This window comes from Erythrolamprus reginae, chromosome 4 (genome assembly GCF_031021105.1).
Source record: "Erythrolamprus reginae isolate rEryReg1 chromosome 4, rEryReg1.hap1, whole genome shotgun sequence".
Taxonomy (NCBI): domain Eukaryota; kingdom Metazoa; phylum Chordata; class Lepidosauria; order Squamata; family Dipsadidae; genus Erythrolamprus; species Erythrolamprus reginae.
The window spans coordinates 65,225,430-65,369,608 of record NC_091953.1 but is presented as its reverse complement, the minus strand read 5'-3'; the positions used below and the strand labels follow the sequence as shown (position 1 = coordinate 65,369,608).

General features: G+C 40.4%; 3 protein-coding genes across 5 annotated transcripts; 2 read left to right on the top strand and 1 right to left on the bottom strand.

Annotated features, from left to right (window-relative positions):
* Window positions 1-41,075: 41,075 nt before the first annotated feature.
* CRYAA (crystallin alpha A) lies at window positions 41,076-53,803 on the bottom strand. The gene is made up of 3 exons (XM_070750500.1): window positions 53,603-53,803; window positions 51,988-52,110; window positions 41,076-42,193 (listed from the first exon to the last, which is right to left on the bottom strand). The coding sequence occupies exons 1-3, from the start codon at window positions 53,789-53,791 to the stop codon at window positions 41,984-41,986; spliced, it is 522 nt and encodes a 173-aa protein (XP_070606601.1). The 5' UTR covers window positions 53,792-53,803; the 3' UTR covers window positions 41,076-41,983.
* A 13,189-nt stretch (window positions 53,804-66,992) lies between these two features.
* On the top strand, window positions 66,993-89,940 carry U2AF1 (U2 small nuclear RNA auxiliary factor 1). 3 transcript variants are annotated; one of them, XM_070750499.1, is made up of 9 exons: window positions 66,997-67,175; window positions 74,160-74,247; window positions 78,302-78,368; window positions 79,051-79,117; window positions 81,581-81,630; window positions 82,262-82,360; window positions 85,428-85,561; window positions 85,695-85,787; window positions 89,477-89,940. In XM_070750499.1, exons 5-9 carry the CDS (start codon window positions 81,601-81,603, stop codon window positions 89,646-89,648), a joined length of 528 nt encoding a protein of 175 aa, XP_070606600.1. In that variant the 5' UTR covers window positions 66,997-67,175; window positions 74,160-74,247; window positions 78,302-78,368; window positions 79,051-79,117; window positions 81,581-81,600; the 3' UTR covers window positions 89,649-89,940. The 3 variants fall into 3 exon arrangements, with proteins under 3 accessions (XP_070606599.1, XP_070606600.1, XP_070606598.1); XM_070750498.1 differs by lacking the exon at window positions 79,051-79,117 and having other exon boundaries at window positions 66,993-67,175; XM_070750497.1 differs by lacking the exon at window positions 78,302-78,368 and having other exon boundaries at window positions 66,998-67,175.
* A 3,287-nt stretch (window positions 89,941-93,227) lies between these two features.
* LOC139166658 (cystathionine beta-synthase-like protein) lies at window positions 93,228-142,774 on the top strand. The gene is made up of 16 exons (XM_070750496.1): window positions 93,228-93,388; window positions 111,134-111,344; window positions 111,511-111,617; window positions 113,154-113,288; window positions 114,114-114,193; window positions 114,480-114,614; window positions 115,764-115,833; window positions 122,662-122,753; window positions 126,536-126,661; window positions 127,886-127,970; window positions 131,322-131,427; window positions 134,391-134,468; window positions 135,465-135,599; window positions 136,808-136,916; window positions 138,494-138,578; window positions 140,985-142,774. The coding sequence occupies exons 2-16, from the start codon at window positions 111,139-111,141 to the stop codon at window positions 141,092-141,094; spliced, it is 1,659 nt and encodes a 552-aa protein (XP_070606597.1). The 5' UTR covers window positions 93,228-93,388; window positions 111,134-111,138; the 3' UTR covers window positions 141,095-142,774.
* Window positions 142,775-144,179: the final 1,405 nt, after the last annotated feature.

Here is a 144,179-nt window from a genome sequence, read left to right as displayed (position 1 = left end):
CTTGGAAAACATTCTTCACAGAGAGAAACAATGAAAGAGTTTGAGAACATTAAGAGCACCTGGTTAGGGCTGGAAAGAAACATCTGGAGCAAGTAAAGCAATGAAAAAAACCAACCTTATGAAGACAAGGTTTGGAAAACATTCTTCTTCTCAGAAAGTAATAATGAAGGAGCTTGCAAGCTGGAAAAAGCTGGGAACATTGTTAGCAACTGGTTAAGGTTGGAAAGAAACATCTTCTGAGTAAGTTAGAGTAATGGGGAAAAACTGCAAAGACTTAGGGCTCGGAAAACATTATTCATAGAGAAAAACAATAAAAGGGCCTACAAGGTAAGAGATGGGAAGATCTTTTAGCAGCTAGTTAGGGCTGGGGGAAAAAGCTACATTCAGAGTATAAGATGCACCCTAATTATCAGCCTCTTTTAGGGAGGAAAAATGTGCCTCTTATACACCAAAAATGGTAAGCATTCAAGACTTTTATGCCTGTCCATGGGTATGTTTCCTGCATCCCCTAGTTGTTGTTTGAGGGTTTTTCCCTCCTACCTCATTGTTTGATTTGTTTGCTTGGGATTTATGGTTATGGTTTGTTTTCTTAGGATTTATGACTCTGTGTTCTAGAGATTCTAAAGGTTGGTCACCCTCCCCCTTCATTTTTAGTTTAAAGCCCTTCTGATGAGTTCGGCCAGTACATTTTTCTCTGTTTTCATGGAGTGCAGCCCATCCCTTGCCAAGAGTCCTTTGTGAGGTAATGCAGTCCATGGTCCAGGTGAAGATGAAGCCCTAGTCATCATATCAGTCTATGCCCATAAGTTGTATTTTTGATGAATGTTGAGAAAAAATTGGGCAATTTTGAGAATTCCTGCCCATCCTTCCCAAGAACGGACATTGCTACCCTAAACCAGGTTGCCAATGCAAACACCTTCCCAGAATTACAATGGTATACCTATGCTGATTCAGGTTTATTTCAGTCTTTGTTCACCAATGCTTTAGGCATTGTTTTTGACATTTCATCTTTCAAAGTAACTTTGAAACCAAGATGCAGTGATAGGGATTCATACACAAAAGGCTTATCTGTAGTAATTTAGTGGTGACCTTAGTTGTCTCTTGTTAAGAGAGGCTAGCTAGGCTGACAGATCAATTCTCCCCCATGGCCTTCAAAACTCCTTGAGATCCATCAGAACCCTAGGCTGTGATATACAAAAATCTTGGAGAAAGGTTAATCTTAATTGAACTATTAATGATCTAACTAGGGCAATGGCCAGAATAATCTCCTGTATATTCAGATCTCTAGGCAATTACTCTAGAAAGTGAATGAGAGAGACCAAGGGCTGGCAGGCTAACAGACAAATATGGGGATTCCAAAGGCAAATGTCTGTCTGTCTGTCTGTCTGTCTGTCTGTCTGTCTGTCTGTCTGTCTGTCTGTCTGTCTGTCTTGGTTCTGAAGGGACATAGAATTACTGGGACATAATAATAACTTTCTATTTCACTTCTATAAGAATTGCTTTGCTCCTGTAAGAATTAGAACTGCCTCTGCCATTTGCTTCTACCAGTGATCTAACTCCTGTTATCTTATTTTTGTGTATAACTCAGTGCCTGGTGTGAGCTATGTCATGGCCTGTCAAGGTAACATCGGGAAAATACCTGTGTTGCTAAGCACTTATCCCCCCCCCATGTCCCTTGCTACACAGCCAATGCAGGGCTACAAGGAAGGCATGGGCCAGGGGCCAGAATTGGGTACTAAGCTGATGTCTCTGAAGGTATAAAAGGATGCCATACTTTCCCCAAGATCTGGCCTTTTGCTTTATGCTCTTTGTCTGTATGTTGTGGAATGGTCTACCCAGTTCTTCTCTGTACAAATAAAAGCTAATATTTCTTCCAAGCCTTTTCTTGGGTCTCTTTCTTTGGCATTGTGGTGACTCAAGTACATCTTGGGACCTTACAGTTCCTGTCATTGCACAGAGGTTGCATTTATTTGTTCAGTTAATATGACCTCCCAATCTACTCTGTGCTCCACATTTGCTACTGTGGATATTTGGGGAACCATTAAACACACAGGATATTAGAATCCTGTCTTATGACGAGGCCTAGAGAAAAAAATTCATACTCTCATCTTTTTGTTCCTGTTCTTTTTTGTTCACAGCGTCTTATTTTGAATGACCCGTCCAAGATTGGTTGGAGTGTTTTGTCTGAAGAGTGGTTTTATTTTGCTTTGTTCAAAATGAAGTGAAGAAAGGAAGAACGGCAAGGAAATGGTGTTGATAGGAAGGGTGGGGAGATTGAAGCTCAAACATTGCGAAGTCAGAAGTTCATTAAAAACGGAAGGTTATAGCTCTTATTGTCCCTACGTCAGTCCTCCCCTTAACAAGCTCTCCCCATGACGCCAGGAGCAGCCTGTTAAATGTCAGTTACTTACAGGCTGAATAGAAAAAGAAGAAAAGTGGCTATTTGCTTGTCTGTTATGAAAGCATCGATCCAGCCTGAAAAGAGTGCAGGCTAAGAAGCCAGTGGAGGTCCAGGTGAGCTCTTCTTAAATAAAAGTCACAAAAAATCGATTTTGTTACTTTTTTTTTCTTTTTAAAATCACTACTGATTTCTTTTCCACTTTTTAAGACCACTGTCCTTTCCTACATTTCAATTGGAAATAAAGAAATCAGAGCACATACTTTTAAAAAAAGATTTATTTAAATTCTTTTTCTACCATTAAAAATATAAATGCTAGGTTAGAGATGATGCATTTTATAAAGGCATTCACACCTAACTGGATTTCCCATAATTATTTAAACACACAAATCCATGTCCAATTAATTATCAGTCTTGTTCTTGTCTCCTGTGCCAGTCAACAGACTTTCTTGAAATATTTTTCTTTTCCAGGATGTAACTCTTGTCTCCTACTGGACTCCCTGGAGCTCCCAAAGGGAGGAGGTGGCATTCTTCTCCAGGCCTTTCCCAAGCAGCTAAAAACTCTAAAAGCTCGTTGCAGCATCTCCTCCCTACCCCTCGCCCTGTAAGCATCTGAGCACATCTAGGTTACATTTTAGAAATAAAACAGTGTACAACAAAGAGGCCACTGCTTTGGTTTCTATTCTGTCCTGCTGCCCCCCCAACATCCAAATAATAAATGTATTGCAAAAGCCTTTGATGAATGTTTAAGTTATCATGGTACCCTTAGAGGTCACATTGGTGATCCAAGGAGTGTGTGTGTGTGGGGGGGGGGGGGGTGACCTCTTTTCACTAAACAGATCAAACCAGCGAGTCTTCTCTATTATTCTCTATTAACTGTTTTTAGGGAGTTATATTACATTTTATGTGTATTTGGTTGTAAGCTACCCAGAATCCTCTGGGAGTTGGGTGGCATATAAGTCTGAATGAATGAATGAATGAATGAATGAATGAATGAATGAATGAATGAATGAATGAATGAATATTCCTATAAACACTCTTGTCACCAGCATATCCATAGTTTAAAATATAGAGAGCTTGTTTTCACTGACTGTAGAAATTATAAGAGTGTGAGAAAATTTTATTAATCAAATATGTATAGCTGCCCATTTGACAAATGTTTCCCACATCACTGCCTGAGGAAGTAGCATTCATAAGGGTATCCATGATGTATTCCTAAATATTTATGATGTGGCAAAGTATTGTATGTGCAGTAAATACACACCTGTACATTATTTAAATATTAAGTCAGACACCCTTTGTAAATTGATATGAAATTTTGTAACAGAATCCCAGATCATACATCATACATGTATAAACATTTTTTGAAAAATGTTTTATTCCCATACAAACATTGTCACATATTTATCCTCTCATTTCTCATTTCATTCTTTTACAAAATCTTTACACATATATTATATATTTATCTTATTGCTTGGTTGATACAAGGTTGCTTTTTTTAAACCATCCTCCCTTCCTATCTCATATAGCCCTCCCTTCTCTTTCTTCTTCCCTTCCCTTCTTCTTTCTATTTCTAAACCTACTTCCTCTCCCTCTCTCCTACTCCTCTTCCCTACTTCCCCTCTTGCCTTCTCTCCTAACTGTCTTCTCCCCTCTTCTCTTCTTTCTTCCACCTCTTTCTTTCTTCTTCATTCTCACTCCTCTCCTCTCTTCCCTTCCTCCTTCCTTTGCTGTACTTTCTCCATTTTTCTGGGATGGTATTGCAGCAATCTTGAATTCTTTTACAGTCTTGCATTTTTTCATATTTTATTCCATAGATATTCCTTTAATCTACTTTTTATCTTTATGTGTTTATCTCTTAGTACACTTCAAATCTAAGATTTGAATTTGACATGTATAAACATTTGTGATTGAAACAGACAGTTCCAACAAACAACTTTTGTGCTTTCATCTCATTTTTTTTGCTAATGTTAAAATTGTCAATTTTTTCAGAAATTATAATTGGAAAACAAGAATCAGAAGGAAACCAGTGGAAAGACATTTGTTGCTCTATTGTCAAAAAAGACATCTACTTTCTATCTATAATTAAACAAGCTATACAGTATTAGTATGACTAATATAAACTTATATACAGTTTCTCAAAGTTAAGCTGTTTCAGTATTCTATGACATAAATGATTTAAAAGGAGACTTCAAAGCTTTTCTATCTGAAGGCTCCTTAGTCTTTAGTCCAACAAAATTGTGGCTGTTTCAATTGTGTGATAGGCAAGATTATAATATTTCTTAGTTGCTATTTGTAATTACCCATAGAAGAGAATCTATTTAGCTCAGGGCTGAATAGCTCAGGTCCTTGGTGCTGTCTGAGCTTGGTAGTTTGCTTGCAGTCGTTTTGTTATCTAACTAGGAAACATCTTCAGGGCTATAAAGAAGTAGAGGTTGCTGTCTATTTATATAACAGTAGCTTGTCCTGCAAGTGTTGGTTGGGTTGTTGCTTTCTTCTTGGTAGCTTCTTGACTAGACTATTGTTTACTACTTGTTTGTTTGAATTGGTGAAATTGACATGGTGAAATTTCTTTAATTTAATAACATATAGACAGATTTCACCATAGCTTCAATTGGAAAACATGACAATCTTAGACCAGGCCAAGTCCAAAAATGCCAGGAAATCAGTCATCAGTAGACACATAGACATTAACAACATCTATAGACTATGCAAAAGAGATAATCAACCAGCCCAAAATAATAAAAGACTCCAGTATATCTCCACCAGTAATCAGCCCTCAAATCAGCATAGATTAACTTCAAGGTTAACTTCAGACCAACAATAAAGTAAGCAATACTCCAATCAGAAAATGGCCAAAGAGTAGTGATGGGCGAACCGAACCCACACAATTCAGGTACCGAATTTTGCAGTGTTCGGTATGCCGAACACGAACCCAAAATTTTTTCAAACTTCGGGCAAAGTTCGGGGTCGTGTTCGGTGTTCAGAGCTTTGATGTCACCGGCAGGTTGCTAAGAACGCCAAGGTGATCACTCCCTGGATTCCATGGAATCCAGGAAGTGATCACCTTGGCGTCCTTAGCAACCTGCTGGTGACGTCAAAGCTCCACCCCCGGAATCTCTTCATGGGAGGGATTCCCCATTCGGGTTCGAGTTCGGGTTCGGTTTGGGTTCGGCCGAATTTTGCGTAAAGTTCGTCTGAACTTGCCGAACCCGAACACCATTGGGTTCGCCCATCACTACCAAAGAGCCATCAGTAAATAGTCCAACCAAAGAATCTTTAAGACTGCCCCCACCCACCCATCCTGACAGACAAGACACCACAATATAAACTGACAGCAAACAGTACTCCTTACTAGCACTGATGTTGCTATCTACTTAGGATAATGAAATGTTTGCAAGAAAACAAGTAAGTTCAGAGAGCACCAATGACCCCTCATGTTAGTTTTAATTACATTTATTTTATCAGGTCAGTTGAATGATTTAATTGATTTGGATTGCTCATCCTGCTATGTTTCTAAACCTTTGTGCTCCTGACCAGATCCATGTGTTTTGGAAAACAGAAAGCAAAGTGGGCATCAATTATGTAGCTATTGTGAGAGTCTTCTTATCTAAGAAATATTTTTATTTTGGGTATCTATGTAAACAACATTTTTCATACAACATAATAATGCATATTCATGGCTAATTCCTGGACTCTTTTAGTGAACAAGTTAGATTATGCTACATTCGTGGGTCATTTCAATCCTTGACCATTCACTCCTCCACTAGAAACAGAATATCCTACGAAAATAGACTAACAATCCTGGGCCTAGAAAGCCTAGAACTACGGTGCCTAAAACACGATTTGAGTATTGCCCACAAGATCATATGCTGCATCTACCGTGACCAAAAAGGTGTGTCCCATGAAGGGGCCAGCTAAGTCAATGTGCAAGCATGTCCATGGGCCAGATGGAGGTTCCCAAGCCAAAGGTTCAGCCCGGGGAGGAAATGACTGTCCTTCTTGACATTCTGAGCAACCAGCGACCCGCTGCTCCACATCCCTGTCTATACCAGGCCACCAGACGTAATCCCTGGCCAAACCTTTCATTCTCACAATGCCAGGGTGCCCTTTGTGCAGCAGTGTCAATACCTGATTCTGCAGTCTAGCCAGGATGACCACTCTTCCACCCCTCAGGAGAGTTCCTCTCTCAACCGAAAACTCACTATGGCAACGAAAAAAAGGAATATAAACGTCCGCTGGAGCAGAGGCCGGCCACCCTCTCAAAACCCATTGTCTCACCTGGGCCAACACTCGATCTTTACCCGTCTCCCTGGCTACCTCTGGAGCGGCCAAAGCCAAGGGCCCTGCAGACAAAGCTAAAACTGAGCAAGCCGGAGCGGGGTCTGCCAAAATTTCTGCGAGGGGGCATCTGCTGAGAGCGTCAGCGTGAGCAATGTGACGGCCGGGTTTGTAAGTTAAGGTGTAAGTATAATTGGCCAAAAACACAATCCAACGTGTCATGCGCGGGGACAATACCGTGGGGCTCTGGCGGTTACCTGTTAATAACCCCAATAATGGCTGATGGTCTGTGACCAATTCGAAGTGCCTACCGTATAAATACTCATGGAAACGGCGGACCCTGGCAATTAGGGCTAAAGCCTCCTTGTCGATATGCCCGTAATTCCTTTCCACCGAGGCCAGGGTCCGGGGAAAAAATGCTAAAGGGGCTTCAGAGCCATTGGGCAAACGATGGCTTAGGACTGCCCCCACTCCGTACCTGGAAGCATCGCAGGTGAGAACTAATGGCAAACTTGGGGAATATTGCGCTAGGACACTGTTCGAGGTAAGTATTCCTTTGACCGCTCTGAAGGAGGCTTCTTCCCGCTCCCCCCAGCGCCAAGCAGACCGCATGTCCAGCAGCCGATGCAACGGTTCCGCCACCGAAGTCTTATGCGGGATAAAGACCGCATAAAAATTTAAAAGCCCCAGAAAGGCTTGCAGCTCCTCCTTCGACTGGGGTCTGGGAGCATCCCAGATAGCCTTAGTTTTCTCTGGGGTGGGATGGATACCCTTCCCATCCACCCTAAACCCCAGGAAATAAACTCCGAAACCCCAAACACACATTTTTTTGATTTAAGTTTCAGCCCCGCCTCTTGAAACTTGTTCAGTACCTTTTTTACTCTTTGTAGCAATTCGTCCTCGGAACTCCCTGAGACCAGGACATCATCAAAGTAGGGCACCGTGCCCTCCAACCCATATAATAAACGCTCCATCAATCCTTGAAATATTCCAGGGGCAATAGAGACCCCAAACTGCAATCTATGACACCTAAAACCCCCCCGATGTGTGATGATTGACTGGGCCTCTGCAGTCATAGGGTCGACGGGGAGTTGCTGGTATGCTTGGGACAGGTCGAGCTTGGCAAAGACCCTACCATTGCAGAGAGTGTGGAGTAACTGCTGCACCACTGGGAGCGGGTATGAGTGGTGAGCCAGAGCCTTATTAACAGTGCATTTGTAGTCTCCACACAACCTCAAGCCCCCATCCCCTTTGAAAGCGATGACCAATGGGGTCTCCCAAACTGCCTGGTCAACAGGCTCCAACACCCCCTGGGCAATCAGCCGGTCCAATTCAGCATCAACCTTGGGTCTGAGGGGAATGGGCACTCTGCGGGCTTTCAGCCGTGCTGCGGGCACTTTGGGGTCGAGGCTAAAAGAGATCGGGGACCCAGTGTAACAACCCAGCTTGTTATCAAATACTGAGGGAAATTCCTTAGCTAATTCACTGAATACAGACTCCCCCTTAACGGCATTGACCCCCGAGACGGACAAACCCAGAGACTTGAACCAGTCTAACCCCAAAAGGTTGGAAAATGGTCCGTCTACCACAATAAGAGGCAATCTGCCCACGAACGATTTGAACCTAACAGGGAATCTGCCCTCCCCCAGAACTGGAATAGAGGGCCCCTGGTAGTCCCGTAAAGTCACATTGCAAGGCTGCAGGCGACTCTTGCTCAAACAAGGGATGCACTTCTTCAACGTGGCCCAGGAAACCAAAGAATGTGCGGAGCCGGTGTCCACTTGCATGGAGCATGTCACGTCCCCGAGGCAAACCGTCACGGAGATCTTTCCCGCCGAGTCCGACGTCTCTTTAACATAAGTAGCTGCCGGGCGTGGACAGCTGTAAACCGCGTTGCAATCCTCTCTCTTATTTGAAGAAAATCTCCTCTGCCAGCGGGGATTGAACCCTTGGGAGTCCCTCTGCTCTCGTGAAGCGGCCGGAGGGGACCTGCGGGAACGGCAGACCCTCGCAATGTGGCCTCTGGCACCACAACGCCGGCAAGCCGCTTCTTTAAAAGGGCAATTAGACCAATAATGGCTTCCTCCACACCCTCTGCAAGGGGATAGAGGGGGACGGGGGCGAGTAGCAGGAGGCTCACGACCCCGGGAAGCCCCCATCCGGCAAACTTCCTCCTCCTCAGCCTCGCTGCCATCCTCTTTCTCCGCAACGGCTTTAGGTTTCTCTGGCACGGCAGGCCCCTTGGCCGTAGTGTTAACGGAGCTGTCCATGGCTGCCAGCGACTGGGTGGACAGCTCAAAAGCACGAGCCTCAGCTAACGCCGTTTGAAAAGTTAAATCCCGGGTGGCAAGAAGACGCCGCTTAAGGCGGCCATCCCGGATTCCGAACACTAGCCTGTCCAGTAAATAATCGTTTAGGTCAGAGAACTCGCAATATAAGGCTGCCCGGCGGAGAGCGGCCACAAAGTCATTAATCGATTCTCCCTCCGCCTGGTTCCTTTGATAGAAAACGTATCTTCGGGCACAGCGGGAAGGGGCCGGGGCATAATAGTCCTGGAGAGTTGACAGGAAAGTCTGCCAAGGCACATCATGTATTGAGACTGGAGCAAACAAGGCCCTGGCCGTCTCAAACATCTCGGGACCGCAGAAACCGAGAAAATAAGACCGTTTGCGGTCCCCCGAAATCTCGGTATACCCATTGGAAATCAAAAAACAATCGAAACGGGCGACATATGAGTCCCACATCTCCCCTTGTGGGTTAAAAGGGGGAAAAGTCAGCTGCACAGATATTCTCACTTACTGCAGATATGGACTAAGAAATCCGGAAGGTCAGGTTTGAACCCTCGTCGCCAGTATAATAACTGAGGCCTTTATTCAAACATGGTAGTTTAATCAAGGAACGTGCCAACCGGGCAGGTACAGGCTTAAGAGTCAAAGTTAATACACAGGCTTTTTATATCTCACTCTGCCTGAGGCAGTCACCAATCAATACAGAGGAACTTTCCCGCTTACATTGTAACTGGGGCTTGCGCGCCCTATCAGCACCTTGGATAGGGATCGGCGGCGCGGCTCTAAGCGGCCGGCTGTTACTATGCGGATACAGCAATTGTGTCAACCCCTAACCCCCAACACTTCTCCCTTAGACTCTCCACGATTGACCTCTCCAGGTTCCTAAGAGGCCAGTAAGGGGCGTACATAAGTACACTGATGTGCCTTTCGTCCCCTGTCCAATTGTCTTTTTTTTCTTCCTCCTATCTTATATATTATCTTCCTTTCATATATCCTCTCCTCTAAGTCCACTCTCACCCTCATTTATATTATCACATGTCTATTTTTCTTCCTATGTATTTGTGCATTGGACAAATGAATAAATAAATAAAATAAATAAATAAATAAACATGAAGCCTGCTGTCACAAAAGAGAGATGTGTAGGTTTAGTTTTTAATAGGAAAGTGAACACAAGAACAAGGGGACACAATCTGAAGTTAGTTGGGGGAAAGATCAAAAGCAACATGATAAAATATTATTTTACTGAAAGAGTAGTAGATGCTTGGAACAAACTTCCAGCAGACGTGGTAGATAAATCCACAGTAACTGAATTTAAACATGCCTGGGATAAACACATATCCATCCTAAGATAAAATACAGAAAATAGTATAAGGGCAGACTAGATGGACCATGAGGTCTTTTTCTGCCGTCAGACTTCTATGTTTCTATGTTTCTAGTTCCTTGCACAATGACTAAAGAGACTTTACTCCTTTCCTTTTCTCCTTCCTTTTTTTCCCTTTCCTTCTTTATTATAGTGAAAAAGGAGATCGTTCTCTTATTTTTGTGATCTCACAGTAAGAAGAGGAACAAATGAAAATTGTTCAGTCTGTCTTCTTCTCTCTGCCATTCCTCATCACTACCTAGTGTAATCTAAAATGTTGATGTGATAAATGAACTGCTATTCCACTTGTGAGAAGGAAAAAGCTTCTTCCAATTTTCACTCCATGCAGTCATTATTGCAGATCGAAGGAGTCTTTGCAAAGTGACAGCACCATGGGATAAACCTTCAGCAAGAGATACACAGCTTTGAATGGCGTAGCCATAATTTACATTAATGAGAACCACATGGCTGAACCCTGGGCAAGGGAAAAATAGTTCTGCCCCCCCAGGCCTCTCAGGTAAAGGAAATTAGAAGCATTCGAGAATGAACAAAAGATTCAATTTCTCTTCCGGGGTGAAACTGACAGGAGACCTATCACTATGGAAGGTTTGTCATTCGTTGCTAGCTAGGCACTGTGACAGGCAGCAGGGGAGAGGCATTGAAGCTTGGGGAGGAGGCTGGAAGCCCTTTGTGCATTGGTGATTGTACACTCTAAATGAAATCCTCTAAGTCTAAGGTGTCAGAAAGAACAGATCTCAGCAGTTTGTGAACAAGTCAAAAGAGAGCAGGAAAAACATGGCAATTATTTAAGGTTACTTAAAAGTCTAGGCTAGAGATGCAGCTGTCCTTTCTCCAGCTGTTCTTAGAACCATTAACATTTGCCTCTTCTCTCTGTTTGCTTGGGGATTCAATTCCCTTGAGAAAACACAGGTTGCACCAGAACATCCTGTATATTCCTTAGAGGCAAAGATCTCAGGGCATGAACTAGCCAGATAAGTGCCATTGCTTGTGCAGCAGAAGAAAGGTATTTAGGTACCCTCAAGAGAGGAAAAAGAACAAGAATTTGTTAAAGCTATTTTTAAAAATTCTGAAGCTTTCCCATCTCCCCCCCCCTTTTTTTTACCCCACTTGAAACACTTTTTACAGTTCTCTGGCTAGTCTCTCTTTTCATGTCTGTTGCTGAAAGGTGGCACAAAGTATCTAGGGCATTTTGGAGGATCTAAAATGATGGCCAAGAGCTTTCAATTAACAAACATAGCAATTCAACTACAGTAATTAATCCATTAAACAAAGAGAAATGATTATTTAAAAAGCCAAACCATTGCTTTGGCTAATGGTGAACACCAAAATATGGGTCAGGCTATCTGAGGAAGTGTCTCACTCTAGTGGGATTGACCCATCCCACCCATGCTGGCAAAGAGAGCATGATGGAGATCCTATCACACAAGGGATTCTGGCTGGCAGGCTCCAGGAAAAGACCCTTGTCTGCTGTGGCTCCTGCCCTTTAGAACAGTGTTTCCCAACCTTGGCAACTTGAAGATATCTGGACTTCAACTCCCAGAATTCCCCAGCCAGCATTCGCTGGCTGGGGAATTCTGGGAGTTGAAGTCCAAATATCTCCAAGTTGCCAAGGTTGGGAAACACTGCTTTAGAACACCATACCTCCTGAGATGATCTCTGCACTGACTCTCCTTGTCTTTCTGTCAGGGCCCAAAGACCTGGCTCTGCCAACTCATCTGGTGCCCAAGAAGGGGGTTGTTCACTCTGGAAGAGATATGGATTAAGAGAACACTCTACCTCCCCCAGTGATCTTTATGGTCGTTTCTCCCCAGCTCTCATCTTTTAATGACAAATTATTATTATGTACTACAGATAAACCAGATGTCCATATGGCAGCTATTGTATTCTTCGCAAGACCCAAGAATAGGCAGTTGTTCACTTTTGGTGTTTTTTAAAGGTATTGTTGCATGACATAAAGTGTCCCAAATAAAACTGCCTTTTGCAATTGATTGATGGTGAATTTGTCAATGCCGATGGTACTCAAGTGGTGCTTCAAGCATTTTGGGATTGCAAGTGGGAATCCAGGTTGCTTATGACTATTGGTACTACCTTTGTTTTCTTTTGCCACAGTTGTTTTCTCTCTTTTTGCAGATCTTGTATTTTGCTATCTTCTCTAGCTCTTTTTCATCTCTATTATTATTATTATTATTATTATTATTATTATTATTATTATTAAATTTCTTTTATCGTTGATGGGTTTTAATGTTTGCAAGCTGCCCAGAGTTGCCTCTGGATGAGGTGGGTGGCACATAAATTTTATAAATAAGTAAAAATAATCAGAAAATACTGCCTTCATACAAGGATGTTCATTGACATGTTCCTCACTTCCAATTTCTCTAACCACAATAATGTGGAGAATTTTGGAAGGACATTTGGAGATGGCACCAGTCCTCTGCTACTTCCCCCACTCAGTTATTTCATTTTTTCCTTCAGAACTCTTCCATATTTTTTTTACTAATTAGGATCAGTGACAAGTGTTTTTGAAATGTTTTTGAAAGCTTCTTTCAGTTTTCCACAAACTCAGGGATTTTATTTGCCACATTGGTTTCCTCTTCATCTGGGATGATAGCCTTATGATTCCTGTTCATATTTACTGTCATAGTATAGCTACTATAAAACTATATACAGTGGCACCTCGGTACTCGACCACAATTCGTTCCAGAAGTGTGGTCGAGAACCGATTTGGTCGAGTACCGAATTTATTTATCCCATAGGAAATAATGGAAATGGATTTAATTGGTTCCCAGCCCCTGTTAACTCGCTGGGAACCAATTAAATCTATTTTCTTTATTTCCAATGGGATAAATAAATTCGCTACTCCAAGCTGCAGGAAAGGTGGGGGCTGCTGCAATCCTGGCAGCTTTGGGGGGCTCCTTTTCTCATTGCTTTGTTTTATTACCTGTAAGGAGCTTCAAAAACTTTTTTCCTGTGGCTGCAACAGCGGCGATTTCCCTTCCAGTAGCAAGAGCGCCGGGAACGTCACGTGATGAAGGGAAGCCGGCGGAGCCATCTCAGCAATTGCTGCCGCTCCAGCAGCTTCTCTTCATTACGTGACTTCCCGGGGCTCTTGCTACTGGAAGGGAAATCACCGCTGTTGCAGCCACAGGAAAAAAGTTTTTGAAGCTCCTTACAGGTAATAAAACGAAGCAATGAGGAAAAGAGCCCCCCAAAGCTGCCAGGATTGCAGCAGCCCCCACCTTTCCTGCAGCTTGGAGCTCTTAGAGAGCTCCTCAGCGCCCTGAAGCTGCCGGGATGGCAGCTTCTGGGGGCTCCTTTCCTCATTGCTTCGTTTTATTACCTGTAAGGAGCTTCAAAAACTTTTTTCCTGTGGCTGCAACAGCGGCGATTTCCCTTCCAGTAGCAAGAGCCCCGGGAAGTCACGTAATGAAGGGAAGTGCTGGAGTGGAAGCAAATGCTGAGATGGCTCCGCTGGCTTCCCTTCATCACGTGACGTTCCCGGCGCTCTTGCTACTGGAAGGGAAATCGCCGCTGTTGCAGCCACAGGAAAAAAGGTTTTGAAGCTCCTTACAGGTAATAAAATGAAGCAATGAGGAAAGGAGCCCCCCAAAGCTGCCGGGATTGCAGCAGCCCCCACCTTTCCTGCAGCTTGGAGCTCTTAGAGCTCCTCAGCGCTCTGAAGCTACCGGGATTACATTTCAGATAATGAACAAAATTTTCTCTGGCTGTTCGGTATCCGAATTTTTGTTCCGATACTGAAGCAAATTTTTGCAGAAAATTTTGTTCGATATCCAAAATGTACGAGAAGGGAAGCGTTCGAAAACCGAGATACCACTGTACTACATGCTATCTTTTCGTAAACTTTTGTTTTTACTGTAACATTGATTTACTCAACTATAATGTATTTCTACAATTGTTTGTTGCCTTCAGCGATAGAAAGATCTAAGCCGGTAATGGCAAACCTATGGGACGAGTGCCATATTGGAGGGCACGTGAGATTTTGCCATGTTTCAGCTCCAGCCCACAGGCGCATGCTGGCCAACTGAAGCTTCCCTGAAGCCCCGGCGGCAAAAGAATCACCCAATGGATAAACCGGAAGTTTGGAAAAACTCCAGAGGGTTTAGAGAAGCTTCCTAAAGCTGTTTTTTGCACTCCAGAGTTTCAGGAGGCTTCCCTGAACCCTCTGGAGTGCAAAAAACAGCACAATGGCAAACTGGAAGTACATTTCCCTAAACTTCCGGTTTGCCTGTTTGGGGGTGCGCACGTGTGGGGGAGAGAAGGCACACATGCTAATACACCCACACACACCCTTTTTTGGCATGCAAACCAAAAAAGGTTCGCCATCACTGATCTAAGCTTTCTTCAAATTGTTTAAAGGCAGAGTAGCTATATTTTGTTAAAAACTGAGACAGAGCACTTCAAAAATCTTGCAGGGAAAAAAGTTCTGGCGGTCTGGGCACATTTAAATCTCCATGGCCAGATATCTTTCATCACAAGGTACTGAATGAACTAGCTGATTACTGGCTGAACTTTGAGAACATTGAGAAATCTTGACGTGCCTGATGATTGGAGAAGAGCTAAATGTCCTCACTATTTTCCAAAGGAAGAGAAGAAACTAGGTTGCCACATTTACGCCTAAGATTTTAGAACAAAACGTATATGTAACTTGAAAAAAAAATCAGCATTTATTTGTTAAAAAATATTTCTAGATTAATCTTTATTTCTTAATAGATTATAAGAATGCTTTGTACTTGATACTCTATTGATTTCAGCAAACTTTTGACAGATTCTGATGAGGAGAGTGGGGTGGACAAAAACGAGAAGAAAAGACTCATGGAGCTCAAGGAAGGAGAAAGGTGTGGGGGAGATGAGCAGAGTTGGGGGGATAAAAACAGGAGGCAGGGACTCATGGAGCTTCGTTGGAACTCCCTCCCCCCACTCTGTTTGCCTCAGCTTTGTCTGGCAACCACTTTTTTTAAAAAGCCTTAATATTTTGGATTCTCCTAATGGGCTTGCACGCATTATTGGCTTTTCCATTGATTCCTATGGGAAACATTGTTTCATCTTACGAACTTTTCACCTTACGAACCTTGTCCTGGAACCAATTAAGTTCGTAAGACGAGGTATTACTATACCAGTAATTGTCACTGTCAAACTATTCACTAAGACTGCATTACTAATCTTCTCATCATTCTTATCACCCATCTCCTTCCACTTATGATGGTTATTTTGTGGGTGTGGCTTGATGGTCATGTGACTGGGTAGCAGTGACCAGGTGGGAGTGGCTTGAACGATCATCAACGTTCAAGTGAACTGTTATTATCGCACAATGCCTTTTCATCTCAGCTGTGGGCAGAGTGAGGGGTTCGCGAGGGGAAAAAGACCGCAGGCCAGACTGCTTCGGCACAGCACAGCTCTCCTGGCCTTGGGAGGTGGCAGTGTGAAACTGGAGGGGAGCTGGGCAGGAGAGAGGGAACCTCATCCGAGGCCAGGAAGGAGGAAAGAGGAAAAGAGCGAGGAGCGCACAGCAGCAGGGGAAAAAAGGAGAGTCGAGCTGAGACCGGTAATCCAGGAAGTTACTGCTGCCCGTCAGCTAGAGCTGTGCATGCAGCTTCATTTCCACTGGTGGAACTGTGTTCCACCCCATCCTGCCTGCTGCCCACCCCTGGTTGTAGCTCATGAATCTTGACAAATGTGTATTTTCTTTTATGTCCACTGAGAGCATATGCACCAAAAACAAATTCCTTGTGTGTCCAATCATGCTTGGCCAATAAAGAATTCTATTCTATTCTTCTTCATAGTTTATAAAGAATTTCAATCATAGTTTCCAACTTAATAAGAACATCATTATTGCTCATATATAGTAACTATACTTCTTGAAGTCTTTTTTATCTTGCTGTGAAGAAATGGAGGCCTGTGGTGCAGTTAAGAAGGGGTGGTTTTATATTTTTCTAAGTAGATTGTGCTGAATGCATCTATATTTAGGTCATTAAAAATGTTGTGGCCTCTCTCAAGACTATCTTACTGCAAAGACCCCATGAGGTCCAGTCATACTAAATAACTCATTGCATCCATGACTCATGACACCTGTGGGATTGGAGAAATGATTCAAATATTAAGCACTGTTTCAACTCTGTTCTAATTTGAATCCATAGTAAATGGAAAAAGAATACTATTTTAAAAATAATATTTTTGAGTCTCATTTTAGAGTACCTTTTAACTTCATTAAAAGATTCTAGATGTATGTCTAACTCCAGGTCCAGGAATGGGACACGAATCATAAAATGGCTGGAATAATGGACTTTTGCTACATACATGGAAGGCAGCGTTCAGGACTGATCTGTCCACCTGATATTTTTATTATTGTCTATCTTCTACATGTTTTATCTGAATGAGGTGGATATATTAAAGTAAATACCATAATAAAATCTCGTTTGGGCTTGATAAATAAGGAGATTGACTAATCTTATAAATTTTAAAAATGTTCTATTGTTCATTTTTTTCTGCTATAACTGTTTGACAAATAATACACTACTATATAATATTAATACACTACTAAGCAGTCTAAAAAATTAAATGAATGCACATAAGGTCAGTTCACCAGGACTACTTGGGTCTAGGACTGTTCATCTCTAAACAGTAAGCCGATTTATTTTCTCTCCTCTCCTTGAGTGTCTGTGTGTCTATGAAAAAGAAAAGGAAGGCAGGGTTCAGAGATAAAAGGCCATTTTATCAGAAAACAGTTGGTTCCTCTTCTAAACTGGAGACCAGGCTATAGGGGAATGGGGGCGGGAACAAAATAACATAAAATAAAGGAAGATGGATGTTGTTTAGGGGAACAGAATTCTACACAAAACCTTCTGCACCTTATTCTTCTCAAAAATGTGTCTTTCAGTGGGGACAATTGAGATCACTGGGATATCACTTCCGGGTGGGGTGGGTGATGGGTGATGGAAGAGAGGAGATGCATTCCCTGAGTGGTTTACACCAACAGCATATTGCTCCCACTCCGACAATCCTCGTTTTATGTAGAATCCTCAGCTCAGTAGCAGAACCCAGACTTTATATGCAGATCTGATGTTTGGCATCTCCATATAGTTCTAAATAGTCCTACAGCTGTAAAAATAATGCTGAGCCAAAAGACAGCTTTTTCTGATCCTACATTTGAACCAAGATTGCTAGTAGAGAAAAAGGTTGTGTGCAGCATGGCTTAAGATAACCAAGATAATCCACAGCTCACATTAGAGAAACATCTTTCAGTTGTTGCGAGGTGGGTGTTTGCCCAGGTTCGCCTGGTGCACCAGTTAAGGCCCTATCTGGACCGGGACTCACTGCTCACAGTCACTCATGCCCTCATCACCTCGAGGTTCGACTACTGTAATGCTCTCTACATGGGGCTACCTTTGAAAAGTGTTCAGAAACTTCAGATCGTGCAGAATGCAGCTGCGAGAGCAATCATGGGTTTCCCCGGGTATGCCCATGTTACACCAACACTCCGCAGTCTGAATTGGTTGCCGATCAATTTCCGGTCACAATTCAAAGTGTTGGTTATGTCCTATAAAGCCCTTCATGGCATGGGACCAGAATATCTCCGGGACCGCCTTCTGCCGCACAAATCCCAGCAACGTTAGGTACCACAGAGTTGGCCTTCTCCGGGTCCCGTCGACTAAACAATGTCATTTGGCGGGACCCAGGAGAAAAGCCTTCTCTGTGGCAGCCCCGACCCTCTGGAATCAGCTCCCCCCAGATATCAGAGTTATCCCCACCCTCCTTGCCTTTCGCAAGCTCCTTAAAACCCACCTCTGTTGTCAGGCATGGGGGAACTGAAAATTTTCCCTTCCCCCTAGGCTTATAGAATTTATACACGGTATGCTTGTATGTATGATTGATTTTTTAAATTGGTTTTTTTAAATTATTTTTAATATTAGATTTGTTTACATTGTCTTTTTTATTGTTGTTAGCCGCCCCGAGTCTTCGGAGAGGGGCGGCATACAAATCTAATAAATAAATAAATAAAGATAACCAAAGCCTTTCCCCACTACTGAACTGAAATCCTATCTTAACATAATTGTGTTTGTAGAAAGCTATTGACTATTATGTGTCATCAAGACAGCACTGACTTTTCGGGATCATTAGATAGACCAGTGATAGGCAAAGTTGGCTCTTCTATGACATGTGGGCTTCAACTCCCAGAATTCCTGAGCTAGCATGATTGGCTCAGGAATTCTGGGAGGTGAAGTCCACAAGTCATAAAGGAGCCAACTTTGCCTACCCTTGAGATAGACCTTTTCAGGAGGATACCAATATGGAATTTGATTATCTCTACTCACCTTTATTGTTTTTGTTCCCAGTCTTTACTGATCCCTTCGCTTCCCTCCAAGGTGAGTGACAAAATATAATAAAGTTTTAACACCTTGAAACTGCTTTTGTATCAAATTGGAAAAAGGCATACAGTAAATACTATCTTAACGCTGGTACAGTTTACAGACCACTTAAGCTTATCCTGATCTGGGAATGAGTTGAAAGCAGTATCATGTGGACGTAGCAGAAAAAGAAAGTTATGACGAAAGTTTTACTGTGGTTGTCTGCAAATAGGCAAAGGACTTACAATTATTTTATACTTTATAATATGGCATCTAAACAGTTGGCTTTTCAATAGATCTGTAGACATCATTGATAACTGTGGATTCATATGGAGCTCCTATTCATATCAAGAAGCATATCCCTAGATTATGGTCTTTGTTTTCTGTCTTATTTCCTAACTTTTTAAACTTATAAATAGATCTATAAAATCTATTGATGTTCATTATATGAAGATACAAAAAGAAAATAAAAAGACGTTATTTAATATTATGCATTCAGACTACAATGAGTGCACCTGTGTTTTGACAAGAAAACTCAGTTTGTCTGACATGAAAATTGCACAAAAGAAGCAATGGATCAAAACAAGCAGAATTAGATGCAGCATATTTAACTGAAGCTGTAATATAATAGGCAATGGTCAACTTTTCAGTGCCTTTCATGCTAGTCATTTTTTTTGCATATCACAACCCTTTAAAAATACTATATGTCATGCTATTTTCCTGCACAGATAGTGTTTGATAAAAGTGGAGATGGCATAATTTATCCCAGGTGCACCTATGAATAGGATTAAATGAACATTAATAAACATTACACTTAAAGCTCATTAAGTGCCAAACCCACTGCAACAACATCACCAAAAAACCTTCAAGACTTGTTAACTTAATCCTGCATAGCTTCTGCTCCGGTAATCTCACACTACTAACCAGAGCATACAAAACTTTCACCAGACCAATTCTTGAATACAGCTCATCTGTCTGGAACCCACAACGCATTTCGGATATAAACACTCTAGAAAAAGTAGAGATACTTCACCAGAAGAGTCCTTCACTCCTCCACTTGCAACAGAATACCCTACACAACTAGACTCTCAATCCTAGGTTTAGAAAACTTAGAACTACGTTGCCTTAAACACAATCTAAGCATAGCCCATAAAATCATCTGCTACATTGTCCTTCCTGTCAACGACTATTTCAGCTTCAACCACAACAACACACGAGCATACAACAGATACAAACCAAATGTAAACCGCTCTAAACTCGACAGCAGGAAATAAGACTTTAGTAACCAAGTAGTTGATGCATGGAACTCACTACCAGATTCTGTAGTATTATCACCTAACCCCCAAAACTTTATTCTTAGACTGTCCACTGTTGACCTCTCCCAATTCCTAAGAGATCAGAAGGTGTGTGCATAAGTGCACCAGTGTGCCTTCCATCCCCTGTCTTACTAGAATCATGTATATAAACATTGTTATATCTTTGTATACTACTAATATGTACTTGACAAAACAAATGAACAAACAAATAAATAAAGGCGACCTAACCCTGAGTCGTTGAGAAGGGCTGCATAGAAATCTAATTAAATAAATAAAATAAATAATTCTCGAATAAGTGTTCTCATAACAACAGTCTTTAAAGAACTCTAAAAATTATTGAAAATGAGAAATATGATTTGTGAACTATAGTCTTCTACTGCAGCTTTACATTGGAAATGTGGCTTAAATCTTGCTTATTTTATAGGAGACAAGGACAATGGTTCATGCAGTGAGTTTAGTCTGGCTCAGCAGAAACAAAAAGGGTCTAAACTGCTGGGTGCAGGTGATTAGTAATTTAGACCTATATTTCTCAATCTTGGCCGCATTAAGGCATGTGTACTTCAACTCCCAGAATTCCCCAGACAGTTCTCTAGGGCAGGGGTCCCCAACCACCGGGCCACGGACCAGTACCGGGCCGCGGGGCATGTTGCACCGGTCCGTGGAGTCAGCAGCTGCCGGCCCTCATACCGCCACCCCCTCCCTCCAGCGCTTCGCCTCCCGCCGGGCAAGAGGCCTCGGGAGGCAGGTTCTGCCGGCCACAGGACGATGGACGGGACAGAGGGGCGGGAAGGACCGAGAGGCTCAAGCCTCTTTTGGCTTCTGCCGTGGGGCGCTTTTGCGTTTTTGGCTGGGGGGAGGCAGGAGGGCCAGCCTGACCCCCTGTCTCCAGCGCTTAGCCCCCGCTGGGCAAGAGGGCTTGGGAGGCAGGTTCTGCCGGCCACAGGGCGATGGCGGGAAAGAGGGGCGGGGAGGACCAGCACCCCCATGCTTAATCCCGCCCCCAACCACACCCCTTTCCGCCCCCACTGGGCCATAGAAAAATTGTCTTGCTGAAACTGGTCCCTGGTGGAAAAAACGTTGGGGACCACTGCTCTAGGGCATTGAAGTCCATGCAATTTAAAATTGCCAAGGTTGAGAAACACTGATTTGGTCCACAAAGGTAGAGAATTCCAAAGTGGTGAAAGTTTATCTGTAATGTAATTGTGACTATTTCACTCTAATACGACGAGTAACAGGTTCTCCTCAAATATATTTTTGGCTCTTCCTTTTCTCTCCCACCCATTTGATTAGACCATTAAAGCAGTGGCAAAGTCAGGTTTTCGTAAGTTCTTGTTCTGAAAAGGCAGCTGTAATTGTCTGCTTTTCAAATCTGTGTGCATTAAATTATAGATGTGAAAGTACTCTTTTGACATCTGTCAGTGTTATTAGCTTCTTATTAATATTTACCTACCCTGTTTCTCCAGATCATTCAGTTTCATACGCACATTAAAGTTTATTCGCAGGAAAGGAAATTGAAATTGTGCTTATGTCGCATTAGCAATGTACTTGAGTAAAATGAACCAAAACCAGAGGTAAAAATCTAATCTAATATATTTCCACTATTTAATTTGCACGATAAAATAGATATTTAAACTTTTCAGGTACAAAATCAACTGAAAAGATACAAAAAATAAAGTATACAAACTGGTCTCTAAATTCAGATAAAATATTTTTATGTGTAATGCCTAGAGGGTCTTATCATTTTTTAAATCTTCTTTTTATTTTTAATTATCTATTCTCATCTACTTTTCTACCTTGGGTAGAATTGAGAAACCCCTTTCTATAACTCATTTCATTCTATTTTGGAACAAAGCACCGTTTTAAAAAAAGAAATGGATATTTATCTGCATGATGATTATGGTATGGTGGCCTTGGTTGGAATAACTCCCTAGATGTGCATTCTGCCTTTCTTTCCCAGTTAGTATTCAAAGTAGCATGTTCTACCCGGAACTATTATAAATTTCCAAGCAGGGTTCTTGGGAACAGTACCTACTTGCTCTCACCTTCATCCTCGTAGATGTTCAGGAAGAACCTGAAGTAGTCCAGCCCTAGCTGAATTTTCCCCTGAAAAGTGAAGCTGTCCACTCCCAGTTTCTCCAGCAGTTCGAGCACCAGGTACTGGTTCGCAGAGGCCACCCATACTTTCCCCAGAGGGATGCTGCAGGGGGAGTTGGCAGGCTCCTCCTCAAGCGGGCCCCGTACTGCTCTGGCATTGGAGGTGGCTAAGGATCTTCTGTGGTGCCTAATTTCCTCTGTCCTTTTTGTAATAACTCTCAAAGCAAGGTTGAATCAAGCAAGGTTTATTTCGCTAACAGAACAAGGAAGTCAATTCAGTCAAGAAGCAATGGAGTATTGAGAGCTCTACACAATGACAGTTCTCCTATTTATACAATCTAGCCCAGCAACAGGCAGTTTTACAAAGATACATTTTAAGTGCCAAAAGAAGGCAACCAATCAACATGCAATAAACAAATCTGAACTTTTGACTTTTACCCTGTCTGGGTAGGTCACCCAGGCAAATATCTAACACTTTTCTCCCTCTTCTCTTTAGAAGCAGGCATGGCATGCTGGGGTATGCGCTGCTGATCCTAGGGTCCCAGGGGCCATGCCATGGGCTCTGTACTGGCCTTGGCCCAGGGCATCATCACAAGGCCTGGGTGCAGCTGGCTTCTCCTAGCCACTCCTTGTCATGCCTGGCTGGGCGGCAAGACAAGACATGACTAGGAGGGGCAAAGAGAGGCCAGCTGTGCCTAGGCCTTCTGACAACGCCCTGAACCAGTGATGGGCTCCTACGGGAATGGTCAGGAATGCGGTTCCGGTAGCAAAATTTGGAGCTCCACCCCAGAGCACCCAATTTGCACTGAAAGATGCTGAAACAAAATGCATAAGCCACACCCACAGTGTGGTAGTAACCTGAACCAAAGTCAGCATGGAGCCCAAAGCATGATACCTGGGACCCTAGGACCAGCAGTGCTTGCCCTGGCACATCACACCTGCTTGTAAAGGGAAGACGATCCTTGTTAGATATTTGCCGAAATAAACCTTGCTTGATTCAACCTTGCTTTGAGAGTTATTACATTGGCGACGAGGAAACCGACCCTCCGTGTGCTATCATGGCTACTCCATTGGTAGTCCAGCCACCTGAATTCTTTGACCCAGAAAGAATGACCTGGACAGCCTACATGGCGAAGTTTGAAATGTTTTTGGAAGCGGCCGGCATGAAAGATGCCGACAGCGGCCGCAAGCATGCCCTTTTCCTCAATTACTGTGGCATACAGATTTTTGAGCTGGCAGAAACCCTCACTGACCCTGAACCGGCGAACTCAGTTTCCTGGGACACTCTCTCATCCAAGCTAGCCACTCACTTCAAGCCTACGAAGCCTTCACAATGCTTCTGCATAGCACCAAGCTGACTTACCAGAGAGCTTCAATGTGGGGCCAACTGGAGGAGGTATCAGCCAACTCCACCCACAGAATCCCTCTGGGGGAGGTGTGGGCGGTCTGGTGCTTGAACTGCTTGAGCTCCAACTGCTGGAGAACCTGTGAGTGGGCAGCTTTTATGAACTGCGGTTCATCTTTCAGGAGAAAATTCAGCTGGGACTGGACTACTCCGAGCTGTTTCTGAATGCTTACAAGGATGAAGGAGAGAGCAAGCAGGTCCTGTTCACAAGAATCCTGCTTGGAGGTTTATAGGACTTATACTGTGTTTCCCTGAAAATAAGACCCTGTCTTTTTTTTTGAACCCTGAAATAAGCGCTTAGCCTTCCTGCCATTCACTCAAAAGCCCAATCGGGCTTATTATCAGAGGATGTCTTACTTTGGGAGAAACAGGGTAATAGGCGGTGAGGCATGCTATTCAGCTAGTTCGCCGAACTGCACAAAAAGTTAGCTACCAATTCCAGTACAAATCAGCTGAATCCCACCACTGTAGACCATCTGTAAATCTGTTCAATCAGCAGATAATCTCTATACACATGGAAAAATATGCTTATGGAGACTTACATGGCTGCTTTATGGATGATAAATATTTTCAACTCTCCAGATATTTTACATATTTTACACGTTTATGAAAACAAAAGTGTAAAGAAGCCTCAAATCTATTATTGTAAGATTCTCTTTATAACATTGAGCAAAATATTCATCAGATGTAGTCGATTTTATTTCTTCCTGCTGGGCTCAGATAATAATGTATAATAGTAAAAAAGTGTTCTTCCAATAAACTGTTATCATTAAGTTATCATTTAATGATAACAGTTTAATTTAAATTTACCCTTTTTGAGACCATCTCTCATAAAACTACTCATCATAGGATTAAAATGATCTGGTCATGCCATTATTTAAATAAAAATAACTAGAAACGATCATTTTAGTGTAACAGGACTTCACACAGTGATGGGCTTCCAAAATTTTTACTACCACACTGTGGGCGTGGCTTATGCATTTTGTTTCAACATCTTTCAATGCAAATTGGGTGCTCTGGGGTGAAGCTCTAAATTTTGCTACCGGAACTGCGTTCCTGACCGTTCTCGTAGGAGCCCATCACTGAGTTCACATTACTTTACAGTATCACCCCTTTCTGCAGTAGAGTGCTTTCAAATACTACACCTATTATTCTCAAGAAATTTATGAAGCAAAATGATTTCTATGTGATTATCCTGGGCTATTTAATGTTACCACAAAACTTTTTAAAAATCTGATGAAAAACTCATTATACTAGAGCCAAAGTGGTAGACTTTACTAAGCACCTTCTGATGTACTGTATGTCTAGCACAGCGTTTCCCAACTGATGTGCTGCGGCACACTACTGTGCCGTGAGACACGGTCAGGTGTGTCGCGAAGCTCCTAGGGAAGCTCCAGCCCCAAAGAAGGAAGGTGGGAAAAAGGAGAGCTTCATTCTTCGCGCCTCCTTTTTCCTGCCTTCCTTCTTTGGGGCCCAGCAGGAGAGCACCGAAAACAGCGGCATCGGGCAGTAGCCGGGGGACAGCTGCGAGTGGGAGCTCCAGGTCGGAGGCACCGGCAGCGCCCCGCCCAGCTGGAGCTTCCCTGACGTCAGCGGCAAGCGTCCTTTGGGGCCCGGCGGGAGGGCACTGGTGGTGGGAGCGGGAGGGTGCCGGCTGCAGTGGCCCCAGGCAGTCACGGGGAGATGGCGGCGGTGAGAGGGAACTCCAGGGTGGAGGCACTGACGGTGGCGGTTGGACGTGCTGCTGGAGACCTACATGCTGGCACTGCGGGGATGGCACTGGCTCACTGGCTGGGCCGGAGGTGCCAGCCCCACGCCCATGCCCAGCGCAGCACCAGCATATACGGCATCCAGCAGCACGTCCAGCTGCCGCCGTCAGGACTCCCGCTCGCAGTCAGCCGCTCTGCCGCCACCCTTGGCTACTGCCTGATGCCGCTGTTGTCGGCGTGGTAGAAAGAGAGAGAGAGAGAAAGAAAGAAAGATAGCAAGAGAGACAGAGAGAGAAAGAAAGAGAGATAGCAAGAGAGACAGAGAAAGAGAGACAGAGAAAGAGAGGCAGAGAGAGAGAGAGAGAGAGACAGAGAAAGAGAGAGAAAGAGAGACATAGCAAGAGAGACAGAGAGAGAGAGAGACAGAGAGACAGAGAGAGAGAGAGAGAAAGAGATAGCAAGAGAGACAGAGAAAGAGAGAGAGAAAAAGAGAGAGAATGAAAGAGAGATAGCCAGAGAGAACAAGGGAAAGAGAAAGACATAGAGGGAGGGAAGGAGGGAGAGAGAAAGAGAGGAAAAAGAGAGGAAAAAGAAAGAAAGAGGGATGGAGAGAAAGAGGGGAAGGAAGGGAGAGAAAGAGGGAGGGAGAAATAGAGCAAAATGGAGGAAGAGATACTGTATTTTTTGTTGTCCAAACTTTTCTTTAGCCCTCCCCCTGGGCGCCCCCCCCATTCAGTGTTCCCCAGGATTTTGAAAATATGAATAATGTACCGCGGCTCAAAAAAGGTTGGGAAACACTGGTCTAGCAGACCAAAAGACATGTTAGAACAAGCTAAGGTATGCATTGTTTGGGTATTGTTTTCTAGGCCTCCAGATCCTGGTGAACTCAGTTCAAATATGTTATGGAATCTAGCTCATGAGTCTATATGGTTCTCATTCTTAAGACCCCCCCCCCCCTTCCTGGACTGGGAGCTTCTATATAATTTGCATTTGCTAGGACAAAGCCAAGGTGTCACATACTGCACAAACATGCATACCAGAATTTCCCTTGGTAAATTGACATTTCTGCCTTTCACTTTGAGGCCACAATTTTTTTTTTCTTAGAGGCACAAAATTTGATAATTAAGATCTGACTAACTTTTACACGTGGGAATAAGAAACAAGTCTGGAACCAAAATAAAGAGCTTTAATTTTAAGTAAAGTAAAGAAAATATTAGAAAATAAAGTAAAGAAAATATTGCTGCTAACAGGAAATAAGAGACATTGACATGCTGGGAGAAAATCCTTTTGCTTTGAGAAGAGATCCTAAACAAAGTGTCCACCCTAACTAATCGTTTAGATCAGTGATTTTCAACCTTTTTTGAACAGCAGCACATTTTTTACATTTACAAAATCCTGAGGCACACCACCAACCAAGATGACACAAAATGACACTCTAACACATTGTGATGCATTGTATATCACCCTCTGCGGGGGCCTCTTATAAAAAGAAAAAGGTCAAATATCTATATACACCATAAGGAGAGACATAACCAGCTGAGGCTGAGGTTTCATCTAGTGGTGGCAACATTTACCTCCAGTCCTGACCAGGATTAGAAATCGGGACCATGGGGAGGAGTAGCAGGTTCAACTACTCGCCGCGGCCACACAATGACAAGTCTGCGGCAGCCTGAGTGGGGACCTTGCTGGGTGTGAATGAGAGGCGGCCTGCTATTGGTTCATCGCTAGTAGTCGGGATGAATCCTAGAAGGTGATTGGTCAGTGAGTGTTTCCTGTGCTGCCATTCTTCCTGTTGCTGATAGCTGGAGGGATTATGAGGGGAATGTTTATGTTCAGATGGAGGCGGCTGGCGGTGGGCCGGATAAGTGCACTGTATCTGGCATGCAAGCCGTAGTTTGGGGACCCATGTTTAACTTCCCCACGGCACACGTGTCCATGTGTCACGGCACAATAGTGTGCCACGGCACACTGGTTGAAAAATACTGGTTTAGATCAGTGATGGCAAACCTATAGCACAGGTGCCACAGATGGCATGCAGAACCATATCTGCTGGCACATGAACCATGGCCTAGCTCAGCTCCAATATGCATGTGTATGCCATCCAGCTGATTTTTGGCTCACATAGTGGCTATGGGAAGGTGTTTTTGGCTTCCAGAGACCCTCCAGAGGAATGGGGGAAGGCATTTTTACCCTCTCCGGCTCCAGGGAAGCCTTTGGGTCCTGGGAAGGGAGAAACACGAGCCTACTGGGCCCAGCAGAAGTTAGGGAGCCTGCTGTTTCCAGCCACCAGAGTGCCTCCGGGGGGGCAGGGGAAGCTGTTTTTGCCTTCCCCAGGCATTCAATTATGGGTGTGGGCAGTTGCACATGTGTAGTAGTGCACACGTACGGTCTTTCAGCACCCGAGGGGGGAAAAGGTCCACTATCACTAGTGTAGATATTGCAAAATATTGCAAGGTTTCACTTTAGGTCATTTTAGCATTCTACCTTCAGCCTTACTGCAAGGAAAACACTGTATTGATCCGTTCATTTGCCCCATCATGAAAAAGCAGTTAAAACAAGGGGTATAAGCTGTTCTCCTGAGAATTTTCCATTGAAATGTGTTGCTTATAATAATTCCAATTTTAAGCACGTTCCTAGCAGATCATAAATATGATGCTACTTTAAAACTTGCCAAATTCTATTTTATATAGAAATTTTATATATTAGGAAACAAATAGTAAAATTGTTTTAATCTCATCCGACTATGCATGTATTCTGGGTTATTTTTATGGTGAAGGATCGTAACATAATGTAACATATTTTAAGAAAATAGCTATTTTGGATAGTTTTGATAGTGAAACGCAGGTCATGATTGCCTTAATTTATCATGACTACTAAATAAAATGTACTTTATTGTCCACTGTTTGATGAACTGATGAAACCGAAAATATAAATTGACATTTTATTAAAATACCCCTCCCCATTTCTTTTTACTACCTTGCTTCAGAAATTATTTATATTATGTCATATCTCTGTCAAGCTATTTTTCACCTTTATGCCATTTGCATGATAATTTCCCCAAAAGCTAGAAAGGCATTTTGCAAGTTTTCCCATCTGATTTGGCATCAGTGCCATTTAATACAAATGCAGCCCTAGCAAGGCAACTCAAATAATCAGGCATAAAAACAGTTGATAGTTTTTCAGTTGGAAGCTGAGTAGTAATTTTACTTGGAGATGATAACGAGGGACAAGCTGAGTATACGGAAATGACAACTTTGAGAATCAGCATGGCACTGAAATGAATCATAAAACATTTCTTTTTATGTATCAGTTACTAATATATAATGCTAAGTTACTCACAACCTTGATCTCAATCTACCAATTAAATTTCATTCATTGCAATGAAATATAGAATACTAAGTTTATAATTACTGCCTGTAATCTGTCAAAAATGGGGGGAAATACAGGCACAGGGATTTTTCAAGAACTACAGAACAAACGACATAACTTTCAGAAAGGAAGTGTATTGGGAGAAAGGGGAAGTTGATTGATTGATTGATTGGATTTGTATGCCGCCCCTCTCCAGAGACTGGGGCAGCTAACAACAATAATAGAACAGTACAGTGATCCCCCGAGTTTCGCGATCTCGATCTTTGCGAAACGCTATATCGTGATTTTTCCACCCAATGACATCACTCCCTTCCTTTCTCATCTTTCTTTCTCTCTCTCTTTCTCTATCTTGCTTCTTCCTCTCTCACACTCTCTTCCTCCCTCTCTCATCTCTTTCTTTCCTTCTCTCCCTTTCTCTATCTCTCCCCCTCTTGCTCTCGAGCGGCAAGCGAGCAGCCGGGCGGGCGGGTGAACAGGGAAGCGGAGCGGCCGGGCGGGCGGGGTGAACAGGCAAGCGAGCAGCCGGGCGGGCGGGCGAACGGGCAAGCGGAGCGGCCGGGCGGGCAGGTGAACGGGCAAGCGAGCAGCCGGGCGGGCGGGTGAACGGGCAAGCGGAGCGGCCGGGCGGGCAGGTGAACGGGCAAGCGAGCAGCCGGGCGGGCGAGTGAATGGGCAAGTGAGCAGCCGGGCAGGCGGGCGAACGGGCAAGCAGAGCGGCCGGGCGGGTGGGTGAACGGGCAAGCAGAGCGGCCAGGCGGGCGGGTGAACGGGCAAGCGAGCAGCCGGGCGGGCAGGCGAACGGGCAAGCGGAGCGGCCGGGCGGGCGGGTGAACGGGCAAGCGAGCAGCCGGGCGGGGCGGGTGAATGGGCAAGCGGCAAGCTATCTTGGGGTTTCCCCTTTGCCTGGGCAGCGGGAAGACCCAGGGAAGGTTCTTTCAGCCGCCCAACAGCTGATCTGCTCCACAGCGCGGCAGCAGCGAGGAGCCGAAGATGGGGTTTCCCCGTTGCCTGGGCAACGGGGAAACCCCATCTTCGGCTCCTCGCTGCTGCCGCGCTGCGGAGCAGATCAGCTGTTGGGCGGCCGAAGGAACCTTCCCTGGGTCTTCCCCGCCACCCACACGCAAACTCCACCATCTGCGCATGTGCGGGCATGGAAAAAGGGGCGCACATGCGCAGATGGTGTTTTTACTTCCACACCACTACATCCCGAAAAATTGATTATCGCGAGGGGTCTTGGAACGGAACCCTCGCGATAATCGGGGGATCACTGTATACACAATAATCCAATAGTAATAACAATTAAAAACCCATTGAAGTAAAAAACAAACATAGATTCAGACATACCATGCATAAAATTGTAAAGGCCTAGGGGGAAAGAGTATCTCAGTTCCCCCTGCCTGACGGCACAGGTGGGTTTTAAGTAGCTTACGAAAGGCAAGGAGGGTGGGGGCAATTCTAATCTCTGGGGGGAGTTGGTTCCAGAGGGCCGGGGCCGCCACAGAGAAGGCTCTTCCCCTGGGTCCCACCAAGCGGCATTGTTTAGTAGTTGACGGGACCCGGAGAAGACCCACTCTGTGGGACCTAACTGGTCACTGGGATTCGTGCAGCAGAAGGCGGTCCCTGAGATAATCTGGTCCGGTGTCATGAAGGGCTTTAAGTTGGGTTATATACATATAAAACCCAAGGGTTTTTAAAAACAAAATAGTCAAATGTATCTCTTTAAGATTTGAGATACTCCTATTTTTTCTGGAAGGATTTAGAAAATTAATTGCAGTTTAAAAGCACACTGACCTTTTAAAAAACAAACATGCCTTCTCTGGAATTGTATGAAGAATTTGCCAAATTGGATAGCTTCTAACATTTCAGGTTGATCTATCTTGCTCTTTAGTTCTGGAGCATAAGAACATAGTTATTGGCTATGTTTTGATTACAGTGCAGAGAGAAATGGGGGCAGCAGAGATTATGATAAGGGAAATCTCTCACCATACTGGCTGCATAGCTTAAGATGTTGTGTTAATCAAACCTATATGATTAGTGGTTAGTATGCTGGGCCAACCAGGACATGGTTGCACTTTTTTCTTTTATATTGTTTCCTTATTTTATTCATTTTTAAAAAAATATTTTGTAAACTACTTTTACTTACATTATAAAAATATAAATGCAATAAATAAATTATGGAAAATTAAAATAATATTTCAAATTGGCTAGAAAAAGAATTAAAGGTACTTTTCTATTGTTTTAGTTACTTTCCAAACTTTTGATATGTAATTATAATGACAAAGCCAATGGACATTTCAAAGCAATTCTTCTTTATCCTAATGTTTTCCCACAGATGCAGAATCTGCTTTTTGAATTAACAAATGCCATTTTATGTGCTCATATTCCAGAATAAATAAATAGGTGAAACAGCTTCCTCCCATAGGGATCTACTATAATGCACAATCAAATTTATTTATTTACTATTTTTATTTATTTATTCAATTCCTATATTGCTCATCATACTTGTGTGATTCTGGGCAATTTAGAATTAAAACAATAAAATCATATAGGTCATAATTAAAAACAAAATTAAAGGCCGGAATTAAAACAGAGTTTAAAAGAACAATTCAAAAACTTAAGTCAGAGGGAAAGTCTTCAACCCACCAACCAGAGGGGAGTTGGCGGCATACAAATCTAATAAATAATAATAACAATAACCAGCCCCAAGTTTGCATGACACTCTTAGATTGCCACACTGGTTAGTACTGTAGATCCAAGTGATGATATTCCTCTTAAAGGCTATATGTTGCATTTTAATCAGAATGTTTTCTACTATTGATTGAACAACCTATTTCTTCCTAAAAAGTAGCAGAGGTGCAAAATAACATCTTTTTAAAATTAACCATAATTCTAGTGGTATAGAAATCTAGCATGTTAATGTCAAAACAGATTTTCTGGTGGATATGCCAGTTCTTTTTTCTCTGCTACTCTATAGTTTTGACTATAAAAATTTAATGTATTCTAATCACCATTTATAAATCAATATCTGTTCAGAGTTGCCTCATGGGTAATAGGGGTGGTGTATACATTTAATAAATATTATAGGCTTATTAATTTATTATTATTATTATTATTATTATTATTATTATTATTATTATTATTATTATTATTTGGACTTATATGCCCCCCTCTCTGTGGACTCGGGGCGGCTTACAACATTTTAGTAAAAATACTATAAATAAAGCATTTCTCATCACCTCGAGGTTCGACTGCTGTAATGCTCTCTACATGGGGCTACCTCTGAAGAAACTTTACATCGTGCAGAATACAGCTGCGAGAGCAATCATGGGCTTCCCTAGGTATGCCCATGTTACACCAACACTCCGCAGTCTGCATTGCCAATCAGTTTCTGGTCACAATTCAAAGTGTTGGTTATGACCTATAAAGCCCTTCATGGCATCGGACCAGAATATCTCCGGGACTGCCTTCTGCTGCACGAATCCCAGTGACCAGTTAGGTCCCACAGAGTTGGCCTTATCCGGATCCCATCGATGAAACAATGTTGTCTGGCGGAACCCAGGGGAAGAGCCTTCTCTGTGGTAGCCCCGACCTCTGGAATCACCTCCCCCCAGAGATTAGGATTGCCCCCACCCTCCTTGCCTTTTGTAAACTTCTTAAAACCCATCTCTGTCGTCAGGCATGGGGAAATTGATTCCCCTGGGCCATTTCTGTTTTATGTATGGTTTATATGAGATGTTTGATTGTTTTTTATATTAAGGATTTTTAAATTGTTTTAATCCGTTGGATTTGTACTGTTTTATTGTTGTGAGCCGCTCCGAGTCTTCGGAGAGGGGCGGCATACAAATCCAATAAATAAATAAAATAAATAAATAAATTTCTAGGCCAATTAATAGAATAATTAATTTAAAATTTTCATAAAAACAAAACATTTAAAATCAAAGAAAGAAATACATACTATAACACCAAATACATTCATTGGGCAAAGGCTGGGGTCTAAGGACCCCAAGCCTGGTGACATAAATGTGTTTTCAAATTCTTATGGAAGGCAAGGAGGGTGGGGGCAGTGCAAATCTCTGGGGGGATTTGATTCCAGAGGGCCGGGGCTCCCACAGGGAAAGCTCCTCCCCTGGCCCCGCCAGCTGGCATTGTCTGGCTGATGGGACATTGAGGAGACCAACTCTCTGGGACCTAACCGGACGCTGGGATTTGTGCAACAGAAGGTGGTCTCAGAGATAATCTGTTCCTATGCCATGTAGGGCTTTTTTTTTGTTATGAATTGATTAAGAATGGTATTCTCAATTATCCCAAATTCTGCCCTTGCACAACACTCAGCCCTAAACTGTCCACCTGTACAAGAGTCAATTATTTAGTTAGTAGCCTTTAGTTCATTGTTAGTGTCTGTAATGGACAAAAGGTAGAAAGGATTTGGGGAAAGGTACACGATCCAACAACGTTAAATAGAGGCCAGCTATCTAGTGAAGTTGAGATGTTGTCTTGCTTTCTGTATCTGCACTGAAGGCTGAAACCCTAATACAGGGTGCGTTCCAAAAGTAATGCAATTTTTTAAAAAAGTAATTTATTGAACAGATTTACAAAAACACTTAAAATTCTTCAAAGTATTGTCCTTGGGCCTCTACACATTTTTTCCAGTGACTCTGCCATGACCAGTTCACGCGCTGGAAGGCGTCTTCAGGGACCTCTCGCAAGATCTTCGTCATGGCTGATTGGATCTCTTCTATGGGTTCCTTTCAGGGCTGCCTTAATCTGAGGGAACAAAAAGAAGTCTGCTGGGGTGACGTCAAGACTGTAGGGGGTGGATGGGACAGCGCTGGCACCTGGTGTTTGGCCAGGAATTCGCGGACTCGTAGTGCATTGTGGCAAGGTGCGTTTTTCATCCATAGAAGACATAATAATAATAATAATAATAATAATAATAATAATAATAATAATAATAATAATTTATTAGCTGTGTATGCCACCCCTCTCCGGAGAAGATCAGCTGTGACGAAGACCTTGCAATAGGTCCCCGAAGGTGCCTTCCAGGGCGCGTACCGGTCATGGCAGAGTCGCTGAAAAAAATGTGTAGAGGCCCAAGGACAGTACTTTGAAGAATTTTAAGTGTTTGTGCAAATCTGTTCAATAAATTACTTTACAAAAAAATAATTGCATTACTTTTGGAATGTACCCTGTAGATACTAAGATAGCCTAACCTGATGAAAAGCACACATTATTTGCTATAAAAATATCTTGACAATTGCTTTCTCATTAACTCTCACTCCATTAAAGTTCAGGGTAGAATGCTTGTTTATAACTATAACCGCATTCTGACACTAAGAAAGATAAAGCATGCTGGGGTGGAAAGTTGGGCTTTAGGAATTTCCTCTTCATAAATTTGTGGTAGGAACACATTGCAGCAGGATCATATGCTTCTAAATTCTTGAAAATAGACATTTTGTTTATTTTAACAATTCTCTGAATAATGGAGACAGAATTTGAGAGAAGGCTGGACAACTATTAATGCTCATAAAATGGATGTGTATCTACGTGCGGGGAATATTTAAACATATGGCAATGAAGAGCTATCGTAATAGGTTTTTGCTATCGTAAATGAAAAGTCCCATGTTATCCATATAGCAATTTTAAGGCATCAAAATCTATTAAAATCGGTCCAAAGTTAGCTGTCACGTCAGCTTCTAACCATTTCTATTTTATGTATGTCTATGATGCCACTGAGCCATCACATCCCCACATTCCAGGTATACAGATGTAGACCCTTCAGACTTGGCATAATGGGCAGATATCCTCCAGTCCAGGAGATGTGGTCCCATAAAAAAAAACCCAACCTGGCCCCATGCCACCCAATCCTCTAAAAGTGATAATCAAATTTTGAATTCCCAAATACAATTCAAAATGTTGGTTATAATTATCACCTTTAGATGCCTGAATGCAGGGGCAGGACACCATTCCTGGCCCTACTGGAACGGGCTGGGAGCACACCGCCGCATGGGATTCAGCTTCTGCGCATGCACAGAAGCGAAAGGAATCCGTAAAAACGCAAATAGGTAAGTGCCCTCTCGCCACTGTCCGCCGCCATTGGCCCCATCACCACCCACTCGCTGCCATTCACCCCACGCGGCAGCTTTTCTCTCCACCGCCTGCTCCCACCCATCACGCTGTGCTGCGAGAGGCCTGCCCACCCAGCCCACCCACCCGCTGTTCTACCGGAACGAGCCTACGAGCTCTGTTTTCACTGGTGGAACGACAGTTCTGGGCATACCAGCTTTTGCCCATGCCTTCCTGAATGGCATAGGGTCGCCTCCCCAGGAGGATATCTACTCATTATACCAAGTCTGCACAGTTTGTGTGTCTATATGTTTCCTTAAATACTGATTTTTTATAACATGCACAGTTTATGACAGTCTAAATCAGTGATGGCAAACCTTTTTTTCCTCGGGTGCCGAAAGAGCGTGGGTGCATGCTATCATGCATGTGCAAGCGCCCAGACCCATAATTCAATGCTTGGGGAGGACAAAAACAGCTTCCCCTGCTCCCCAAAGGCCCTCTGGATGCTGAAAATGGCTTGTTTCCCAACTTCTGGTACACCCAGTAGGCTTGTGTTTAGTCATCCCCAGGCTCCAAAGGCTTCCCTGGAGCTGGGGGAGGGTAAAAATGACATCCCCCATCCTCCTGGAGGCTCTCTGAAAGCATCTCCCAGAGCCTCTGTGTGAGGCAAAAATCAGTTGGCTGGCACACACATGCATGTTGGAGCTGAGCAAGAGCAATGGCTCGCGTGCCAGCAGATATGGCTCCACATGCCACCTGTGGCACCCGTGCCATAGATTTACCACCACCACTGGTCTAAATAATTCTAAAATAGGAGGCAGAGGTATTATATATGCCATCATGTGTGTGTGTGTGTGTGTGTGTGTGTGTGTGTGTGTGTGTGTAAAATGTTTTTAAAAATAGAGTATACACACATATTCTTTATATATATATAAAAAAAATGATTATATATGTGTATGTATGTATTTTATATGTGTGTATATGTGTATGTGTATATATACACACACTTTATTACTAATGGACATTTGAGACACTATTCCATAAGTACAACTTAAACCAGGGATGTCAAACTCAAGGCACATGAGCCGAATCTGGCCCATTAGGTACTTAGATCTGGTGTGTTGGGATTGCCCTGGAAACAGCGGAGGAACTGCTTCCGGGGGCTCTAACAGAAAAAATGGAGCTCAGGGAGGACATGCGCAGAGACTATCGTGACCAAATACAGAGGCTGGTGGATGGTGTGCACCCCCCCCCCCCAAGCTCCGTTTTTGCTGGCAAGAGACTGCAGGAGCCCAACACAGCCAAAAACAGAGCCAGGGGAACTGAACGCACCTCCCAATCTCTGTATTCACTGACAGAGAGCTAGCAAAACAAACTACTAGAAAAAGAGGTGCTTGATCACAAGGCAAGTGTCAGGCCTGGAAGCCATCTTTTGCCTTTTTGAATTCAGACCTGCCACATTTTCTACTGTGGGAAAACAGGAGGGGGGATTATATGGAGTAGGTGATATGTAGTAGTCTAAATAACATTCTTTCTTCAAAGTCAAGGCCGTTGTGCCCAGCAGCTGCGAGGAAGTGTCAGGGAGGCATCTTCAACTTTGGATGGTGCCTGATTGGATCATGTGATGGACATGTTGGTTCTGGGCAGGGATTTGAACTTTCATTTGGGTGGAGAAAATCCAGAAGCTTTCATATTCAGGTTTCCCCAGATGTTGCCAAAATGGATTGGAACTTTGAGGAACTTCTAGTCCTGGAGTTTTATTTCGTTGGGGGTGTTTATGAAATTGAGTTTGTTACCCCTGATCTAAAACATGTTTTTACTCCAAGTATGCCCATTCTCTCCAATGCAAGCCAGAGTTTTTAAATCTAGGATTGCTTGTAGACAACTGTATTTTGTCACATTCATTATCTAGGAAAAGGGTGTGCAACTGGTGGCCTGTTGGCTTGATGAATCATGGGCAGGCTATGCCCATCCCAGCTCCGCAACGGCAAGGGAAAAGACATGACAGTGGCAATGTGATGTGGTAAGTTTGACTTCCGTTATCTAGGAATTTGATGCAGGTGATTTCCTGAGTAAAGGTTTAACAAATTCTCCAGGGAACCTGAGTTTTAGACAGAATAATAGTGTCCAATGAAGTATGCTGGGTACTGTTAAAAGCAGCACAATTGCCACCCCCACCTCCACAACATTACTTATGTGAGTAACCATGAATATGTTTGGAACTGCTAAAAATGTCTTAAAACTTTAAACAGTTAGCTATTTGTACTAGAAGTGTGCTACTTTTTATGCAATCCAGTAACTAATCTAGATCCCCTCTCATACAATAAAGTGCTGCCCTAGATCTCTGTCTGAAAAAGAATTAAGTTTTAATCACAGATTTGGGCTCAAGGAGGAATCTTAACTTTGTGGTTGCTGCTTTCATAGCCCCTGCTTCATAGTAAGTGTCACTATATCCTTGTGTTTGGCTAATGCAATTAATTTGATGAATGTGTCAGCAGCTCAGTTCTGTCCAAGACGCACATGCAACTTTTTCCACGGCAGGAAAAAAAAGTTTGTCATTTTCAAGAACAAAGGCAGGAAATCTCCAGAGCACGAGCAAAACACTGGAACAGGGAAGGTGGTGATGGTGAACCGAATGACAGACAATTGTTTAAACAGACTTGTGTTATTAAGGAAGCAAGAAACTTCATTACCTTATATGGTATTCTGATGGCTAATCGTATTTATATGACGTAGATCAGCCTTCCTTAACGTGTGTCCTTCAGATGTTGTGGACATCTTATCTCATCCCGAGTCAGTATGAGATTTGTTGGCTGGCATAAATGCCAATATAGCTGCCGAACACCATATTGGGTATGTGAATTGAGAAAAACATATTTTTTTCTCTTAACAAATGCAACTTTAAAGCATGTACTTTATTATTGGCCTTTGGATTTCTACATTACTTTACAAAAGGTAAGGATAAGACTATGTAACACATTAATCAATCCTGATTTGTGTTTTTAAACTTAATTAAATTTATGAACTGTTCAGTCTGTTCAAGGAAAATAGATGCATTCTAAAAATGAATAATTCCTCATGATGGCCTTTTAAGGCTATATTTAAGTTGCAAGAAAGCCACATTAAATTATCAAGTGTGTTTTATTTCAAATAAGGAATAAAATAGATACATTTTTTAAACTAATGGGATTCCTGACCTTAAGTGCGTTACAAGATTTTTTGCATTACAAGCTTCAGTCTAAAATCTAGATAATCCCAGTTTCTTTTCAGGGCTTTCATCAATGCTTAACTTTGACAATAAAACAGGCTTTGAATGATAGCTTTAAGCAGACTTAATGTATCCCATAGACATTATTCACTAACAAATACAAATCTGTTTACACAACTAATGAGCCCTACACCACAATGTGCAAGCGGTGTTCTAGCATTGCTAAACTTGACACCAGTGTCTGGCACAGTGGAGAAAATAATATCTCTCATTGACACCACTTGCATCTGCATTCTCTGATTTCTGCCCCATTTCACTCCCCATCCATATTTAAATTCTATATCAATCTATAGTCCAGTAGTTCTCAATCAGAGGAACTTTAAGATGTGTGGGTTTCAATTTCAGAAATTCTCCAGCCAGAATTCTGGGATTTGAAGGCCACATGTCTTAAAGTTGCTCAGCTTGTAAAACATTGTCTAGCCACTCCATTTCATCTAATGAAGTGGGCATAGCTTCAAAAAGCAGGTACCGATTAATAAAATTAATTTTGTTGGAAGAAAGGCCCTTTTGGGTTCAGTTCCAAGTGGAAAGAAAGACACTGGAAATATGGAGGCTGCTTGGCAGGATGGTTTAATGGTGAACAGGACCACATGGGTTTGAAGTCTTGGGTAGCTGGTCACATGGAGTGGAGAGTGAGTGTTATTTATACCCTCACTTGAGCTTCCTGTTTCTGTGGCAAGGACATGTATCTTATTGGTTGCAGACTCCCATATGGAATCAAGTTTGTCTGAATCAAGTTTGGTTGAACGTTGATGGGTAATGAAGAGGCTTGGTTGTGCCATGTGGTGAGTTCTGCTGATAGATAATTCTATTATGTCCTGGAGGGTCATGTCTTAATCCCATCACTCTAGAATGGAGGTTTTTGTTTTGTACATAGGCTGGCCCAGTTCTCAATGGGGCAGGGAGCTGGGGCTGAGCTTCTGTCCTCCAAAAGCATGTTTCCCATCCAGGGAAATATAATATTCTACCTTTTTAATATTTCCTAGCATATCTGATTCAGGAGGAGTGGGTGCTAACTTTGTTCAATTTGCAAAGATAAGACCAGGCTCCTTCTATGATGATTTACACAGTTCTCTTAACTACTTTCCTTTCTTTCAGCGCAAGTAGGACATTGCCCAACCCTGCATTTTAACCTTTTCCCCCGATAGAGCATGAAGTATTATTAATCCAGCCTGAGATGAATTTTTGCAGCAAGGTGTGGTTTATAAAAGGCAAAAAATTAATTCATAAATAGGCTAAGTAGCGTTGACGAGACTTAGAATGGACAAGACTTTTGAACTTCCTTAAGGACTTAAAGGCAATCCTGCCCTCCAGTGGTCAGTATGGCATAAAGCAGGATTTTTTTTTTCTGGCTGTTATTGGCTGCGTGATTCCTAAATACAGTACATTTAGGAATTCCTAAAGAAATTCCAAAATGTCTTTGCCTATTCTTTCCTATTCACACCTTGTCAATCTTTCTTTGCTGCAAATAGATAAATTTGAATTGAATATTTGTTGCCCTAAATTGTAAAAAGAAATCCAACTGATATTATACTCTCATTTTGTTTGATAAATGCCTCTTGTACCTTTCTCATTAACACATGGTCAAGAAAATTAAAAAATACTTCTCATTTTAGGTTTGCAACACTGTGCTTAAGTGCTTTGCATTACGGTGGTTCCTATGAGCTTTATTTTATTTTATTTTATTTATTTACTTACTTATTTAATTTGCTGTTCCTCTTTAAAGTTCCTGTCCAGGCCAATTCTGGATTTAAATTAGACTGCCTCAATAGATCTGCGAAATAAGTGCCCCATCAAATAAATACAGGTAATCCATGACTTACTACAGTTCATTTAGTGTCTTTCAAGGTTGCAACAGTGCTGGAAAAAGTGACTTACATCCATTTTTCATATTTGTAAATTGTGAAAAATGTTTTTCACATTTGTAGCATCCCTGTGGTCACGTTTCACATTGGGATGATTGACAAGTGGTTAATATTCATGACGGTTGCAGTGTCCCAGGGTCACACAATCCCCTTTCACAACCTTGATAAGCAATGTCAATGGGGAAACCAGATTCGCTTAGCAACTGTGTGACTAACAACTGCAGTGGTTCGCTTAACAAGGGTGGGAAGAAAAGACATAACATGGGGCAAAACTCACTTAACAAATTTCTCACTTTACATAAATTTTGTCTCACTTGTGGTTGTAAGTTGAGGACTACCTGTAAAACTGTTGGGAAATAGTGAGACAGAACAGGGCACTAATGGGTGCCAGAAGGTAAAATGTAGGAGCCTAGGTATCTTTGTAGGGAACAATTGAAACAATTTCTGCTTCTTTTGTTCTTGCATGCTATGTCTGCATACAATACAAAACAGCAAAAGTTACATTGTGTTAGTGTAATTCACATTTTATCATTTTGACAATATAACAGATAATTTAGACCATGTATAGATTTTGATATATTTAGTGTTTTTTCAGAATATTTTTTTCAGTTGTTATTCATTTGTGTCATGGAGATACAAACCCATCATTTTATTTCCTGGTGATTATTGTGGAGAAAATAATCTGTTTGAAATCTTCCTGTAAGTATGCAGTGACTGCTATGGTGAAAGTGTCTAAAATTCTAATTTTGCATGCAAGCTATTAGAAAGCATTAATCTAGAAGAAAAGCCCATGCTTACAAAATTCTTCAATGAATTAGCTTCCTTCTCTACAACACCCTCAAGTGCCTCTTTACTTTGATGAGCATTTCAGCAGCTCTGTAGTTATTGACATGTCCCTTATGTTTTTAAGAGACAGACTGATACTATATATGAGAAGGAGCCATGAGTTTGTTACATTGCCAGAAAGAAGCTCCAAATAGCAAACGGATATACTTATAATATTTATAATCATTATAATAAAATATAGTATTTCAATTGTAAATATTTCTATGCATATGAATAATAAATACAGAACATATGCAAGCAAAATGATGACCTTGTGTAATTTTAGTGTTATTGTTTCTTTTTGGGGGGCAATGTGCATGTGATTTTGTCACATTTAGTTCACTGAATTCACGGAACCAAAAGTGAATGCAATTTTTTAAAAAAATGCTGAGATCTTGCTCCTTTGGCCTAGTAAGATAAATGAATATTCTTGAAGTAAGCAGAGGAACTGTATTGCATTTGTCTCATCTTTATTTTTAAAATGCAAGCTTCTAAGGAGAATGGAAAAGAGAATGGAGGAAAAGGAGTAGCTTATTTCACATTTTCTTTATTGATTGCCACTGGCTGGAATTTCAGGTTGCATGCTAGATATCAGTAAAATAGATCGAACTATATTAGAAATACAGCAAGATTAAGGGAGGTGGCATATACACTGCTGACCAGGGACAGCTGAATACAGGTTTGAAGCTTCTGAACTGTGATGGATCCTGAAAGGCCTGCAAAGAGGCTCATCTGTGCATTAGTGGCTCTTACGATGTCATTGCTATGGATGTTGCAGAGGGAAAGTGTTTGTTTCTTTTTTAAAAAAATACACTTTTAATGAAGAAAATGATAAAACCCTCCAAATACTATGAACGCCTCCATTTTTTAAACTTAAAAGTGGGCAGAGCAAATGAGTTGCAACTGCCGGCGCCACCCTCCTTCTCAGCTAAGCTCACCTCTGCTCCTGCCTCTTCAATTACTTTAGAAGACAACAAATCTGTATTCTTGCTTTCGTTGCATCAGTCTTCATTGACTTATCGATGCTTTGACAGCTCATGTTGCCAACCTGGCCCTGTGTTTGGGCTCGACGGATGTTATCAGATGCAGCCTGACGTTTAGAACCCTTTCAGCAAGAATACAGAAGGCTCTGGAAGATACTTCATCTTCCTTGTCATCCTACAAGGTGTATGAAAGTGGGGGAAAGTGTAGGCTAAAGCTTCAAATCCTCTAGCTGCTCATCCAGCCCTCATTCCTTCCAAGAGAAGAATGAAAACAAAAAGAAAACCTCCTAGACGTTCATTGATATCTATGTAAGGGTGCTGTGAATGAGGCCTGAAAGGGGTGGATAGCCTGGATGCTTCAGCAGTAGGAGGTTCAAACTAAGAAGACTGAGCTGAAGTCGGCTTCTCTTCACGGGATACAGGAATGGGTCTCTCGCTATGGCCGGGCTCTGTGACAGATTGAACCTTGGGAGCAGAAAAGGTTAGCATGCCATCAGTAGACAGAGAGCAAGTGATGGCTGATTGATCGACAGTGGAAGGAAGACGGTATCGACGATGGAATTCACGGGAAATGTATCCATGATCATCCTGAAGTGAGACACAACAAAAACAAAAGCAAAACAAAGCTCAATGGCATTAAAGGGTATAGTTAACAGGCAAGTCCTTCAGAGTCGGTTGCTCTGTAAACATCGGCCTGGTGCAGAACAGAGTTACAGAAGCAGAAATGAGCCAATGTATGTCCCCTCCGTATTGTTCATCCTTTCCCTCCCTTTTTCAAAAGCAGATTGATTTCATCGCATGATATAGACCAGTGTTTCCCAACCTTTTTTGAGCCACGGCACATTATTCACATTTACAAAATCCTGGGGAACATTGAGCGGGGGGGGGGGGGACCTAAAAAAGTTTGGACAAAAAAAATCTCTTCCTCCCTTTTGCTCTATTTCTCTCTCTCTCCCTCTTTCTCTCCCTTCCTTCCTTCCTCTTTCTTTCCCTCTCTCTCCATCCCTCTTTGTTTCTCCCTTCCTTCCTCTCTTTTTTGCTCTCTTTCTCTCTCCTTCCTTCCCTCCCTCTATGTCTTTCCCTCACCCTCCTTCCCCCCTCTTTCTCTCTCTCTCTTGCTTTTTCTCTCTCTCTTGCTGTCTTTCTCTCTATTTCTCTCTCCCCCCTCTCTCCCTCTCTTTCTCTCTTTCTTGCTATCTCTCTCTTTCTTTCTTTCTCTCTCTCTCTCTTTTTTGCTTTCTCTCTTTCTCTCTCCTTCCTTCCCTCCCTCTATGTCTTTCCCTCACCCTCCTTCCCCCCTCTTTCTCTCTCTCTCTTGCTTTCTCTCTCTCTCTTGCTGTCTTTCTCTCTCTTTCTCTCTCCCCCCTCTCTCCCTCTCTTTCTCTCTCTCTCTCTTGCTATCTCTCTCTTTCTCGTACACCACGCCGCAGAAGCGGCATTGGGCAGTAGCCGTGGGGCGGCGGCAGGGTGGTTAGCTGTGAGGCGGAGCTCCGGATCGGAGGCACCGACGGTGGCAGCTGGATGTGTTGCTAGATGGCATACATGCTGGCGTTGCGCTGGGCATGGGCGTGGGGCTGGAGCCTCCGTCCCAGCCCAGCCAGCAGGCAAGTGCCAGCCATACAATGCCAGCATGTATGGCGTACAGCAACATGTCCAGCCACTGCCGTCGGTGCCTCTGTCCTGGAGTTCTGGCTCGCAGCCGACCAGACTGCTGCCGACCAGCGGCTACTGCCCAGTGCCGCTGCTGCCACTGCCCTCCCGCCGCCGCCGCCCTCCCGCTGGGCCCCAAAGCTCACCTGAAACTCCAGAGGGCATACTGGTTGGGAAACACTGATATAGACCAATGATGGCGAACCTATGGCACAGGTGCCACGGGTGGCATGCGGAGCCATATCTGCTGGCATGCGAGCCATTGCCCTAGCTCAGCTCCAACGTGCATGTGTGTGCTGGCCAGCTGATATTTGGCTCACACAGAGCCTCGGGGAGGATGTAGGAGGGTGTTTTTACCCTCCAGATGGCCTCCAGGAGGCGGGGGAAGCTGTTTTCGCCCTCTCCAGGCATTGAATTATGGGTGTGGGCACTCACGCATGAGCAATAGCACTCGCCAAAGCTCTTTCAGCACCTGAGGAAAAAAAGGTTCGCCATCACTGATATAGACAGTAATATATTCTATACAAAGCTGTCTCTGAAGGGATCTTCATATTGCAATTGGTGAAAAATGCAATGACCTGCTTCTTCGCTAGTAGTACCAGTCACCAGAGCACATAACACCCATATTGCAGGCCCAGCATTGGCTACCTGTATTTTCCCAGGTGCAAATCTGAAGTGCTCCTGCTAACTGTAAAGCCTTAAAGGGCTTGGAACCCAGGTTTTTGAAGTACCGCTTTCCCCAGCTAGGATCAACCAATCCTGTATGGTCATTCCAGGAGCAATTGAAGTTTCCCACTTCCATGATGTGAGAGCCAAGATCATGTTTATAGCCCTACTGTATAATATGGCTTCTTCTATGAAAGCACACTAATCCTTTCCTTAACATCACTTCTGAAGATATAAAGACAGCACAGACTGATTTATTTAACCAATCCTTGTTAACAGGAGAAGTTCCTGAGGATTGGAGAATGGCCAGTGTTGTGCCTATTCACAAGAAGGGCAGTAGAGAAGAAGCTGGTAACTACAGGCCAGTTAGCTTGACATCAGTTGTAGTTAAAATGATGGAGACTCTACTCAAAAAGAGGATAAATCAGCACCTAAAAAACAATAACTTATTAGACCCAAATCAGCATGGCTTTACTGAAGGCAAATCATGTCAGACTAATCTCATTGATTTCTTTGACTATGTCACAAAGGTGTTGGATGAAGGTGGTGCCGTGGATATTGCCTACCTGGACTTCAGCAAAGCCTTTGATACGGTTCCACATAAAGAGCTGATAGATAAATTAGTGAAGATTGGACTTAATCCCTGGATAGTTCAATGGATTTGCAGCTGGCTGAAGCGTAGACATCAGAGAGTTATTGTTAATGGCGAGTATTCTGAGCAGAGTCAGGTTACAAGCGGTGTGCCACAAGGATCTGTTCTGGGTCCTATTCTTTTTAATATATTTGTGAGTGACATAGGGGAAGGTTTGGTAGGGAAGGTTTGCCTATTTGCCGATGACTCTAAAGTGTGCAATAGGGTTGATATTCCTGGAGGCGTCTGTAATATGGTAAATGATTTAGCTTTACTAGATAAATGGTCTAAGCAATGGAAACTGCAGTTTAATGTTTCCAAATGTAAAATAATGCACTTGGGGAAAAGGAATCCTCAATCTGAGTATTGTATTGGCAGTTCAGTGTTGGCAAATACTTCAAAAGAAAAGGATTTAGGGGTAGTGATTTCTGACAGTCTCAAAATGGGTGAACAGTGCAGTCAGGCGGTAGGGAAAGCAAGCAGGATGCTTGGCTGCATAGCTAGAGGTATAACAAGCAGGAAGAGGGAGATTATGATCCCACTATATAGAATGCTGGTGAGACCACATTTGGAATACTGTGTTCAGTTCTGGAGACCTCACCTACAAAAAGATATTGACAAAATTGAACGGGTCCAAAGACGGGCTACAAGAATGGTGGAAGGTCTTAAGCATAAAACGTATCAGGAAAGACTTAATGAACTCAATCTGTATAGTCTGGAGGACAGAAGGAAAAGGGGGGACATGATCGAAACATTTAAATATATTAAAGGGTTAAATAAGGTCCAGGAGGGAAGTGTTTTTAATAGGAAAGTGAACACAAGAACAAGGGGACACAATCTGAAGTTAGTTGGGGGAAAGATCAAAAGCAACATGAGAAAATATTATTTTACTGAAAGAGTAGTAGATCCTTGGAACAAACTTCCAGCAGATGTGGTAGATAAATCCACAGTAACTGAATTTAAACATGCCTGGGATAAACATATATCCATCCTAAGATAAAATACAGAAAATAGTATAAGGGCAGACTAGATGGACCATGAGGTCTTTTTCTGCCGTCAGACTTCTATGTTTCTATGTTTCTATTTCCTGAAAAAAATTGATGGGATTTTTTTTGGTATTACTATCATTAATTTTATTATAGTATTGTTGTTTTGTTGAATTGGAGAAATTCCATTTAAATTTTGGGGATCATATTTTAGATTTAACTTTTTATTTTTATCTTACTGTGTACGTTATAACTATGTATTTGTACCGCAATTGTTTTAATTGCTAGCTGTAAATTGCTAGGAATCCCTGACAGATTCAGTGATATACCTGTGCAATAAATAAGTACATAAAATATTGGGCTGTTTTGGACATGTTCAGTTAATGTTAATATACGTAATTTAAGGCTTTGGGCATTTCCACACAAAGGGACGTGCAATACTTTGAAAACAACTGTACACCTCTATGTAGATCATCCCTGTACCTCTGTAGACTTTTCCACCTGATTCTGGAATGGAGTCTTTCTCATGTTGAGCCTACAGTTCCTTCTCAAAGAGCAGGAAGCAACTATGGCCAATATGATTTTTGCACAACTCCAGCTAATTTCCAAGTTGTGCCCATTCTTTCAGGCAGTTGCTCACATCCTTAGTTACTTATCTCCTAGTCACCTCAAAAATGGACTTGATGCTCTACATGGCATTTGCTTTGAAGACTAGTTGAAACAACAGCTTTTAAATTCCTTACTCCACCAGACTTGAAATACTGGGATTAGACAATTTACAACTACGTTGCCTCCGATCTGAACTAAATGTAGTTCATAAAATCATATACCAAAATGTCCTTCCTGTTGATGACTACTTTACCTTCAACCGCAGCGATACACGAGCACGTAATAGATTCAAACTAAATATAAACCGCTCCAAACTCAACTGCAGAAAATATGATTTCAGCAATAGAGTGATCAATGCCTGGAATACACTACCTGATTCTGTGGGTTTTTTTCCCCAAACCCCAGAAACTTCAAACTTAAATTGTCTACAGTCGACCTTTTCCCATTTCTAAGAGGTCTAATGCACCACTGTGCCTACTGTCCCTGTCCTATTGTCCTCTTTTATCATTATTTTTTTACTTATGTTTATATAAACTACTACTATCCTGTACATGTTTGAGAAACTAAATAAATAAAATAAATAAAATCTTGGGGTATGTATAAATGAAATATGTATTTTACTTCAAGCTTGAAACAAATCATTCCATCTGGAATACTACATCATAAAATTTCAAGCTGTCTGTAACTTTGAGAGAGCAAAATCCGTGCCAGATAAAATGTTTTGCAACCTTTTTTTTTCACCACAGGATCTCAAGAATAGGAGGGACGCGACTTCATGTTGAGGGCTACCAACAAGTCAACTTGAGAAGGCGAATGAAGAAGATGATAAAATAACTTTCTGCTAAGGGGAAATTTACCAATAGAAGAGAGTGATTCAGGGTTGAACTGTGAAGTCCTTGATGTTCTCAGAGCTTGAATGTTTTATTGCAGACATTTCATTACCCAACTAAGTAGCATCTTCTGTGTGCTAGAAGGGAGTGGAGTTTGCTTTCTCTTTACTGTATATACAGTAACTGCCTTGTCCAGGGGCCCAGGGTCCAAATATCTGGATCCAAACTTCAGCTTCTAGCCTTCTGGCTATGCCTGGCAGACTAGTTGAGAATGATATTGGACTAGTTGAGAAACTACTGTATATAAACAAAGAACAAATGTACTCCCTTCAAGCACTGAAGATGTTATCTAGTCAGCTAATGAAACATCTACAAGAAAACAACCAAATTCAGAGAGCACCAAGAATGCCATAAGGAAAGATTTGTTTCATCATCCTGTGCTGTCTTTCTTCAAGTACAACTATATCCTTCTTCCTTTGCATTGGGGATGGGAGCTTATGCTATTTTTTTAAATAAAAAACAACCTGGTTATTAGCCTGACATTTTCTAGCTTTTCTAAACAACATTTTCTAAACAACAACAATTAACTGACTGATGGACAGACGGACTGATTGTGTGCCCTCAAAAAACAATGCGTAGATCTTAATTTCTTGCACATCCTTTTCAAATCAATTAGGGAAGGGAGGGAGGGAGGGAGGGGAGTGGGGGGAATGCCCAAACTGGTGACATGGAAAGCCACCTTATTCTGAAAATAGAGACTTTCCACACCTGACTGCCACCATTTACATTCTAATGTAAATTATATTAACATTTTCAGTAGCAAAAAAAGTGTCATGCACAGACATACACAAGCTGATTTGAAAGGCTGAGCAGAATACACAAAGGTAAAGTAACAGCATGCTGCAGTTTTAAATGCACTTGAATCTCTACAAACAAAAGAACCCAAGAAGACATTCTGAGTATGATGGTAAAGACCAAAAACTCAGCAAGCCACCCAAAGTTACTTATTCCCTTTTCAATGTAATTGCAATCATACATTTCCAAAGAGCCATTGCTAAAGAATCTGAAGCAAGCCAACATCCTTCACACATTTCAGAAAATAAAAGATAGCTATGTAGATTGATGATTGAGCTTAGGTATGCATATACACTTTGCCCTATTGATTGTGGGTGGCTTTGAAGAGCAAGACTCCTACACTTATACAGGTTCTGAACCACAAATCAGCAGGAGCATGGACAGAGGACATCCACACTTTTAAGCTGAGTAGGCCAGATCCATGTTGTATTACTTTTTCTCACTTACATTTCACTTGAATGACAGTACGAAGGGTGAGGGAATGATCAGATCCCAAATGGTTTCTTTAAAATGCCAGCAGTATTACTCCAAAACTCCATTCTCAGACCATACTACCAACCCTAAGCCAATAAGTTCATGTCTGGTCTATCTTGCTACACTGGCCTAGGAAGGAAAATTCCAATAACAAGAGGCAAGTCAATTTTTAACTTCATCGTATAAAACAATACAAAACACTAGAAATGATCTTATTGTGTTTTACACTTGAACTAAAACTCATGAAGCATATGCATTTTGTTTTGAGCATGAACTGCTCAAAGCAGCCATTTTGAATTTAACATGTTTTAAACAACCTTACTAAAATACAGTATATTCAAGGTCAGCCTTGTAAGTCTTGAGATAGACATTGCTGTACTGTATTTGAAAAAAATCAATTTCTAGATTCTTAACTCTAAGGAACCATGCTAACTTATAAAAGCAGGGTCTTTGCAGTTATTTCAGTAGTATTGCCCATCAGATAATGGAGTTCATTGGCACCCTTTTTCTTTCATAATGTGCCCCCTACAATAAATGTCCAGGGATAATATTTTAAGGACAAATAATTCACTTAGTCCTAACTTCATAACTCCTTATATGAAAAAGGTTCCTTTCTTTCATCTTTCCCTGTCTCATACATATTCACAAATATACGGCCCTGATACATGATCGAAACATTTAAATATATTAAAGGGTTAAATAAGGTTCAGGAGGGAAGTGTTTTTAATAGGAAAGGGAACACAAGAACATGGGGGGCACAATCTGAGGTTAGTTGGGGGAAGAATCAGAAGCAATGTGAGAAAATATTATTTTACTGAAAGAGTAGTAGATGCTTGGAACAAACGTCCTGCAGACGTGGTTGGTAAATCCACAGTAACTGAATTTAAACATGCCTGGGATAAACATATATCCATCCTAAGATAAAAATACAAGAAATAGTATAAGGGCAGACTAGATGGACCATGAGGTCTTTTTCTGCCGTCAATCTTCTATATTTCTATACAGACTAGGACAGTGATGACGAGCCTTTGGCACGTGTGCCACAACTGACACATGGACCCACATTGGTGAACATGTGAGCTCAGGTCTGGTGTACGCCAGCTGATTTTTGGGTCTCCTGGACCACTGTAAGTTGGGAAACAGGCTGTTTCCAGCCTCCAGAAAGGGTGGGGAAGGCCTGTTTTTTGCTCTCCCCAAGCTCGAGAGCCTTTCCAGGAGCCTGGGGAGGGCAAAAACAGCTTCCCACCCCACACACACCCAGAGGCCCTCCAGAGGCCAGAAATGGCCCGTTTGGAAATTGGTAAATGGGTCATTTCTGGCCTCTGGACGGCCTCTGCAGGGGGTGGGGAAGGCAAATAGACCATTTTCTGTCTCCGGAGGGCTTCTGGGAGGGAAGGCCGTTTTCACCCTCCCCAGACTCCTAGAAAGGCTCTGGAGCCTGGATAAAGTGACAAACAGGCATGTCATCGCATGCCAGGAGCGGGGGCCGGGAGTCACATGTGCGGGAGGTGCATGGAATTATGAGTCTAGCCATGCACATGACTCCCCTGCACACCAACCAAAAAAGGTTCACCATCACTCAATTAGAATCATACTGTGGGAGTATTTTGCTTCTGACAATGATTCATATTTAGATTAAACCAAAAGTGGAATAAAGATTTATTGATTGATTTAGGAGGTATATGTGGCAACATGTTTATGTGGGAAACAATAAACCATTATAATCACAACAACTAGAAATGACAGACACTTAGAAAAGAACAAAATATATTACAACCAGTGAAGGGCTACCAAAATTTTTACTACCACACTGTGGTATGGTGAGGATGCCATGCATTTTCTTTCATCTATCTGTGCAAATTGGGTGCTCTGGGGTGGAGCTCCATTTTTCGCTACCCTATTGTGTTCCCCTCCCCGCATCCGGGCAGCAGCCCACCCCTGATCACAACCCTCTAGGCGGTAATTTTGACCAACCTATTTCCAAATACAAGGAAAAGGCACATTTTAATGCCTTTCCAAAGACCAGCAGGATGGGGTCTTCAATTTAAATGAATAAGGTCATTTAGATAAAAAACATAGTGCAGGACAAATGTAATTTTCTCATCTCCACACAAGACATAAAGCTAAATACTTACATAGTTTGAGCTTGTTTCTTTTTTATTTCCTTTCTCTTACCACCAATCTCTAAAATTACTAGATTTTAAGCCTTCTAAGAAAGGGATGTGAATCCTACTTGGCACAGTTTTATAACTTTAAGGGAAATGCTGACTTTAGAGGTTCATATTTTCACATAGCAAAGTGTAAAATTCTGGATTTCCACATGAAAACCAATAGATTTCTTAGGGTGGGGTGGGTTTTTTTTGTTACCTACTGAGTATTTATGTTACTTATGACAGAGATGGATAGTGGTTTTTAATTTATTGTTTGTTTACTTATTTATGACATGTGTCTAGGTCACCTAGCTTGAAAATAACTGCTTGAAAATCACCTAACTTGAAAATAACTGCTTGTCCTCAGTCTGTAAAGTCTGAAGTTTTGGAAAACAGCCACGAAACATCTTTAAACTGCTTAAGAAAAAAATGGAAAATATACAGAGTTCATAAATTTCCTCCAAGTAAGTCATCTTTTTCTTCTCACTATACTTTTACCATTTGGATTTTCTATAACAATCCAATTAAAATTATAAAAGAACACACAGATCACAAACACAAACAAATATCTTATACATTTTGGTGGATTACAGTCTACTTTATCATATTTCATTACATTGTGATCCACCAAAATTTATATTTTATTTCTTCATTATTTTTGCTACGTACGACTAACATACTATAGCTACTCCTCTAGAATCTATTTAAAGTTTTGAAAACTTTTTCAATGATACTTTATTTTTTAAACTCTACTATACATTTTGGTCTTTCCCCAATGGATAATGCAGCTATTCACCCCTGACAGTATTTGAGCACAAACCTTTTTCTTTGAACCCCAGACCACATTTTTTATTTAGTCAAAGATCTTTCTCCATTTATGTCTACCGCTTTCCTAATATGAGGAGGAAAATATTTTTTTAAAAAACGCCAGTAATCAGAGTTGGAAGAAGACTTAGAGGTATTCTAGTCCAAATTTGAAATTATTGGCGTTATGGCTCCTTTTCATGATGATAGTCCAACTCTGTTTTAATACCTCTAGTACAGAAGTTACTACCTTTTAAGTCAGTCTATTGGAAAGCACTTTCCATAGAAAATGTCAATTGGGTAGCTTATAATAAACATTCCTAAAACTTCTAGCCACTGGTATTAGTCCTACATAATGACTGTACGACTGTAACTGTGTTGCTTGTATCATTACAAGGTTCATAATATGATTCAATTGCTTATTTGTACCTGGAATATCATTAATTGTTGTACCTTAATGAACTTATCTTTTTTTTATGTACACTGAGAGCATATGCACTAAGACAAATTCCTTGTGTGCCCAATCACTTTGCCAATAAAAGAATTCTATTCTATTCTATTCCATTCTATTCTAACATTATCATCATATCTTATCATACAATCTTTCCTGGAGCAGATGCACAATCAACCTCCTTTACCTAAATTGCAGGTGTTAATATCAGGTGAATGAAAATAGTTTCTTTGCATTTGTAACATAATGGAAATTTTCATTATCATTCTTCCTTACCTGTCTCTCATTGTGTTTGCCATGAATTTCCACAAAGTCCTCAATGACTTTCACACTCAAATCTTCAGGGGAGAAATGCTTTACATCCAAAAAGACAAGAAACTTGTCTCGGTCAGATCTCACCTGGAATGAAATAAAGATCACACAAACACAGACACACCCAAGAATTAAAATTAAAATTATTAGCAATATTAGGTGATTAAGTTATTATTTATTCTCTTCTCTCAGATTACATGCTAATATCCTCTGCAATACAGTTTATAAGAACAAAATATCTGAGCTTTTGAATAGCCTAGGGCTAGGGCTGGTTGGAGATGAATTGATTGAGCGGGTGCTAAATACCTTATTACAAAGAATTTTGAGTTGAGGAGCTTTTGTGCTAGCAAGATTTTAAAAATAATTTGTATATAGAAAATATGGTAGAAGACTACTGTAACATATTAAATTAAAATGAATGTATGGACAACATTTTTATAGTATTTTTGCCTTTCCTCACCTTATATGAGTCTAGATGACATGGTCTTTGTTTCTTGCTATTTGGAAAACTTATGAAGGTGAGAAAGTGTATACAGGAGGAAGGAGGCAGGAGAAGTTATACATCTTTAAGTACTATTTTAAGATTGATATGTTAAAATGACAAAATTGATTTATTCAAAGCATAGGAATTAATATGCTAGATAATATACATTTTGGATTTCTATACATTCCTACAGAAAAGCTGCCTCCAATGCATTTTCAGGGTTCCTTTCATTTCACATTAGGATCATAGCACTATTCACTTAGTGGTTTGGGCATTCATCTAATTGGTGAATAGGTTTTTTTTTCATTTCCATCAAATCATTTAGTGCAAATTGTAATTCACTGACCTTAAATATACATATACGCATAAATACTTCAGCAATCTTAAAATTTCTCACTGGTTTTTAAAATTAACCACTTTGTCATCTGAGTTCTTGCTAGCTTGTTGACTTGTATTATACCTAACTTTTCAGAATATGTAACAGAAGAAAGAGTACACATGTGGCATTTCAAATCTGACTGTTCTGAACATATTTTATCTTTATAAATGGTTGGAAGGCTATTCTTTCATATAGGCCGCTATAAAGCACTCTGATCATAACATGCTTAACATTTTCTGAAAAAAACATACAAGGTGCAATACTAACGTTTGAACGTGGATTTATTTCTAGCTACAAAAAAAATCATTTAATTTTAATACAAATGTCTCACACACAAATATCTGCTTTCAGCTAACCATGTATATATGTATTCCAGTCCACATTCAGCAAATATTTAACTTATTAAGAACAAATATACTTCTTCCTTTCAAATTATCATCACAAGACACCTGCATTACAGTTTAAGTATTTGATAACAAGAACATTCTGCTATTGTTTTATGGGTATCTAACCTGCCTATAGTATTGATAAGAATGATTAAAGTCTGGAACAATTTCAGATCATGTTATTTGCATTTTTGCAAACTATAATAAATCTTACCACATTCTAGTCTCTAGCCAGTGTTGCCAGAAATAAAAATCCTGGTGGTTTAGTGTTGCTTTTAGGAGAGATCTTTAAAATAGTTTAATATATTGAGGTATATGTTGAGGTCTTACCTCAGAAACACCTGAGTCCAGCAAAGTACGGAAGAAAGATTGCCTGTAGTATGGATTGATGGTAGAAGAAAACAAAGGCAGGAGATCATATTCAAAAAAACCATCTCCAAAAAAGTGGTCAAAAAAGCGGCTTGGAATTAAAGGTCCAAGAGCTCGTTTGAACCAGGGATGCTGAATGGTAATATCCATGGTCTTTGCTGTGGCTGCAAGCTTAGAAGTGGGGGAAAAGATAGTGCAGTCACTTTGATGATAGTGAGGTCTTAGTTGAACCACACTGTGGGATTATGGAAAACGTTCCTCTATATATACCACTTTGGCAGAATGAAGGCATCAGCAGGATTTCTGGAAAGACATGATCTCATTATGAAGGTCAATCTGGTCAGCAGAAATTGTAGGGACTGACCTGGGAGTGACAGTCTCGTTAGATTCAGTGCCAGAGGGCTGGACAGTCTTCAGCATTCTCTGGAGAGAGGAGCTATTGTATTATTTACCAGCCAGGCATAGCATAGCACGGTCCTTTTGCCTAGGGACTCAGAAGAGAACATTTTGCCCACAATACCAGAGATCTTCATAATATATTCATAAATGACTTAGATGAGGGAATAGAAGGGGAACTTACCAAATTGTAGACGATACTAAGGTGGCAGGAATAGCCAATAGATTATAGGCTCAAGATCCAGATAGATCTGGACAGACTTGAACATTGGGCTCTATCTAACAAAATGTAATTTATTGTAGTGAAAAGTAAAGTCTTACACTTAGGCAAGGAAAACCAAACGTACACATATAGACTGAGTGAAACCTTAATAGCAGTTACTGTGATAGGGAACTTGGAATCTTAGTAGACAACCAATTAAATATGAGTAAATAGTGTGCGGTGGCAGCCAAAAAAGCCAATGCAATCCTAGATTGCATTAAGAGGGATACAATCAAGATCAAGTGTGGTACTAATACCACTCTATAAAACCTTAGTAAGAACACACCTAGAGTACTGCATCCAGTCTTGGTCATCACACTATAAAAAAGATGTAGTGACTCTAGAAAGAGTGCAGAGAACAGCAACTAAGGTGGATTAAGGCATTGGAGGCTAAAACATACAATGAATGGTTTCAGGAACTGGACATGGCTAGTCTAGTGAAGAGAAGGATCAGGGGATATAAGGTAGCAGTGTTCCAATATTTGAGGAGCTGCCACAGAGAGGAGGGGTTCAAGCTGTTTTCCAAAGTACCTGGAAGTCAGACAGGAAATAATGGATAGAAACTGAACAAGCAGAGATTGAACCTGGAAATGAGAAATTTTCTGTTCAGTGAGAACAATCAACCAATGGAACAGCTTGCCTTCAGAAGTTGTAGAAGCTTCATCACTGGAAGCTTTCCAGAAGAGACTGGACTGCCATCTGTCAGAAATGGTGTAGGGTCTCCTGCTTGCGTGGAGGGGTTGGACTAGATGACCTACAAGGACCTTCCAACTCAGTTAAAGATATTTGTAAATCCAACATTTCTCTAATTCCTTTTGCCTGAGATCAAGGATGAGAAAAGTGATTTTCCCCACCCCGAAATAAATGTATTGCTCAGGATTACGAATGTTTTATTTTAGACTGAAAAGAATGGAAAGAAAGCAGTTAAAGAACTTGTGATAGAATGCATGAAGGAAAATAAAAAATGACAGTTTCACCTGTGGACAGTTTCACCTGTGGATATATTGAGCTGGATATAGGAGCTATATCCAAATTCTATTTATTTTATAACTTGGTATGAATTTGTTACATACCAAGTACATACATAAAAATGTTACAGGGTGAGCATTTGTGCATTTGTCTTGGCAATTTGGAAATTGCTTCAAAATTACCAAAATAAATCTCCCAGAGTAATCTTATAGGAGAGATGGTTAACATAAAAAATTAATTAAACAAAGAAATGAACAAATAAATAAAATACTTAATTTGCCCTTTGCATATCCTTGAACAGCTTATTATTAAAATAAATATATGATTGCCTATATTGCATCAAATGACCCTAGGGTAGCTAACAAAATAATATAAAAATAATAAAATAATTTATAAAAAAAGAAAAATACTTGGACATATGGCATAACATTATCTGCTTAAAAAGCACCATTGCTGTGCTTATTCTGGCCCAATACCTGAAGGAAAAGCCAGATCTTAACCACCTTTTGTAAGGCAAGGAAGGTTAAGCAACCTCTGTATCTTCAGCACGAGACTGTTCCATAGACTAAGTACAACTACAAGAAAGGCTCACTTGCTCAGTCCTGCCAAATTTATTTATTTGTCAAGCACATATAAGATTACAGTAAAAGTATAAACATGTATACATGAGATGGTTATGAGTGCTTGGGAACATTAGGACAGGAACAGTAGGCACATTGGTGCACTTTTGCATGCTCCTGAAGATCTCTTAGGAATGGGGTGAGATCAACAGTAGTAAGGTTAAATTTTTCAAGATTTGGGAAAGAAGCCACAGTCAGGTAGTGTATTCCAGGCATTGACCATTCTGTTGCTGACATGTAATCAAAGGAACCTATGGTGACCTTATCTTATCCAATCTAATGGGATAAACAGATGTCCTAGGCAAGGGTTGTCAAACCTGTCACATTGTCCTCAAGTGATGTATCGCGACATTCCCCCCTTCACTAAACTGGAGGTTGGCGTGGCCAGCACAAGATGCATCTGACCTGTGGGCCATGAGTTTGACATCCCTGTCCTAGGGAGAGAAGATACCTGACCCTGTTCCATATATACAAGTCTTTCAGAGTAATATCCAACACCTTGAATTACACTGTGTAATTTACACCCCCAAAGAAACTATAAATCAATGCAGCTTGTGCAACAGCAGAAACGATAGGACGTCCTAACTGTGCCCACTGCTGCATTCTAGACCAGTTGAAGTTTCTAGGTGCTGTTGAAAGGTAGCTCCATATAGATCATATTAGAGGGAAGTGACTACAGCATCAGTAATTGTGAGCTAGACTGTTTAGTCCAAGAATACAGAGGTCTACCTGCTCCTTGAGAAGTAATTGTGAACCCATGAGGGCCACCAATTTGTTCACCAATTCTATTTAGGAGAATGCTATTCCACTGGGAAGTAGGGATGGCAGTTCCCAGATCCAAGTACCCAAAATCAGTCCATCTTGCCTGGGTTGAGTCACAGCTATTTTCCCCCCAAGTTATTTTAAGAAGACATCTGTAAGTCTGCTTCTTGTGATTTCTGTTTCAAGCTTTATGGAAAACTGTGCAAGACCAGATAAGTGTTCCCATTCAGATGCTTGCTTTTCTGGATCATAGTCCCATTACAATATTTCTTTTAAAACTGGACAAGAGGGTTAATAAGGTATTAAGGTTGGGCCTTAATACAGCCCCAACCACCTCTGCGTTAATTTTCAGAGTGAATTGACATGGTTAGGATGTTCCTATAATTTCATAATCTCTCTGTTTAAATATACCACAAAACCAAACAGATGTTCATTATGCATTTTTCAATGAAACAAAAAGTCTTGGTCATAAAAAAGACTTACAACATTTAATTTAATCAAATAATTTTAATTTTAACATTTTTATTACTTAATGAATTCTAGAAATTAATAATAATAATAATAATAATAATAATAATAATAATAATAATAATTTATTAGATTTGTATGCCGCCCCTCTCCGGAGACTCGGAGTGGTTCATGATTGGAATTCATTGGATTGAAATCCAATGAATTCCAATCGTAGTAGAAAAGAAGCTTCTTTAGAACAGTGATGGCAAAACTTTTTTGTTCGTGTGCCAAAAGGGTGGACTGTGGGTGTGCTAGAATGTATGCATGTGCCCATACCCCTTCCCTCCCCACACACATGCACACATTCCCACGCTCCCCTCCTGTGCATACGCACAGGCCTTACTGAAGCCTGGTTGGTGAAAAAATGCCCAAACGGGCAAACTGAAAGTTCGTGAAAACACATTTCTGGTTTGCCGTTGTGCTGTTTTTTGCACTGCGGAGGATTCAGGGAAGTTCCTGAAGATCCGGAGTGTAAAAACAGCACAATGGCAAACTGGAAGTGCTTTTTTCCGTACTTCCAGTTTGTTGGTTGGGTGATTTTTTTGCCTCTGTGGCTTCAGGGAAGCTTTTCTGAAGCATCCAGAGGGTGAAACGGCCTTTCCCAAGCACACACTGGAACTGACTGTGTGCCCTCTGATATGACCCCGCGTGCCACCTATGGCGCGTGCCATAGGTTTGCCATCACAGCCCTAGAATATATCTGTTTGTTTTCGTTTATTTTTCTCTGCAGGAACACAATTTGAGTAACAATCTCTTCTACCATTTAAAAAAAAAAAACCAATCTAGAAAGGTAAGTCAGACTGAGAGAGTATAAGTTCCCAAGGTCATCTACTGTAGTGCTTAAAAGTTTATGAACTCTTCTAAATTTTCAATATTTCTTTTAAAATATGATATAAACACGATCTGTTTGCAACACAAATCTTAAATTAGGTAAAGAGAATCCAGTTAAAGAAATGAGTTAAAAACATTATTCAGTGCTTGTTCATTTGTGGGATAAGAGGAAATTTACTTATACATGGTTTAAATGCTCTGGCTGCAAAATAATTAAAAGAAAAATAAAGCTTATCTCAGATCAGTATACAATATGCAGATGAAAAATAAGTGCTCCTCTGGTTTTATTGATGAGTTACTGTAAAGGAAGAATCTTTGTACGTACAAGCAGTATACCCTGGAACCTTCCTAACAGGACCTAAGATGGAAAGGCATTTAATCACAGCTTTACAAAAGTGATCTAATAACTACTAGGACTTACACTATTTCAATCAGTGTTTCCCAACCTTGACAACTTGAAGGTATCTGGACTTCAACTCCCAGAATTCCCCAGCCAGCATTCGCTGGCTGGGGAATTCTGGGAGTTGAAGTCCAAATATCTTCAAGTTGCCAAGGTTGGGAAACACTGGTTTAGATGAACTAAAAAACAATGAATTAGCTTTACTTGATCAAGCCCCGAGCATATATTTATTTATATCTCACATTATTTTATAAGTAACTCAAGGTTGTAAACAGTGATGGGCTACCAAAATTTTTACTACCACATTGTGGCCGTGGCTTTTGCATCTGTTTCAACATCTTTCAGTGCAAATTGGGTGCTCTGGGGTGGAGCTCCAAATTTTATTACCGGAACTGTGTTCCTGGCCATTCCTGTAGGAGCCCATCACTGGTTGTAAACATATCTAATATTTCTCCCTCCTCCTATTTTCCTCATAAAAGCCACCCTATGAGATGGCTTGGGTTCAGAATGTGTGACTGACCCAAAATCACCCAGTCAGTTTTCATGCTGGGGCAAGACTAGAACTCATGGTCTCCTTATTTCTAGCCTTAATCACTAGATTAAATTGGTTTACAAAGACAATTGTCTTTGTCTTACATATTGGACGTACAATACAGTATATTTAGTCTGAATTGCATAATTATATGCAAAAATTGCACATATATTTGTAACTACATTTTTATCCTGCCTTTACTTTTTATAAGTAATTCCTATTTCTCCAACAACAATCCTATCAGGCGAGTTTAGCTGAGAATGAGTAACTGGCCAGTCGCCCAACTGACTTCCATGCCTGTGTTGAGACTAGAATTCAGTCTCCTGATTTGTACAGTAGGCTAGCACATTAACTACTACATCAAACTGGCTCTCATATATTTCATATAATCTGGAATATTTGTTCAATTGACAACATTATAAACAGGTGATCTGGAGAGAGGCCGAATTGATTAATTTTCTGACATGTAATTTTAAATCAGGAAATAATGCAGGGATCTTCAATATATGGGAAGGAAGTAATTCCCAAGTGGAATGGAAAGCATCCTCAAATATTTTTCTATAAACTCATGGGAACCTTTTGAGTAATGTGGGATAGAATGCATCCTCCTACTGCATCATGAGAATGTTAACCAAATTGTTCAGAAGAACCTCCTGTGATCCAGAAAGGGGGGTGGGGTGGCGGTTGTACAGAAAGGACAAATGGAAACCTCCAGGTTAACCCCTGGACAAACTATGATGGATATAATTTTATTGGCCAAGTGTGATTTGGACACACAAGGAATTTGTTTTCTAATATGTGTTTCTAATATATGTTTTGTTTTCCACAGGTAACATAATTTAGTGCTTTTAAAAAGCAAATATTTGAATGATAATCTAGCAAATTTGGGCAGCATTTGGTTTAATTTTCTGCAGATTGTTTTTACATATCTGAAATTGTTGAGATTCATTTTACTGTATAATTTGCTTCGCATCAAAGTTAAAAATGGGCTCTTTGTACAAAGGCTATTTTTTTTCCAAAAGAATTTATATAATATCAACAGTCTGCTGGATGCTGTCAAAGAGGCTTAGAAAGCTATGAGCAAGCCCCTTTTTCACCTCAGAGCCCAAGTCATGAACATTGGACAAATCCCATCAGTGCTTGGGGTATATAATGGCATTGTTGCTAAATCAATGGTGAATTGTATTGCTAATCCCTGGCGCTTATTCGACCAAGCTCAGCAAGTTTCAGCCACATAACGCACCAATACCTTCACCAATGTATTTATAGGGTAGATGTGATGCTCAGCACCTCAAATCCATGAACCTTCAGGACAAACTAACAGAAGGAAACAAAACCAAGATTATGAAGGTGCATTGATAACCATTCTAACTCCTGCTTAAAAACAGACAAAAAATCATTTTCCACTCTTGAGTTCTAATTGTTTAAATTCAGTGTTGTAACATGGCCCGAGCTCTACTAAGTTTGTATTACATCAAAGTAAGCAGTGTGGCACTTTTGCCTGCCCCTCTATTCTTTCTCCAAATGTGGATTTTAACTTAACCAGCATGTAGGCACAAAGGAACAAGAATTTAGTCTAACATGCCTGATGAAGAACTTGGGATGAAGTTTATCTAGTGGACCAACTTGTTAGACTTTTGCAAAGTCCTGGCTTTATTGAGCTCTATAACATCTCAATTCTCATGGCATCCTAGTTTTTTCTAAATAATTTCCAAAGTTATAGAGGATTGAATAAAGAAACAAAAGTTGTCAAAATTAAATGGAACAAACTATGTTATTTTTTTACAATTTCATCCAGTGCTTCACAATAACATCTCTATCAATCTACTTGTGGCTAATTATAAATTACCCACATATAGTACTTTTAAATAATGTAGTACTGACATTATGCTTGTTTCTTCATCTTGTCTGTTTTCTCTTCTGTTGTTCTGTTGTGTAGTTATACATTTCATCTTTATAGTATATCTATAAACTGAACGAGCCTTTTCAAGTAACGAATAAGCTAAAATGCTTGTTAATAAACCAATTAAACAAGGTCATTGCCAGCAGTTTTAAGAATAAACAGGCTTGATGTCCTAAGTAATCCCTTTGGTGTTCATTTCCACTCATCTCTGAATTAACTACCGGTATTCTACCGTAGTAAAAACTACCATGAATGAGAATTGAATAGTGAGTCTCACCGGCCATACTGTAATATTTCTCATATATTTCACACAAAACAAAAAAAAGCATATTTAAATTCCTCTGCTTTTCAGGAAAGTCCTAAAAAAGCAAACAACCCAGAAAAAGGTGGGGAAGGTGAAGGGGGGCTTTTAGTAGCTGCTATAACATTGGATCATTGTGAATTTTCTTTGCTGCTTTTAATTTTCTATTAATATTGTCTGCTGCTTATAGCTTGTTGGAATGGAGCAGCACAGAAATACCACTGATAAATTTAATGAAAGGAAAAATGTGATGTTGACTAAAAGATTCTAAAATATGTGTCAGTTTTATTCTTTCTCAAAGAACAGAACTTACCTTGGAAATATCACTCTAATACTATCATCTGCTCTAAATGTTGTGGCCAAATGTTTAACCCAGCTGCTTGTTTACAGAATCAGAGATTTTACATGACACAGCTTTTTTCTCTTTATTTCTACACACTGGAGCTCAGATAATCTTTCTAGTGTATACACAGCACAGCAGAAGTAATGTGCATTCTTCAGCTGAAATCACAACCTGCTTCATGTCCATCCAACCTCTTTTTGTGCGGATTATGGACCGGATGATGGAGCTGGCTTTCTCTTCTGGGAAACTTTCACAATCCAATGTTTCCCATAGCAGAGAATTTGTAAACCCTTGTCCTTCCTTTTATCTAAATAGATAGGGGATCTTTGTGTCATATTAGATACAGCTTGCTTTCACGATTCAAAAGATGAGGTGGCATTAGGTATTAACAGTAGCACAAATGTACATGGCACTGAATTGCACTTCCCATCATCACTGAAGTCTACCATTCTTTCTCTATAGGTTATGAATTTTGACATAAAACTATAATGCTGATATTAAGCATGAGTACATTTCATTTACAATTCCTTGTTCATACTAAACTTTCAAATTACTTGCTAAACACAATTTTAAGTCCTGTGCTATAAAATAGCTTACTCATACAACATGCTAATTTATAGTGCAATTTGTTTGACTCTGGTTTAGTCGTAGGCACCTAACCAGTCAGCATATCAATGATTTAAGAAATTGTGGCTTGTGAGAGAAGTATTGCTATCATTCTTGATTTTGTTGGACTCCATTTTCATTAGCCTTAGCCAACATAGCCAGACAGCATGGAGTCTGGACATTTTATTCCCCTCTTTTACAATGGAATTCAGGGAGATGAGTAAATTACTTTATAAGAAATAAGTAGGAGGGCACTTATGGAAACACTTACGAAGACCCCAATGAACCTAGTGAGGCTTAACTGTATGTGTAAATGCCTTTTTGATGGGCTCTTTCCTACGGTAGCAATTTTGCTTCTTCTCTAAGATAGGGTATCCAGGGGGAAAGCATTTTGAAATTCCCTGATATTTTCCTGACATTTCCCTGTAACTTGCGATCTACTTAAGGCGTGGTTGTAGATGACGTAACACCAAATGTCTAAGTCATGGAGAAATATCGGTAGCTGAGGAAGCAAGTTATGCTCATTTTTGCTTGACTCTGCCAGGCAGCGTGGTCAGTTTCTTTAAAAAAACATGATTTTCCCCTGACTTTTAATTGTTTGTTTTCCCCCCTGATTTATTCTGTTTTTTTCACAAATTCCCTGATAATTCCCTGATATTTCCCGACCACCGATTCCCTGATAATTCCGAATTCCCTTTTTTCCAGGTTTGCTGGACACCCTGCTAAGAGTTTGTCTTCTATGACTAATATAAGTGACAACAGCAGCAATTTCATTAAAGCTAACTACTTTTTTTGCATCCTCCATGGTGATTCAGACAGTTATTATTTGTATAAAGACAGAATGGCAATTCATCCCTCTATCAAGAGTGGAGAAAACAATGTAGTTTTGAAAGAAGGAAAAAAATAAACAAAAATGAATACTTTTTGCTGATACAAGAGATGAGAGTGCTGCTTTACTGTTTGTATAACAGTACAGTGTTCCCTCGACTTTCACGGGGAATGCGTTCCAAAACCGCCCACAAAAGTCGAATTTCCGCGAAGTAGAGATGTGGAAGTAAATACACTATTTTTGGCTAGGAACAATATCACAAGCCTTCCCTTAACACTTTAAACCCCTAAATTACAATTTCCCATTCCCTTAGCAACCATTTAGATCAGAGGTCCCCAACCTTTTTTGCACCAGGGACCGGCTTTCAGCTAGACCAGTTTTCCATGGCCCGGTGGGGGGGGGGGGGAGCTAGCTGTCAGCGGCGCCGTAAAAGGGGCGATCAAGAGAGGAATGGGTGAATGAATGGACGGAGGGTGGGAAGGAAGGAAGGAAAGAGGGAAGGTACAGGAACAGAAGAAGGGTGCAAAGAAGCAAAGAAAGGTGTGAAAGGGGAGAGTAAGAGAGGAAGGAGTGAAAGAAGGGAATGAGGGAGGAAAGAAGGGAGGAAGGAAAAGGAAAGCAAGAAATGGAGGGAGGAAAGGAAGGGAGGAAAGGAAGGAAGGAAGGAAGAAAGAAGGAAAGAGGGAAGGGACAGGAACAGAGGAAGGAAGCAAGGAAACTTATGAAAGGGGAGAGTAAGAGAGGAAGGACTGGAGGGAGGGAGGGAAGAAGGTAGGAAGGAGAAAGAAAAGAAATAGAGGAAGGAAAGGTAAAAGAGAGAAAGAAAAAGAGCAAGAAAGAAAGAAAGAAAGAAAGAGAAAGAAAGAAAGAAAGGCAACATCAAAGAAAGGCTCACTGAGCATCTCTCACTCTCTCTCTCTTTCTATCCCTCTTTCTTTCTTTCTTTCTCTTCCTTTCTCTCTCTCCTCTTCCTTTATCTCCTCTTTCTCTCCCCCCTCTCTCCCCCTTTCCCTCTCTCTTTCTCTCTCCCTCTCTTGCTATCTCTCCCCCCTTTCCCTCTCTTTCTCCCTCTCTTTCTCTCTCTCCCCCCTCTCTTTCTCTCTCTCTCCCCCTCTTTCTCTCTCTTCTTCTCACTTTCTCTCTCTTGTTTTCTTTCTGTCTCTTTTGCTTTCTCTCTCTCTCACTCTTTCTCTCTTGTTTTGTTTCTCACACTCTTTCTCTCTCTTGTTCTCTCTCTCTTGCTATCTCTTTCTCTCCCCCCCTTTCTCTCACTCTCTCTTTCTCACTTTCTCTCTATCTTGCTGTCTGTTGCTTTCACTCACTCTCGTTCTCTCTCCGTTCTTCTCAGCGGTGACGCGCGCACGCCCTGCCCGCCTCACATTTGCCGAGAGGACTTTCGCCCCGGGCTCTCAGCAAGGGGGTTTGCATGAGAGGCGGGGCCGGCGGAAGGTGATATTCAATGTCGGGGGCGCACGGGCGGTTTTGCGCGCGCTCCCTATCTCCCTGCTAGCCCACTCGGAATACGTATTCAAAATAAGAAAAGCCTTTGCCGGCGAAGGCTTTTCTTATTTTGAATACAGTATTCCGAGTGGGCTAGCAGGGAGATAGGGAGCGCGCGCAAAACCGCCCGTGCGCCCCCGACATTGAATATCACCTTCCGCCGGCCCCGCCTCTCATGCAGCCCCCTTGCTGAGAGCCCGGGGCGAAAGTCCTCTCGGCAAATGTGAGGCGGGCAGGGCGTGCGTTCCGGGTGCGGGAGGAGCTGCGGTGAAAGGCAGGAGGTGGCAGAGGAGCAGAGGGGGCAAATCGGGCGGGCGGTGGGCAGCGCGGAAAGGCCGAGGGGGCCCTGGCGCCGCGGACCGGCTGAAAACCCCCAACGGCCCGGTCCCGGTCCGCGGACCGGCGGTTGGAGACCCCTGATTTAGATTATTACTCACCATGTTTATTTATTAAAGTTTATTAAAAAAAATATTTATTAAAGGCAGACTAAAGTTTGGCGATGACATATGACGTCATCGGGCAGGAAAAACCGTTGTATAGGGGGAAAAAACGCGAAGTATTTTTTAATTTATATTTTTGAAAAAACGTGGTATAGACTTTTCGCGAAGTTTGAACCCGCGAAAATCGAGGGAACACTGTATTCAGTAATGAACTGGTATTGTATTTTTCATCTGGCTTTCTCTATATCTGATCTATTTATGGTGGTAGACATACTTCGGCCTCCTATTTTCTCCACAAGTCAGTGAAATGGGTTGGGCCAAGAGAAAGTGACATACAGAATTCATTCTGCTGATTTTAGGTCAACACCTGAATCACTATACCATACCTAATGAATACCAGCCTATTTGGGAAAATGTGGGGGGGAAAACTGGGGAAAAATTATGTTTCTATCTTTTAACCTGATCCTGAAGAAAAATGCTTTACTTCATAAAGTGTATAACAGTTTTACTTTAGAGCCAGTTTGATGTATGGCAAGGCAATCAGGCTAAAACAGAGAAACTGTGAGTTCTATCCCTGCCTTTGGCATGAACCCAGTCAGGAATCTTGAGACAGTGACAAACATTTATTTAAAACTTGCTAAGAAAATTGCCAGTTTGTCCAGGCAGTTTGTGATAATTGGACAACAAAATATGGATTACCCTGAGCATAGCCAATCTGAAGAACAAAGTTGGTGAACTGGAAAGAGAGATCTTAGTTGATAAATATTATCGGGAATTTCACTGTAACAAAGACATAAAATTATATATACTGAACAATATAAATTGCAATATGCATTTTCTTTAGTCTTGCAGCTACATTGCATAAATGCTTGTGTTTAAGCTATTTTGTTTAAGATGACTGATGGTTAAACTTATCTATTTCTACCTAAAATAAGTTCAGCTATCAGTCATCTCTGCTTAGCTTGTGAATTCACCTAATGGCCAAATCTGTACATCATATTAAGTGAACTATGTCATTTTATAAATGGTTTACTGAAGTAGACTGGCTCACACAACACTGTCATAATCTTAACTATACAAATGAGAACAGTTGGGTTCACTGTTCTAAACTAAACCAAAATTGGGACAGAGGACAATAGGACAGGGACGGTAGGCACAGTGGTGCACTTACGCAGGCTCCTTACAGACCTCTTAGAAATGGGGAAGAGGTCAACTGTAGACAATCTAAGGTTAAAGTTTTTGGGATTTGAGGAAGTAACCAGAGTCAGGTAGTGCATTCCTATTGCTGGTTGTATTTTCTGCAGTTGAGTTTGGAGCAGTTTACAGTTTGAATCTATTACGTGCTCGTGTATTGCTGTGGTTGAAGGTGAAGTAGTCACTAACAGGAAGGACATTTTGGTATATGATTTATGAACTACTTTGATTTATAAACTGCATTTAGATCAGATTGGAGGTAACATAGTTATAAATTGTATAATTCCTGTATTTCAAGTCTGGTGGAAAAAGGTATTTTGTTGCGAGCGGAAGAGTGAAGGACTCTTGTGAAAACGCATTATTACGTGATATTCACATCTGCATTGTCTATTCAGATCATCTAAAATACCAAATGTAAAAATATGTTTGGCATATCCCCAAATTTACATTCAACAATTTATTCTAACTAATTTTGGCGTATATTTTTGTTGTCTTTAAAAGGAAATTATGTAAATATATCATCAAATGAACTCCAGCCAATCCCAATAAAAGTCACTAGAAGTGGGTTTAATTAGTACTTCGATGGGGGACCCAATGTAAATTACTTGTCCTGTCCTCTTTTCTAACTTTTCTTTCCCCAGTATCAATAAGCTATTGCAAAAGGCCCATTATCCTGCAATAAGCCCTTGTCTCTGGTACTCTTATCAGAACCGTTCCACGATTTATCACTGACTTAATTCCCCGCTTTAAATAATATAAACATTTTATATGATGTGAACTAATTGGAATATTTTTTTTAAAAAATTAACGATCCTGAAAGTAATGCTCTAGAGTGAACGCAGAAACCTTCCGCTCAGGCTGAGCAACCCGAGCCGAAAGGCAGGGAGGCCGCACGCAGAGTACTCCGCGACGGCATCATCAGGCGCATGCGCGAAACATTTCCCAAGGAGCCCCACCTTTCTGTGGCGATTGGTCGTAGGCGTTCGATCATTTCACGGGTGGTGGGACGGCACATTTCCGTCGCGGGCTTGTGACGTGTTAGGTGGGTGCCAAGGGATCCGGCGGTCGGCCGGGCCGGGCAGTTTGGGAGTGATGGCGGAGTATCTGGCCTCCATCTTCGGTACCGAAAAAGACAAGTAAGTGCCCGCCCCTCCGAGGTTTCCTCCCTTCCGATGTCCCCGAAGTGCCTGGGATTTAGCGGGGGTAGGGGGCACGAGGCATGTGGCGGAGCTCTGGCAGAGACCATTCACAGCAATGGATTCCCACGAGGAGCTCTTCTTTCTTTCGGTCTGAGATTCGCGCCTGCGCGCTCTTCAGCTCTAGGAACCCCGAGCGCGCGAAACGGGCCGGCTCTTCCACAACTTGCTGTTGCTTGAATGCCTCGTGCAGACTCGGAGGAGCGCTCCAGATTGTAATTCGGCAGCGCGCGCGCTCTCTTCTTCCCTCCCTCCCTCTTTCTGGAGGAGGAGCGCATGGCATAACCGCCCGCCCGTTCTTCCGGAAGAGCCACTCATGGCGGGCTGCTGACGGCGAGGGCTTCCTCAGCCCGTTTCTCTTCTTCGCTTTCACTCTGTCCCAACGGTTCTTCTTTTTCTTTAATAGCTGCAGAAGCACACGTGAGAAGGCTTTGTCAGAAAGAAGGCAACACTTAAAGGCCTCAGGCGGCCCTTTTTAGCATTTTCACCGCAAATAGTTCGGGCGGGAAGTCTTCCTATAAATCAAAAGCTCTTGTTCCTACCATCCTTGGAGGGGGCGGGGGGGGAACCCCTCTGTTTTTAGCGTTCTTCTGCCTTTGGCTAGGCATCCCCTCTCAGTTCGGCTGAAGACATTGAAGGGAATAGGGATTGAAAAATTCTGCCTGGCCACCATTTTTTAATACTTTATAATACGAAGTTAACACTTTAGTTTCTCATAGACCTTTGAGATCCTAGCCTTTTGAGATAAAGGGCACAATCTGAGGTTAGTTGGGGGAAAGATCAGAAGCACTGAGAAAATATTATTTTACTGAAACAAACTTCCAGCAGACATGGTTGGTAAATGCACAGTAACTGAATTTAAACATGCCTGGAATAAACATATCCACCCTAAGATAAAATTCAATATCGAAATATATCAAAAACACCTACAATTGATACATAGCAACAAAACCATTAACACTTATTTGGAATTCAAGCAATGATTATTACAGTTGTTTTATCTATCTTCCTGACCCTAGAAAGAGTGCCATCCAGAGGTTGGCTGTTCCAGAGTGATATCCCGGTGATAAAAAATTATCATTTTAAATCCACTGTACCACATCACATAATGGCCAGACTCTTCAGTATTCTTTCTTAAGACAAATGACCAGATCAGTTTGTTTTACTTGAAAAGGGTAGTCTTGGAAAAATATAGAAGTAAAAACAATAAACAGGTTTATAGGTTAAAAGGATCTCTTTAAATGGTACTTGGAAACCTATTGGGAGCCATTTCAGTTCCTGCAAATAATTTACTCCAGCTGTGTAATACTAATCTGCCAGTAGACAGGTTGGTCTGCTTTTTCATCAGTTGCATTTTCTGGATAGATTTAAAAACCAGTTCCAGGAAGAACACATTCAAGTAATTGGTTTTGGAAATGGTAAATGGATACGTTACTGTCACCTGGTCCTCCTGTTTTTCATCAAGCAAAGCTGGACAAAGGCTTCTGACTGTCTACCTTATCCATACTTTTCTCTGTAATGTTCTTCATCTAAGTAAGGTACTCTGCCATTACAGCCTCGTATTTTTATGGTCTTCCCTATATGGCAGTAGTTGTTGAAAACAGAGATCTGGGAATGTCTCTTCATTACCATCTCCCCTAAAGAAGTGCTTATATACCAGATTCAGTTATTGGAAAAGCCAAGGTATGAATCACCCAGCAAGTGATGGAGCTCATGACCAAAATGAGAGTTCAAACCTGAGTGAATGAGCAATTTTGTCAACAAAATGTAAAACATTTCACAGTGGCCTGTGTAAAGAGCTTTCCTGCCCATCCGTCCCTCCAAAGGGAATGATTCACTAAACAAGGCTTCTAGGGCATATTCTGCCAGTGCAATAAAGGCAACAAAATATGCTTTATATACTTATCTTTATAATGTAAGTTGAAACATAACTTCATACCGTGTTTCCCCGATAGTAAGGCAGTGTCTTACTATCTTTTTACCCCCAAAAGCCCCACTGTGTCTTACTTTGGGGGTATGTCTTACATTGTCCCGGGCACCGGGGCCGGCTCGTCTTCGGGCGCGGGGAGCTGCCGGAAAGGAGGCGGGCGAAGGAGGGCGCAGCTCCGGCCGCTCGCCTCGGAGCCGATCGGCCTCGCTGGCTGCTTGCAGCTGAGCCTCGGCAGGGGAAGTGGCCAGCGAGGCCGATCGGCTCCGAGGCGAGCGGCCGGAGCTGCGCCCTCCTTCACCAGCCTCCTTTCCGGCAGCTCCCTGCGCGCCCCTCGCCGCAGCGCCACCGCCTCTTCCCCTGCCGAGGCTCAGCTGCAAGCGGCCAGCGAGGCCGATCGGCTCCGAGGCGAGCGGAAAGGAGGCGGGCGAAGGAGGGCGCAGCTCCGGCCGCTCGCCTCGGAGCCGATCGGCCTCGCTGGCCGCTTGCAGCTGAGCCTTGGCAGGGGAAGAGGTGGTGGCGCTGCGGCGAGCAAAGGCGAGGGGCGCGCGGGGAGCTTGGAAGCAATGTCATCCCCCCCCCGCAATACCCCCGTGTTTCCCCGAAAGTAAGACATATGTCTTACTTTCGGGGTATGGCTTATATAAGCCGACCCCCCTGAAACCCCCCATATGTCTTACAATCGGGGGGGGTCTTACTATCGGGGAAACACGGTATGTATGTTTGATCAAGTTCTAGTTTTGCAGCTGTTTCTGTTGATTTATTTCCTACGGTTCTGTGATAAACTACTAGGAGATTTGTAAAAAATGGAAAATGCCTCAAGGTACTTTTATCAAGTGCTATGGCCATTTCCAGGTTCAGAGCTTAACCACAGGTTCAGCAAAAGGGTGTGGTGATTTACCGGGAAAATGCTCAATCTCCCACTCTCCCTGTAGATTGTCTTATTTCAATTAGGAAGTACAGTATAAGATCATGAAAATTAACTATAATTAATATAATAACATTTCAAGATCATTCTTCTTTGATGAAAATATATGATTAAAAATATAGCCACCTCTTGAAGTCTGGCCAAGGATTTATTTTACGTATTTATTAAATTTATGTGTCACTCCTCACCGAAGGTGACAGTGATTACTTGAGACATGTATGGAGTCCTGAGTTTTGTAGAGTTCTTTCATCCCAGTCTTCCAATGAATTTGAAATCGACTTGGTTTGCATGGATTTCTGGTTCATGGTTGTTTAATATCTAGAGATCTAACAGTTTTGCATGTATCAGTCAGCATTATGCCATTATATTTAAAATTGACAATTCCTGATGTACAGCAATCATTTCTGTTATGAAGTAACTATATATGTTCATTATATACGTGTTTCCTCAAAAATAAGACATCCCCCGAAAATAGGCCCTTCTCTGAAAATAAACCCTTCCCCCAAAATAATCCCATCCGAAAATAAGCCCTCCCCAAAATATTTAGACACATACACAGCCATTCCCCGCCATTTCCTCTGGTTAGGGTTACGGAAACAGTTGGAAATCAGGTAAGATGGCAAGAGCAGCCTAATCTTGCTTCATGCACCCCAATACAATAAGATCTCCCCCAAAATAAGGCCCAGCACTTATTTTGGGGTTCAAAAAATATAAAACGGTCTTATTTTCAGAGAAGCATGGTAACTTGAAATTAAGTAATTCGTAGTTTGGGCCTGATATGTCAAATACACGTGCCGGTTTATATGTCATAACCAGCCCATGGTTTGCTTTTATGAATATTGTGCTCTGTCAGCTAAAATATCTAAATTCCCACCCCCCCACCGCCAAAGAAATAGCTAGTAACATACCATAGCAGCAGTAGCAGTATGGAAACAGGAGTAGCAGTATGGAAAAGCTTTAACACTACTCTAAAGGAAGATTCCGTTTCTTAGTTATACTAAATAAAATTGAAAATAGCAGTTTGAATGTTTATAATGTTTCTGAATAGTATATAATTTTAATTTACAAGATGTACTATTCATATCTATTACTCTGAAAATGCTTTATTTGGGTTTCCTGTTATTTTTATTGACAGGAAATAACTTGCATAGGTAAGGTTCAAGAAATTGTCATGAAACATTTCCACATAATGTACAGTCAGATTTTTTTTCTACTTTATATTGAGAATCTCAAGATCAAATTTGAAACAAGGTTCTACAGATCTTCACTGATTATTTTATGAAGCATAGTTAAATTACATCCCAGTTCAACCATATAGTACAGTGATCCCTCGAGTATTGCGAGGGTTACGTTCCAAGACCCCTCGCGATAATCGATTTTTCGCGATATAGTGGTGCGGAAGTAAAAACACCATCTGCGCATGCGCGCCCTTTTTCCATGGCCGCGCATGCGCAGATGTTGGAGCAACGAAAGTTCGGAGGCTGGCAATGGTTGTTTTTCATGCCGGCCACCCCCCCCAGCGCCTTCGGGCTCCTCGCCACTACCCCCCGCCCGCCCGATTCGCCCTTCTCACCGGCTTTCTTGGGGCACGAGTCCTCCTTCAGCAGCGCTTGCGGCAACGGCTTCTCGGCTTTTAGAATGCCCGCCTCCTTCCTTCCTTCCCTCCTTCCTTCTCTCCCTCCTTCCTTCCCTCCTTCCTTCCTTCTCTCCCTCCCTCCTTCCCTCCCTCCTTCCTTCCCTCTCTCCTTCCTTCCCTCCTTTCGGCCAACCAGCAATGGCAGACGTCAGTTTGGTGATGACGCGTGACGTCATCGGGCGGGAAAAACCGTGGTGTAGAAAAAAAACCGCAGACGTATTTTTAATTTATTATTTTTTGAAAAATCGTGGTATAGCCGTTTCGCGAAGATCGAGATCGCGAAAATCGAGGGATCACTGTATTTGGTAATAAGTTTATCTTTGTTTGTGAAACTTTCAAGGAAATCAACCAAAGATTAGATTGTTAAACTAAGATACCGGTAGTACATTTTGAGCAGTACAGCACAGTTTGGTTTTTAAATTAGGGTCTTTTAAATTATTTTAAATATTAGATTTGTTACATGTTGTTTCACTATTGTTGTTAGCCGCCCCGAGTCTACGGAGAGGGGCGGCATACAAATCTAATAAATAAATAAAATAAATAAATTATGAAGTGTTTTATATCAAGCTTACTTTGTTTGTTTGTTTGTTTGTTTGTTTGTTTGTTTGACTTCTATGCTGCCCAATCCCTTGGGACTCATTTTGTTTATATATATCCTGCTTTTTTTTTTAGTAAACAAATCAAGGCAGTGAACATATTACTGTATTTTTTGGAGTCTAAAATGCACTGGAGTATAAGACGCACTAGTTTTTGGGGAGGAAAATGGGTGTGTGAAATCTGCTATTAGTGTCCTTATCTGGTCAGCTTCAGCACATTATTTTACCCCCTGATAAGGGCTTTTAAAAACCTTCCTTTGGAGGGAGTAGCAATGAAAAAACCTAAGAGCTGGGAGATCGTTAGCGCCTCATTAGAACTAGGGGAAAAAAGCTTTGAAACTACATTTGGAGCATAAGTATCCAAATTTTCAGCCTGGTGTAGGGGGGAAAGGGTGTGTCTCATATAGTATAGAAAGGTGTGTCTTATACAGCAGTGTTTTTCAACCAGTGTGCCGGAAGGCATGGTCAGGTGTTCCGCGAAGCTCAGCTTCCGAGACCGGAAGCTGAGCATCCTTCCTTCCGCCTTCTTCACGGCTTCCTTCTTCGCGGCAGGTGAGCTTAGGGCCTGGCGGGAGGGCACCGGCAGCAGCACCACCAGGCAATAGCCGCTGGGTGGCTGCTGCAAGCGGGAACTCCAGGGCAGAGGTACCGGCAGCACCCCGCCCGGCTGGAGCTTCCCTGGTGGCATAAAGTGAGCTTTGAGGGCTGGTGGGAGGCCACCGGCAGCGGGAGAGTGCTGGCAGCAGTGGCACCAGATAATAGCTGGGGGGGCCGGCTGCCGCAAGCGGGAGCTCCAGGGCAGAGGCACCGGTAGCACCCAGCCTGGCTGGAGCTTCCCTGGTGGCATTGTAAGCTTTGGAGCACCGGCAGGAGGTCACCGGCAGCAGAAGCAGGAGGGTGCTGGCAGCAGCGGCCCCAGGCAAAAGCCGGGGAGCAGGTACTGCAAGCGGGAGCTCCAGGGCAGAGGCACCAGCAGTGTCCCGCCCAGCTGGAGCTTCCCTGGTCGGGGTGGCAACAAGTAATCTTTGGGACCTGGCGGGAGGGCAGTGGGAGGGCGCCAACAGCAGTGGCACCGGGCAGTAGTCAGGGGACGGCGGCTGCGAGTGGGAGCTCCAGGGTGTAGTCACCAACGGTGGTGGCTGGACATGTTACTGGACATCATATACGCTGGCGCTGCGGGGCTGGCACTGGCTCGCTGGCTGGGCCGGGGCGGAGGTGCCAGCTCCATGCCCAGCGCAACGCCAGCATGTACGGCGTCCAGCAACACGTCCAGCCGCTGCAATCAGGGCTCCCGCTCGCAGTCAACCACTCTGCTGCCACCCCTGGCTACTGCCCGTTGCCGCTGTTGTCGGCGTGTACGAGAGAGAAAGAGAGAGAAAGAGAGATAGTAAGTGAGGGAGAGAAAGAGAGAGATAGCAAGAGAGACAAAGGGAGAGAGAGAAAGAAAGCAACAGAGAGAGAGAAAGAGAGAGAAAAAGAGAGGGAGGGAAGGAGGGAGAGAGGAAGAGCAAAAAAGAGGAAGGAAGAGAGAGAAAGAGGGAGGGAGAGAGAAATAGAGCGAAAGGGAGGAAGAGAGATTTTTTTTGTCCAAAATTTTTTTAGCGCCCCCCCCCCCCCCTCCGCTCAATGTTCCCCAGGATTTTGTAAATGTGCCGCGGCTTAAAAAAGGTTGGGAAACACTGCTATACAGTATATCCCTTCCTCTTATTTTTCCCACCACAATTGTGAGGTAGGTTGGGCTGAGAAAGCGTGACTGGCCCTTGATTTATTATTTCTATGCATACTGATTTTACTGATGACTAACTTTCAAAAATTTCCTTATTTTATTTGATTTCAGAGTCAACTGTTCATTTTATTTCAAAATTGGAGCATGTCGCCATGGAGATCGATGTTCTCGGTTGCACAATAAACCAACATTTAGTCAGGTTTGTGCATTTTCCTTTTACAGATCCTCAGATCTTTTTATGCAGTTGTACCTTTTAAAACTTAAGATTTGTAAATAATTTCTAATTTGTTGAAAGTTTTTAAAATAAGAAATTAACTTTTCTAAAACCTGCCCTTTTAAATTATTTTACTCTGTAGCAGATAAAAATAATACTTCTTTGACTGTGATAAGTTTAGAAGCCAGCCAGTGATAACATTTTGGGTCATATTTGACATAGTAAATTAATGCCTTTTTTTACTGAAATCTAATTTGACTAAAACCACCTTTGATTGTTTTCTGATAAGTAATTCTGTAAAATTCCAAATGTATAAATTTATGCACTTCAAAAAAAAAAAAAGCTGGCATGAAAATGATTATCTCTTCAAGGGAAATATAGGTGAAATAATAGTAGGTCTTGCTGAATAGGATTTTATGTAGCACAACATAGATTTCAATTTTTCATTTAATGCTAACTTCAGTCCAGTCATTTTTAATGCCATTAAAATAGATAATATTTCTACATCCTGTTCTGTCTGGGTCACTCCAGAAGCTATGACCAACCCAAAAAGATAAGCCAGACACACTGGTTGAATCCAAACACAGTTTTATAATAGTAAAGAGAAAAGAAGCCAACAGAAAATGTCCTTACAGATCAGGAAAACACTGGAACTCCAAATAGATACACGAAGGCAATTGTTCATACCGAAATACAGGATCCTTAATGCCAGATGAGGTTGTTGAGCCAACAGACACACACCTCCCACCAATCTTCAAGGCTGCTGGGCCACGAGCCAGGAACAAAAACGCTGAGAGAAAATGCAGATAACACCAACTCCCCTTTGATAACACTCCACGCTGCCGGAATAGTTCTCATGCCTTATAAACCCTTCCCTGCTAATGAGGACCACACCCAACCCCCTGGTGTTCCTCATTCAACGCTGATAATATCTACGCAGTTGATTTCTCCTTTGAGCAATGCGTCTCTGCCGCATACTAATGATAGCTTGTGCGTCATCATCCAGGGACTCCAGGGAATCACAGCTACTTGCTTGAGATAGCTCTTCCCCAGGGCTCCCAGGCCTTGCATCACCTTCACTTTTGTGACTGCTGTCTGCACTGTCTGACTGCAAAGAACTCTCCTCTCCGCTCTCAGCCTCCCCCGGGCATGGAGCCAGCAGAGACGCAGCTGGTCTTTGATCTGGCTCAGGCTGAACCACAACACATCCCAATAAGTAAAAAATAAATATACCACATTGTAGTTTAGGAATGTGAAGTGCTGTCCATGGGTAGGCAATCTGGTGCTCTCCAGATTCAACTTTAATCAGTTCCACTATAATAGCCATGATGATATTGTAGGCTTTGTAATCTCTAAACTCTTAAATATATTACATCTATTCTGAGCTAATTGTGAACTATCAAAATAGCTTTGTTACTAGGAGTACACAAACCCTTTAATGTACATTTGGTCTTATTATATAGTAAACTAATGTATGAATTTCCATATATTTCAGTTTTTTTATTTCTTAAAATGCTGAAGATTAAAATAATAAACATTTGTTATGAAAACAAGACATCAGCTATTCTTGATGCATACTTTGCCATACTCAAGCACTGCTTAGTAAAGCTACCTAAGATAAAAGTTGAGCGCCCCCCCCAAATTGAGTTTGTGAACCAATGATAAAATGTTATTGTTATTAAATAATATTGTATTAATATTATGATAATTTCCTTGAGCCTCCCCCTCCCAATGTGTTTGTAAACCAGTGATAAAAGGGAAATATTTCAGCTCCTAGGTTGGATAATTTTGCTCATGAAAAGTCTATAAATAACATGACTAGAAAAATATTTCCTGTTAGTTTTGCATTCTTACATATATCTATATCTCATTAAATTTACAAGAACATACTCATTGCTGTTTACTATTTTTGTATTCTATTTCTAGTGGATTTCTGAGTGGATTTTTACCTACTTAGATTACAACTAAAAATTGTAACATTGCTTCAGGATATTTTTCAATATTCCAGTCTAGTTTGTATTCCAAGTTAGTCTGCTATTCAAATATTAACAAAATCAGTCTGTTTAGCTTCCAACCAAAGTGAGATTACTAGGTGTTTTGGTAATCAGACATTGGGCACAACTAATTTAACAGAAATATTTAGTCAAAAGATCCCTATAATGTACATATGATTAGATAATGTATATACGATTAGAGAAGAAATTACTTCAGATTATCTGACAATGAATTGATTAGAAAGTGCTAAAATATTAAATTATCACCTGGAAAAGTGGGAGGCTGTTTGCAAATGACACCTTACTGGCTCAACATGATCATAATGATTTGGCCTTGTTAACAATCTTGCTGCCTTATTTATCTACCTTTTGTATCTATCAGTAGAATACTTAAGATACAAACATCATTAAAACAGTAATAAGGCTTAGTTAAAGAAGATCTTGATTCATGTTGCTGGCATGCCGTGGCCCACTGCTGATCCATGAATTGAGGACCCATGATTTAATGTTCTGCTAGTGCAAGGAATGTAAACATACTGTTCAAAATTTAATATCACTGTAGATTATTAGAGATGTCAGGTTTCTATGGCATTGAAATTCAGTGACTGTAAATTTAATTTTTAAAAATTGCCTTTTATTACAGACTACTTGCAATAGCATATTGCTAAAAATTGTACTATTACATTTGCAATTTTTCATTTGAATTTTCCAACAGCTTTTAATACCAGTAGCTGTTAGCTGTAGAACAGAGCACTAGTTGTATATATTGTACAGTGGTATCTTGGTAATCAACTCATTGAATTTTGATCCGAACATTTTATCCTCATTGTTGAATATTCAACCTACAAGCTAGAACTTCTTCTGGTTTTCTGCCTCGTGACTCACTGCATTATCCGTTAGGGGGAAAATGTGTGTGATGGTCATCATTTTTCATCGCATCTCCGAGAACTAATTAACGATAAGTACCGAGATACCACTGTATAGTAACTAGGTTACAGTATTCCTTATAAATAAGCTGAAAGGTCAATTAGCCTGAATTGAGAACTATAAAATATCGAGTAAATTAATTTAATTTGAATGACTCTGTCTCATATTGTTTTCTAGTATTCTGTGACAAGTTAGAAATGTTACAAGCAATAGCTCTAATTTACATGATTATGGTTAATGCAGAGGTATATTACTAAATAATTATTTTTTTAAAAATCATGCAAGTTCATGCCAGCTTGCATAAAAACAGTATTAGCAATTAGAATCAATCATTAGTACAGAAACATCAACAATTGATAAAACAATTATTTTACTGTGGCTAAAGACCACAAGTTAACACTGGCTGGTTTTATAAAAAGAAATAAACTCTGAAAACAGTTTTTTAAATACAGTGATTTATATCAGCTCAAATAAAAACTCATGTAAACTAACATTTTTATTAAGTAACATTGAGCAACTTAAACTAATATGGACAATTCAATTCTGAGATATTAGATTACTAACTTAAACATGGTTTGTTTTTTCAGACAACTTGATATTAAGAAGAACGGTACAAATGTAAGGTTTCAAGTCTGCCTGGGCAAATTCTTCAAGTAGAAAAGTACAAAGGCTGAAAGGAAAATCTTTCTTTAAAGATCTGCAAAAAGTGAACATTTAGAAACTCATATTATTTAAACAGAAACTGCACCAAGAAAAATCTTGATAAGACTGTATGGCAATCATCTCGATATATTGACATATATTGTGGGCATTAAGCTGTCATTTCATATCGAAACTGAATTGGTTTAATTTTAAATGAAAATATGTTCACAGATTGGCTAATGAGTTACAAATATACTGTTCCACTTCTAAGTAGCTGCTTCTTGGTGAAATTAGTAACTGTTTTCATAATATGAATACTTGAATGGTATTTAAAAAACATAGTGCAAATACAAAAGAAAATAACATACAACTTGAAAAGAAAATTAAGCAATTTGCAAAAAGTTGTCTCTTTGCAATTGTCTGTTATATGCACAGCAGCCAGTAGAATTCCCCTTTTTATTTTTTTTTCCCCGCAGACCATCTTGATTCAAAACATCTATCGTAATCCCCAAAACAGTGCACAGACGGCTGACGGCTCACACTGTAAGTCCCACAGTTGGAGAAATTTTTTTTAAAGAATGGTGTTAAAGAGCCCATTCCTAAATATGAGAAAATCATGTTGGCTTCTGAGCTGCTGACATAAAGCTGTTGCAAACAGGACAAGTGATGGAACTCTTAACATAATGATCAAGAATTTGTTAAATGCCTATATATATGCAAAAAAGAATGGCCTTTAACAAACAAATTGATTAGAATTTTCTTTTCTTTAGGAGAATGTGAAACATTGCTTTTGTATTGTTAAGAATAAGCATTAGGCATTTATCAAAAGTCTTGGTCTTTTTATCTGATTTTTTTTTTGCCATTAACGGTAAGTGAAACTTAGAATTTGTTTCACCTTAACGGTCTTAGATAATAGAGATTTCAGGACAACCTTATTATTGTGTGTTAAGGCAACCAGTTTCAGACATTTTAACATGATTTTTATTGCATCAAGGATCAATTATTAAAATAGAATTGTTGCATTTGAAATTAATACAATAGTAAAGTGTTGTGAGATCTCTATTTTTTAATGTTAGGGTGGTTCAAAAGGGACACATTTTTCTCGTGGGAGAAAATAACATTCTCTCTTTCAGCACTGAGACTCAACTAAAAGTGATCACCAGACGGAAATCAGTTTGTTAAACTTATTTTCCATAATATAAAGTTGTTGCGTTTTGTATTTCAGACCATTGCCCTCTTGAACATTTACCGTAACCCTCAAAACTCTTCCCAGTCTGCTGACGGTTTGCGCTGTAAGTTCATACAAGTTCCTTCACTGGTTCCCTGGGCTTGATTGTCAGAGCTCAGTGTCAACTGAAGCTGATCTACCATTTTTAGTTTAACGGAGCAAACTGACCACATTTTGTAAAATGTGTCTGAAAATTTTTGCCCTCAAAACCCAGCCTCCCATTCCAAATTTTGGCTACCCACCTCTTTTAAATATATACATTTATTGTTTTTTTAAGGAACAAGTTAAAAGCCTTGAGTCATTGTTCTGCTTCTCAGTCCTTGCCCCTAGCACCAGTCTTTTCAGTGTATTTTGATGCTTTGCTGTTATTCAGTGATTAGATCAACAGCATGTTAATTTAATTTAAAATGTTCCATTTCTATATAGATGCTTAAATCACTTTAATTTGACCTCTCTGTACACTTAAAATTTATTTTTTAAATTGAAAACTGAAAATTTAGTAAGTAATGGGAAATGTGGAAATTAATTTGAACTAATTGAATACCTAATATGAAAATCTGATTTGTCTACTGTATCCCAGTAGAAATAAATGATTCAAAAGGGTAAATAATTGAGCCAGTCTATGATTTGCTCTTGAAGCAGTTAAACAATGCAATGATCAAGAATAATTAAGAACAATCTACTAATTATGGTGCTATTTCCCACTGCTAAATAATATGTAGTGGTACATCATTATCTGAACATAAGTTAAAATTTCCTTCAACCTAAAAATTAATTCATATTTAAGCTATATGGTTAAGCTATATGGTTTATTACAATTTTATCGGCCCAAAATCTGCTACCTGAACATTCAGCAGCAGATATATTTCAAAATAATGTAATAAACATTTAAATTTTGGTGTTATTAAAGTAATAATCAACAGCATTTTGCTGTTGAGGAGTTGCATGGTTTGTTAGAAGACACTTTGGTTATTAAACATTTACATTGTTTAACTACTGTGCTCCCCTTTGCTGTAATTCAATAGCATGTAGTAATAGTACTCTGATGTTATATTCATTTAGTCCAGAGTACAATTTTGTAATTCGTTTTATTTAGGATTATCTTTTACAGGAAAACAATTTTATTAAATTTACAAAAGTCACATATGGCAACAATTGATTAACTGAGAGAATCTGTGCAAGTAGATAGCCATTAAGTTACAGTATACATAAATAGCATATTTCAGAACTTTGCTGAGACTCTTTTAATGCATTTTTAAACTTCATAAAATATTAAAATGGGTAGATATATTTATTAGTGTTTAGTATCCAATTTTATATGTGTTGTTTTAATTTAAATGTTAATATAGCCATTAGCCAGTTTTCCTGAACTGGTTGTCATGCATATATGTTGAACTATAGTTCCTACACTTTTAGCATACTGTTAGCAGTTATAGAAGTTATACTGTACTGCAATATATCTTGAAGACACTGGGCTGTTGGTTATACATTGCTGTTATTTTTATTAACATAGATTTGAAGTTGATCATAGATTTTTTTTAAAAAATGACACATTTGGGAAACAACTACTTTTATTTTCCCAGACTCTTGTTTGTAAAGCTTGTGATTTGAAACTATAAAATGCTTTCGATGAACTAGAATCTTTTAAGCTATTCCATTTTATTTAACATTAGATTAAATGGATATAAACAGCATTAATATCGTTTAGTAAAGGACTTTTGTGCCATCAATTTTTGCCATACTGTTTCATTTGAATTAAGTATATTTAAAACATTTGCGTTTAATAGGTGGCCTATTTACCTATAAAGTGTTCAATTTAAGGCATGGAAATAATATTGCACGGCTTGCTTTAACTGTTATGAAATTTACAAGGTATTTGGAACCAAAATTCCTCCTCCAATCAGTAAATGCAACTAAAATGGAGGGCTTATTGAAGGAATGTCATATGTGTTGGGTTAATAGCTGTGTTCAATTATAGGATTGTGAGCAGTTTTAGTTGTATCACCCTCAGAAAAATTGCTTTTAAATTGCTAATAATTTTAACATGATATTCCCTTAAAATATTTAATATATTTTCTTATTTTAGTCCTAGAAATTATATTTGAAAGATTCTTATAAAACTGTAATGTTGGAATATTTAACATCAGATTAGTTTCCTCAGTTATCATTCAATTATTATGAAAGTATGCATTTGGGTTGTTGATTGAAACTATAAAAATTGCTGGGGATTTTTTTAGGGACTTGCAGAACTGCTCATGGTCTACATCTAAATTTTAGCTATTTTTAGCTACATATATATGTGTGTGTGTGTGTGTGTGTGTATTATATACATATATATGTATATAATATAGATACATATATATGAATATATATATATATTATATATATGTATATATATGTATATATATTACTCCAGTAGACGGCTTCTACTGTCATTTCACTAAAAATAATAAACAGTAGGCTCAAAAGACCTTTGTATTGTTACAGTACAAAGCAGGTTCTAATTAATGTGACTTGATATTTACAGGTGCTGTGAGTGATGTTGAAATGCAAGAACATTATGATGAATTCTTTGAGGTATGTTACACTGAATAAACCTTTAGACGTTTTCGTAAATGCGAACATAAAGAACTATAGTTAAGCTACACTTTCTGATACTTTTTGATTTTATCATAGATAGATAGATAGATAGATAGATAGATAGATAGATAGATAGATAGATAGATAGATAAAAAGGGGTAAAATATTTTAAAAAAATGAATTTCTGCTCAATACTTTTTAGGCTACATGTTGTATTCAAACATGAATGAGTAATTATATTTGTTTGTTTATTTTTATTTATTTATTGGACTTCTATGCCACCCTTCTCAAAACGACTCAGGGTGGCCTGAGTCTATATGGTTGATCACATAGTCAGCCAGATGTTTAAACTGAATTTGTCACCTCCATTTACCCATTGAACCATTCCCAAAGACCTGGAATAGGCAGGTGTTACTGTTTGATGGTATTAAAGGTATCATTGCAGGAAGTAAAGCTGCCTTTGGAGTTTATTCTTATTTGCAAACCACCAAAGCCATTTGGTAACTGGTGAAAAATATATATATAATTTAAATAAAATAATTATTGTGATGGCTCTTTATATATTTAATAGTTTTCTTTTTGTGTAATTGAAAACAATTCGGTGACAGTAAGCCTTTTGTCCATTTAGGAGGTCTTCACAGAAATGGAAGAAAAATATGGTGAAGTAGAAGAAATGAATGTCTGTGATAACCTTGGAGATCATTTGGTTGGAAACGTATATGTAAAAGTAAGATGTAGAAATGAATATAGATATAAATTACAGGGGCTAACTAAATGGAGTATGTATATATTATTTTGAACATAAATCATGCTGCATTTGCTAGACTTGCAAATGAGACCATGATTGGTTAAATTAAACATATAGGATGCTTTTATTATTTCAAGCCTAGAACAAAACCCAGAAAGATTGCAGTGTTTTACAGAAAGTAGAGAAAGCTTGTTACACTTTGTCCAGTATAGCATATCCCACTATCTTTTCCCCAGTTACCCAGTGCTTTCCATTCCTACACACCTAAATGCCCTTGACCATCAAAGTTCCTAAGGATTTTTTTCCACTCAACTCTACTGCCCTGAATATATTTTGGCCTTATTTTGATCTATGGAAGAAAACAATCCCAATGTATTTGTATCTGAACCAAATCCATATTGCAATTTCGGCACAAGCCACCCTAAATTAGCTGTTTTGTGCACATCCCTAATCTACATGAACAACAGATTAATAGCCATGTCTACTGGTTAAAATGTAAATATCTTTAAATGTGCTGCTTTGAATGTCAATGCAATAGTAACATTCTTAACAAACTGTGAGAAAATGTGCACGGTACTCAAAGACAGATGGAAAAATAATCTTCAGAGTGCCTGAGAAGGATTCATTGTAGGGCCAGTGATTCTCAAAGTCTAAATTGTGGGAGATAAGACCATCATAAAAGTGGCTCACATTAAGAAAAGTCTGGTAAGGGTTGCTGAAGCAGTGAGAACCCTGTCGGAAATTGTTCAAGGTTTTGCTCTTCACAAGCTGACAGTGGGCAGCTGCTGTGCCACAAAATTTGAGAAGCCTTGTGATTAAAAAATATATATCAAGTAGTCCTGTCTTTCTGATATGTATTTTTCCTCAACTGTAACCTTAATGAATTCATTAATTTTATTCATAGGGCAGGCAAGGGGGCACACAAATTTATACTTTTCAGAAATTGCAGTACCACAAAGTTTGAGAGTTACTAGCATAGTCAATACATTTCAGGGCCCAAGTCCTTTATCAAGAATGCAAAAAACTCTATCCCTGGATGTGTTTTCAATGCCCTTTATAAAGAATTTAGAATCTGAAATACATTAGGTTAAACAATTAAAAAAAGTATTGTTTAAGAATTTCTGGATCACTTCTCTGTCATAAGTATAGTAATTTTTTTAAACACACAAATATACATTTTCACAGTAACATGCCTTAACTGTTGGCAAAGTCCACTGTAAATGACTGATACCTTATGCATCTATTTTTTCTTACATTTGAAGAAAATGTGTTTTTCTAAATTCTGGTTAGAATTTATTTATTAGATTTATTTATTTATTAGATTTGTATGCCGCCCCTTTCCGTAGACTTTCCTTCGAGCAGCAGCAGCGCCGGGAACGTCACATGAGAAAGGGAAGCCGCTGACGTTCCCGGCGCTGCTGCTGCTGCTCGAAGGAAAGCCACTGCCGCCGGGAAGGAGAAAGTTGATGTAGCTGCTTAAAGGGAACAAGACGAACCACTGCCGGTATTGCAGCCGCCCCCATCCTTCCTACAGCTTGGAGCGCTTAGACTAGAGACTGGGAGGCTGTTCAGTGGGCGGCCAGAATGGGCGTGTCGGATTCCGACTCCCATTCCATCTCACCCGTCCCCTCAGATCTTGTAGCATTTCGGATAATAAACAAAATTTTCTGTGGCTGTTCAGTATCCGAATTTTTGTTCAGATACCGAAGCAAATTTTTGCTGAAAATTTTGTTCGGTATCCGAAATGTACAAGAACCAAAGCGTTCGAGTACCGAGGTACCACTGTAACTGATTTTTATAATGATAAGGTGGCATTTTTAAAAATTCATACTAAGGCTAGATTTTAAAAGGTTTTTGAAAACTGTTTTAGTTAACGGAAAAATTAATATTCAGCTATTGATTAATTTGGCTAAAACAAGGAGCTGATGAAAATCTGGATAATAAAAACTATGCCTTCGATTGCAGCAGAACTATTTCATATAGTATAAACTATAAAATAAGCTTTTTGCTTATTTTATTTTTTGCAATTGAAGAGTATGTCAGCTGCACAGAATGCCCTCTTTTTCACCCTAACTAAATGTACCTTTTCAACACACACACAATCTATCATTGATATTACGCACGTCTATATTGACAAAATATTATTTTAATTTTTTTGTTTTAAAAAGATGCCGAGAATTGTATGATTAGCTTAAATATAAGTATTAAAAATAAATACATGCTATTCCAATGTCTCATAATATAGTATCTTCTATTCCCATTCCATAAGTGACATTATTTTAAGACAGCTAATGTTCTTCTTATGTTAAAGTAGCTATACTCTTTCCGGTCCTTACTATTAAATATCCAAAATCAAGACCCAAAGCGGTAGGGTCAATTTTTAATTTCATCCAGTCCAAAAACTCAGAGTAATGCTACTTGAAATGGCCAAATCCAGACATTTATTTCTTGGAGACAAAGATCTGGAACCTAAATGTTTTATAGGAGCATGCAAAATGCTATGTCTAAATGTTTCAAGCATAAACTTAAAATATCTTAGCAAAAAATATTACTTTAACATTTTAAGATACACGTGTTATATGCAAACAATATTGGATAGAAAAGCCAGACCCTGAACTGAATTTGCCCTGGCCATGGTAGATGCGCAGACAGGTGGGGCAAAATATCATCACCAAATTATGACTGGGGCTGAAAAAGAAACTATTCAACATATAGTGACAAAGTGCCAAAATAGAGCCTATAATGGAGACTTGGTTGATTTCTTATCTGTGACAAATGAAGCAAAATTATATTTAATCTAGATGTACATTTATAATATTCTAGATTTTATATTTCATATTTTGTATTTATATCTTTTATTTTTTATTGAAATGTGATGTGAATGTGCCATGTGATAATCAAGAAACAGTAATATTGTGGCTTGAAACACTTCCAGAATGTTCGTGCTCAAGCTATTCTGAAACAAATATTTTACACACCTCTATTTCTTGATTTTCCCTTTGATTAAATTAAATTAAATAGAACCTTTTGTAAAACATTATTTCAGTTTCGACGTGAAGAAGATGCAGAAAAGGCTGTGATTGATCTGAACAATCGGTGGTTTAATGGACAACCAATTCATGCTGAGCTTTCCCCTGTGACAGATTTCAGAGAAGCTTGTTGCCGTCAGTATGAAATGGGGTAATAAACCTGTCTTTATGATTGTTTTAGGTCTCTTAGAAATTATCTTATATGATTAAAAGTAATTAATAAAATCAGAGAGAAAGCTGTAATATTCTTCATTAATCAGTTTGATTACTTTCTTTACTCCCAGAGAGTGTACAAGAGGAGGTTTCTGTAACTTTATGCATTTGAAACCTATTTCTCGAGAATTGCGACGTGAGCTGTATGGGCGCCGCCGCAAGAAGTAAGTATTTCTGCATTGTGAAATTTCAAAGCTATTTTTAAAAAGCATGCTATTTAAAAATAATTGTCAAATTGTGCAAAGGGGCAGAAGAAACAATAGATCATACACTCAGCTTGTACAAGAAGATCGCAGAAACTGATTATAAACAATTACATAACACAGTTGCCAAATTATCATGCACCAGTAATGAAAAGTTGATGTGAACATAGAGTAATTGAAAATGAGAGGGTTGAAATATTTTGGGATTTCCTAATAGAAAATAATAAAATCTTGGCATGTAGAATACTAGTTTAACTGTGATTGAAAAGAAGGGTGGATAATTGATGTGGCAATGCTAGGAGATAGTAGAACAGAAGACAGAATTGGATGTCAAAGTATCAAGATCTGAAAGTTGAAATTCAAAGTATCAATATCTGAAAGTTGAAATTCAAAGTTTATAGCAGAGGTTTTCAAACTTGGCAGCTTTAAAACTTGTGGACTTCAACTCCCAGAATTCTCCAGCCAGCATGGCTGGCTGGAGAATTCTGGGAGTTGAAGTCCACAAGTCTTAAAGTTGCCAAGTTTGAAGACCTGTGGTTTATAGCATAAACCAGCTGTGGTGGTCCAGTCGCCATTGGTACACTGGGTGCAGTACCAAAAAAATTGGGCAGCTCTTAGATGATCTGCGCATTAACAACATTTCAATCTATCAATTGCAAAAAGCCATGCTACTTGGCTCCATAAATATACTATGCCAATTATCACAACATCCTAAATTTTTAGGAATATATATGTAGACCAACTGCTAAATAGCTATAAACAACTGGCAGCTGTAATTTTACCTTGTCACACCTATGCATGTAATAATAAATATACACACCATCCAATTCCCAATGAAACTGAGTGTATATAACTATTAAAACATTTAAATGCAATGAACAATAGAAAGCTCACACATGGCATAAGACAATAACAACTGCAAAGAAAATAACCATCAAGGAACAGAAACTAAGATCTAGGCCAAGGGCCAGGTCTTTAAGGTCCTTTAAAATACTAGCAAGGTGGAGCCATTAACATTCCAGGAGGAATGGCCTTCATTCCAAAGGATAGGCACTGCAGCAGAGAAGACAGATGGCTGAACAATGCAGTTGGCGCACTTTCAACCCAGAGTGGAAGGAAAAAATACCTAGAAAGTGATGTAGCTGAACAAAGATTAATGGATCAGATGCTTCATCATCCATAATAAAGTTTCCACAGAGGTAAAAATGCCAACATCTAGAAATATTGGCTAAAAGATAATAACAAGTGATGAACAAGCTGAAGAAACTGTGAGGTGAAAATAGTTCAGAAGAAGAGGCAAAAAAATCTTAAACCCCGGGTTCGTGTCTCGAAAAGTTCGTATGATGAGGGGTTCGTAAGACGAGGTATCACTGTACTTGAAAGAAGGAAAACTAAAGAAGAAAAGCTGAAAAATAGTTTGCACAAAAAAATATAACCTGGAGGAAAAAAACAATAGAAATAATGAAACAAGTAAAACAAGGTGTAATAGCATAGCAAAGAAAATTAAAAGATGCGAAGGATGAATAAAACAATATAGTGAAAATGTCCAGTTCAGAAGAAACCATCACCTCTTCTATTGATTCCTTGATGAAAATCAAGTCCAAATTAATGTTCACCCATGTAAAGAAAAAGCTTTAAACTTTTGGAAAGAACTCTGGGAAAACCCAGGGGAATACAACAAAATTGCCTTCTGAATCAAAGATATTCAGCAATAAACAACACGAAACAAAATGGAAAATATTATACTGTAATAACAACTGACATTGTTGCAAAACAAGCAAAGGTCAAGAACTAGAGTGCACCTGGCCTGGACAAATTGCGTAGATACTGGCTAAAACACCTGACCAGCCTTCACCGCATGATAACAATAATAATGAATTTGTAATGAAAGTACTTGGTTTATACCTAGGACACTGGGAGCAGCCCATATTAACCATTAGCACTGGTCAATGGTATTTGTGATGCATTTTTGAATGTTCGCTAGACTCATGTTCAAGGAATATTTATATAGGCATTAAATTGAGCAGCTTTTTCCTCTTCTGTTTCTGCTCTCTGCTTATTTAGGTTAGGCTAGTTCAGTGCTCCTCAATTATTTTCGGTTACGCATCCCCATCCCCCCCCCGGAAGAAATAAACATTTTGTGTCCCACCACACCAAACTCTCTGCCAGGATGATTGTTGGCAATATTCGGCACCCGTTTGCTGAAAAAATCCAAGCAGCTTATCAGCGTGATTGGGATGAAATGCATTTAAATAACACCTTAATTTATTTGGATTCATGCTGTCCTCTGCCAACATTTTTAGACACAGTAAAAATACTGGTCTTTCCATGTCTCCCACCATAGTCACAGTGAAGCCAAGCGCTACATACACTTTGTCATATTTTCCCGTCTTAGTTTTCAGGGGACTGATGTTTGTCTCATTAGCTGTCTCTCTCCTTCTTTCTTTTCATCTGTGTTAAATATTTTTCCATGGGAACTCTAAAGGGTTTGTTATCTGCACTTCATATCTCCTGCTTTGTGTTGTGTGCTATTATTTGGTGCAAAAAATGCACGTTCCCAGGGTCACACGCCCCCCTGGCAATCGCTCTGTGCCCCTTAAGCGCCACCAAAAGGCTCTTCTGGCAGCCCGGATGGCCAGGATTTAAGGGGGAATGGCAGGAAACTGGCTGGGCCTTTGTGCAGCTCTCAAATTTCCTAGCAAATTTTTCTGGGCTCGGGTTCTTAAGTAGAAAATGGTTCTTAAAGAGGCAAAAAAAATCTTGAACACTCGATTATCTAGAAAAGTTCTTTGGTTTTATGTGTTAATGAAATATCCAGGCTACCTATAAAACATTTGTGACATTTAGATAAATGTATTTATTTTATAATTGATACTTTAACTTGTTATTTAATTTTGTGGTAAGCCAGAGAGTCTTAAATTTAGCAGTACAGTATTCCCTCGATTTTCGCGGGTTCGAACTTCGCAAAAAGTCTATACCACGGTTTTTCAAAAATATTAATTAAAAAATACTTTGCCGGTTTTTTCCTATACCACGGTTTTTCCCGCCCGATGATGTCATATGTCATCAGCAAACTTTCATCCACCTTTAATAAATATTTTTTTTAATAAACTTTAATAAATAAACATGGTGAGTAATAATCTAAATGGTTGCTAAGGGAATGGGAAATTGTAATTTAGGGGTTTAAAGTGTTAAGGGAAGGCATGAGATACTTACTGTTCATAGCCAAAAATAATGTATTTACTTCCGCATCTCTACTTCGTGGAAATTCGACTTTCGCGGGAGGTCTCGGAACGCATCCCCCGTGAAAGTTGAGGGAACACTGTATTTAATTTTAAAGGTATCAAAAAAGCAAGAGGCCTAAGTTGTACTATTACTATAGGAATTATAATGCATTCGATTCCATTAAATTTATTATCTCCCAAAAGCTGAATAAGAGAAGTCATTTCCCAGCAAAAGGTCACTGATCTCTGCACATTATTAAGAATACCAATAAACATCCTTCAATATTTATGTAGCTATGCAATAATGCAAATTACATTATGTAGAATTCTTGAATTATACTTAATATTATGAACTTATTCCTTGTATATTAGTTTGTGCATAAGCCAAAGTGAAGTTGTTACACACTGCTTATTTTTATTTATTAGGCATAGATCCAGGTCAAGGTCTCGTGAACGTCGCTCTAGATCCAGAGATCGTGGTCGTGGAGGAGGAGGAGGAGGAGGTGGTGGTGGTGGTGGCGGTGGAGGCGGCGGCGGCGGGGGCCGAGAACGTGATAGAAGGCGGTCAAGAGATCGTGAAAGATCTGGACGATTCTGAGCCATGCCATTTCTACCTTCTCTGTTAGAAAGTGTTGTAGTTGATTGACCAAACAAGTTCATAATGAAACTTTTTTTAAAAGATGGGCTTCTAAATAAAAATTTGTAGTGATACAGTTTTCTTTGCGTACCTGATTTCTTATAGAAAAACTTTTATCAGTTTTGACCCTGATGAATGATTGGGGTAATTGCAATGTACTGCCGATACCTGATTTTTACATTTCGATATGGATGAAATAATTGTGTATAATATTAAAGTATTATATACATTAAAATACAGTTAACCAGTTTAATTTTTTCCTCTCCTGTTTCTGCTTTCGGCTTCTTTAGGTTAGGCTAGGCACATCTAAACTAAAGCTGTGCAAGGAGCATTTCTTTACTCAGTCAAAACGCTTAGTTGCATTAATCTGTATGTTTCTTTGTTACTAAGAAAATTGTGCTCTGTGAATGTGGCATTTACAATAAATCCAATTTTTGACTTAAAAATTTAAAGCCTATTCTCTAAAAGCATTCCTGAGAAGCTGCTACTCCCAACTATGCCTCCCCAAACAGCCCAATAAAATCATTTTTAGTTACTCTGTTTTGTCATAAGTGCCATAGTGAAGCTAAACTTGTTATCTCATAAAAGGATAGCTGGAGGTTCTGTGTTGCAATTTGGTTATAGAGACAAAAATGATTTGCATTGTTTAGAACAGGGGTTTCCAACTTGGCAACTTTAAGACTTTAAGTGTGAACTTGTACTCTCAGAATTTCTCAGCCAGCAAAGGAACTCTGATAATTGAAGTCCACAAGTCTTTAAAGTTGCCAAGGTTGGAGACCTTGGTTTAGAACAGTGGTTCTCAACCTTTCTAATGCCGCGACCCCTTAATACAGTTCTTCATGTTGTGGTGACTCTCAACCATAAGTCTAGCACCAATTCTCCCAACAGTGCTTTAAGCTGATAGGCAGGAAGGTCAGAGGGACACCCACACTGTAAACACCTGATTGGCCAGTGTTGATTGTAAAAATATGTTCCAAGGCGCCAGAATAGAAGCTTTAGTTTCTAATACCATGGGAAATTTGTCTTTTCCTATGGTCTTAGGCAACCCCTGTAAAACGGTTGTTCGACCCTCAAAGGGGTCCTGACCCCTAAGTTGCGAACCACTGGTTTAGAATATAGGTTCGTTATCCATATTTTTACAAACTCAATCAGAGTTACTAGTTTCACCCACACTTGATACCATGTTTGTATGCTTTCATTTATTTATACAGAATATTTTCCTACAATTTGTTCCAAAAAGTTAATAATAGGAATAATTACAGAAAACTGTAGCAAGTACAGTATTGACAATTCTGGCCATCATTAAAAACAGTATTTTTTCCTAGTAACATTTTTAGTGGTACAAATTTATCTTCATTATAGAAACTTAAACTCCGAGACACATCAAAACTTTGAATGCTATTTTTGGCAACAATATCTCACTTTAGCTAGTTCTGGAATGAATGGAACAAAATCCATATTCAAAGCCTAAGCTTTGTTAGTTGCTGATGAAAGATAAGCTGCTAAAAAGGCAGATTCCTACAGAATTTACTGCTAGTCCAGAGCCTTATACGTCTTGCTTTTTTATTTGTTTATACATTTCCTTAAGGCAGCATATTAAAAATCCTTGGTTTTCCTGTATCCCCCAAACACCTTTGGGAAATAAATTGGGTTGAAGCAAAACTAACGCCTTTACTAGATTTTAGAGAATTATCTTCTAAAAATGACTAACACCCTTAAAAACCTGGGCTACCTTGTTGGGAGTGCAAAAATCTGCTGCAGCAATCGGAAGTCTCATTGCCATCTGGTGGTAGATCACAAACTACTATCGATAACTGTGGCAATTTCCAGCAAATTGCCTATTCTGCGATTGTGTGAAATGGAAGACAAAGAAAAGGGAACAGTACGGTGTTACCGACGTACATTTAAAGAAACGGTTGTTTGAACTGCGTCCAAGGATGAATCAGCAAAGGAAGGAACGGGTCAGGCTTTTGTGAAGAAATTAAGGAACCCGTCATGAGTCAGCACAGATTGACTAGTGAATCTCCGGAGGGGAAGGGGGGCGGGCGGGTGTAAACGTAATTGTAAACAGAGGTCACTCTTGGCTATTGCGCAAAGGCTCCGCTTCCTTCTCCCTCGAAATGCAAGCTACAGGCTTGGGTAGCCGGTCTTTTCGGAGAAGCTGAACCAGACTCCTTAAAAATAAACCCTTGTCTTCTTCTGCTTGGAAGAAGACAAGCCAAAACCTACAACCTGCATTCCTCGCTGATGGTGGAGATTTTATTTATTTTTAGTATAGAGGAACATTCTGAAAAGTTAACAGCAGGCCTGACGTCCTGATATTTTAAGAAACAAGCCTCTATCAGGGGTCTCCAAACTTGGTCACTTTAAGACTTGTGGACTTCAACTCCCAGAATTCCCTGGCCAGCTTTGTTGTATAAACAAATAAAAAGCTTTGTTGGCTGGGGAATTCTGGGAGTTGAAGTCCACAAGTCTTAAAGTGACCAAGTTTGGAGACCCCTGCCTCTAGCTCATCAAACCTTTGAGGCTACCTCACTGGAGATTTAATAAAATATACTAAAATTGCTGTTTATGCAAAAGGGGGGGGGGCAAATAGGTAGAATTCTGTAAATGATGGCATTTGCTACCTCAAGGTGAGATAAAGAGACTGCTTGGATGACTTTAAAAGGAGAATTAGACAAACCAAAAGCCAAACCAAACCAAAAAATAATTAGACAAACTTTTTAAATCAATGGCTATTAGTCATAATATTTTCATATTAGGTACACAAGGCCTTAACATCCAAACTGATTACATGGTTTTTTTTTGATCCAGCAGAGATGAGCTCTCCTATGCTTGTATGTAACATTTAATCTAATATTCAACAAAGAGTTTAAAAAGCCTTCCAAATAATATTTCTCCAAATATTTAAAAATACTGTATCAAGGTTCTCGAAATGCCTAGCAATAGTACACAAAAATAATCTAAACAGGTGAAGAAGTGTATCAACCATATCCTTTAAATCAAAGAGAAGATGGTGCTAATACCGGTCTCCTAAGCCCTTGGCGATAATTGATGCATTGATGAAAGTGTATAGATGAGGCAAGATATTATGAATTCCAATATTCAAGCTCAATCGGGAACTTCTGGGCAGGGCATCTAAGAGAAAAATATCCCCCGTTAACTTTCGTAGGGTAATGATGAGTATTCATAATCGACGGGGGAAAGGCGTATGTAGAGTTATTTAAACATTATCTGTTGCTCGGCTTAGAGAAGGCGTGGAAATATGCCTTAAATTCAGAGTAACTACAAAGCTGAGTTTCACCCTGTCTCAACATTGACTCGTTTTAACACCCTGACGAGAAAACTGTATAACACTACCCCCAAGAGAAAATCCAATCGCCGTCAATCGCTGCGACTCTACCATTTTCATAAGTTTATACGTAACACGCTGTCCAAAACGAAGAAGCAATGTGCGCACATTGCTTCACTGAGGCAGTACCTTCTCATTGGTTATTCTCATTGGTTATTGCCCCTCACGCCCTCCTTCCAGCCAATCACGGCTTACTCTTTCCCTAAAAAATAAGGTGGATTGGGAAAGAGCTTCTTCTTACACGCTGAGCTAGCGGTTGGTCGTCGGCCGGCGAATATCTTCTGGCCGGGGAGTGTTTTCCATCTGTCGCGTGGAGTCTGTTATCCCTTTTCTCATTTTAATAAAGCACGTAAGTATTAGTGGTGCATTACTATTAGAAGGAAACGCACTTGTGTATGTCATAATTGAGTTTGGGATGCGCGGCTCCTGTGTTTATCCGGGCGCTAATAAAGTACAATCGCTATCTCTAGTTCGGCCGGTTATTCCTATTCTTGCCAATGCTGCCTAAGGCTGGTAGAAATAAGAGAGTATTTTAACAGCTGGAAGGCGAATTTCCCTACCTCGTAGTAAAGTACCAGCTCAGGAGCTTATTTCATCTAATGAGGGGAGGGAGGAGAGAAAGAGTGAGATGGGGCAACTGTAGCTCTAAATTTACAGAGCTGGAAAGTGGAGAAGGGTTCTTTGTTCATGAAATGCTTGTGATTTCTTATCCTCCACCTTGTGGTTGCATCAGCCTGTAGTAGGACAGGTGACCTAGAAGCAGAATCTTGAGGAAAATGCAGCGGCATTCAATAAATGTTTTAATTCTCCTCTATAGTGTTTCCCAAACATTAATTCTTAATGAGCAGTGAAGGCTATAGGATGTTGAAAGATGAAGTTCTACTTTTCTTGACGACTTCTAACTTTCTGCTTCCCTTTTGAAAATAAAACAGGCATGTAAATTGAGAGCTAGAGCTGTGTAATGATGCATAACTCAAATGCCCTTTTTGTGCATTTCCCAGGTGTGTTTGAGGGACCTCTAGCTGTGAAACAGATTTTTTAGGTTGATACAACTTAGTTATGTTTACTCGGAACAAACTTCTGAGTTCCTTGAGTTAATTCTTAGTTAGCTATATGTAGTGTGGGCAGTGAAGGGCTACCAAAAATTTTACTACCACACTGTGGACGTGGCTCATGCAGGACGCCTTGCATTTTCTTTCAACATCATTCAGTGCAAATTGGGTGCTCTGGGGTGGAGCTCCATTTTTGCTATCCCACTGCGTTCCACCCCGTCCAGGCAGTAACCCACTCCTGAGCGTGGGCTACATACCTACAGCTTAACAATTGATGAGGCTTTAATTCAGATTTAAAACGTGAGATTAAATTGCAGTTACCTGTCTCAATTGATTTAGCTCACCCTACTGGAACAAACAATATTAGTACACTCCAGGTTCTCTTTATTAGGCAGGGTCATCTTGTAGTATCTACGATTTGAATCATGCCTTCTTTGTCATAGGGCCTCCTTATGGAACAGGCCTTGTTTCTCCTCATATCTATAAAGACAGTGAGACCTTTTTAAAATATGAATTTATCAAACAAATGCAGAATTTAATTATGGCATTGAGTTATATAATCTAATACTAATTCGCATATGTAGTATTTATAATATTGGGAGCATATTCAGGGATTTTTAATCTTCAAACAATACCAAAACAAAATATGGTGGAATTTGTCAAGTAGAGCCAAAGCATATAGTATAAGATAATGAGACTTGCGTATACTTGATATGTGCTGAGTACATTTCTTGAATTTTTAAATTCCTATAAAGCAAAATAAAAACTGAGCCCTCCTTGGATTCCTTCTGAACCAAAAGAGCAAATCCCAACATGAGTGGAACAGGTAATAGAGATATTGCATGGGATTGCAGGGACATGTTTTAAAATTATTAAGAAGATTTTGGAACATAATTTACAAAATGTTTAATATGAAAGGATTTAATAGCACCTACCAATCTAATAGCATCTACCAATTTGGTGTTGCAAGGGGTTGCATGCCATACCCAGCCTTCAGGCTAAATGTCAGTCTTTCTCAGTTAATCTGCCAATGGTGTGGTTTTGTTTTCTCTCGCTCTGTCAAGGAATAGTAAAGTGTAGAAGCTAGTATAATACAATTCTTTCAAGTTATAAAGAGAACATAATTATGCATAGTCCATCTATTTGTATATAAAATGTTATAATGTCACATGTTTTTTTTGCTGAATTTGCAAATTAAGGGAGACTAGGATAGATCTATTTCGGCCTTATTTTGGCCTCATCAGCTAGCCATACCCACTGGGACTTGAACCTGCAATCTTTGCCTTGTAAGGCAGAGAATTATCCTCTAGGCTACAGTATTCAATCCCTTCAGCTCTGCTGTATAATGTTGTATACAATTGGTTTCAATAATTGGGAATCTTTAGTGAGTGTAGTATTATCCATACCATTCTTTACCACTTATTTATTTTTATTTGTTGATTAAAATCATAGATGTCAATGAAATTCATTTTCTGATCTTTGATACGTAGCTAGCAATATAATGGTGTTGCATGATCTGTCCGTATTAAGCTTATGACCCTGTTTGCATGTATTTATCTTGCCTTTTTAGTAGTTTAAGGAAGCATGCATACTAAATACTCTTATCTCATATTTTTTCCATAACAACAAAACCTGTAAGGTGGATTGGGCTGAGGAAAACTAAGAATTGGCCCAAAATCTCCCTGTTGGCTTTCATATCTAAGGGAAGACTAGAACTTAGTCTTCTGGTTTCTAGCCCAGTAGCTTAATCACCGCCTCCAACTATCTCTTTTAAACCTTTTTACAGTTAAAGCAACTTAGTAGTTTTAATTTTAGGATGAATGAAAGTATGCCAAAGACACACCTAATATGTTATAAAAGTAACTTCTAGTTCTGATCTCTTACTAATCTTTTTGGAGGAAACCCTAGTGACTTCCATTCTCCAAACATAACCATCAAATACTGATGATCATTGTACATACTCCATTTCATCTTCCTGTTTTCTCTCATCTACACATAAAAAATTGCCTCCCCCAAATATGCCTAGCTAGAATGGTGGATTAGGACCAGAGAATCTCATATTGTGAATCCATCACAACCACAAAAACATAGTCACTGATGATAGATTATTCACTTTCTTTCAGCCCATTTGTTAATATCTCACCATTTGTGATGTTTGCCTTTCTTTATTAAATCAGTATGTTTGTTGCAAAACATGTTGTGTAAGCATGCCATTCTTGACCTTAAAAGTGATATTTCTACTCTAGAAATCTATTGAACTATTACTGAAATGTTTAAATGAGCAGAATTCACGGCAGTAAGAAATGTAAAAATGCAAATATATAACAACATGCCAGTTATAGTACTGTGGTCTGGATTCACATTCAGTGAATGTGGGAAGTGGAAATGAATTCTTTATTTTGAAATCTATCTCTCTGAAGTTTATCTGTGTCTGAGAAGCCAAGATGGTTGTCATTTGATGACACTACTCTAAGAGTAATGAATACATCTTGGGGAGCTGTGAAGAAAAAAAACCCCTTTACATTGAAAATACTAATAAATTTCATGTTCATGTGAGCATACATTGAAATGTAGGACAATTCATTTGCATTTGCAAAATAACCTTGTAGCATTAAAAATACAGAGAAGCATTATGTATTTTTATATTTTTCATCACTGCAGACTCTGCAGTTTGTTTTGTGTCATTTATTCTTTCTGCAATTCCCCCCAATTTATTTTTTCAAGACTATCTGCATAACTAATGGCAACATTTTGGTTTTCACCATTCTTTTCCTTGAGAGTATATTATCTCAGATATTATTCTGGATTTTTCTGGGGAAAGTGCCTAATTTATGTTAAATCTGAGGAGAATTTAAGTATTGTTGGGAACTTTGACAAAGTTTCTTTTGTCTAGTGAGCAGAATACTTGGTGAAATATTGGGTTTATTTGGAAATATATGTTAAATCTTAATAGGTGTGCCTTAATACGTGTTTATATAATATTAAGTATGTCATATCTTGATTATGACTAATAAGTTACTTGACGTACATTCTGTTTGTTTTTTTCATTTCTCACAACCTATGCCTCACACTGAGGAATGGACTAGAGCAGTGATGGTGAACCCTTCGAGTGCCAAAAGCGTGCACACACATGTGCATGCTCACATTCATACTTCAATGCCCCTCCCATGTGCCCCCCCGTGAATGCGCACATGACCACCTGACATGCTGCCCTGCCCTCCGTGCACACTTCCATGCATGTGTGCATGACCCTCCCCACACACCCCATTTTAGAAGGCCTTTCTGAAGCTTCCGGAGGCTGGAAGTGGACCCATTTCTGGTGGGCCTGGTAGGCTCATTTTTCACCCTCCCCAGGTTTCAGAGACTTTCTTAGAGCCTGGGGAGGGTGAAAATGGCCTCTCCTGCCCCCTGGAGGCCAAAAACGCCCTCCCAGAGCCTCCACGCAGGCCCTGTACTTACCTGGCATACAAAATAGACCGCATGAAAACTCCTGGGAGAGGAGGGGTGGCGTGAGTGGAGCCAACTGAAAATTTGGCCAGCAAGCACATGTGCGCTGGAGCTGAGCTAGGGCAATGGCTTGAGTGCCCGCAAATATGTCTCCATGTGCCACTTGCGGCACCCATACCATAGGTTCACCATCATGGGACTAGAGTGTCTAACCTGCTGTCTTTGAAGGTGTTGCTCTTTCTTTGAACAAAGTGACCTCAGAACGCTGATGCATCAACTGGGATCATCCAGACTGCATTACTGTAATGTAGCTTGTATTAGGGCTGTCTATGAGTGCAGTTTAGAAACTTCAGCTAGTATTCAGGTTGTATTTGCCCTTAAACAATCGTATTGACTACCTGTAGTTTTCTATACAAACATAACTAATTTTTATTTCGAGCCTTTCAGAAAATGCCTCTCTCGGCACTCATTACAGCTGTACGTATTCAGGTGCCATCAACCTGTTTGATGGAGACTTGGAATCAAGCTGCCTTACTCCTGTTGAGGAATATTTATTTACATATGAAAATGGATAGATCCTTTTTAGGTGGTCTTCAGGAGAACTATAAAAATTTTTTTTCATTCAGTCTAATTCTTAATAACATCAAGTACAATATTTTTCAAACATAGAAACTTTAAATTGCATGGATGTTCAATATATTGAAATGCCGATTGGAAAATTCTAGAAAACCCCATATCTTAATGTTGTCAAATTGGATAAGCACTAATTTAGTGGTTTTTCATGGTTTAATAATGATTTCAATGAGTTTAATCTTTTTTAGCATTATTGTATTTTTATAGCTTAAACTTAAAATATAAAACTGCCTGATGTGTTTAGAAAGAGTGATATGAAATGGAAAAAATATAATATTACAATGATGCAATTATTTAATTTATCACAATAATGTAATAGAATATGGACAGATAACAGTTTTTCTGCCTTCTGTTATGGCATCAGATAATTGAGTCAGGTACCCAAAATCTTTTTTGGCACCTGACTTCAGTTGCTCTTGTCCTCTCCAGAAATCACTAATTCCTACCTGTTTTGCCTGCTAGACAAGTCAGTTCCATCTTCTATCAGATAAGAATTTCTCCTTGCACACAGTAGACTTGTTTACCCACTAAGTATTTTAAGCGTTGTTGTTTTTGGTGAGTGTGTACCTTATTTATTAATTGGTAATCAGACACTGAATTAGAAAAATATGAAAAAGAAACATGAAGTTTTTACAACAGATTTTCAACCATGACAACTTCAAGACTTGTGGATTTCAACTCCCAGAATCCCTCAGCCAGCAAAGCTTGTTGTCCACAAATCTTAAAGTTGTCAAGGTTGGAGACCCCTGATTTACTTTATGTGCACAGAGCAATGATTTCTGGTTATTAACAGAATTGAATAATCGTATTCTTGCTATATCTATTTTTGCCTCCATCGGCCTGTGGATGCTACCACGTTTTCCCCAAAATAAGATGGCCTTATATTTTTAACACCCCTCCCCCCAAAATGCCCTTGGCCTTATTATCGGGGGGGGAGCTTATTTACCCCCTGCCAGTATGAGGCAGGGAGGGGCAAGAAGTCCCTCGTGTCAGCTTCCTGAAGGATCATAGCAGACCATCTCATCATTCATGAGCAGTGATTAGCGGGTGCCACTCAGGACGTGGCCTAAAGCAAAAGCAGTAGGAGGGCAAGTGGTGCGTACTGGGCCACTTGGGTTGGAACCAAATAACGGTAAAAAAATTGTGAATAGCTGCTGTTATAGTACCCTTCAGAAATGCGGCGCATGGGCTGCACCGCTTGGCCTTCTGCTGCTTTCGTGGCCACAATCGATGGCAAAAGCAGCCACGCTTGCTGGAGGTGCTGGCTGGAGTGGTAGCCACAAGGCAGCTGTTCTGTGGATGGAATTGTCTGCTGTGACTGTCACTGTAGGTAAGGAGGGGGGCGAAGCATGTGGACATGTACTTGTTAACAAGTACATATTTTATTACTGGAAATACTTTCTGAAAATTTCTGAGCTATTCCATCTCCCAACCCCACACCCCACAGATCACAATTTCAAGAATTCCTAGCCCACTCCCTTCCCCTTTCAAATTAAATGTTAATTTGCTTTTCAGTTAAATTATAAACTTTATTTACCCTTTAAAAATATGAAATGCATACATCCTGGACATACAAAATACATAGTACATAGAAGGAAGCTATATACCATGAGATGAAGGATTAATTGATTGATTAGATTTTTAGAATGCTGTAAACTTATGAACCCTAGTTTTGAAGAATATCATCATTGGCTACCTTCAGTCTTGAAAGACTATGGTATAATACCATAGATTAGATTAGATTAGATTAGATTAGATTAGATTAGATTTATATGCCGCCCCTCTCCGCAGACTCGGGGCGGCTCACAACAATGGTAAAAACAGTACATAGTGACACATCCAATACCCACCAAGCCAATTACAATTTTAAGTTAAGAAATTCTTAAAACAACCCCAATATATATAAAAAACAAGCACACAATCAATCAAACACCAAAACAACATGGGCAAGGGAGAGATGTTTCAGTTCCCCCATGCCTGATGACAGAGGTGGGTTTTAAGGAGTTTACGAAAGGCAAGGAGGGTGGGGGCAACCCTAATCTCAGGGGGGAGCTGGTTCCAGAGGGTCGGAGCCACCACAGAGAAGGCTCTTCCCCTGGGTCCTGCCAGACAACATTGTTTAGTCGACAGGACCCGAAGACCCATCTAGTGTGGCTGAAAAGGCCAATCCAAGAGTGGCAATCCCTTCAACACTGAGGGCAGATCCATTCAGTCCCCTGTTTGGCCCCTGGATTTTGCTGGCTCTGGGACTGCCTCTTTGCCTCAGTCTGCCGAACAAGTGTCTCCTCGAAATGGAGAAGGCCATGCTGTGCCTTTAGCCTCCAAACTGAACGATCAGAGGTCAAGGTTTTTCAGCTGTTAATGTCCATTTCCAAAGCCTTTAAAAATCCCTCTTACAGATATCCTTATATCGCAGCTGTGGTCTCCCTCTGGGATGCTTTCCCTGCATCAATTAACCATACAGGAGATCTTTCGGAATCCAACCATCATCCATTCTCACAACATGCCCAAGCCACCAAAGATGTCGCTGTTTCAATAGTGTAGTGCACGCTAGAAATTTCTAGTGCACGCTAGAAATTCCAGCACATTCCAAGACTGTGCTATTTGGAATGTGCTGGAATGCCAGGTGGTGCCAAGGATACTTTGGAGACAGCGTATATGGAAGATTTTCAACTTTCTCTCCTGTGTAAAAGGAAAGACTCGCTGCAATACAAGAGTGTGCTCAGGACATAGGCTCTATAAACCTGGATCTTTTAATGTTCTGTCAGCTTCTTATTAGGCCATATTCCCTTTGTGAGCCTAAAGAATGTGGTGGCTGCTTTACCAATATGTTTATTCAGCTCAGTTCTAGAGAGTGTGTCAACGATGGTTGAGCCAAGGTACACAAAATCATGGATGACCTCCAATTCTTCTGCAAAGATTGTAATATGGGGAGGTGAATCCACATCTTGACTCACAACTTCCGTTTTTTCAGGCTGATTGTTAATTCAAAATCTTGGCAGGCCTGTGAGTGGTTGAAGGTCTTCAGCAGAATGAGCAGTAACAGCAGTATGATCAGCGAAGAGGAAATCCCATAAGCATTTCAGCTGGACTTTAGACTTCTCTCTCAATCTAGATAGACTAAAGAGTTTTCCATCTGATCTAGTCCCTCTGTTAAAGTTCAAAAAACATGCTTCAGCATGACAGCAAAAAAGATCCCGAATAGAGTTGATGCAAGGATGCAGCCCTGTTTCACTCCATTTCTAATGTCAAAGGAATCTGATGTTAAGCCATCAAAAATTATTGTGCCCTTCATTTGTTATGAAAGGACCTGATGATGTGGAGGAGCTGGGGTGGACAGCTGATCTTGGGGAGGATTTTATAAACGCCATCTCTCCTAATCAAGTCAAAAGCTTTTGTAAGATCTATAAATGCTATAAAAAGTGTCTGTCTTTGTTCCCTGCACTTCTCCTGAAGCTGTCAAAGAGAAAATACCATATCTGTAGTGGACCTGTTGGCTCAGAATTCACATTGTGATTCTGGATAGACTCTGTCTGCAAGCATCAAGAGCCTCTTCAATACGACACGGGGAAGCAGCTGCCTTACCACACTAAGAAGAGACATGCTACAATTTATTTATTTATTATTTAGATTTGTATGCCGCCCCTCTCCGCGAACTTGTTAGAGTCGCCGCTGACACCTTTGTTATACAATGTGATAATATTTGCATCCTTCATGTACTGTGGTACTCTGCCTTCCCTCCAACAGTCAGAAGATTTTATTCATTTCCATAGGAATGATCTCTTTGCAGCACTTCAAAACTTCGGCAGGGATGTTATCTTTCCCAGGTGCCTTGCTGGAGGCAAGGGAGTCCAGAGTTAGAACTAGTCCCTTAGTTCTTCTAAGGTTGGTTCACTGTCAAGCTTCTCCAAGACAGGCAGGCACTCAATGCCATTCAAAGCCTTGTCAGTTATCACATTTTCTCTGGAATATAACTCAGAGTAGTGCTGCACCCAGCATGCCATCTGCTATGTTCGGTCCTGGATAATCTCAAAGAGGCAGATTTCTTCTGTGTTGGCCCAAAGACCTGCTTGATGCTATCATACTTTCCCTTCCCTAAGACCTAAGATTGAAACAACTGGAGCAGATTGACAATTCCCTTCCCTTTGAATGGCCTACCTCTGTTCCCATAATATATTTTACTTAATCTTAAATCACTGAGATCTACTCTTTATTTTTTGTTAATTAAATGTATGTGGCTCCCCATTTCATGGAAAGTAACCCTAGTTGACATACAATAATCCAGTACTATTTTGCCCTACTACCACCTTCCATCCTACATCATAAGCCAACAGCCCACTATAATTAACTTATTCAGAAAAATATGCAAAACCAGTGATCTGATGACACCATTCAAATTGACACTGCATGTAGTTTACTGCCCCTTGCCCACTATGCAACCAATTATCCTGAAAGCCTTTGGGCAGTCTCTTCATCTCGGATTGGAAGAGTCTATTCTATACTCCATATTAGCTCACCACCACACATCCTTCTGATCTTGATGTATGAAAAACTTTCCATTAGGAAGAGAGTATGGCTGACAAGTGTCAACCCCACTAGATAGTGCAAATGAGAAAACTCCATTGGAACCTATCCTTCATTAACCCTGCTGTTCTGTTCACACACTTGTACTGTTCCCGGGTCTATTTGACCAGGACTAAAAAAAGGTTGATTTTAACTACTTAAATTTGTTTTTTTGGAAAACATTTTACATTGGTTTACTAATTTGAACATTCCTGATCATAAACAAATAAAAAATGAAATGAAAAAAGTTAATGTTTATTTGTTTATTTTGCTCAGAAAAGCCCCCCACCTGGCTGTGTGCAATTATGTTTGCTTTATATATAGACCAGGCTGCAAGTTGCAAATTACATCCTTGTTTTTAGTACAATGGATTTCTTCAATAAAAAGTAGCTGTCTGGGTATTATTTACTTACTTTTCTGTGTACTTCATCCAGTGATGGGCTGTCTGTGGAACAAACAGGTACGCAGTACCGGTAGCAAACTTCAGATCGTGCAGAATGTGGCCGTGAGAGCCATCGTGGGGCTTCCTAGATTCGCCCACGTTTCTGCAACACTCCGCGGTAGTGCACTGGCTGCCGATCGGTTTCCGGTCACAATTCAAACTGTTGGTAATGACCTTTAAAGCCCTACATGGCATTGGGCCAGAATACATCTGGAACCGCCTTCTACCGCACGAATCCCAGCGGCCGATAAGGTCCCACAGAGTTGACCTTCTCCGGGTCCCGTCGACCAAACAATGTCATTTGGCGGGCCCCAGGGGAAGAGCCTTCTCTGTGGCGGCCCCAGCCCTCTGGAATCAACTCCCCCCAGAGATTAGAACGGCCCCCACCCTCCTTGTCTTTCGCAAATTACTCAAGACCCACCTTTGTCGCCAGGCATGGGGGAGTTAGGATATTCCTTCCCCTAGTCCATTACAAGTTATGTATGGTATGTTTGTGTGTATGTTTGGTTTTTATAATAAGGGTTTTTAGTTGTTTTATTAAATTAGATTGTTACATGTTGTTTTTTATCATTGTTGTTAGCCGCCCCGAGTCTGCGGAGAGGGGCGGCATACAAATCCAATAAATAATAATAATAATAATAATAATAATAATAATAATAATAATAATAATAATAATAATGTACATCCTTGCTTTTAAAACAATGGATTTCTTGCATAAAATTAGTTGTCTGGGTATCATTTACTTACTTTTCTGTTGTACTTCTGGTAGCAAACTTTTGCTTAGCTTATACTCGAGTGTAAGCCTAGTTTTCCTACCGGTACTGCATACCTGTTTGTTCTGCCTGCAGCCCATCACTGGATGAAGTACAGTCCCTGTTAAAAGCGGTGTCCCCCAAGGTAGGGTACTGGGACCAACGCTCTTCATCCTCTACATCAATGACCTTTGCGATCACATCACAAGCAAGTGTGTTCTCTTCGCAGATGATGTAAAACACTAGAGTGCCCTCTGTCCCCTGTTCTACTGTCTCTCCTATATCTTCTCTTCTATCCCTGTATCTTTTCTTCTATTCTCTCATTGATATATTTTATTCCTATATTTTCTCTTCTATTCTTTCTTCGATATATTTTACTCGTGCGTATCCTCTACAACCTTCATTGTGTATTATTGTGTATTGGACAAAATAAAAAATAAATAAATAAATAAATATATTTCTTAATAGCAACAGATAAGCTTATTTCTTAATAGCAACAGATAAGCTTATTTTGATCATACCACAGCCAAAAACTCTTACATCCTTAACTAAACTGACCAGTCACCAAACGATATGGGAAAACATTGTATATAACAATGATTGTTACATACAGTAGATTTTGAACACAACACTGTCAATTGTACACTGAATTACTCAGTACATTTATTAATCTGCAGTAGAAAGGCAATTCACCTAAATAATTAACTGTAGACTGAACTGTAGAACTGTAGACTGAAGTGCAGTCAGGCAGTAGGGAAAGCAAGTAGGATGCTTGGCTGCATAGCTAGAGGTATAACAAGCAGGAAGAGGGAGATTATGATACCGCTATATAGAATGCTGGTGAGACCACATTTGGAATACTGTGTTCAGTTCTGGAGACCTCACCTACAAAAAGATATTGACAAAATTGAACGGGTCCAAAGACGGGCTACAAGAATGGTGGAAGGTCTTAAGTATAAAACGTATCAGGAAAGACTTAATGAACTCAATCTGTATAGTCTGGAGGACAGAAGGAAAAGGGGGGACATGATTGAAACATTTAAATATATTAAAGGGTTAAATAAGGTCCAGGAGGGAAGTGTTTTTAATAGGAAAGTGAACACAAGAACAAGGGGACACAATCTGAGGTTAGTTGGGGGAAAGATCAAAAGCAACATGAGAAAATATTATTTTACTGAAAGAGTAGTAGATCCTTGGAACAAACTTCCAGCAGACGTGGTAGATAAATCCACAGTAACTGAATTTAAACATGCCTGGGATAAACATATATCCATCCTAAGATAAAATACAGAAAATAGTATAAGGGCAGACTAGATGGACCATGGGGTCTTTTTCTGCCGTCAGACTTCTATGTTTCTATGTTTCTATGGTTAATATGTGAAAGGTACAAATAATTTCACACTTCCAACCTTCAGAAAAGTCTGACTCTGGATACTCACCCATTTTGTTATAGAAAAGCAGAACTTTTTAAACTTCTTTGTTTAGCCTTCTTGCATCATGTCCACCCTGTTTTATTTTTCAATTTTTCTTTTCTTCCTTTCCTAGTGTATACCCCTGCTCCCCTAGCTCATTTTCTTTTCTTCCTCCCTCCCTTCTCCAGTTTTAACATAGTAATCAGTTAATTATATAAGTGAGCTATTTTACTAATTAACTTTAGTCAGTTTTATAATTTTATTTAACTACTTTGTTTTGCCCAAGATTTGTTTCAACTGAGATTGGCAACCCGGTTTGACAAGTTATAGAAGTTGAGTATTGCGAAGATTTTCTGTCAAAATTAAAAAATGTATTTAGGATGAGATCATTTCAACACAGAGTTTATCTTTAAGTAAATACAATAGAAATTATTTCCTCTATGCTGTATTACAAAATACCTGGAAATGGCGCCAGTATTATTGTAGGAATGGTAAACACAGATGAACAAAAAGGAATAGCTAGATTTCTTTGGTTTAATCAATGAACAGTATTTAATAAATTAACCTGCTTTATAACGTATAGTATCTGTGTTTACAGCTAGCATTTGAAGAAGAGCAACAAAAGCTTGTTCAAAAGCTCAACATCTGTTCAGAAGTTGGTCAACATCATGGAACTGAAATGGCTCATTAAGTCATCAGGCCCTGCCTTTACTTAATATAAAATACAAATACAAATATTTATTTAACCTTGAATATACAGGGTTATTCAAAAAGAATGAATCAATTTCATGACGCAATATTTTATTAGGGTAAAGTAATACAAAACTCCAGCCAAGTCACAAGTATTTTACTCACAATCAACTTTTATTTCCTATCTTACAAGTTTTCAGTGTGGCCACCACCTGCAGCAAGGGCAACATCAATGCGATAAGAGAATTCCTCCCAGGCGCATATCAGCATAGCACAATCCACTAAGTTGATCACTGTTGTTATTCAATGTTTAAGGTCATCAAGGTTAGTGTGTAGTAGTGGAACATAAACATAGATAACTCCTTTTTCAATTGGTCCCTGACTGATTATGTACATGACGATGCTTGAGAACTGAAGCAATGCATCATGATATTTAATGTATCACAAAAGAACTCAAGAATTTTGTGTTTAATTGCTTCCTCTCTCTGCCGTCTCCTATCATGATTTTCAATGAGATTATTTTTCTGAGCATTCTGTTGAAATTTCCTTGTAAAAGACAAGTTACGACTTGCTTCTCTTGCAAGATTCTCAAAACTGGGATTGTACTATATCCATCCTAGCTCTCTGTAGCCGCTGAACGAGTGGTCATTAAACAAGACCATTTGTCTAGATATAGTAACTGTTAGTAAACTGTTAAAAGGCCTGGTGTTGATGGGAACTTAGCAGGGGTGATTTTCATGAGGAACAGATGCAGCCACAAAGCATTCTTTTGAGTGGTTCAAGGACATCCTATGCCCACATCCTATGAAGCGGAGGAAGGAATCTGAGTGGGCAACGTGACAAGTTTGGTGGGTGGGGAACAAGGGATGTGAACTTTCAATGAGTGGGAAACTCTGGAAATAAATTGGAACTTTGATGTTACCTGGAACCTTGACATAGACTTTGGTTCAATCTGAGCAAGATTAAGTGGTTGTGGGCTTTTTGATTCGCTGATACTGGATGGGCTTCTATTCCCTTAGACAGATTTGGTGGTCCTCTTAAACTCTCAGGTCCTACAGAAAGAGCAAATGATATCCATGACCAGGAGACCTTTTGCACAAATTCATGTTATGCACCACTCTGCTAGTTCCTAAATTGGGTGGCCTTGTTCATAGATACTCATGTCCTGTATACCTTCTGCATGGACTAGTACAATATGATATACATGGGGCTGTCCTTCAAAACCACCTGAAACTCTATTTGGTTCCGAATAGTATAATGGTGCAAGTGGTTATAAGTCCACCGCTGCTTTACAAGCTGAACTGGTTAGTTTCAGCATCTTCACTCGATTTTGTTTGGCTGATATGTTAATCAAAGAGGATTTGATATAATCCCTTTGTTCTTATCTATCCAATATAGCAGTCAGGTTGATTGATTGATTGATTGATTGATTGATTGATTGGATTTATATGCCACCCCTCTCGGAGGATTCTTATTTCAAACAGTGAAAGTATGACAAGATCATTTTGCTACCTGACCACCCTTCCCCCAAAAGGATTGTAGTACATTTTCTATCTTAATTGCCTTGGATTCTGGTTGGCATTCATCTAAAGACTTCAAAGGAAAAGCCATATGTCTATCATGGTGCTGCAGCTCACACCTCTCAACATGACCCTCTTCGGATATATTGGAGTTACAGTTCCTGAAAGCGAGTTTGTGGGTGATCAAAAGCTGTATAATTCTAAATAGCATCTACTTTGTCATAAATATACATCAGCTACTGTTTTAGTACTTGCATTTACCTAGATCAGTGATTGCAAACCTATGGCATGCGTGCCAGAGGTGGCACACTGAACCCTCTCTGTGGGCACTGCTGTCACCAGCTGGTCTTCACTGCAGTGGAAAAACTGCCTGAACACTGCCAAAAAACAGGCAATTTTCCAGCCTTTTGGGGTCCATTTTTAGGCTATTTTCTGGGCTGTTTTCCAGGCCATTTCCCATCATTTTGGAGCCATTCAGGGGCTAAAAACAGCCTAAAATGACCCCAAAACAAACTCCAAAATAGCCTGAAAACACTCCCAAAATGTCCCAAATAAGCCAAAAAACAGGCATGCATGCCCTGGCCAGCTGGTCTTTGGGTTTCCAGTGCTCTGGCACATACATATGCACACATATGCATGCACATTCTGGTTTGGGCACTGGGTGCCAAAACAGTTCACCATCACTGATCTAGATGTATAAAAGTAAGAATGGAATTACCAAGCAGACGTAACTGACAAAATGCTTACAGCACTCACAAAAATCCTAAAACCTGCATCGATGTTTACATTTAGCCCAAGAAATAGATAATTCCACAAATACAGGGAAGCCTCTTGCCAATAGCAGAGGAAATAAATTGATGACTTCCGAAAGTTCAGATTCCTCTTTTTCACCCTGCCCCACCTGTCTGATATATTATAAAACTAGGACTGCTATTGTATGAGGTGGGTGGTAGGAAGAAATAGAGATTATTTACCAGCCTTCTGGGATTATAGCCAACAGACACTGGCAAGCACTCTGCTGGGGTGGGAGGCGCAGGCTTGAAAGAGATTGGACCAGATAAAAAGGCTTTGGAGCCAGATTTTTCCATGGAGAGCTAACAAAGCAGGGTTAGAAAAAAATAATGTACTCACACAAGGAGGGTGGGATCTTTGATGCTGGATTGTATTTCCCTAGTTGCGTTTTTCTTCACCACTATCTCCCTATAAGGTATCCAAATAAATCGTGGTTTTTTTTAAAGCATGAATAAATAGTATGTGTTTAACCAGCAGATGCATTTCTGTATGAAAAACTTGCTGCTGTGTATTTTTTTCCCCTAAATGTCGTTTTTGGGATGCCCAATGGCCAGATTTAAACTGTTCCTCTTAAATTTGATAATAGCCTGGAGCACCTGCATCAAGTATAAAGTGAACAGAGGGAAGAAGAGTGTTACTAGCATAGCCCTCAGCAATCTACAGTATCCTTCATAGATCTTTCTACTGTTTAGCTGTGGATCAAAATATTGCTCTGCAACAGACTTCCCACCTTGTCTTTTTTGAATCAAAGTAATGTCACTTTTATCCTTCTGAAACTTTTAACAAATCCTGTTTGTGCATCGAAGGGATTTTAAAATTAATCTCATTTCTGATATTATTGTTTCTACTAAACTTTGGCTGTTTAAATTATTTGTCCAGCCTTTTGAAGTTTTACTGGATAAGAGTGAGACTGATCTGAAAGTAGATTTGAAAGTGACAGGTTACAAGAATGGGAAAAGATGCTACGCTGGACATAGAAAGGAAACTGGCTGAGGTTTTAATAATTAAAAAGGATGTACAAGTAGCAAACTAAAAGAGTGACCTGGTTAACTTTTCTGTATTGGATTTACAAATGAGACTTGTCAAAGCCTTGAGGAGTTGTATGGGAAGAGATCAATAAACATAAAAATCAACCAAACATTATTTAAAGAGACTAAAAATAAGGTTTAAAAGATTTACTTCCATTAAAAATAAAAGAAAGAAATGAAAAATTGGTTTGTATTTTTAAAGGTTAAGAGTAGATATGATGTTATTTCTGATAACCCTTTGAAGGGCTTTTGTTGATTAGGAATGAACAATGAGGCTTCAAGGATTTCTTCAAACAGGTAATCTTTAGGGATCGAAGTTGCAACAGCGCTGAGAAAAGTGACTTACAACCCTGCTCGTACTTATCACTATCACAATATCTCCACAGCCACATGATCAAAATTCAGGAGCTTAGTAAATGGCATGTATTTTGGATGGTTGTAACCTCCCAAAGTCACACAATCACCATTTGTGATTTTTTTCAGTTTTCTTTCATCAAGCAATGATGAATCTGGATTCACTTAATGAACAGTGGTTTGCTTAACAACTGTGGCAAAAAATAATGTAAAACTGGGCCTGATCCTCTTGTTTAACAATGCAAATTCCAGTCCCAGCTATGGTTGTAAGTCAAGGACTACTTGTAGATAATAGTTGGGATATGGGGGGAAACACATGCAAAGGGGAAACCCGATTCGGCTCCTCGCTGCTGCTGCGCTACCGAGCAGATCAGCTGCTGGGCGGCCGAAGGAACCTTCCCTGGGTCTTCCCGGCCGCCCACGCAAAGGGGAAACCCCGGCTCCTCGCTGATGCCCGCCGCCCGCCCGCCAGCAAGAGGGGGAAGACCCAGGGAAGGTTCCTTCGGCCGCCCAGCAGCTGATCTGCTCGGTAGCGCAGCAGCAGCGAGGAGCCGAATCGGGTTTCCCCTTTGCGTGGGCGGCGGGGAACGCAAACTCCACCATCTACGCATGCGTGGCCATAGAAAAAAAGGGCACGCATGCGCAGATGGTGTTTTTCCGCAACCCTACATCGCGAAAAATCGATTATCGCGAGGGGTCTTGGAACGGAACCCTCGCGATAATAGAGGGATCACTGTATTCTATTTTTAGTTTGCATCATTTTAATTGTAATTTCTAATAAAGTTCTGACATACCTGCTCTTTTTGTTATCAAGTGAAATATAATGAGTGAGAAATAGATATGTTTAAATGTTTTGTGTGCCTGTAAATCTTATTTATGTATTATTTTTTCCTCATATCTGAAACATCAACAATTTTATGTCTTTCCCTCCCAGATGTTATCACAGTAACACAATATCTATATCCTTGCTTTTATTTTGGAACCTACATGGATTCTGAATCAAGTTGTACCCCACCGGTTACAGGAATATGGAATGTGAAATCAAGCAGGTTCAGAGTGCAGCAGTCTGAGGAATATTGCTTTCTTAAATTTGTCTGATATAGAATTACCTGAAACATTATCTATATAGCTCAGCATCTTGGAAATAATGAGACAGTAGCAAAGCTATTTTTAAATATGTTGTACATGGATATAATCTGCCTGATTCAAAATAGTTTGGTCTAGTTATTTTATTGAGATTTCCAAAGGCCAAACCATTGGATACTCACAGGCAAAACAAAATTATAATTTGTTGCCATGTTTTTTTTAAATTAAATTTGGGGTTGTCCATGTTTATGTGTTTTAGTCATAATGATTGTTAGTCCTGTATCGTAATACAATGGATCGCTTTGTTTCCCTCTCTGGTGCAGGCACAATGCCATCAATCCCTGCAGAAACTGAAATGGATACAGTGACTTGCACTCATGTTTCAGTTGACTACATACCCAATGGAACCCTGGAGAAGGAATCTTGTAATTCAACGGAAAAGGAGAGGAAGTGGATCCGGCCTGATGCCGTCAGCAAGTGTACCTGGGAGCTTGGAAAGTCTCCTTCTGAATCGCCCCATCACCATGCTACATTGTAAGTGGTCGTTTGGTCAGTAGACGGGTGAAAGAAAAGCCTGTTTGGAAGTTGGCTTTTATTTTAAGCTGGCCATTGGGTTTGATCCATTCTGATGTTAGTTGGGGATATTGAACTTTAGGATTGTTTCCTAATAATAATGTTATCTCTTTTTTTTCTGGCGTAGAACTAAGACTCCAAAAATTATGCCGGATATCCTGAAAAACATTGGCGATACTCCCATGGTGCGTATCAACAAAATCGGAAAGCTCTGTGGCCTCAAATGTGAACTCTGTGAGTATTTGTTATAGTCATGGTTACTTGGAATTGTAAACATAAACATGTGCATTCTCACCATCAGTATTGTCAATGAGGGCCCTTAGTTTACCAAATCAGTCAGGAATTAGTAGACTTTGTGACTTTCTGTTATTTTTTAACAATGAGGCTATTTATATTACCGTGCTTTAAATGCAGCAGTTGGAAACTGACTTTCAATCACCTGCTTCTCCAGTCTATGTACTGCTAGTGAGGCTTAAAACCTTAAATTCTATAAGAACAATTTAAGACATTGCACGAGGAGCTGTTGGTTAGAAGGAAAACTTCTGGAATACTGGGTCCAGTTTTGGTTACCGCAATGTAAAAAAGATATTGAGACTCTAGAAAGTGTGCAGAGAAGAGCATCAAGAGTTATTAGGGAACTGAAGGCTAAAACATATAAAGGACGGTTGCTGGAATTGGGCATGTCTAGTTTAATGAAAAGAAGGTCTAGGGTGACATGATAGCTGTGATCCAATATTTGAGCAGCTGCCAGAAAGAAGAGTGAGTCAACTTATTTTCCAAAACACCAGAAGGCAGGACAAGAAACAATGGATGGAAACTAATCAAGGAGAGAAACAACTTAGAACTAAGGATAAATTTTCTGATAGAACAATTAATCAGTGGGACAAATTGCCTCCAGAAATTATGAAAACTTCCACATTGGAAGTTTTTAAGAAAAGATTGGACAACCATTGCCTGAAATGATATAGGGCTTCCTGCCTGAGCAGGGGGTTGGACTCCAGCTTTGTTACTCTGTTCTTGGTTTTTCAGAACAAAAACAGTACTTTATATGTCTGGTTTGGGATCTGAGCTTATAAAAGAACTATGTTGTTGCTTATGGAAGATACAGAATATTGGGCTAATCCAAATCCAGCTTCAGAATTGATTCATCAGAGGCCATTTGTTCAGTTCAGTATTCAATTAGGATATACAGTGTTCCCTCGCTTTTCGCAGGGATGTGTTCTGAGACCGCCCGCGAAAGTTGAATTTCCGCAAAGTAGAGATGCGGAAGTAAATACACTATTTTTGGCTATGAACAGTATCACAAGCCTTCCCTTAACACTTTAAACCCCTAAATTGCAATTTCCCATTCCCTTAGCAACCATTCAGATTATTAGTCACCATGTTTATTTATTAAAGTTTATTTTTAAAAAAATTATTAAAGGCAGACGAAAGTTTGGCGATGACATATGACGTCATCGGGTGGGAAAAACCGTGGTATACTGGGAAACACCGCGAAGTATTTTTTAATTAATATTTTTGAAAACCGTGGTATAGACTTTCCGCGAAGTTCGAACCCGCGAAAATTGAGGGAACACTGTACTACCTTATTGTATCTATGCACGATACCTATAGATAATCTATGTATATGTAGATATCTGTGCACATGTTCAGATCTTAGAATATATATAGATGAAATGGCATTTGCCAAATCTCTCGTAGAAAGTTGATGGGTGTTGTTTTTTTTCTTGATTCATCGGAAATATATCCAACTTTAATTGTGATACTCAGTGGCCAAATGCGAGTTTTTTAATTCTGGAGGAAGTGTGAAAGACCGAATCAGTTTACGAATGGTGGAAGATGCTGAAAGGGATGGGATTCTGAAGCCAGGAGATACCATTATTGAACCAACTTCAGGAAATACAGGTAAAAAAAATCCATTTGAACTGTGGTATGAAGAAGTGAGCAGAATGAGATGCACTTTGCTGAATAGGGTCGCTTTTAATTATTTATTTATTATTTAGATTTGTATGCCTGTTCCTGGCCTCATCAGAAAATAAGACTAATAATAGACTGTAAAACTGTAAGGAAATGACTGGATACTGAAGTGAGCTGACATTAATTAAAAATGGATAATGCAAGTCTCAGTTTTAACAGAACTGAATAGTAAACACCATTGAAGCAAGTTTTACAAATACTTAAATGAAAAATAATTCTTTTGCTTACTGGTTTTTAAACAGTATACATTTCCTATCTGGGAAAATCCAAATCATCTCTTTGCGAAGGGAGGAGGGAATGTTAAAGTGATGCACACACAGTTTGGGACTATAATCCCATTCAACCATGTAGGTAGGTCAAGAGAAGAACATATGCATAGATAGAGATGTATGAAAATTATGCCTTACAACTCAGCCATCTCTTTCTCTTCTCTTATCATTATGGGATCTAGCTGATTCATAATGGCAGGACATAAAGCATAAATCCTGGAATATAGGTTGTTTGGCAGCATTATCATTTTTTGTTAGGATGGTTATTTGATACATTAGTCTTTTTCCTTAAAATACCATATTTAAATCAAACTGAGAGCTGCTACCAATGCATAACTGGGAAGAAGTAGAGTGTTTCCTTTACTTTGCAGAAGTTTTATACCACATATTCCATTAGTATCAGCCAGAAGGATTAACAGGGGGGCTGGGACATATCTGGTTGTTTATTCTTGGCTTTTTTTAGTGTCATTTTTCTTCGTTACAGGAATTGGACTGGCCTTGGCAGCTGCCGTGAAGGGATATCGTTGTATCATTGTAATGCCAGAGAAAATGAGCATGGAAAAGGTCAGAGCTGTTTATCACTGAATGATCAACACATGGTTGCATTAGTTGCCTGAAGCACCTTAAGTCAACAGTGGTGTGTGTGAGAAAGCTAGACTCATCTTGCCATCTTAACATTTCATAAGCTTTGCAAGCATTTTAATATGGAGCTAAAATAAGCCGGTCTGGAACAACATTTGTTTTTGAATTAACTCCAAGCCTGTAACCATTTTAATATCCCAGTTGCGTAAGCATTGCCTATGTACAGGCATAGACATTTTGGCTAATTTTGATTGTTGTTCTTAAATAGGTGGATGTTCTACGTGCCCTTGGGGCTGAAATTGTGAGGACTCCAACAACTGCTAGATTTGATTCTCCAGAATCACATGTTGGAGTGGCATGGAGATTGAAAAATGAAATCCCCAACTCCCATATCCTGGATCAGGTAACTTATTGAACAAGAAAAATGGCTACATGGCTCTGTATTTTTCATAGTATAAAATGCTCTCCCTTCTCCCTCCTAAAAGAGGGTGAAAATCTGGCTGCATCTTATACATCGAATGTAGCCCTGCCCAGCCTCTCAAGTGGAGCTTTTGGAGGCTGAAAAAACAACCTCTGAAATGGAGCTTTGCAAGGCTGAAAATAGCCTCTCAAATGGAGCTTTGCAAAGCTGAAATAACAGCCTCTGAAACAGAGCTTTCCAAGGCTGAAAAACCTGCTTCTCAAATAAGGCTAATATATCTGTTCCAAGCTGTTTGCTAAGGACGCTAGCCAGATGGATGCTGGTAGGCAGATTTTTTTTCCTTATCTTGCTCCCCAAAAACTAAAGTGCATCTTATACTCCAGTGAACCTCATGGTCCAAAAAATATGGTAGTTTCTTTTAATTTATTCATACACTGCCATTACAAATCAGGAAAAAATGCTCATGTATTAGGAAATAGACTGAGAGGAAAAAGCATTTATCTTACAGGTTGCACGTATTGTCTTAACTTGGATGATGGAAACATGCTGTCTTCTATTATCCATTGATTCTTTGTGTCTCTCCCTGCAGATCATTGTAGGGCAATCACTGCTTCTATCATAACAATGAATAGGGTGAAACTGGTTGTTTCAGGTGAACATTTGTACAACCTCTTTCTCTCTGATGGACCTGATTTATAGGATTTTAGCTATTAAAAAGGAGGCACTCTTGACACATAAGGTTCAGCAGAATATATCATCTTTTTTTTCAATATAATATAACAATGCAATTACTCTACATATAAAGGAAGGGAAGAGGGGAAAGGGAAGAAAGGAAAGAAATTTGTGCTCGATGTTTGAAGTTTAGAATGGTTTTCTTTGTTGTTTTCAGTACATTAATGTTAATAGCATTTATTTTCTGCTTTCTGATGCACTGGTTTTCAATTTTTCCACCAGAAGATGAATAGAAATAATAAATCTACAGCAAAACATAAGATAGATATAAAAAAGCCAAAGGAAATAAAACAGCAACTCAAGCCATTTAATAATAAATGTATGTGTGGTATATCTTGCATCTGCATTATTTCTGAATTTTCTCCATTCTCTTTTTCTTTCTCTCTTTTTTTTACACAGTACCGCAATGCCAGCAACCCCTTGTCTCACTATGACACAACAGCAGAGGAGATTCTTCAGCAATGTGAAGGTACATTTTATGCTTTACAAATGCTTCTTAGGAAACTGAAACTATTTAAGGAGAAATTGATTAATGAGAACATGAGAGCATTCGGCCCAACAGACAACTTACTTTTGCAGACAATTTGTAGGACACATCCAGTGGTCAAGTTACTTCCATATGCAACTTACTCATTCCATCTCTTAAACAAAGATGGAAAAGAAAAATGCAAAAATCTTAGATCTGAACAATTGCTGAAATTTCTGGATAGTTTAAAACAGATGTAAAAACCATAGATTTTCAAGGTAGAATATATTCTGCAATCATAATTCCCCTGCAAAATAGTTGTCTAAAGCCTATGCTGCAAATTACCTGTGCTGTGTGTATATATGTTCATTTGTGTACAAGTCAGTACAAATCTATATCAAAGCAGCTTCTTGCACACATATACACAATGCACAAATGAAGGTTTTATAATCCTCCTTTCTCTGCTAAATGTTATGAGTTCACCATGAAGAAAGGGTTTTATTAAACCTCATCTGACCTTGTTGGGCAATACAGTAGTACCTCTAGATACAAGTTTAATTCGTTCCAGAACAGAGCTCGTATGTCGAACAACTCGTATCTGGAACAAATTGCTTTAGGCTTTGTTTTTCCCCTCCGAGATAACCAGAAGCAAGGATTCTTGCGCCACCTAGTGGAAGCTTGGCTCGTATCCCGAATTTGAGCTTGGGCGTCGAAAAGAAATTTCGCTCCCGTCGTGGCTTGTAACTTGGAATACTTGCATGTGGAGCAGCTCGTATCTAGAGGTACTACTGTATTCAGTCGAGTACCTGTGTAGCTGTGCTTTGAAACCTCAGCCTGAGTACTCCCATGGTACAGGTGACATTTTTCTGTAACTAGTAGCATTTATTTATGATCTTGCTTTAGGGCAAAGGGTAAGATTGCCATATTGGCATGGCCAATAGATGGAATTGGTTTTGTGGATGGAGATACCCCATACATGGGTACAGCTTTGAGGCCAGGAGATCTTTCTATTTTTGCCTCATTTATTCTTAAAGTAGTATTTGTGTACAGCAGGTTCAGTTGAAGCCTACTTAATGAGATAGTTGCAACAGGTGTACATGCTAACCATATATACAGAAGACGTATCTATGATACCCCTACTGCATGATCCAGACTGAAGAGATGGCAGAACACCAAAGGGTGCTGTAGAAGCTTTATAGCTAAACAAGAATTTGGATTTGGTTTTAAAGGAGATACTAAACCCCATAAAAATGATATCATAGCTTGGTATGTTGTATGAAACAGGAGCCTGATTTTCCAATATGCAGTGGCCAATTTAGAAAATACATCCGGTATTTTCTTTAAACATGACTAAAAATAGTGTGAGGACATGGCTTGAGGAGACTTTGAAATATGTGACTGGGGTGGGAAGGTGGGAAGTGGAGACTCAATGTATTTTGGAAAAAAATAATCCAGTTACAGCTGCTACTCATTTAGTAACTATATTGGTTAGTGACTATTCACAAATCAACAAATCGTAATAAAAAATAAATTCCTGGCCAATGGAATTTGAGTCACTAACCAATATAGTTACTAAATGAGTAGCAGCTGTAACCAGTGTTCCCTCTAATTTTTTGGGGGGGTGGGCGGAAAAGTATAGTGTCTGAGCGGCAGTCCCTTCGGGACTGGGCGGCACTCTTTCCCTCTCACTCTTTCCCTCTCAGCTTCTGGGCAGGTTTGAAAAACTCTGAGTTGATGATGATTTTTAAGTGAGCGATTGCTCACTGCTCAGCTTAGAGGGAACTATGGCTGTAACTGGATAATTTTTTCCAAAATACATTGAGTCTCCACTTCCCAGCCTCCCACCCCAAAGTCACATATTTTAAAGTCTTCTCAAGCCATGTCCTCACACTATTTTTAGTCATGTTTAAAGAAAATGCCTGGTGTATTTTCTAAATTGGCCACTGCCTATAGGAAACTCAGGACTTGTAAGCAAAGTCTCTACTTGTGATCACCAAATGAAGAGAGGGAAACCAGTAGAGGGCGCTCCTACATAATAAAGTCTTTTTTCTTTTTTCTTTTTTCTTCTGTGTAAGACAGAGCAGAGCATGATTTGAAAATAAGCCAGAAGCACTTTGAACTTTACACAGGGCCAGAGACCTTTTTCAAGTTTCCGTGTGAACCCGAAGGAAGGTGTTGCTGTTTTAAAACTTGTCTTAGTGTTACCGAATTAATTCTTTGAGTGACAGCATCTGTTTCTTTGTGCCACCAAGCTTGAGAAATATTGGGCTCCTTTCGTGACCAGCAGAACGTGCTGCCTTCATGCAAGGTCCAAAGCACTTCTTCCAAATAATTTTTAAAGTGTGACCACTGTAAACCAACTCTTACCTTGCATTTTTAAATGAACCCACTTCTAGAATACTTATCTTAGTTTTAGTACCTGAAATATTGGGAAATTCTTTAAAACTTCATGTTGCAATTCAAATTAAATAAGGTGCATGGAGATGTTTAATAGATGAAATTGATAAGAGGACAGAGACTCAAGTATCTTGGAACAAATCCAAAATAAATTTAGTCGTGTCAGGGAAATGAGATATAAATTCAAGCTTCTTTTGCAAAAATATTGACCAAGAAATTAGAAGATGGATCTTTGCATCTTATGTTAGCAACTACAGGAACTTTCTAGTTGCAGCCTCGGAGTGTTGTAGATAAAAGTGAAGAGTCTTATGGCACCTTAAAGATAACCTAATATATGCTGCCCCTGTTTGTGGAGTTGCTATTAGTCAATATTATTGCCTAAGCCAAAGGTAGGTAAAGTTGGCTCTTCTATGACGTGGACTTCAACTCCCAGAATTCCTGAGCTAGCATGATTGGCTCAGGAATTCTTGGAATTGAAGTCCACAAGTCATAGAAGATCCAACTTTGCTTACCCCTGGCCTAAGCTTTTGTGGATCATTATTTCATGAGATAGAAAGAAATGTTATACATCCCCAAGCTGTAGCTGGACAGGAAGAGAAAAAGGGCAGAAATCATGTAAGGAGAGGATAGTTTTGAGTTAGCGAAATATTGGTTCTTGCATTTACAAGCTGATTATAAAATGTGTTACAATAAGAACTGACTGCTTTATCAATCAGTGTTAATATACAGGTAGTCTTCACCTTACAACAGTTCATTTAGTGACCATTCAAAGTTACAATGGCCCTGAAAAAACGACTTGTGACCAATTTTCACACTTAGGATCATTGCAGCATCCCTGTGGTTATGTGATTTACATTCTGATGCTTGAGAACTGACATTTATGATGGTTGCAGCATCCCGGAGTCATGTGATTCCCTTTTGCGACCTTCTGACAAGTAAATTCAATGGGAAAACCTGATTCACTTTACAACTGTGTTACAAATTTAAGAAATGCAGTGATTCACTTAACAAGTGTGGCGAGAAAAGTTATAAAATGGAACAAACTCACTTAACAAATTCCTAACTTAATAATAAATTTTGGGCTCAATTGTGATGGTAAGTTGAGGACTACCTGTAATTGCCATAATTTATATAAGACATATTGAGCAAAATATGAGCGGAAAAAGAAGTACTGTATTTTTCAGAGTATAAAGCACACTGGAGTGTAAGATACACCCTAATTTGGGGGGAGGAAAACGGGGGGAAATCTACCTACTACCAGTTATTCATCTAGGGGGGACATGATCGAAACATTTAAATATGTTAAAGGGTTATTCCAGAGGCACTCATCCACAGTTCGGCGGAGTCTCTTGCGGAGGCCTGGAATACGGCTGCTGCGGAGGCTCTTGACCGGATTGCGCCTTTGCGACCTCTCCGTGGCGCTAGACCCCGTAGAGCTCCATGGTTCAACGAGGAGCTCCGGGAGTTGAAACGCCAAAAGAGACGTCTAGAGAAGCGATGGAGGAAGAGCAGGTCTGAATCTGATCGAACACTTGTAAGAGCTTTTATTAAGACTTACAAAGTGGCGCTCAAGGCGGCAAGATGCGCGTACCATGCCGCCTTGATTGCATCAGCGGAATCCCGCCCGGCCGCTCTGTTTAGGGTGACCCGCTCCCTTCTTAACCAGGGGGGAGTTGGGGAGCCCTTGCAGAGTAGTGCCGAGGAGTTTAACACATTTTTCGCTGATAAAGTCACTCAGATCCGGGCCGACCTCGACTCCAATTGTAAAACAGAGTCGACTGACAATGAGTCAGTCGAGGTGACTGGGGCACGTACTTGTCCACCTGTCTGGGAAGAGTTTGATCTGGTGACACCTGATGAAGTGGACAAGGCCATTGGAGCTGTGAGTTCCGCCACCTGTCTACTGGATCCGTGTCCCTCCTGGTTGGTCTCGGCCAGCAGGGAGGTGACACGGAGCTGGGCCCAGGAGATTACCAACGCTTCCTTGGGGAGGGGAGTTTTTCCATCACTCTATAAAGAAGCGCTTGTGCGCCCCCTCCTCAAGAAGCCTTCCCTGGACCCAGCCGTACTCAACAACTATCGTCCAGTCTCCAGCCTTCCCTTCATGGGGAAGGTTGTCGAGAAGGTGGTGGCACTCCAGCTCCAGCGGTCCTTGGAAGAAGCCGATTATCTAGGTCCCCAGCAGTCGGGCTTCAGGCCCGGTTACAGCACGGAAACCGCTTTGGTCGCGTTGATGGATGATCTCTGGCGGGCCCGGGACAGGGGTTTATCCTCTGTCCTGGTGCTCCTCGATCTCTCAGCGGCTTTCGATACCATCGACCATGGTATCCTTCTGCACCGGTTGGAGGGGTTGGGGGTGGGAGGCACTGTGCTTCAGTGGTTCTCCTCCTACCTTTCTGGCCGGTCGCAGTCGGTGTTAGTGGGGGGTCAGAGGTCGACTCCGAGGTCTCTCCCTTGTGGAGTACCTCAGGGGTCGGTCCTCTCCCCTTTGCTATTTAACATCTACATGAAACCGCTGGGTGAGATCATCCAAGGACATGGGGTGAGGTATCATCAATATGCCGATGATACCCAGCTTTACATCTCCACCCCATGCCCAGTCAACGAAGCGGTGGAAGTGATGTGCCGGTGCCTGGAGGCTGTTGGGGCCTGGATGGGTGTCAACAGACTCAAGCTCAACCCGGATAAGATGGAGTGGCTGTGGGTTTTGCCTCCCAAGGACAATCCCATCTGTCCGTCCATTACCCTGGGGGGGGAATTACTGACCCCCTCAGAGAGGGTCCGCAACTTGGGCGTCCTCCTCGATCCACATATCACATTAGAGAACCATCTTTCAGCTGTGGCGAGGGGGGCGTTTGCCCAGGTTCGCCTGGTGCACCAGTTGCGGCCCTACCTGGACCGGGACTCATTGCTCACAGTCACTCATGCCCTCATCACCTCGAGGTTCGACTACTGTAATGCTCTCTACATGGGGCTACCTTTGAAAAGTGTTCGGAAACTTCAGATCGTGCAGAATGCAGCTGCGAGAGCAGTCATGGGCTTACCCAGGTATGCCCATGTTTCACCATCACTCCGCAGCCTGCATTGGCTGCCGATCAGTTTCCAGTCACAATTCAAAGTGTTGGTTATGACCTTTAAAGCCCTTCATGGCACTGGACCAGAATATCTCCGAGACCGCCTTCTGCCGCACGAATCCCAGCGACCGATTAGGTCCCACAGAGTGGGCCTCCTCCGGGTCCCGTCAACTAAACAATGCAGGTTGGCGGGCCCCAGGGGGAGAGCCTTCTCTGTGGCGGCACCGACTCTCTGGAACCAACTCCCCCCGGAGATCAGAACTGCCCCTACTCTTCCTGCCTTCCGTAAACTCCTCAAAACCCACCTTTGTCGTCAGGCATGGGGAAACTAAACATCTTCCCCTGGGCATGTTGAATTTATATATGGTATGCTTGTGTGTGTGTATGTTAGTATAGGGGTTTTTCTTAAATTTATAATATTTTAATTAATTGGATTAATGTATTGGATTGTCTTTTCACTTGTTGTGAGCCGCCCCGAGTTTTCGGAGAGGGGCGGCATACAAATCCAAATAATAAATAAATAAATAAATAAAATAAATAAGGTTCAGGAGGGAAGTGTTTTTAATAGGAAAGTGAACACAAGAACAAGGGGGCACAATCTGAAGTTAGTTGGGGGAAAGATCAAAAGCAACGTGAAGAAATATTATTTCACTGAAAGAGTAGTACTGTAGATCCTTGGAACAAACTTCCAGCAGACGTGGTTGGTAAATCCACAGTAACTGAATTTAAACATGCCTGGGATAAACATATATCCATCCTAAGATAAAACACAGGAAATAGTATAAGGGCAGACTAGATGGACCATGAGGTCTTTTTCTGCCGTCAGTCTTCTATGTTTCTATGTTTCTAGCCAGCGTCCTTAGTCTGGTCAGCTTCAGCACATTATTTTATCTCCTGGTTAGGGCTGGGGAAAAATCTTCAGAGGGAGTAGCAATGAAAGCAAGCCTGCAAAGACTTGGGGCTGGAAAAGAACTTATTTGGAGTAGCAATGAAAAACTCCTATAAGCCCAGAAAAGCTGAGAAGATCTTTAGCAGCTCGTTAGGGCTGGGAAACAGTGCTTCAAAAAAGCTGCATTCGGAGTATAAGGGACACCCAAATTTTCAGTCTCTTGGGGGGGGATATGAAATGCTCATCAACATTGATAGGCTGATGAAGTATTGATTGTAGTAAAGTGACGGATACACAGCTACTTCTCTCCCAATGAAAGCTTTCAGAATACATAATAGGAACATGAGACATCCATGACTGTATCCTCATTTTCAAGGTCACTATTGAAAAAGCATGACAAATGTTTGTTATAGCTCATCTAGGTACAGCTTTTTAATATTGGTAAAATATTTATTTCTGCCTCTTCAATAGGTCAAGTAGACATGATTGTGGCTGGAGCTGGCACAGGAGGCACCATCACTGGTATTGCCCGGAAAATCAAGGAAAAGTGCCCTGGATGCACAGTAAGTCCCAACGAAGGACATTGGGTTCACTGCCTAAGAAACTGATAGGAGTGTCTGTGTCTAGACACGTGCCCTTGTAGATTACCTTATAGGCACTGTTACAAACTCTGCAAATGGCAGGTGATTAAAAAAAAAGTATTTCCTTCTCCATGCGAACGGTGCAAAAGACAAATAAAATCCTGCTGATTACCAAGGTGATTGACAGCCATTCCTTTATAATTGAAATCATGTTTATTGAGATGGCTACTTTTTATAAACCTGATTGCTCTTGAATTCATTTGCTACATTTAGCCACGAGAATGTGTCTGCAGAGAATTTGGATTGCGTGTATCCACAGTCCATTCCTATAATAATTACATTTATTCTTCAAGCATTGAAAGAAATACCTATAACATATTACCGTGTTTCCCCGATAGTAAGACCCCCCCGATTGTAAGACATATGGGGGGTTTCAGGGGGGTCGGCTAATATAAGCCATACCCCGAAAGTAAGACATATGTCTTGCTTTCGGGGAAACACGGTACTAAAAGCGAGGGAGGCGTTGGAGCAGTTCGCGGCGATGGCGAGGGAGCTTCGCGCCCAGGAGAGTCTCCCAAACCCAGCACGGATAAGAAGGACTCCTCGGCCGTTCACGCCAAGGACAGGCAGCCCCAGTTCCAGCGCCTCAGCCTGCTCGCCCGGCCTCTTGCCCGGTGGGGAGAGAAAAGGCGGCGGCGGGAGTAGCGGAGGCGAGGCGGAGAAGAAAGAAGCGACGGATAGCTGGCGAGGCGCCGGCTAGAGGGCTGGACCCCGCCGCTCCCGCCGCCAGCTTTGCGCGTAGAAACACGTTCCCAAGCAGGAGCAGCGGTGGCGGCAAGGAGAGGAGCCCTGCCTCGGATATGAAAGGCGGACCTGGGCGAGCGAAGCCGAGTGACAGCAGCAGCACCTCAGGGGCGAGTCCAACGAAGGGACTCCAGCTTTCCCTGTATTCCTGGAGCTGCCGCGCCTGCCTCTTTCCCTTTTTTTGCCGGTTGTGCGCGCCACTTGTGCACGCCGTGTGTGGTGTGGCGCGGTGTCTGTTTGCAGCAATGGCTGCGGCGGCAGCAGCAGCGAGCAACAAGGCGTCGGGAAGGCTCCAGGGGAATGCGGCAGTAGCCTCCCCAGCTGGGAAGAGCGAAGATTCTCTCTCTCTCTCTCCCCCGTCACCCACCCTCATGTTCCCCTCGGACCTCCTGGCGTTTACGCGCCGGCTTGGGATCCTGCGCCAAGAAGCCTGAGGGTGCTCTGGCCCAGCCTGGCTGTGTGCTTGAGTGAGGGGCTGTGAAGGTGCTCTCGTTCTCGCTGGAGAACGAGAGCACCTTCACAGCCCCTCACTCAAGCACACAGCCAGGCTGGGCCAGAGCACCCTCAGGCTTCTTGGCGCAGGATCCCAAGCCGGCGCGTAAACGCCAGGAGGTCCGAGGGGAACATGAGGGTGGGTGACGGGGGAGAGAGAGAGAGAGAATCTTCGCTCTTCCCAGCTGGGGAGGCTACTGCCGCATTCCCCTGGAGCCTTCCCGACGCCTTGTTGCTCGCTGCTGCTGCCGCCGCAGCCATTGCTGCAAACAGACACCGCGCCACACCACACACGGCGTGCACAAGTGGCGCGCACAACCGGCAAAAAAAGGGAAAGAGGCAGGCGCGGCAGCTCCAGGAATACAGGGAAAGCTGGAGTCCCTTCGTTGGACTCGCCCCTGAGGTGCTGCTGCTGTCACTCGGCTTCGCTCGCCCGGGTCCGCCTTTCGTATCCGAGGCAGGGCTCCTCTCCTTGCCACCACCGCTGCTGGTGCTGCCGCTGCCACCGCTGCTCCTGCTTGGGAACGTGTTTCTATGCGCTACCGCCGAGGACACGAGACGCGGGAGGTGCAGGGTTTGGCCACGTCCAATAGCCCATTGGAAGGGGGGAGGGGGGATGGAGGGGGGGTGATTGGAGGGAGAGAAGACGGCGTGGAGGTGGGGGGGTTGAGACCGAAAGGAAAGGTTCGGCAGGGGAGGGGGGGCGACCGCGTCCCTTCCTTTTCCTCGAAGCGTTTGTGTGCTGAAATGCCCTCCCTCTGACTCGCCGAAGCCCGAAGACGAGCCGGCCCCGGTGCCCGGGACAATATAAGACATACCCCCAAAGTAAGACACAGTGGGGCTTTTGGGGGTAAAAAGAAAGTAAGACACTGCCTTACTATCGGGGAAACACGGTATAAGTATTTGTTATAATACAGAGGCTGGCTACCTGGATAACCGTCCTTCCAGAAACATGTCTGAGAATATCATCACTATTAATTCTGAAGTTCATATTTTTTTTAAAAAACTGACATAAATAATGTGTCACTAAATGCTTGAAGAGAGATATTTTTGTTGTAAGTCTTCCCTTTGGATTAAAAAGTGTTTAGCATAGACATATAGAAACATTCTGAGAGTAAGGAATTGCCTGTAAATCTTTGAATAATGGTTTTTTTTAAAGCAACTATGTACTTATATTCATAAGGAGCAGTACAGAGTTTTATGTGAAAATAAAACAAAAACAACCAGAATTTAGCTTGAGCTCATAATGCCCGTAGAATCTGATTTAGTAACTAACTATTTTTCCACCAACAGAAAAAAAAAGTGAACACAAGAACAAGGGGACACAATCTGAAGTTAGTTGGGGGAAAGATCAAAAGCAACATGAGAAAATATTATTTTACTGAAAGAGTAGTAGATCCTTGGAACAAACTTCCAGCAGACGTGGTAGATAAATCCACAGTAACTGAATTTAAACATATATCCATCCTAAGATATGGGATAAACATATATCCATCCTAAGATAAAATACAGAAAATACTATAAGGGCAGACTAGATGGACCATGAGGTCTTTTTCTGCCGTCAGACTTCTTTGTTTCTATGTTTCTATTAGCACATGGCAGAACCTCATAGCTTTGCAATCATATTAAATGAGTGAACAGACATTCATGGTGTATGTTATGTATGTTTTTTGGTAATTTCTTCTCCTATCTCTTAACATTAGCTGCTGACGGAACTTATCCAATATGAACTTTCCCATTTATTGAGAACAATACAGATGGTTAATGTTCACTTTTTGAGAAATAAAATCAATGCAGAGAATAGGGCCCAGTTATTAAGAAACAGAGTCTGGTGTTGCTGACTGCAATTCTTTGTTATATATAGTTGCTTTCTGTTTGTTATTTGGAAATAAGATTTTGGCTGCTAAAATTGTATTGATAAGAGTGAAACGGGTTAACATATTCCTGTACAAACTACTGCTCTCACATTCCAAGTAAACATTTAGAAAGGAAAAAATGAATCAGTTCCAGAAAGGGTGAAGAAAATAAGCACCTAAGAAAACTTTTGATTAAAAAAAAAAGACAATTCCAGGAAATGTAAGGTGTAAATAACATCCCCACTGTTCATCTATATTAAAATTCATAATTTCCCAGGATAAATTCTGTAAATTATTTCTTAGGACAATTATTTAAAAATTGTCCCTCATCATGGATTTATGCAAATGCCAAATTAAAATGGGCAATTGATTTTTATTTATTTATGGTTCCAGACTGAAAAATGGATTGCCTACACAATATTTAAATTTTAAGTGGAAATATCAAAAGTTTATTCATTCCATTATTTCCAAAGGCATAACTGCAGAGGTACCAGTGATGCAGTAATTTTAATTTACAGTAATTTCTGTAGTCATTTCTGTAATTTTATTTGTCTTTTTCATATGTGTATATTTAACATCAAAATACTGTTTCAATAACAAATTGCTCTGCAGATTGTAGGTGTTGATCCTGAAGGATCTATCCTAGCGGACCCGGAACAATTAAACGTAACTGACAAGACAACTTATGAAGTGGAAGGTATTGGATACGATTTCATACCCACAGTTCTGGATAAATCGGTAAGGAAGGTTTGTTATGTATGTATATACTTTATTGCATTGATTTTCAACCATGGCAACTTTAAGATGTATGGACTTCAATTCCCAGAATTCCACACCTCTCAAAATTATCACAGTTGAGAAACACTGCTTTAGTGTGACCCTAATTGAAATCCCTTTTGTTCTTAAGTGCAGGACTAATCTATTTCCCTTCTTATTTTTCTGATCCAAACTTAGCCTTTAATCCTTGTGATATTCAAATTTTATTTTGATTCCTGAGCTTTAATAGATCTGATCATACTTTTGTCTGAATTTTGGAAGGTAAATTATTATAGTCCAGGGTTTGAACATTGACACGGATGTCCAAGTGCCGCGTCTATGTTGGTTGAGGCAAGCAGGATTCCCTTGGGTACCATTTGTTGGGGATCAAGGGAAAGGGAGGGTTTGCCTTCTTATTCTGCTCAAGATCCCCATGTACAATTGGTGGGCCACTGTGGGACACAGAATGCTGGACTTGGATTCAGCATGGCTCTTCTTATGTTCTTATTATTACAGGAATTTTCCAATATTTATAACAGGACTTATTGGTAGTAAAACATGACTTAGGTGCTCTTTCTTAAGAACAGTCTGCTTGCTTTATATAGCTTGTATAGACTCCCTGGAAGTGAATAGCACAGAAAAAAATGGGAGATTCAGAAAGGTATTGCAAGGTATATAAATGGGAATATTTGAGGATTAATTAGGTGCCCTGTCGACATAAGGGGGAAACCCTGGGTGCCCTGGGAACACCCTGGACTACTGTATTTTAATTGTACTGCAATTTAACTGTATTATTGGATCCAGATAATGTTTTTTCTTGAACTTTTTATCAGTGGACCTAAAATGTTTTTTCTTGAATTTTTTATCAGTGGACCTAAAAATCCACTGCTAAATCCATTCATTCTTTCCATAAATTTTCTGACATATCTAATACATTCTGGTCATCCCAAATGAAATTGAAGCAATAGCAACCAGCAAGTTTTTTACAGAATAGCTTGCCTCCTACTGTTATGGGTATTTCATCACTGGAGGTTCTCAAAAGTAGACTGGGCAACCACTTGACCAGGATAGTATAAGAACTCCTGCCTTGACTAGAAGACCTCCGAGGTCCCTTTAGCCCTATGATTCTAAGGTCTAGTACGAATGGATGACTCATATGAAACAACAGGTCTAGAATTATGTTTTTGTGCCCTTCCTTCCTTCTAGGTGGTAGACAAATGGTATAAGAGTAACGATGAGGACTCTTTTGCCTTCTCACGCATGCTAATCAGAAAAGAAGGACTCCTATGTGGTAAGCATAGTATAATTTGTAGTCAAGACAATAATAGGATTGTGGCCACCTTTTCATTCTTAATATTGCTGCATTTTACTTCCATACCAGACAGTTTTTAAGAAAAAACTGTGAATTTGGATGTCATGGATTTTACTGAAGTCTACTTTTGCAAATCACCCAATACGCATCATATCATTTAAAGCAGTTCTTATATGCAGAGAGCTATAGAGTATGTAAAATGCTGCTTATGCCATTAGATCTCTTGAGTAAGGATGATTTAGTAAAAAATAACAGTAGTGACTTCAGCTATTAGAAAAAAGGTATCATCCCAGATTTAAGTTCTTCCAAAGTGAAGCTGCCTTTTGTAGTGGATTGACTGGTGATTTTGTCAGTGCTATTGGCGTTCAAGTGGTGCTCCAGATGTTTTGGGATTGCACCCAAGGCGCTTATTATTGCTTCTGCCTTTGTTTTCTTTTGCCACAGTCATTCTACTTCTATTTGTAGGTCTTTGTACTTTGTGATTTTTCCCAGTTCCCTTCTATTCTGTTGTATCCAATTCCAAGCTTTATACTCTAAAGAATAGAAGAGAAGTTATAGGAATAGAACGTATCAATGAAAGAATAGAAGAAGAGATATAGGAATAGAAGAAAGGTATAGGAGATACAGCCTTCAGCCTTCCATCCTTCCGAGGTGGGTAAAATGAGGACCCGGATTGTGGGGGCAATATGCTGGCTCTGTTAAAAAGTGCTATTGCTAACATGTTTTAAGCCGCCCTGAGTCTAAGGAGAAGGGCGGCATAAAAATTAAATGAATGAATGAATGAATAAATAACTACTGTATAGAGTTCCACGCTTCGACAACTCGGTTACTGAAGTCATATTTTTTACAGTCAGGTTTGGAGCGGTTAATATTAAGTTTAAATCTGTTGTGTGCTCTTGTGTTGTGGTTGAAGCTGAAGTAGTTACCGACAGGCAGGGCGTTGCAGCATATGATCTTGTGGGCAATACTTAGATCTTGTTTAAGGCGTCTTAGTTCTAGGCTTTCTAGGCCCAGGATTGAAAGTCTAGTCTCGTAGGGTATTCTGCTTCAAGTGGAGGAGTGAAGGGTTCTTCTGGTGAAGTATTTTTGGACATTTTCAAGGGTGTTAATGTCTGAGATGCGATATGGGTTCCAAACGGATGAGCTGTATTCGAGGATGGGTCTGACAAAAGTTTTGTAAGCTCTGGTAAATAGTGTGAGCTTGCCAGAGCAGAAGCTACGTAGGATTAGGTTTACAACTCTTGAAGCCTTCTTGGCTATGTTGTTGCAGTGGGTTTTGGCACTTAAATCTTTTGTTATTAGTATACCAAGGTCTTTAACCGAGTGGGGATTATCTGTGATAATTTGATTATTCAGTTCGTATTTGAAGTTCAGATTCTTCTTCCCAATGTGTAGGACAGAGCATTTCCTAGTTGAGATTTGGAGTTGCCATGTGTTAGAGCACTCAGAAACAGAGTTCAGGTCTTTTTGGAGAGTAGTTGTGTTATCGGTGGTGTTGAAGAGTTTTACATCGTCGGCGAAGAGGACACAGTTGCTTGTGATGTAATCGCAAAGGTCATTGATGTAGAGAATGAAGAGGATTGGTCCCAGTACACTACCTTGGGGAACACCGCTTTTAACTGGGATAGGGGTGGATATGGTGCTTCCTATTTTGACCACTTGTCTGTTTGACAGGAATGCTGTAATCCAGCTGTGGAAGGATCCTGAGATGCCATAGGATTTGAGTTTGAATTTAAAATGATACTTAGACCATTTTCTATGACTTTGTCTATTTTTTGGTCCCGTCAGTTCGTGCTTGCAGGCAAATGATATTTTTCTTACAAATGCTCCATTTTTGCTCATTTATCATGCCATTATTTATAGCCTGTGTGATTTTCTTGTAGTAGCTATCTAGATGTTCCAACTGTTTCTTCATCTTGTTTACAGACAGGGCATTAGCTGTCTCTTTCATATTATTAAAACACAATACTGTAATGTGAAACCACAGCTGCCAGTTCTTTAGCTGGTATTGCCCTCCATTGACATCAGAGTCTTTTCAAGAACTAGGATACAGCAATAGTAATAGCACTTAGACTTATATATCGCTTCACGGTGCTTCGCAGCCCTCTCTAAGCTGTTAACAGGGTCAGCATATTGCCCTCAACAATCGGGGGCAATTTTACCGACCTTGGAAGGATGGAAGGCTGAGTCAACCTTGAGCCTGAGGAGATTCGATCTGACAAACTGCTGGTAGCCAATGATCAGCAGAAGTAGCCTGCAGTACTGCATTCTAACCACTGTGCCACCACATATATCATAATATAAGTGTTTGGAAACTTCAGATCGTGCAGAATGCAGCTGCGAGAGCTATCATGGGCTTTCCCAAAAATGCCCATGTAACACCAACACTCTGCAGTCTGCATTGGTTGCCGATCAGTTTCCGGGCACAATTCAAAGTGTTGGTCATCACCTATAAAGCCCTTCATGGCACCGGACCAGGGTAGCTACGAGACCGCCTTCTGCCGCATGAATCCCAGCGACTGGTTAGGTCCCACAGAGTGGGCCTTCTCCGGGTCCTGTCAACAAAACGATGTCGTTTGGCAGGGCCCAGGAGAAAAGCCTTCTCTGTGGCGGCCCCGGCCCTCTGGAACCAACTCCCTCCCGGAGATTAGAATTGCCCCCACCCTCCTTGCCTTTCGTAAGCTCCTTAAAACCCACCTCTGCCGTCAGGCATGGGGGAATTGAGATATTCTTTCCCCCTAAGCCTTTACAATTTATGCATGTTATGTTTGTTTGTAGGGATGTTTGGTTTTACAAGGGTTTTTTAGTTGTTTTAATATTGGATTTATATGATGTTTTTTATTACTGTTATTAGCCGCCCCGAGTCTACGGAGAGGGGCGGCATACAAATCCAATAAATCAATAAATCAATAAATATATTGGCATAGAATTTGTGTGGATCCAGGCAGTAGGGCCCTTTCAACCAATGGAAATGCTGTCAATGCACAGATTTCCTAAGTGTGGTCCAAGATTTGTCGGAGAAGAATATAGCTCTACTTCCTATTTGTGAGCACTTCAGAGGCATATTCATGGCCAGTGTGAGAAACAAAATGCTGGATTAAAATGGCCTGGGCATTATATTCCTGTGTTATTGAATAATGTCTGCCAGTAAAAGAACATTTTTTGATTATGACTGAACTTTTCTACGAAACTTACAGTGCTTTAAACAAAGTGTGCTTAAATGGTTAATTAAGAGGCTTTGGCCTCACACCCTCTTTCCATTTTATTTCCTCTTCATACTGTACATTCCAATATGCTTGAATTTTGAGAATCTCCCATGTCTTTTGACAGGTGGTAGCTCTGGTAGTGCCATGTCTGTTGCCGTCAAGGCAGCCCAAGAACTAAAAGAAGGCCAGCGTTGTGTGGTCATCCTTCCTGACTCTGTCAGGAACTACATGTAGGTACCCTGCCTTGTATGTCTCTTCCTTCCCTACACTGATTGAGATACCGCTGTCTAGCAATCCAAAGTCAAAGAAGGGGGAAAGGTGATTTGTAGCTCCTTTGAAATACACATTTCACTTGTCTGCAACTCCAAAGTAGCTGTAGCTTTTTCTGGGCTCATAGGCATAATCTCAGGAAAACACATTTTGTTTCAGGAGGTTATGATGTGCAGGAATGATATGTTCATGTATCATGCCCCAGACCATTCTTTTAGTTTTGCATTCAAATTGTTTTACAGGCCAACCATCTAAAGGAAAGATTCCACTAATTTTTTTTAAAAAACCCGAGACTTCTAAAAACCTATTTTATTAGAACTTACAGATTCATTCATAACTTGAATGGGTGGGTGGGTGGGTTGGTTTTGGCCTATCATCTATAATCCACTGCTAAAAACACACAAAGAGTGTATGTTTTAAATCTGTCTCTTACATGCTTTCTTAAAAGTGTTCTGCCGGGCTCTCTGGTAGAAGCCTCCCAAAAATTCACTGGTACAAATTTCAGACACACACACATTTGAAAATTGAAAACAATGTCCTTTATCACAAAATTCAAAAGAAACAAAGCACCCTTTTTGTATTGCAAAGAGCACTCTTCTCCAAAACAACCTTGTCGGCTGTACAAGTCCCTTAATCAGTCCTTAAGTACAGTGGTACCTCAAGATACGAACCCCTCGTCTTACGAACAACTCATGATACGAACCCGGGGTTCAGAAAAATTTTGCCTCTTCTTACGAACTTTTTTCGAGTTACGAACCGGCGTTCGGAGACTGCTGGGAAGCCATGCGGCTGTTTTAAAAGGTGACAGCCGGGCGGCGGGGCTTCCCAGAAGCCTCCCGAACGCCGGTTCGTAACTCGAACAAAGTTCGTAAGAAGAGGCAAAAATTTTCTGAACCCCGGGTTCGGTTCGGGAGGTTGCTGGGAAGCCCCCCAGCCCGGCTGTCACCTTTTAAAACAGCCGCGCCGCTTCCCAGCTGTCTCCCGAAGCCGAACGCGGAAGTTCGGCTTTAGCGTTCGGCTTCAGGAGACAGCTGGGAAGCGGCGCGCCTGTTTTAAAAGGTCGCAGCCGGCCTGGGGGGCTTGCCAGCACCCCCCCGAACCCGGGTTCGGGGGGGGGGTGCTGGGAAGTCCCCCAGGCCGGCTGTCACCTTTTAAAACAGCCGTGCGGCTTCCCAGCAGTCACCGAAAGCCGTTTTTTTGCGGGGGTTTTTTTTGGTTGCACGGATTAATGACTTTACATTGTTTCCTATGGGAAACAATGTTTCATCTTACGAACCTTTCGTCTTACGAACCTCCTCCTTGCACCAATTAAGTTCGTATCATGAGGTATTACTGTACTTAGCTAGTAGCTGTGAAGAAACATCACAGCCCTCTTTCTTCCCACAATGAAACACACACGCACTTTACTCTGCTTTGGTATCAAAGGCGTAAAAAATCCACAAACATAGTTCAGACACAGCGAGGCACAATCCTGAAGAACTTCGATCAGATAATCTTCCACAATGGCCAAACTAGCATGCTGCTATTTATATCAGCAGCTCTAATTACTGGAGCTCCACCCAAACACAGGTGGCCTCTCTTATCTCCTGTAATATTTCCTCAATTGGTCTCTTCGATGCATAAGTCTGCGCCTGCGTGGGTCTAACACTTCGTCATCCGAATCGACTGAAGATAATGGTGATTGGCTTCCTGGGCTGTGTGCCAAGCCCCCCCTCTTCCAAGTCACCCCCACCTTCTTCTTCGTCAGAGGAAACTGCACTCCCTGACTCTGCCGGCAACAAAACAGGCCTAGGACATGTTGACGTTTCCCCTGCCTCCACCTCCACATTCCCTGGGGCAGGAGCTGGGCCAGAGCCAACCACAACAAAAAGATACTTTATTTTACATACTAAAATAGCCTGCAGGTAGTCCTCAACTTAAGTCCACTCATTCGGTGACTGTTCAAAGTTATGCCAGAGCTTTAAAAATGGACAGTGACAGTTATAAGGCCATTGAAGTTCCAGCTGCTGCAGCATCACTACACTTATACTATTGTAATCTAGGTGCTTGGGTGACCATCTTGCAGTTATGACATAGCAGAGAGCAATGGTCCTGTGCTCACCATTTGTGACCAGCTTCACACAAGCAAAGTCAAAGGGTAAACTGGTGAGGACAAATCTACATTGGGCTCCCCAAGCTGTCCCCAGCCTCCCTTGATTCGCAGGTGGCCTGCACTGTGCCTCCCAAATCTTCCAGCCTCTCCCCCAGCCCATTGCGCTCCCCCCACACTGCATGTTCTTACCTGGGATTCCTGTCAGATTATGATGCTCCATGATGCAGTCCCAATCCTATTTGCTATCATAATTGAAGAACTGTCTATATTTATATTTCGAATAAACCCTTGAGGCAAGGACATCCATGAAGGGGAGTCAAACTTTTAAGATGGCAACTGTGACTGACTGATCACAGTCCTGTTCTTTTTTCCATGCATCACACATTAAAAATTGCTAGTTTTGATTGCACAGTCACAGATACTATCTTGACTTTTTAAGCTCCATGTGAGATCTATGGATTTGACATGGCAAATGAAATCAGCTTCTTATGCTGATGTTTCTTCTCAACTTTGGCAACAAGAAGTTGCTACTGTTCCATTCTACTTTGCAGTCTAAAATCAATCTTTTCAACATTTCAGCCTACCTTTCCCATTGATGCTTTTAGATGATTTTGACTATCAGAGATTAGTACTAAAGGAAACAGTCCTGAAAAAAGCTTTGATCTATGAGAGAACCAATCAAGCTTTTCTGCTAACTACTTGTTTAAAATAAAGATACTTTTTATCATTTTCTATGATGTTGTATTTCACATTATCGTTACTGCTTGTTTACATTTAAATCAGATGTCACCTAAATTGATGTTCATTACTTACTTTCTTGGTGATTTTTAGGTCTAAGTTTTTAAGTGACAAATGGATGATCCAAAGAGGATTCATGAAAGAAGAGGATGATGATATTAAGAAGCCTTGGTGAGACATTACAATATATCATAGTTTAATGAAATGTGAAAATAGAGAAAAGAATCTGCTAACCAGGCATTCATCTGGCTAGCCTCCTTAGTCTGGTCAGCTTGAACACATTATTTTAACCCCTGGTTAGGGCTTAAAAATAACTATGTAGAGAAAGTAACAATGAAAGAGCTTGCAAGTCAGTAAGAGCTGGAAACATCATTAGCCCCAGGAAAGAAACATTCGGAGCAAGTAGAGCAATGGAAAAAAACCTGCAAAGATTTCGGGCTTGGAAAACATTCTTAGCAGAGAGTAACAATGAAAGAGCTTGCAAGCTGGTAAGAGCTGGGAACATTGTTAGCATCTGATTAAGGCTGGAAAGAAACTTATTTGGAGGAAGTTAGCAATGAAAAAACTCTGCAAAGACTTAGGGCTTGGAAAACATTATTCACAGAGAAAAACAATGAAACAGCTTGCAAGGTAAGAGCTAGGAAGATTGTTAGCAGCTAGTTAGGACTGGGAGGGGCAAAAAACCTACATTCAGAGCAGGGATGGGCTCCAGCCGGAATGCTACATTGGCTCGCCGCCATGGCTCATGAGTGCTTGCAGGGCCAGCACGATTTTGCTTCTGCACCTGTGGATAGCAAAATCGCGCATGGAGCCGCAGGTTCACCCATGTTTCGGCATGCGTGGAAGCAAAAAACCCTTGCCAAAACATGGGTGTACCTGCACCTCTATGCGCGATTTTGCTATCTGTACAGGTGCAGAAGCAAAATTGCGCTGGCCCCACAAGCACTCACAAGCTGCCGCGTGGAGCACAATTGAGCGTTCTGGCTAGCAGCCCACCCCTGATTCAGAGTATAAGACGCACCCAAATTATCAGCCTCTTTTAGGGAGGAAAAGGTGTGTCTTATACTCTGAAAAATATGGTAGTCTTTTTAGAAACCCCTAAGTATGCAAACATGCAATACAGTTTGTTCTTCAGTGCTTGAATTATTATATTTACTCTTTTCCTAGGTGGTGGCATGTGAAAGTTCAGGAATTAGGCCTGTCTGCCCCCCTGACTGTACTGCCAAGCGTTACCTGTGAAAAGACCATTGAAATACTCAGAGAGAAGGGATTTGACCAAGTGCCAGTTGTGGATGAATCTGGGTTTGTATAGTCTTCAATATTTTCTTCCTTTATTCCAAATAAACACACTTTTCTGAAGAGTATAATGCCTATCTCTGTCCATTGGGAAGTTATTTGTCTTATTTGATTTTTTCAAGCAACATTATGAAAGTCATGCAGTGGGGTTTCTGGTCCGCATTGCTGCAATGTGATTGAATGGCAAAAGGCTACAGCATAAATGTAGATGTTGCTCCTTTGACTCTCTGTTAATTGAAGTTGCATTCATTTAGCTGAACGTAAGAGCCCGATATGGGTAAAGGTTAGAGCTTGATGCAGACACTTAGCGTAAGTGTGATGGGCTAATCAACTGAAGCAACAGGTTCTCCAACCCTATTTGTGTCAAGTCACAAAGTCTGCACGATAGAATGGCACTTCCTTAAATTTAAGGGGAAAGTGGAGCTAAGGTTGCTGCTTTTAAAATCTGCTTTTAAAGTTGTGGCATGGTTTATTATCTTTTGAGAGAACTGTCATCTCCTAAAAATGGCCCATAAAATGATTAACTGAGTTCTTATTGCATAGCCAGGTAAATAAAAAGCCAGTGGAATGGCCAATCTGACTAGGACAAATTGTGATCGGAGCAGGGTTGTTCCCAAAGTTCACCCCAGGTTTGTTTAGTAAGTCTCTCATATAATCTGTGCTGCCAGTAGCTCAGATGTAAAAGGTCCTGTATTGTCTGACCCAGACATTATAAATTGTAACAAATGGTAAACACTGAGGAAGATGTAACAAAGAAAGAAATATCATTATACTCTCACCTAGTCTGGCAAATGTTTTTCAAATTATCAAAAGCTAACTTCTCCAAAGTTTTAGGAGCTATGCAAACACTCGTTAGTCATAAACTTTGGTTTAAAATAAGGGTGCCCGACCTTGGCAACTTTAAGACTTGTGGACTTTAACTCCCAGAATTCCTCAAGCCATGTTTGTTTGCTACAATTTTATCCCGAAAAGATTTAAAATACACATTTCTTTGAGGGCAGCAATTTAAGTGGAGCAGGTCAAGGGTCAACCTCTAGCTAATTGGGATTTCAAAATTCTCTTCTCTCTGAAAATGGGGGTAGGTTGCTAAAAGAAAATAACAGTGTGAGATCAGCGTCATCTGAATTTGTGGAAGTGTTGATGTAATGCTTTTAAGTGGAAAAAAATGTTGATACAACTCATTCAGTGCTCTACTTGGGGTGTCTTTTTCTTAGACTGATTCTGGGTATGGTTACTCTCGGCAATATGCTGTCTTCAGTGCTTGCTGGTAAAGTACAGCCTTTGGATAAAGTCAACAAAGTAATCTACAAGCAGTTCAAAACGGTATTGTGCCTTCTATATGTCTGTTTGTTTCTATTCCTCCCCCACCTCCATGGTATGCAGAAAGAGTTTCTGAAAATCTCACATATTGATGCAGGTTAAGGAAATTACCATATTTTTCAGAGTATAAAACCTTAGTTTTGGGGGAGGAAAATAAGGAAAAGAATCTGCTGACCAGATATTCATCTGGCTAGTATCCTTAGTCTGGTCAGTTTCAGCACATTATTTTATCCCCTGGTTGGGGCTTTAAAAAAACCTTATTTGGAGAGAGTAACAATGAAAGATCTTGCAAGCCAATAAGAGCTCGAAACATTGTTAGCACCGGGTTAGGGTTAGAAAGAAACATTCGGAGCAAATAGAACAATAAAAAAACCTACAAAGACAGGGTTTGGAAAACATTATTCACAGTGAGTAACAGTGAAAGAGCTTGCAAGCAGGGAAGACCTGGGAACATCATAAGCACCTGGTTAGGGCTGGAAAGAAACATTTGGAGCAAGTTAGCGCAATGGAAAAAAACCTGCAAAGACAGGGCTTGGAAAATATTCTTAGCAGAGAGTAACAATGAAAGAGCTTGCAAGCGGTAAGAGCTGGGAACATCGTTAGCACCTGGTTAGACCTGGAAAGAAACTTACTTGGAGTAAGATTAATGAAAAAAACTCTTCAAAGACTTAGAGCTTGGAAAACATTATTTGCAGACAGTAACAATGAAAGAACTTGTGAGATAAGAGCTGGGAAGATCGTTAGGACCTAGTTTGGGCTGGGGAATAAAAGCTGCATTCAGAGTATAAGATGCACTTGAATTTTCAGCCTTTTTTAGGGAGGAAAAAGGTGTGTCTTATACTCCAAAAATATGGTATATACATTTGCCTCAGAGCAAAATTCAAACAGGATGTTTACATGCTTCACGTATTGGGGACTAAAGAAGTTGTAGTGGTACCAGTGAACACAGTGTTGAGTATGCAGCTTCTAAGTCTGATGGAAACAACATTTCAGTGACTGGAATACCTTTTCTGTACACTGAAAGTAACAATATTATGGAGAATATATAGAAGCAAAATACAGGTAAATTTAAGGGGCAGAAACAGGATATCAGCAATCATTGTTTTTGTTGTACTTAATAAATTGAAATTAAATGAAACAAAACCAAAGTCCCCCTTGTAAATGTACCTCTGTACTTTTTAATGTGTAAGTGTTAAGAACTTTTATATATAGTCTCATCCTGCCTTTATTTTGAAGCTACAACACTAATGTAGATGGGTATTTTATTGCTGGAATGATAACTGGTTGATGATATAAATGGTTACTGTGGAGGTCTGTGCAGTGTCTCTAGTGGACAAAATGCTTAAATCTGAACCCCAGAGGGTTGAGAGAATTAATGTATCTCCTGAAGTTTTTTATTTTTTTCATTTTTCCTGATTTGCACAGACAAAAACACTCCATGAATATACGTTGTGATTTTTTTTAAAACACAGCTCATGAACACATACTGAGGAATGAGGATCAGAGTTTTTATTTAAATGTGAATGGCATGTAAAAAATAATAGCAATGTCTTTTAAAATCAGGCAACTTTCTGTTACAGATTCATTTGCAGGACAACTTAGGAAAGCTCTCTCATATTTTGGAAATAGATCATTTTGCTCTGGTGGTACATGAACAGATTCAATGTGAGTATAAGGTTATTATTTATTTGCTGTTCCAAGTCAGTTTCTGCCTTTTTTAACTAACATATTTAAGACTGTAAGTTACTGAATTTCTAGTAACTTACACCCATTTAACATTTTCCATTAAATAGATTCAAATAAACCCATAGCCATAAAATAATGCTATTTCCAGCTTCTCCAATCCAGTGGGTTGAGTTTTTTTAAATCTTGGGCTGGAGGACTGAAAAGAGTAGTCTCTAAAATGTAATATCTATATTAACAGGGTTACAACCAAAACTTTAACTGAAGGTTTGGGTTTTTTTTTAATTAGAGCAGGGATGTTAATTCTGGTCCTGCCTTCCTTACAATGCTATGCCAACTTATCATTTATTTTTAGAGAAAATGGATTGTGCACTGATTTTTACCCCAGTTTTCCGTAACAGTTATCATTATTTCCAGAATTATTTATTATATGTATGTTCTGGAGTATGAAAACCGTGTAAGCTCCCAGTTTAAATCCTGGCATGAATCTGGATTTCTTCCAGTTGCTTTCCATAATTAATATACAGCATCAGAAGTTAATGGGTGTGAAACTCAAGACAAGAAAGATTAGGATCTCTGACTGATGTATATATAAAGAAACAGCAGCATTAGAAGTAGTCTGCTCTTTCTTCAAGGTAACCCATATAGTTACTAAGTGACTTTGTCTTCAGGGTCATTGTTAATGTATAACTATCTATTCAATACATTTTTCCTAACAACACATTATTGAACTTTACGTTTAATTGATGTTTTCAAATATAAAAGCATATACTGGAACTGCATAAATAATTTCTTTAGGCTATTCATGGTTTGCTGAAATTTCCTAGAAATGTTGCAGTGAAAATAACATAATTCTTAAGAATAATTTATTATCATTTAAACTTTTATTGTAAAGGCTTGTATGATAATAAACTGGTTAATCCTTAAGATATCAGAAAATTCTCTCTTATGACACTTTTTGCCGCTGTTATTTTACTTTATATAAAATAAAAATGCTTTCATGCAGTTATCACTTGAGATTCAGATTCTATCCTCCTATCTCCATGTATTTACTATCCTTTTGGCAAAGTTAGGCAGAAAGCCTAACTTTAAAATATCTGTTAGCTGTATATCTTCATATGTGTGTGAGCAACCATTGTCCTTGTTCATTTAACCTACACTTCCTAAAGGTTTTTGCCATGCAATGGAAGGACACAAGAATCTTTTCATTAGATAAAAGAAACCTTTTGAATCCACCTGTTAACTTTTGAAACTGCTTCAAATGTTCGGTCAGACGGTCCAACTTTGTTAACAGGGTTGCACTTAATGTTTATTTTTTGAGGGAGGAGGATTGAGGTCTACAATAAATGGAGCAGTATGAAAATGATGTCCTGCCATGTACGTCGGCAGAGCCAGGGTTTTCTGCATTCCTTTTCCCAATGTTTTGTGTTAAATTTTATCTTTTGCTATTGTTGTTTTTAAGAATGCTTTTAACTTATATCAAACATTTCTGCCTCTTCCTCCTCAAAATAGCAGGAAATCAGAACCTGGGGTGGAGAGGGTAGGCTAGGTGGAAAGATATGTAGAAAGTCAGAGGTCACGTGTAGCCTTCAATCATATTTTGTGTAGCCTGATTTTACAGTGACAAAAAGTCACAAATCTAAAATTCAAAGAACAGATAATATTTCTCAGCCTCAACAACTTTAAGACATGTGAATGTCAGCTCCCAGAACTCCCCAGTTGAAGTCCACAAAATTTTAAAGTTGTCTGGGAAACATTAGAATAAACAACTCTCCATAGAAAATGTCCCATCTTAAATCCTAAGTTTTAGAATTTTCTCACTCACTATTAACAATATGCTCTATTATTTTAAAGTGGGTTTTATCTTTCAAATTAAGGCTGTGGTGTAACAGAATAAGCTAAAGGTGACAATTGTGCACCCAAAAGAAGGCTTTTGCTGGATGGCAGGTTATCCTCAAAAAGACCTTTATTGAACTTTGTGCAGAATATGGAACTAAAATCAATACAAGGTCATTTTGTTTTTTGTTTTTTTTACTGTATATAAGTTGAGCCAGTGGCATCACATAGATTTGTACTGGAAGCAGATATGTATCAATAGCATAAATAGGCCCAGTTTCCAAAAGCAGAACAAGGAAACAAGGCAATTCCTAAATTGCACTCATTTTGGAGTACTTTCTTTGTTTTTGTACATGGGACATGACTAGGAGCTCTAGTAGATACTCATCTAAGACATTAGGAAGACATCTGGTTGGGGAAATATAATGTTAGATAACTATGTGTATGTATAATTTATCTGGAAGTGCAATATGGGAATGTTAGGTTTTAAAGTGCTCATTGGAAACAGAGTTTCACAAAATCAGACTTACTGTGTTCTCTTGTGTCTTCTAGATCACAGTGACGGTGAATCTAGCAAAAAGCAAATGGTGTTTGGTGTTGTTACGGCAATCGACTTGCTGAACTTTGTGACTGCTCAGGAACAGAAGAGAAACACAACCTAAGTTCAAGAAGCACATCAATAGGGCTCGTTTCATTGGCTTTTCACATTAAAAAAAAGTCTCACTCTTTTTTGCTTCTTTTGTTAGAACAATGTAGAAAAAAATTATTTAGGTCAAACTGAATACCATCAGAGTCGTTATAAACAATTGTTAGCTTTTAAAATGTTATAATTGTAGAATGTAGCAAGCACACTGAAATATTGGGAAGTTTTAGGTTTAATCATTTCAGGGAAGAATTGCTTTGTTTGCACATACAGTTTTATATTGTGAAGGCACAGCTGAGCTGGAGGACAAAGGCCTGAATGATCAAGCCATAAACAATAGGATGGCTATGTGACACCTTTCCAAAGCCCACTGCTGGTCCTGCTCCCACATTATGGTGTGGTCTAGAAACTCTTCCATTTCTTACACTATGCTGTTTTACAACCTAGAATGGTATTAAATATCTTAATCTTTAATCCTATTAGAACTCGACCAGTATTAAACCTACTGGCTGTCTTCTAGCACACAGAAGAAAATACAACAACCTCCTAACACAATCTTCATAAAGAAATTGTCTTCATATGTATCAAGGGGTTGAAATCTAAAATTACACGAGCAACAGGGAAAGTGGTCTGAAAACAACATCTCTGTTTTATGACTATTTTGACCATTTTTTACAGATGCTAGTTTGTTTATCCAGATGTTTCTGTTGAATTCCATATTCCACCCGTTATTCCAGCCCTCAATACTAAGATGGCAAAAATCCCTTATCCCTCCTATTTACAGATTTCACTTTCTGAATGTTTAATAGCAATGTCCATCCTTATTCTGGTTAAATTATGGGTGCAAGGAGAAGTAAGAAATTGCTTTGCCAGTTAGTAAATAATAAGGGGAAAACTCTTTAACTAGTACATACACTTTCCATTCTTCCTTGTACATTGTAATAAACGAGAATTTTGTGTACTTGAAACACTACTAGCTCATAGCACGACCCACGGCAGCATCAGAAAATCCTGTATTTTCTCTACTGTCTAATGTTATTAAATCTGTTGTTGGCTAGCTTGATTGCTAATATATTTGTTCCACAAAGACCAAATCAGAATATTTAATAACTCAAAATAGGATTCTATCTGCACATTTTAACTGTCCAGCATCTCGTTGGCCAAGTAATTATCTCTGCTTTGTTCATGGTTATGCTATGTTATTTAAAATGATACTTGTTTAGCTGGACATAATAATCGTAATGGGGAATAACTGCAAACAAACTTAACTATTTTCTGATTCTTTTGGTAGTCTCCTTTGAGGCCGAATTTTCTTTCCTTTCCTGGTTTACTTTATTTTCTACTGGAAGTTTTAAGGAAGTGTCCTATTAATACTGTACTTTTTTCAGTCACAGCAGTACTTGTTTCATGCCAAAAAAGTCTCAAGACAAATCAGGACCCATTTGTACAGAAGGTTCCTGCATGTGTATGGAATTCAGGTTATGATATAAAACCACTAAAAGGCTACTGTAATATAATAAACGAGGAATTACTATTTGGTCTCAAAAATATTGCTCAATATTCAACATTCCAGTAAGCATTTTTGGTTCTTTAGGACCATGAAAGGGTTTACTGTCTGTTTCTAAAGTTTGGATTCTGTGTCATGTTTATTCCAAATTTACTACAAAGAATTAAATAAATGTTTTGATAAGCTAGTAAAGCTGGAGTCTACCTAGTTTGTCTTAGAAATAATTCTAATGTGTTAGGGATGGAGGACATGTTTTTTTGTTTTTTTGTTTGTGTGTGTGTGTGTTTGTATAGAAGTATGTATTAATAGCTATTTTTTAAAAGGTAGATAGTGATATAAAATTAGACAAGAAAAAGTGAAAGCTAAAACTGCAAAAAGGGGGAAATGAAAGAAAAATAGGAAAAACGATAATCTTTGCAGCAGCTTTATTCTGTTTAGAACATAGTTCTTCTTTCTCTAATCCCATCTACTCAGAAAACCTATAAATAAGACAATCTTTTTAAAATGCTGCTGCAAAACTTTATTCCCTGTCTTCCCAACAAAGTGCACCAAGACATCTCTTGGAAGATTTAATATTCTCGCAAATCTTGTATTCAGCATAATTTATCAATTTTTGCATCTATTCTCCCCAACACAATCCAAAAAATATGATGGAGTGTGCAGCTAGAGAAGCACTGTGTGGGAAAGACTTCTGTCTTAGTCTCCAAAATGTCTACTTTGTCGTTAGTTTTACATCTTGTTTTATAGGACTTTCCATTATCTTTTATCTCCTTTCAACTACACGTTTTTTATACATTCTTTTTTTAAAAAAGCAGACAATTTAGCATAAAGTGATTCAGCTATCTTTCTACCCAATAAGGGCAGGGGAAGGGAAAAAAGAGAAGAGAGGAATAGTGGTCTATCTGATAATGAAAGAAAGGTAGTTCTTCCTTGGATTCCTTTCCTCCTGCATCCAGTAGGTGACCTTTTGTGGCCTAAGAAGCAGATGCAAATAGAACCATTGATTCAGACTGCCCTCTTTTACCCCTACTGCAAGTACACAAAACAATATGGCTAAGCTGAGCTCAGCATGTTCCTTTCAGAACGTGAATGATAGATAAATAAAGGACTTCAATCCAGTTCATTACTTTCATAAGTAATAAATACCCCTCAAGGTCGTACAAAGCGCAACGTAAAATTATAATGAAGAGAATCAGTAGTTCTGTCTCTATTTTTCAGTAGGTTAGTTAGAGAACCAGAGCTCAAAAACATTACAACTTTTTGTCACACCATTGGAAAAACTTTTCACTATAGGCTTAAAACCAACCCGTTGTGCAGCAAACATTAAAACACACAGATACCCAGGAGTCAAATCCAGCAGGTTCTGACAGGTTCTGGAGAACTGGTAGCAGAAATTTTGAGCAGTTCAGAGAACCAGCAAATACTATCTGTGCCTGGGCCCAGAGTATGGTGAGAATGGAGATTTTGCAATATCCATCTCCCAGGAGTAGGGGAATGAAGTAAGTTTCAGATGCCTTCAGTATCATTTTGGCCTTTGGCCAAATAGCAAAGTACTGTATTTTGTATTAGCCCTGCATTAGCCTTAAACTGCTTGGGA

Bases quoted from the DNA above. Each gene is read 5' to 3' on its own strand.
- CRYAA (XM_070750500.1), bottom strand. From the start codon at position 53,791: ATGGATATTACCATTCAGCATCCCTGGTTCAAACGAGCTCTTGGACCT. The intron at 52,111-53,602 runs GTAAGACCTCAA...ATTTCATTCCAG, and splicing joins TGGACTCAGGTGTTTCTGAG to GTGAGATCTGACCGAGACAA. The intron at 42,194-51,987 runs GTAAGGAAGAAT...GTCTCACTTCAG, and splicing joins GCAAACACAATGAGAGACAG to GATGATCATGGATACATTTC.
- U2AF1 (XM_070750498.1), top strand. From the start codon at position 67,132: ATGGCGGAGTATCTGGCCTCCATCTTCGGTACCGAAAAAGACAA. The intron at 81,631-82,261 runs GTATGTTACACT...TTGTCCATTTAG, and splicing joins ATTATGATGAATTCTTTGAG to GAGGTCTTCACAGAAATGGA. The intron at 85,562-85,694 runs GTAATAAACCTG...CTTTACTCCCAG, and splicing joins TGCCGTCAGTATGAAATGGG to AGAGTGTACAAGAGGAGGTT.
- LOC139166658 (XM_070750496.1), top strand. From the start codon at position 111,139: ATGCCATCAATCCCTGCAGAAACTGAAATGGATACAGTGACTTGCACT. The intron at 122,754-126,535 runs GTAAGTCCCAAC...ATTGCTCTGCAG, and splicing joins AAAAGTGCCCTGGATGCACA to ATTGTAGGTGTTGATCCTGA. The intron at 126,662-127,885 runs GTAAGGAAGGTT...CCTTCCTTCTAG, and splicing joins CCACAGTTCTGGATAAATCG to GTGGTAGACAAATGGTATAA.